This window comes from Maylandia zebra, linkage group LG7, assembly GCF_041146795.1.
Source record: "Maylandia zebra isolate NMK-2024a linkage group LG7, Mzebra_GT3a, whole genome shotgun sequence".
NCBI classification, from domain to species: domain Eukaryota; kingdom Metazoa; phylum Chordata; class Actinopteri; order Cichliformes; family Cichlidae; genus Maylandia; species Maylandia zebra.
The window spans coordinates 10,387,498-10,509,393 of record NC_135173.1 but is presented as its reverse complement, the minus strand read 5'-3'; the positions used below and the strand labels follow the sequence as shown (position 1 = coordinate 10,509,393).

General features: G+C 39.9%; 10 protein-coding genes and 1 long non-coding RNA gene across 30 annotated transcripts in view; 6 read left to right on the top strand and 5 right to left on the bottom strand.

Annotated features, from left to right (window-relative positions):
* Window positions 1-305: 305 nt before the first annotated feature.
* On the bottom strand, window positions 306-12,350 carry pdp2 (putative pyruvate dehydrogenase phosphatase isoenzyme 2). Of its 4 annotated transcripts, none has more exons than XM_076885723.1 (9): window positions 12,332-12,350; window positions 5,748-5,877; window positions 5,449-5,640; window positions 4,806-4,925; window positions 4,423-4,709; window positions 2,440-2,545; window positions 2,124-2,360; window positions 1,729-2,028; window positions 306-1,599 (listed from the first exon to the last, which is right to left on the bottom strand). In XM_076885723.1, exons 2-9 carry the CDS (start codon window positions 5,823-5,825, stop codon window positions 1,324-1,326), a joined length of 1,596 nt encoding a protein of 531 aa, XP_076741838.1. In that variant the 5' UTR covers window positions 5,826-5,877; window positions 12,332-12,350; the 3' UTR covers window positions 306-1,323. The 4 variants fall into 4 exon arrangements, with proteins under 4 accessions (XP_076741838.1, XP_004553362.1, XP_023008257.1 ...); XM_004553305.3 differs by lacking the exon at window positions 12,332-12,350 and adding an exon at window positions 6,278-6,404; XM_023152489.3 differs by lacking the exon at window positions 12,332-12,350 and adding an exon at window positions 6,278-6,393 and having other exon boundaries at window positions 5,748-5,881.
* terb1 (telomere repeat binding bouquet formation protein 1) lies at window positions 10,997-26,560 on the top strand. Of its 8 annotated transcripts, XM_076885718.1 has the most exons (21): window positions 10,997-11,229; window positions 13,843-13,953; window positions 14,113-14,244; window positions 14,572-14,703; window positions 14,927-14,987; window positions 15,125-15,243; window positions 15,426-15,554; window positions 15,657-15,809; window positions 15,905-16,036; window positions 16,214-16,339; window positions 16,567-16,697; window positions 16,792-17,096; window positions 17,191-17,255; window positions 17,711-17,773; window positions 18,427-18,645; window positions 19,649-19,720; window positions 21,165-21,230; window positions 22,350-22,420; window positions 23,052-23,084; window positions 23,160-23,207; window positions 23,876-26,560. In XM_076885718.1, exons 1-21 carry the CDS (start codon window positions 11,127-11,129, stop codon window positions 23,912-23,914), a joined length of 2,310 nt encoding a protein of 769 aa, XP_076741833.1. In that variant the 5' UTR covers window positions 10,997-11,126; the 3' UTR covers window positions 23,915-26,560. The 8 variants fall into 8 exon arrangements, with proteins under 8 accessions (XP_076741833.1, XP_012775104.3, XP_076741834.1 ...); XM_012919650.4 differs by having other exon boundaries at window positions 10,998-11,229; window positions 23,052-23,207; XM_012919649.3 differs by lacking the exon at window positions 10,997-11,229 and adding an exon at window positions 12,561-13,745 and having other exon boundaries at window positions 23,052-23,207.
* Window positions 26,288-28,549, bottom strand: LOC101475661 (uncharacterized). The gene is made up of 2 exons (XM_004553315.3): window positions 28,381-28,549; window positions 26,288-27,720 (listed from the first exon to the last, which is right to left on the bottom strand). The coding sequence occupies exon 2, from the start codon at window positions 27,711-27,713 to the stop codon at window positions 26,856-26,858; it is 858 nt and encodes a 285-aa protein (XP_004553372.2). The 5' UTR covers window positions 27,714-27,720; window positions 28,381-28,549; the 3' UTR covers window positions 26,288-26,855.
* Window positions 28,550-30,133: 1,584 nt separating this feature from the next.
* Window positions 30,134-31,753, bottom strand: LOC143419348 (uncharacterized). The gene is made up of 3 exons (XR_013099303.1): window positions 31,523-31,753; window positions 31,323-31,425; window positions 30,134-31,133 (listed from the first exon to the last, which is right to left on the bottom strand). It is a non-coding gene; the product is annotated as an uncharacterized LOC143419348 (long non-coding RNA).
* An 8,884-nt stretch (window positions 31,754-40,637) lies between these two features.
* Window positions 40,638-48,269, top strand: neto2b (neuropilin (NRP) and tolloid (TLL)-like 2b). 3 transcript variants are annotated; one of them, XM_076885715.1, is made up of 12 exons: window positions 40,638-40,961; window positions 42,095-42,151; window positions 42,352-42,501; window positions 42,841-43,089; window positions 43,192-43,239; window positions 43,391-43,518; window positions 45,942-46,043; window positions 46,303-46,429; window positions 46,714-46,827; window positions 47,312-47,442; window positions 47,545-47,637; window positions 47,729-48,269. In XM_076885715.1, the coding sequence occupies exons 1-12, from the start codon at window positions 40,952-40,954 to the stop codon at window positions 48,170-48,172; spliced, it is 1,653 nt and encodes a 550-aa protein (XP_076741830.1). In that variant the 5' UTR covers window positions 40,638-40,951; the 3' UTR covers window positions 48,173-48,269. The 3 variants fall into 3 exon arrangements, with proteins under 3 accessions (XP_076741830.1, XP_004553375.3, XP_076741831.1); XM_004553318.5 differs by having other exon boundaries at window positions 40,639-42,151; XM_076885716.1 differs by having other exon boundaries at window positions 40,640-41,879; window positions 42,095-42,501.
* Window positions 48,270-50,380: 2,111 nt separating this feature from the next.
* Window positions 50,381-56,949, bottom strand: si:dkey-30c15.2 (uncharacterized). 2 transcript variants are annotated; one of them, XM_076885717.1, is made up of 14 exons: window positions 56,811-56,949; window positions 56,611-56,716; window positions 55,401-55,434; window positions 55,236-55,279; window positions 53,938-54,001; window positions 53,689-53,820; window positions 52,077-52,175; window positions 51,953-52,002; window positions 51,697-51,822; window positions 51,535-51,580; window positions 51,295-51,366; window positions 51,044-51,197; window positions 50,883-50,965; window positions 50,381-50,791 (listed from the first exon to the last, which is right to left on the bottom strand). In XM_076885717.1, exons 3-14 carry the CDS (start codon window positions 55,431-55,433, stop codon window positions 50,639-50,641), a joined length of 1,056 nt encoding a protein of 351 aa, XP_076741832.1. In that variant the 5' UTR covers window position 55,434; window positions 56,611-56,716; window positions 56,811-56,949; the 3' UTR covers window positions 50,381-50,638. The 2 variants fall into 2 exon arrangements, with proteins under 2 accessions (XP_076741832.1, XP_004553373.1); XM_004553316.6 differs by lacking the exons at window positions 56,611-56,716; window positions 56,811-56,949 and having other exon boundaries at window positions 55,401-55,485.
* Window positions 56,950-57,825: 876 nt separating this feature from the next.
* Window positions 57,826-62,980, top strand: LOC101477376 (ADP-ribosylation factor 5). Its single transcript, XM_004553320.5, has 6 exons — window positions 57,826-58,056; window positions 58,688-58,768; window positions 58,880-58,989; window positions 60,733-60,804; window positions 61,550-61,675; window positions 61,794-62,980. The coding sequence occupies exons 1-6, from the start codon at window positions 57,990-57,992 to the stop codon at window positions 61,878-61,880; spliced, it is 543 nt and encodes a 180-aa protein (XP_004553377.1). The 5' UTR covers window positions 57,826-57,989; the 3' UTR covers window positions 61,881-62,980.
* Window positions 62,981-64,663: 1,683 nt separating this feature from the next.
* zgc:77752 (protein tyrosine phosphatase domain-containing protein 1) lies at window positions 64,664-69,245 on the top strand. Its single transcript, XM_004553321.3, has 13 exons — window positions 64,664-64,801; window positions 65,072-65,263; window positions 65,363-65,443; window positions 65,688-65,806; window positions 65,948-66,085; window positions 66,175-66,446; window positions 66,547-66,840; window positions 66,959-67,213; window positions 67,295-67,411; window positions 67,492-67,593; window positions 67,690-67,770; window positions 67,872-67,982; window positions 68,110-69,245. Exons 2-13 carry the CDS (start codon window positions 65,073-65,075, stop codon window positions 68,230-68,232), a joined length of 1,884 nt encoding a protein of 627 aa, XP_004553378.3. The 5' UTR covers window positions 64,664-64,801; window position 65,072; the 3' UTR covers window positions 68,233-69,245.
* A 129-nt stretch (window positions 69,246-69,374) lies between these two features.
* Window positions 69,375-73,275, top strand: cimap1b (ciliary microtubule associated protein 1B). Of its 2 annotated transcripts, none has more exons than XM_004553322.5 (7): window positions 69,375-69,513; window positions 70,276-70,390; window positions 70,489-70,692; window positions 70,783-70,884; window positions 70,979-71,097; window positions 72,883-73,023; window positions 73,113-73,275. In XM_004553322.5, the coding sequence occupies exons 2-7, from the start codon at window positions 70,279-70,281 to the stop codon at window positions 73,203-73,205; spliced, it is 771 nt and encodes a 256-aa protein (XP_004553379.2). In that variant the 5' UTR covers window positions 69,375-69,513; window positions 70,276-70,278; the 3' UTR covers window positions 73,206-73,275. The 2 variants fall into 2 exon arrangements, with proteins under 2 accessions (XP_004553379.2, XP_004553380.2); XM_004553323.2 differs by lacking the exon at window positions 69,375-69,513 and adding an exon at window positions 69,546-69,699.
* A 6,046-nt stretch (window positions 73,276-79,321) lies between these two features.
* On the top strand, window positions 79,322-84,432 carry rabl2 (RAB, member of RAS oncogene family-like 2). The gene is made up of 8 exons (XM_004553324.3): window positions 79,322-79,953; window positions 80,038-80,067; window positions 81,215-81,294; window positions 81,405-81,484; window positions 81,611-81,722; window positions 81,890-81,987; window positions 82,158-82,241; window positions 83,811-84,432. Exons 1-8 carry the CDS (start codon window positions 79,847-79,849, stop codon window positions 83,886-83,888), a joined length of 669 nt encoding a protein of 222 aa, XP_004553381.1. The 5' UTR covers window positions 79,322-79,846; the 3' UTR covers window positions 83,889-84,432.
* A 1,640-nt stretch (window positions 84,433-86,072) lies between these two features.
* The window catches only part of shank3a (SH3 and multiple ankyrin repeat domains 3a), a 245,793-nt gene continuing 209,969 nt past the window's right edge, over window positions 86,073-121,896 (bottom strand). For 5 of the 6 annotated variants that reach the window (XM_076885709.1, XM_076885710.1, XM_076885711.1 and 2 more), the window contains 12 exons: window positions 109,480-109,555; window positions 108,274-108,318; window positions 107,064-107,146; window positions 105,852-105,976; window positions 105,463-105,598; window positions 101,583-101,663; window positions 101,376-101,399; window positions 100,885-101,012; window positions 100,573-100,678; window positions 99,434-99,960; window positions 97,241-99,336; window positions 86,073-91,051 (listed from right to left, as the gene is read on the bottom strand). In XM_076885709.1, coding sequence (XP_076741824.1) covers window positions 90,487-91,051; window positions 97,241-99,336; window positions 99,434-99,960; window positions 100,573-100,678; window positions 100,885-101,012; window positions 101,376-101,399; window positions 101,583-101,663; window positions 105,463-105,598; window positions 105,852-105,976; window positions 107,064-107,146; window positions 108,274-108,318; window positions 109,480-109,555 — 3,992 coding nt within the window. In that variant the 3' untranslated portion in view covers window positions 86,073-90,486. The remainder of the gene's footprint in view (window positions 91,052-97,240; window positions 99,337-99,433; window positions 99,961-100,572; window positions 100,679-100,884; window positions 101,013-101,375; window positions 101,400-101,582; window positions 101,664-105,462; window positions 105,599-105,851; window positions 105,977-107,063; window positions 107,147-108,273; window positions 108,319-109,479; window positions 109,556-121,896) is intronic. The other variant, XM_024803193.2, reaches the window with a different exon arrangement.

Genomic DNA, 121,896 nt, shown 5'->3' with positions numbered 1-121,896 from the left:
CCAGCAGAAAAATGTGAGCCACTAGCAGCATCAATTAAAATAACTTCACTTATGTTTGTACGACCATTAGGCTGATTACAGACTAACTTTTTTCCTCTAATATGTCACACACATGTTTAGAAAACACGTTTGAGAAGAGACAGGCTCCCATGACAAGCAGAGTTTATTTTGAAAACTCCTGACCCCACTTATCTACTTTCCAGGTTTAGGCAAAAGGACATTAAAACTATGCTTTACAATATTTAAATGTCCCCTTGTAACTTCTTTTAATCCAAATGTTTCTGACAGAAAAAAAATACAATCTGTTCAATGTAATATTAGTTTAATTTTGTAAATGGAATGGAAACATAAAAACACGATTACAATAAACATTTAAACTTCATTAAAAGATACTTCACAGCTTACACAAACAGGGACATGGAAAAAAAAAAAAAGACTAAATGGAAAAACAAAAGCACAATAAGAAAATCAATAGAAGTGAGAGGTACCATTATTTCACATCAAAAATACACTGAAGGACTTTTTCCAAACAAAAACTGTATTTGTGACCCATTAAATGCTGCAACTATGAATTGGTAACTGAACTTTTCCTAAGAACCAGACAAATTGGAGTGCCGATGTTTCTGTAGAAAGCATATGGATGGCCACCCTCTATTCCAAAGACATTGAGCAGGCTTAGCATGTGTGGGCCAACTGATTGTCAGATATGCGGAAAAGTACGAGCTGCAGTGTGTTTATATTTTTGGTCACTCGGGACTGTGCTGCTTTTCGTTGTAGTTCTACAGTTTGATCCGGAGGTATTTTGACCTGCATCGGTTCACAATGTGTTGTGAACTAAACTGAACAGTTCCAGACCGATGATTACTTTTGCATTTGTCTGTTCAGGCTAACTGTAAGTAAACACTGAAAATCAATCAGTCTATATAGCAAGCTGTAACTGTGACAACCTTTAGAAAATGTTAACTGACTGTCATGGCCAAAAGAATTCACAATAAAACTGTATTATTAACATAGATACAGAATATTTACAAAAAAATGTTATCAGTACAATTCTCCAAGAATCGTTGACTTTATTATTTTTCTGTTTTTTTAGACAAATTAATTGCACTAGTTATAAGAGTGTAGATAGGCATTGTTTGTAACCAAAACTGTATAAAAAGTATATAAAACAATAAACTACAAGACTATTTATTGTATTATCATATCTGTATAGTTAATATGATCTCAATAGTTCATTTTCTAAAGATCAAGGGTCTCGTTAATACTTACTGTTACAGTCCTAATCTGAATAGCCCAATTCTCGTAATTGTTTCTCTCTGTCCATTAGTTGTGGTGAGATCTAGCCAGATCATAGTTCAGATACACCACAGTAACTGTGATATCATCTCTGTACATTCGCGCTAGATCCTCCGGCAAAGCAAGCATTGACGCCAGCCTCTCCTGGGATAGTTCTCCATAGTCCCCAGTGCCGAGAGCATGTCTGATGAGGTGTGTGGCAGCGTTTGTGTCTAGAGCCGGGGAGGCACGGGCCTGGCGTTTCAGCAAGAGTTCATGCATCTGACCCAACTTCAGCTTTCTCTCAGACTGAGAAACTGGAGCCTGGAAGAAAAAAACAAAAAGGTTAGTTAGAAGCCTTTTTGTTTTTTCAGGTCAAGATTGCAGGATAAAGTCTAAATAAAGTGCTGTATCTAAAAGTTACATGTTGTGAAGTAGTTACTCCATACAAACCTGTAGGTGAATTCCACTCAGGTGCTCTCCAATGAGCCGTACTGCCTCCTCACTCCCTAGTTCATCCCATAAGCCGTCAGTACCGAGGATCAGGAAGCGGTCCTGGGGTCTCAGTTTATGATAAGTGATCTCAGGTGACACGTCCAGGTACGGCGGTGTTAGATAGTTAGGCGGAGTGTACTGATACAGATTAAGAGAGTCAAGGTCTACTCCAGATTCCAGGCTGGCTAAAATACTTTGCTGCAGCTCATGGCTCCATTTAAATCTCACATCACCAAACGCACGGAGTGGCATTAGGACCTGACAGAAAGATAAAGAATTGAACCAATGACTCATTCTCTAAACCGAATGGCAAACAAATTTGTGATCTGTTGCATGTGGCGACAAAAACCCACCCCTAGCAGCCTGTCATCTGTAACCACTGTGTCGCTCTCTGAAGGTGGATGTTGGGCTTTGATGCGTTCCACCTCAGCCTGGTTCTGTGAGTTATGGTCTTGAGAAAGGGGTAAAGCGCTCCATGAGCCATCTTCATTTTGCACCCCTAGTACTGCTCGACAGTCACCGGTGTTCGCCACGTGGATGCCATCCATGCCAACATGGGCCACACAAGCAGTGCACCCGGCAAATGCAACCTGGACAGATAATGCATGTGTATCAACCTTGTATGAACTTAAAACACACTAGAGACCGAAGACTGCTGTATCTTATTACCTGAATGGCTGTACTTCTCATTAGGTCATTGGATAGAGGAACTTGAGCCTCCAGAGAGATGTCAGCATCAAGCCGTTTGAAAGCATAATCCAGAGCATCCTGAGGACTAAAAAAAGAAAACAGGCTTTTTGTTTTGTGCTATTCTGCATACACAGATAACTGACAAGTTAAGACATAAATCAACACGTATTAGTAAAGTGTTTGATGCTGAAACGGCTTCAGTGCGTCCTGTTATTGATTTCAAATTTTCTGTAAGGCTACTACAGGGATGATGTCATTCTTTAAAAATATTTTCCATATATAGTGGTTAGATGTTGGTACTTAAGAGCACTACAGTCACCTCAGTCTAAAATTTCCTACTAGTATTCAGTAGTAGAATATGATTTAGATCATTTTCATACTCATCAGTCCATTGTGTGACCCCTATTGCCCTTTAGATGTGTGCACTCTCATCATAAAAGAGACCACTCACATTAATATAAAAGTGTTTCATGTTACAGTGAAGGTGTTCACTGAGACGTGGAATCAAATCATGCCAGCAAAATAACTTTCAAAGCATAACAGAGCCAACAAATCCAATCACTGCAGAAAATTCATGTTTTTCCTTTCACTTTGTGTTATGTATTTTAAAGGCCGTTTGAAAGCAAAAAATAGCATAAAAATTAAAACGTAATCGAGGGAAATGACACCTGGTTCCTTTAACAAGCATATAGCCTATTTTAAACTGTATTATTAAACCCCACTCAAACCTTCTATCACTACCACAGCATCCATCCCTCCACAGTGGGTCAGCGCCCTGACCCACTGGTGTCAAGACAACCATCTCACCCTCAATGTCGCAAAGACAAAGGAGTTGATAGTGGACTTCCAGAGGTGCAGAGAAGTACACACCCCCATCACCATCAACGGCGCTGCTGTGGAGAGAGTGAGCAGCTTCCGGTTCCTTGGTGTACATCTGGCTGAGGATCTTACGTGGTCAGTACACACAAACAAAACAGTGAAGAAGGCGCAGCAGCGCCTCTTCTTTCTCAGGAGACTGAAAAGATTCGGCATGAGCCCCCGCATCCTCAGGACCTTCTATCACTGTGCCATTGAGAGCATCCTCACTGGATGCATCACCACCTGGTATGGCAACAGCACCGCCTACAACTGCAAAGCTCTCCAGCGAGTAGTGCGGTGCTCTGAACGGATAATTGGAGGTGAGCTTCCCTCCCTCCAAGACATCTACAGGAAGCGGTGCCTGAGGAAAGCGGGGAGGATCATCAAGGACTCCAGTCACCCCAGCCATAAACTGTTCAGACTACTTCCATCAGGAAGGAGGTTCTGCAGCATCCGGTCCCGTACCAGCAGACTGAGAGACAGCTTTTTCCATCAGGCCATCAGACTGCTGAACACGTCATAGACACCTCAGCTTCACTACTGGAACTTTAACATTATGCACTCCATACTGTACAGTAACGCCACTGTTTTGCACATGTCTCACTCTGTATATTTTATTTTATATATTTTATTTATTGTTTACTCTATTTAATTTGTAAAATATGTGTACACACACACACACACACACACACACACACGTAGAAAAATATTTAGTATACACATCCAGAAATGCATATACTATTATATATTGTACATATATTTATTAGTTTCAGATGTAGCCATTCTTGTATTTTGCTTGTTTACATTATTGTATTTGCACAACTCTGTTGCTTGTGAAGCTCGCACACAAGAATTTCACTCACATGTGCTGTACCAATGTACCTGCACATGTGATGTGACAATAAAAGTGATTTGATTTGATTTTGATTTGATTTGACACACACAAAAACTGGATAATGCTTTAAAAGCTGGGTCAAAGCGTTGACATTTGTATAATTTTACACCATTTGCTACATCTATCAAGGACTAGGTTTGAAACAATAAAACAAGCTAAATAATAATTCCTCCCAGTCTTTGCTGAAGAGAAGATTTATTTGCATTTACCTCATGCCTGACTCGTGTTCATCACTGTCCAGTAATTCTTGCCAGAAGACTCTGAGGTTGTCGATGTACAGGGAAGCAGATTCACGATAATTAAAATCTGTATGATGTTTATACCACTGCAGGATGGGAGGAATAGGTCTGCTGTGCTCCATGCATTTTTCGAGTTCTTCCAGGCTGTGCCTTTGCATCATTGCAACTGCTATATAGTACAGCAGCCGCTCACTAACGGCCTGAGCACACGCCCAACCCCCGTGGCCATCAAACACTCCAAAGAGCATGCCCTTTGACTGGAGAAGACAGAGAAACATAAAATTTGATTTTACAAGAAACAAGTGGAAAAAAAACACAGATTTCACTATAGCAAGGGGGAAAAAACTGCATGCCTGTAAGCAGGTGGCTGCACTGCGACGGTCCTCATTAGGAGTGTTAGCAGCTAGCTGGTTGCTCTCAAACTTCCTCACAACACTTAGTCCCCTGCCATCAAACTCTGGGACACTCACAGACTGAAACAGAGATATGGTTTGTGTTACTTTAGCTATTTACCAAAACAGTTACATAATAAATATGAACTTAAAATGAAGACACTTAACTAGAGTTCGTCAATATTCACATTCAAACTGAAAAAGGTTTTTGAAAGAAAATGGCAAAGAAAATTACTGAACTCTTTTCAACCCAACTGAGGCAAGCATTCAGGTTGCTGACAACAAAATGCAATAAATGAATAAAAAGTAAAAACTAGTGTTTAGTGCATACTTCTTCTGCACATTGTACAATGGCCAGCTCATGATAGTCTGAGTGCTAAAGATTGTTACCCAGTCAAAATATGTGAGTAAATTTTTAAGTTCCCAAACACTTTCAGAGTTTTGCTAAAAGAAGAGGTGATAGGCATAACGGTAAACACAATATTTTTGATGCATATCGCTGGTATTTAGTAAAAAATTAGCACAATATTCTGTCTTTGTTGTATTTTCATTTAATTAATAAGTTTAAAGTATCTGCTGGGTAAGACTGTGTGCTATCCCTTACTTGTTCATTGGATCTAAGAATACTGTTGATCTGTACTCTCCTCTGCTGAAAGTCCAAATCCTGATGAGTTGAGAGGTGTCGCTGGCTTTTAGACAAATTCCCAGATTCATCACCATTGGATGGACCCCAGGATGAGAAGTAGCAGTGGGGTAAGTGAGACTGAGAACAGCAAATTGCTACAGCGTGTGCATTCTGAGGAAGAAAGGGGATTAAAAATACATTAGGGCAGTGGTTGCTAAAGCTTTTCTGCTAGACCCGCCTTTGATTTAGAAGAAAGAATAAAATAAAAGCAGACAAACCTGGAATTGAGCACCATAATAAAGCGTGAGTGAGTTTGACGCTCGTTGCAGGATGCTGGCGTACACACGTCCATACATCGCTGTTGCGACACTCTAGGTAGGCTGTGCTGCAGCCTAATCACCTTTATGCCTAGCTCAAGGATGAAAAAAATAAAAATGTTATACATTTGCTTATGTGTATGGTGATGCTACGATGTTCCTGGCGATAATTAAATGGCTAGCGTAAGCTGGTAGCATTTTACATGCTCCATAGATCAAACAGTTTCAGATTAACAACATGATACATTTGTTACACGCCACTCCCAAGTGGCATCTTCTGACATTTAGGTACATTACGTGCAAGTCCGCCACGTACCACAGAGCTGTCAACATGACACGTAAAGTTAGCTTGCTAGCTGGCTATCTTACGCTAACATTTGGTTAAAAACCACACCGTACTAGCGTTACCCAGTAGCCTGTACCTAGCTAAACTTCCACACATGTAGCGGCTTAAGATATATGTCAAGTCAACTGAACAACCAAATACGTACAAACTTCGTAAAACTTCGAGTGAATCGATGTCCATTGAATCACTACTCAAAATCATAACAGGACGGTCACGTGCTGAAACGTCTGACGTAGCAGTTATCGCGCTCTGCTGTAGTAGATGTAGAGCTTAGTGGGGTGCATGCTTCCTCTTTTCTTACCTCTACTGCAAATTTTTGGTGTCGATCCATTACACAATCGATCATTGTGATCTTTACTTCCCACAATAATTAGTGACTATAACAAAACACATTTTTCAGCTTTATATGTATTTTGAAACTGAGTTTTCTTTCGAGACCTGCAATGTATATCTGCTTCTAAAGCACTTTGGATCTGTTTCTGTTGTTTGTATGTGTTTATAGGCCGTCAATAAAATAATCTCGACGAAAAGGTTCAGACATTTTTCATAGTGACTGTTTGAGGTATAGATTTTAATGTAAAAACAATCATTTATCTTTAAATTTCTTTTTCTATTTTTCTGTCCACTGCTTCTTGGCTCTTTCAACGCATTTGGGAGAACAAAAAGTTGTGTTATCTTTCTCACAATTCCTGTTTTTCCTAAAGATACAGTCTTTGTTGTAACCAATTCCTAACCAATCGATATAAGTCCTTTTCTCCTTCCTGTGTTCAGCCGCCTCACATACAACTCACAATGAAAAATTAAATTATTTTATTTATTCGTACAACATCTCTATGTTGTACGAATAAATAAAATAATTTAATTTCAACCAGAGCTCAACCAGAGAAGAAAAAAGTTATTTATATTTTTTCCTCAAGACTGTATTATAATTTAAACGTTAGGCTCAAGTGGCAAACTACCCGTTTCAACTACAAATTTACAAATCAATCAAATTTTGCAATTTCTTTCTTTTTTGTCCATTTCAGTCAACTTCCCTCAGTGACCTCCTTGTTTATGCTGCAGTTGGTTTTTGGCGTTGAATGGATATTGTCAACCATTTTTCTTCAAACATTATATTGATCATCTTTAAGAAGTTATCATTACAAGGCAGCGAGAGAGACAGAAAGGCAGGAGAGTTCAGGTAAGAGTTGGATTTTAAATAGAGGGCTCTGTGTGCGGGCAGGCGGAGATGAGGATCCAAATGCAGGACTCAAACACAGAATTTTAACTCAAAAGCTCAGCTTTATTGCTGGAGAAATTAAAACATGAACTGAACAAGGGTAGTGAACACGAAAATACTGAACACAGTATAAAACACACAGGCATAATCCGACGGTACAATGCAGCACTGAGCAAGGGCAAACACAGGGCTAATATACACAGGGAAGTAATCGGGGAATGGAAAACAGGAGGGAGACACAGCTGGGAGAGATTGGGGCTAACGAGTCAGGGGATCGAAGCTGGACACACTGACACAATCCTTCAAAATAAAACAGGAAACAATACACACTAAACTAAGACACGGACAGAGAGAGACAGACTAGACACTGAACTAAACCAGCAAAAAACATGAGAACACAAAACCTAAGAACTAATCCCTAAACAAGAAGAACTAAAACATAGATTAATAATCATCATCATCATAACCAACAAAAGCACCACAAGAGAATAAGAAAACTATCCATAATGCAAAAACACACCAAAACATAACAACTCAAAATACTGGGTCAAACTGACCCAGAACCGTGACAGGTAAGGAGATGTCATTTCAGGACTTAAACCAGACTCTAAGAAATTGCTGTGTCTAATTTTGCGATGCTGCGAGTAACAAACTGGGTTGAGTTTGGAGGTTGAAGAGGAACTTTCCCTCGCCAGGCCGACAGCCGTCTGTGTTTATCTCATGCAGCGCAGGGCTAAATTTAAAATTATTAAATACTTAAGACAATGTATATTCTTCTATGACAAAAAATACAAGTGTTCATTTAAGCAAATAAACAGAGCCGTAAGAGATGTTTTTCAGAAACTGTTGTCTTTATTTTGATTTGCAACTAACAAATTTTTTTTAAATTTGTAGTTTTTGTTGTGCTCTCTATTATGTGAACCCCTCACCTAATTTGTTATGTTTTTTAACAAATTAAACCCCAACAATCAAATGATCCCCTGTGAGCAAGCACTAGGCACGGTGGAAAGGAAAAACTCCCTTTAAACAGGAAGAAACCTTTGACAGAACCAGGCTCAGGAAGGGGCAGCCATCTGTCGCGACTGGCTGGGGGGTGAGAGGCAAAAGAAAAGAAAAATGAGAGCACAAGTTAGCTAAATGTTGTCTAACATAAACCACTTATGGTTTTCTGGACTGTGGATGAAAAGCAGTCCATCATTACTAGTCTTTAAAAAGGGACTAATCGATCACCAAGGTGGCAATATGGCTCAACGAGGCCATAGACAGAGTTAAATAGGCAATCACTGTTAAGCACTGAAAAGCCGCAGTAACCTGCAGCTATAATAAGGCCTACTGCAGCAACACCTAAACCTATTTTAAGTAGGCGTTTAGCACCATGACACCATGAACCACTACTAGTCGGAACCACGTCAGGAGATGGTTCTGAGACAGGAGAATCAAGCTCCTCGGGTTCAGGAGCAAGATTCTGCTGTGTCGGGACCACGTCAGGAGATGGTTCCAAGGCCGGAAAAAAAAGATCCTCGGGTTCAGGAGCAAGATTCTCCAAGGCCGGAAAAAAAAGATCCTCGGGTTCAGGAGCAAGATTCTCCAAGGCCGGAAAAAAAAGATCCTCGGGTTCAGGAGCAAGATTCTCCAGCTGCAGAGGTTCACCAGTGATGTTGTGAACAGCAGCTAATATTTTTTCTTCCTGTTCCCTTCTCAGCTGATCCTTAAGATTATTAATTATTTCTCCTTTAATTTTAAGATGTTCATAAAGTTCATCTATGAGATCTTCGTTATGAACAATCTTGAAATTTTGCTTTTTGACTTTTTCTTCCAGCCAAAATATTTGCAGTGTCTGACTTTCTGTTGTGTTCTCATGCATTTTAGCCTGCAGAGATTCCACCTGTGACTGCTTATCATCCAGTGTCTGTCTCACCCGGCGCTGAAGAGTACAAATTTCTCTTTTCAGCTCAACTGTGAGTTCTATCTTCCGAAGTATTTCTCTATATTGTTTTTCTATTATCTTTTCTTTTTTTATCATGTCATGGTGCATTGTCTGAACATTCTTTTCCTGTTCCTGGAGTTTAGCCTCCAGAGATTCCACCTGTGTCTGATTTTGTTCAGCCTGAGCCTTCACGTGTTTAAGCTCATCTCTTGACTGATGGAAATTATCTTTATAATTATTCTTTTTGAGCTTTAGGGTGCTCAACTTCAACTGGAGTTGTTGAATTTTCATTTGAAGCTCCATAAATGTTTCGTTTGACATTTCTTTAAACTCTTAATGCAAACTGTCGACAAGAAAAAATGTCTGCTTAATTGTTTAAGTTTAAAAACAGTCCCTTTCTGAAAGGTTTCTGGTTTGTTAAACACAACTCGCTGTTTCTGAAAATGTTCCAAGTAAAACTGTGTTTGCAAAGGTGAAGAGGGGCTATTTATAGACTTTTGTGGCAGCGAATTTGACGTCAGCGCTCTTCGAGCCTTTGATCCTTTGTTCGATCACAGGATCACATGACAGCTGTGCGTAATTCTGCGCATGCTCAGAGAATACCCATTGTGATGCACGGTTTTGTTTTGTTTTGAATTTTTTTAAATACCCTGAAAACAGTCCAAACAGTGTTGCCAACTTAGCGATTTTGTCGCTATATTTAGGGAGTTTTCAAACCCCCTTAGCGTCGTTTTTTTTTTCTAAAAAGCGACTAGCGACAAATCTGGCGGCTTTTTCTGGTGTTATTGGAGACTTATTTATGACGACTTTTGACGTGAAACCGCTGTTACTCTCAACAAGCAGCGGGTGCTGCCGTGGGCACATCGCTCGTGCCAAAGCGCTCACAGGCGGAGGATAGTCCTCCTCCAGCCGCTGTCAGGGCAGGAGATGTTCACGTGCGTCCAAACTGCAAATGAATCGCGCACGAGCAAAGCCGCCGCTCCCGCACTGACTGTAACGCAGTCAATTCTTCTTTTACTGTTATGCTGTTTTGTGGATCACAAGGTTTAAAACTACTTGTAAACACACACACAGTAACTCCACCCTAACCTGCAGCTGCAGCGCAAATATCAACGAAAATTGTTTGTAAACGTGTCCTGGAGTTTACAGGTGCAGACAGTGCAACAGCTTCCAGGTCATTTATTCTGCCAATATGGCAAGAAGGTCATAACTGCTTCAAGCACTGTCTATATCAGGGGTAGGCAACGCCAGGCCTCGAGGGCCGGTGTCCTGCAGGTTTTAGATCTCACCCTGGGTCAACACACCTGAATCAAATGATTAGTTCATTACCAGCCCCCTGGAGAACTTCAAGACATGTTGAGGAGGTAATTTAGCCATTTGAATCAGCTGTGTTGGTTCAAGGACACATCTAAAACCTGCAGGACACCAGCACTCGAGGCCTGGAGTTGCCTACCCCTGGTCTATATGATCTGGTCAGAGAGGCTGACTGCATCACTGCTGATGATGAGTACTAGCGGTTCTGAGACAGGAGAATCAAGCTCTTCACGTTGAGGACCAAGATTCTCCTGTGTCGGGACCACATCAGTAGATGGTTCTGAGACTGGAGAAACAAGCTCCTCAGGTTCAGGAGCACTACTATGGCAATTTCCCACATGCCAAAGCAACGGAGGAATGTGCTTCATTTGAGCACGATGTAGCCAGATGGGCTACTCGCCTTCCGTTTTTTTTCTTCTCTCTCTCTCACTCTCTCTCTCCTGCGCTCGTTCTTTTCGCCGCACAACTCGGTTAATTGGGAACCCACCTGCACATTGATTGCACGGTGGCGCTAGCCCGTATAAAGCTAAGCCGATGTTTTGTTGGATTATTTCCCTCCATTTAGCGCAAAACAGCAGTAAATGCTGGCGTACTGCGACGGACTGCTCAGCAAGAGCCGATTATATGACAGCTACAGGTATGCTCTCGCTTAACCTCAGATTCCCTCCGAATACTGGAATTTGTGTTCATAACAGGACGTGGCCATTTTGGCCACGAACAAGCTGAGAGGGAGTTCTTTTGTTTTTCTGTCACTGCACAACAACAAAGATGCATAAAATTCATTGATACTGTTAATTATTGCTAATGTAGACCGCTCATAGTTGTCCAGGATTGTCATGTAACCTGCGAGCCCACAAATCCCATTATTACAGTGATGACTGCAAACACGATCTGAATGTTTAAGCTCAGAATGTTTGAAAGTACACACTAAAGAAAGTGGTTACATTTCTCAGTTTGCTCTCATTAACATTGGAGAAGAGCGGCTGTGAGGCTTGATCCTGCACTGTGAGTGTTATGCCTTTTGGTCAAAAGTCAGTAGTTGGTGCATAGTCTGATTAAGTTACATAAGCAAAGTGATAAATGAGTTCAAAGTTAAGAAATATATTATAAGTGATTCATGCTAACAGTTAAAATGTATGGGTTCGTAATTTGCTCAGAGTGAGAATTAGAGCGATCTTTGTATTGTATGTGCGGAAATGGGAGCAAGGGAGCGCTCTGATTATTAACCTATCTTTGAGGTATTTTCTCCGTTAATGCCGTGAGTTCATGTACACGCTAAGAGTGCCCTACACGCTTGTACCTTGGGAAACGTTCGTCTTTGCGAGTATTAATATGTTCAGAGATAACTTTTGTCTTTACCTGGAGTGAACTGCGATGCTAATGTAACGCACGTGTTAAGCTAGGCTAATCAGTAAGTTTGTCATTAAGATGTGTATTAGCTAGCAATTTATTTTCATTTTCTGTATGTTTCAGTTACAAATAAGAAATGGCAAGGAGAAGCCTTGAGAGATAAGGCTTTAAAGGATCTTCATTAAAAGCAAGAAAAGCAAGCATTGTGTGGAAGATCTCCTCTATTTTGTTCGCTAGCTGTCTAGCTTCATATGTGTCGTGAGGGCAGCATAGTGAGGCTGCACTGACTTACAAAGCTTGCTCTACCCTAGGCAGTTCAAACACAGAACACGTCTTTGTACAAGCACAAGACACAGCAGGCGCTAAATAAACTAGAAAAGATTTGTCACCTGAACAGAGTTTGTGTGGATTCTATCAGTCATGTGTTAGCAGGGTGAACAGCAGTGGGCTGTGTTTATTCCTAGTGAGTCCAACTTCTTTACCAGCTTCTGGGGAAGTTGAGATATAGAGAGATATATATATATATATATATAAAATAAAAAAACCAGGAACTTTTCAGATCAAAAGGTGATAAAGTTCAGATTTTTTTTTAACAAACTCTAATGTTAGATCTATATGACACAGCCTTGTACCCTAATTGTGCCCTGTCACTATCAAGGCCATCTTATTTTGGATTTCGAAGTAAAAGCCCTGTGAATCTTCATTTTTGAACTACTCTTTCAATGACTTACTAATGCTCTTAAAAGCAAAAGTCGTATTTCCAAATACTATTTGAACTTTATATCAACACTTTCCAACCACAGTCTTTTTCACAGTAATACCATATCAATATCAAGTCAGTCTGATTTTGCCTTTCATAGTAATGGCCCTTTGAAATTGCCGATATTTGACTTAATCTTCTAACGATTCAAAATGCTCTAAAATGAAAAATTCTTGTTTCCACAGGGTAATTCCACTTTAGATCAACAGTATACAGACCCACAGTGATACCATATCAATATCAAGTCATTCTGATTCTGCTCTCAAAAATAAAAGCCTTTTCAAATTGTCCACAATTGACCTACCTTTCAGTGATTTCAAAATGCTCTAAAATGGAAAATTCCAGTTTCCACAGGATAATTTCACTCTGTATTTACAGTATAAAGCCCCACAGTGATACCATGTCAATATCAAATCAGTCTGATTTTACTTTCCAAAGTAATGGCCCATTGAAATTGCCCATATATGACTGACTTTTGTAACGATTTTGAAATGCTCTAAATAGAAAAAAATCCTGTTATCCGCATATTGTAGCATCATCCATAACTGTGTCCCAATTCAGGGGCTGCATTATGGGTAGTAGTAGTAGCAGCTAGGCTAGTCCGTTTCTATGGTAACGTGCAATGTAAAGTTTCGTCGTCACTTTCTTTCTATTAAATATCTCTGGTAACGTTTAATATTGCTGATATCGCAGTAAGATACTCGAACCTTTTTTCCGTGACGGTTTGGGAGTGTGTTTAAAATAGGACATTAGGGTGACAATAAACAAATTGTGGTTTAACTGAGCACAATTACTTCGTTTAGATATTAGGCTTTAGCTAACTTTTGGCTAGTTTAGCTATAGCTAGCTAGTTAGCGAGCATAATTTCTGAAAATGGTAGTATTATAAGGTTCACCTAACTGAACAAATATGGGAAATAAGATATGATGTTCTCGTAATTTGGAGCTATCCAGACACTAATGACATTTGCCAGTGTTTTTGTTAAACACTTCAATTAAACATTGACATGGATAAGACTAAGATTTGCAGCAACCGGCGCAATAGTAAGTGTAATTTCCGTTTACTCCTCAGGCTCTTTCATGTATTTGTGGAAGGACAAATGTATCCCTGACTGGCTATATTACATTCTTCCGTTTTCAGCTATTAAGACAGATCTCAGTTTGCTGCTGGAGTGTCTCAAGTTTCAGATGAAATGCCCCGATTTACAGAAACAAGCCCTTCTCACTATTCATTCAATCTGCGAAAAGAGAGGTAATAATGAACAGTCAATGACATAAACGTACTTTCAACTTGAACTGAACCCGAACACATCTGTCATATGAATACATGTATTTAGTGAGATATTTATATAGCATAAGGTCTTGACATGGTAACTGATGACTGTCTCACTTTAAATTGGGAATATTTCAGAGGATAATGTGGACCTGCTAAGAGAAATGGGAGGTGTGGCATTTGTGTATAACCTCTCCAAATCCAGCATTGTTCATCCAGATGTTAAGGAGACTGCTCTCTTTACACTTGGCACACTGGCAGAGGCCAACGGTAGGCACGTCTGATATTTGTCCAATCTAAGTTCAGGGAGGTTTTTTTTTTTTTTTTAAAGGATGCAGTTTCTGGAATCTTCCGATAATTACGTAACATTCTCACGATGGGACGATCAAGCATCGGAAGGAAGAAATACCTTCCCCCTCCCCCAAAAATTAAAGGCAGCTCTGTGGTCCTTAATTGATATCCAACTTGTGCTTTATGTGTGTAATATGTGTTTGTGTGATATCTGGTATTTATTAAGTGTTTATTAAGTGTAAATTTTTTAAAATAAATTATAGTTTTAAATTTTAACAACATATAATTTGTCTTTCATTTTGTTAGTCTACTGCAAGAATTCTCTGTGCAAAAATGAGATATTTGCAGACCTTGCTGATTGTCTAATGAATGAGGACGTCCCGCTGAAACAGAAGCGACTCTCTGTTTATTTGCTGCTTGTGCTGGTAGCCAACAACAGTAAGATCAAATTCTAAAAAGACAGAATAAGTTTAAGCTACAGGACTGGATCACACATTTATCTGCATGTTTATCAGTCACTTTACTCTATATGGTCTGGTTTATTTGGAAGCTCATTAAATTTATTCCATATAACTAGAGCAAAATATAGCATGAATCTCTTTTTTTAGTTCTGAGAGCATGATAATGTTTGCAACCTTTGTCTGACTTTGTTTTATTGTAGAATTAGGACAGACTTTGGCTCAGAACAGTGGCTGCCTGGACGTTCTACTGAATCTCTTCAGGTATTTCTCATTGCTGAAATCTCTTTTGACCAAAGATAATTTTTAATCACACCACTTGTAGTTACAAAGAAAGGAAAACAACATCAATAAAAACACTCATTTGAGTCCATGTAAGGTAAATGGTATATATTTTGCAGGGCCACTTTCCCCATCTCCACAGAAGCCACTTTCCAAGCAGCTAATGCTACTCAAACTTACCAGCTTTGGACGTCTGTGTCTAGTGCTCTTTGTGGATGTGTAAACAACCCTCAGAATGGTAACATGAGATTTGTATTTTTCTGTCTTGTTCAGATAAGGTGAAATGTAAAATACAGATTTTCTTGCTATAGTGGCAATTAAATGTTTTTTTGGGGTAAGCACAAAAGCTGTTTTTTTTTTTTTTTTTTTTTTTTTTTTTTTTTTTTTTTTGCTCTGTTATTTCTTTCTTTTGTATTGCAGAGGAGGGTCAGCGTATTTGTGTGGCAGCGTTTCCTGTGATTAAAATCTGGCTTCAGCAGCTTACTTTTCCACAGACTGAAATTTTTCAGCCAATATGCACATTCATAGCAATGACAGTGGCCAACAACTGTAAGTGCTGAAACTATGTTTTTGTTTTTTTGAAATGTAAAACATCTTAGTTGATCCTGAAATGCAAATGATTAAATGTTCTTCACTTCTTTCTTTTGGCAGCCTGTGTTCAGGAGAGTTTTTCTGCCTGTGGGGGATTAGAAACTCTCGCTCTTACCCTGGGTCGTCTAGCTTCTGCTGCAGATACGAGCTTATTGTCTTGCCAGCTTTCTGTCATTATATCCAAGACTCTGTCAGCTTGCATCACTGATAACTGTGCGAACTGCTCACGAACACATACACATGCACCCTAAATCCACAACTGAATAACCAAAGTATTTCCTTCTTTATTTACAATCTCTTCTTTGTAGCTTCTCTGGCTTCAGGTCTGGCGCAGTATGGCGTGGTCTTACACCTTTTCTCTTTGCTGGCTAGTCCACACTTGGACCCAGAAGACAGGCTTCCTATTTTACTAAGCCTTGGTTACTGCACTGAGGCCTCTGGTGCGACTGCACTATATATTTTTTTTTTTTTTCTGCTTAAAATATATATTCCAATTTATATCATAACTATGATATCTTGCATAATGCACATATTGAGAGCACAGTGTTCCTTTTTTAAAGATCATAACACACTGTCCATGCATTTCACAATTGCACTGTGCTTATTTGGTTCTACAGAAAAGCACCAGTCCCAGCTGATATGGTGTGGAGGGCTCCCCATTATCATAACTTTACTCACAGAGGATTCAAGTGAGGAGGTTAGGAGGGCTGCTACATTCATATTGCAAACTTGCAAAAAGGCCAGTAAGTCAAAGCAGTTTTATTTTCCAATAATTCTGTATTCCTATGTATTTTCACATGTCACAGTCACTTTGATATTTCTGTTTAGCTTTTAAGTTACTGTGTATCACAGCAGTCTATCTTATATAAATTTTATTTGCATTATTTGCCTCTGTCTTACATTTAAGATAACTGGCATGTATATAGTATGCAAAACATAAGAATCTGCAGTATTTGCCTTTTCTATAAAGCTATGTGCTCAGGAGTGGGTGATCCGATAGCAAAACAGGCTGAAAATGTGGAAGCCCCTAAACACATTGAGGAGATCAGGAGTTCAGCCAGAGAAATGCTACACAGGATTAACCTGCTAGAGAAGAGAAGGGTGAAAGTTAAACATGCATCAGACACATGTATTTGCCAAGTCTGACCAGATCATATCATGGTGACTCATGATGTGTACTTATGTTGATCTTCAGGATGTCGAGGGTAAGCAGGAAGACACAGGTCTACCAAATTCACATGAGGGGCGAGACCAAATATCTCTACCAGCTTTAAATCTGCCACTGCACATACCACAAAATGAGGGTGTTGAAACTGTCCCCAGAAACATAACTGAGAGGGGGAATAATGGTGAAAACAAGGAATTGACCTCTGGGTTAAGTTCTCACAAAGAAACCAGTGAAGGTGACGTCAGGTGTTCAATGTGCAAAGGTACTGGAGCGCTCATGTCTTCTCATATCCTGCCACTAGAGGGAGCCAGTAAGCAACTTGAGGCAAACAGGTTAGTGGAGTGGCTCTGCATCTGTTATTTATCAGAAAAAAAATGAGGGTGAATGATAAGATTTTTTTTTTTTTTTTTTTTTTTTTTTTTTTAGTCAGTGGTTTAAGCCACTATTTCCAGTGAGGTACACAAAACCAAGCGAGATTAAGTGTATTGAAGGTAAGAGACACAGTATCACTTATTTTCACTTCCAGGCACTAGAATTACAGTATTTAGCTATATGCTCAGACTGCCTTTACTTCCTCACCTGGTTCCCCCAGTTAACTCACCTGTTTGCACTCTGCAAATCACTCCCTCAATATATACACATATCTTCCCAACATTTAATCTCTAGATTGTGTGTTGTCTGATACCTGAGCTTACTGGCATTCTTTTACTCAGTTAATCCCTGTGAATGTTTTTTTTTTAACGTGTTCCTGGTGTTTGGATTTTGCCTTTTTATGCAATCTGCACAAGTCTCTGCCTGACCTTTTTTGTATCAGACTGATTTGTGTGTATGGGTGTGTGTTTACTTGCCTCCTGTGTCTTACACTTGGATTTTCAATGAAAAGGACTTTGACATTTTCAGTAAGTGTATAGTATGTGATGTTTTCCTAAATGTGTTTTATGTTTAGAGTTACAGCATACTGATATGAAGAACGTGATCAAAGCCCCAGTCCCTTATAGTCGTTGTGCAGGTAAGAAATAGCACAGAAATCCTATTAATTTTGTATTATTAAAGGCAGAGTTTAAACAAGGACAGTGTTCGACAGCCTTTACTTCTCTATATCTTTGCAAACACGAGTGTCTCTCTTAATAAGCCTCATTTCAAAATAGTTATGACGTGTTAAAGTAGGACCATACATTTAAAGTTCTGGTTAAATGTACAGGTAGGCCTCAGTCAAACAGGCATAGATGGGACCCACTGGCATCACTAGTGTGAAATTTGTCGCAAAGAAGTATACACACTTTTCCCAATGGCCCATCTGTAGACCTGCGAGAAAGAAGAGATTTATTTCACAGCCTCCACTTGCTCCTGATGGTCACCAAAGTACATTTGTTTCTTGCTTCTGGTATATATGTCCAGGTTATCCTGGGGACTGCATCATAAAGCAGCTCGATCCCTTCAAAAACTGCAACGAAGGAGTAACTGGAAAGGCAACTGTACTGAAGAGCTCAGTCACTCTTTGTGGGCTGTGACATTCAGTTACATTTTTGGGGAGGTTGACATGAGGTTATAGTGTAGGTTATGGTGTGGAGTTTGGGAAGTATTTGTGGTTATGACATAAACATGGTTTACAGAAGGAGTTAAACAGAAGTATAAATCCCATGTCCTCCTTTCTCCACATAGCCTGTGTGTTACCTTTTGAGGAAGTGACCAGTCACACTTTTGAGTCTCTCCAAAGCTCTTGCCACCAAAGCTGTGACAGGCACAAGGTTCTCAGAGAGGCCACCAAGCACTTCAGAATGCATCACTGCAGGCTCGTGTTTGAGAAGGAGCACCAGGATCCCGCTGAGGCTGAGAGATATTCAACAGCAGAGCCACAACAAACCTGCAAAAACTGGACTGGTAAAAAGATTCTCCATATGCACAGAAATCCAGTTTATCACTGGATTTCTGTGTATTTACAGTTAACACTAATAGTTCCTGTAGGTCCTAGGTTTGCATTTTTTTTTGTTATATTAAAAAATACTAAAAAATACTAATTATTGTTAGTTTCCTTTAAAGGCCTTGCTGCTAATGGATAGACAGAGTTTTCAACATGTTTGGTTCAGAAGGTGATGCACTACCTGCTTTATCACTCAATTAGCATCAAAGTTCAGCAGAAAAATTATTTTCCTCAGTGACCACAAAGGGTGCAATTGTTTGCACTTTGATAGGCGTTTGTCATTGGGTAATCTGCTCTCTGTAAATCACACACTGAGATTCTTTGTCTCTTAGACAGGGTCGAATTAGTGGCAGCATATGTGATTTCAGCTAACCACATTTAATGGTTGAGTAATGCCCACATAATCTCTGAAGTTTTCTTATTAATTTCTTGCATTGGTAGTCTTGCAGTGTCTTGCAGGCACTCTTCACTGTTAGTGTGAGAGAAGAACTGAAATGCATGGGTGGAGCTTTACTTTACCTTTGAACAGTATTTTATTGTCATTGTGTGAAAGTTTTTCTTTTTAATCCCTTTGTATCATATTTGATACATGAGTTTCTGACACCTTTATCTCATCAACATGATCAATACTTGTTGATCAATACTTATGGACAAAACTATTTTTTTTTGTCTAAAATTGACATTGTTGTTAACAAGAAGGTGTCAAAAACGCCCACTGTATCAAATATGATACAAAAAAATATAATTAATATATAATAAAAATATATCATACCCAACATGATATAGCAAAAAAAGTGGATTTTGTTATAAGGGTTAATAAACATCTCAGTTCCAAAAAAATCAGAATTTTCTGGCTAATTTTTGATGGGTTGGGTCTTACAGGGTTAAGTTGAAATAAAAAATGCTTAAATGTAAAATTGTTGCCATGTGTTGCTAATAAAATGACTTTCTACTCCACTGTAGGACCTTCTGAAGGTGAAGGAAAGGTAATTAACAAGAACACTCTGCCTGAACACCGATGGAGAAAGCACAATGGTAAGAAATTTACCACAAACACCTGAAAGCACTGTTGCAAATGAGATTTTGTAAATCTAATATACGAGCTATTTTGAACCCTTTGTGGTAATTATTTTGTATCAGAAATGCACCAGTGCAAGTACAAAAAAGAGCTTTTGCCACATACTTGGCACCAGTCACCTGGTAAAGGTGAAGACATTAACACAAAAGTGTGCCTGGACAACACGCAGTGTTTCCCAACTGTGTAGTTCACTGTGGGGTCCATTTGTGCCTGTGTGAGAATGGTGCTGCTAATGTGCAGCACTCTCAGCTAAACAGACTGAGACTGAAAATTACTTCATTCACACCTGGCCTGGAAACCAGGTGCCCCATGATTCCTCGAAATCCATAGCAGTCTTCTAAGAAGCCACAGTTTAAACTGTAACCTTCTATTATTATGTACTCTGTTTGTTCTGTAGAAATCAATTCAACTCACAAGTCTCAGTTTCCGAGGTTTAATATACCTACTGCTGATATAACAGCACTGAGTAAAATGTATGTTGTTGTTTTTCCTTATTTTTTTCCACCACAAACCCTGAACACATTTTGAGCTTTGGGGTGAGAAATATAGTTACGCATTAACTGACAAACATGACAGCTTTTAATGTGTCACCATTGGTCCAGTGCCAGCAAGAGCGTGCAGTTATGGATTGATTGGCAAACATGCCAGATGTTGATGTGTCACAACAAAACCACCGCCTCTGAGGGCATTTGGCAAAATATGAATTCACAAACATAAAAGATGTTAATAGTCACCTCAAGGTACTTTATATTGTAAGGTAAGGAACTTACAATAATACAGAGAGAGGCCCAACAATCAGATGACCCACTATGAGCAAGCACTTTGTGACAATGGGAGTGGTGACAGTGGGAATGCATGCGTGCATAGGCATGTGTCCCTGAAACAAAGAGTTTGTACTGTCACACCTTATCCTAGCAGTTATCCTGTAAGGGAATAATAATAATATATAACAATAATAAATAATTATTGGGGGGGGGACAACAACATTGCTTTATGGTAGCAACAGTAGACATGCACTGAGAAGATTTTCAGATGAGGCAACAACTTTGAAGCAATAGTTTCTCCATTTATGTTGCATCAAGTAATAACTGCAAGAGCAGTGGCAAATAATGCAGAATGACCCTTCTAACTTTTGGTTTTACTTTACATGTTTTTTACCACCACCAAGGATTAGCATTACAGTTTAGTTTTCGGTATAAATTCTATGGTGTGTGGGATGGTTAATGTCACAGAATTATGTGATACAGCGATAGGAACATAGAAACAAATTCAAGATAATAGAAAGCAGCAGGAATGTCCTGAAAGATAAAGAAATTGAGCAGTTGCGAGCTGCTGTGTTTTAGGTGTAGGACATCTATATGTATAATTTGTAAATTAATTTGGTTGTCTTTTTCTTTTTAGGCGTCACATTGGTTCCACTACAAAGAAGAGCTAAAAAGACAACATTCGCCTCTCATAACAGGACTGGTATGAGATGTTTTCACAAAGCAAAAGTTTAATTATTTAGTCCTGCATTTCTGCCATAATCAGCAACACAGATCCCATCACTCCTCTCTTGGCCCTCCTAAAAAGGGAGAATCCTCCTGAAGATAGATATGCAACATCAGATAGGGGTATTTACAGCTGACTATTTAACTGTGTGAATGTTATGATTGAGAGCCTGTGGTGGGAGCTGTTCTCTGCAATGTGTTCCTGGCAGCAGACAAACCAAACAGCAGAGGGAATGTTGAACTGCAGCCAGTGTTCTCACAGTGCAGGCCGGGGCTGGTTCAAAGCAGCACAGCTGCATTAAGCTGTTTCACACTCTGTGTAACACTGTGAGAGATTAAGGCGGATGCTTTTGTGTCTTGCCAGTGACGCTGTAGTGAAACTAGAGGGATTGCAGTGTTTTGTCAGTTTGCAAGTTTGCATCATCTCAAAGGTTGTGTAGCCCAAGAATTGCAGTAGTGTTGCAAAGCAAGGGGCACTGTTTCATAGTGCATTCTCTCTGTGCTGTCACACTGAGATTTACTGTTGTTTTTTTCCATCTCAGCTCCAGCGCTTACTCTGAGTCCATTCTTCCTTAGATTTTTCCACTGTCATCCATTTTTCAGCATGTTAAACTATAATACCGCCCCTCCTGCTCTGTCTTCATCTTTTTTTACTACAGCTTAGTACTACTATGAAATCAGTCCTAGGCAAAAAGAGAAATTATCTTGCATATTAAATCTGGGGCAATTGAATATATAATGATAAAACAGGAGTTGTAAAGCTTTGTCTTTTCCAGTAGAGGTGCAGAGATGATTTGCAGTACTGATTGTTTTCTCACCTTTTGTTGGAGGAGGGGAAAAGCATCTCCACTTTTAACAATAACTTTAAATGTAATTTAAACACACTGTCAGCGAATTTACTGAAATTCAGCTACACAAATATATGAAACTAGATGCAACGCTGGTGACACACAACAGAAATCCACTGACCTCTGTTATCATTTAATGTCATTGTATTTGCTGATGGCTGTATACAAACTGAATATCAGTGATGTTTAGATTTAACTAATAAATCAGTGCATCCCTGGTAAACATGCTTTCACGTGCTGTGTTTCAGATATTGAGATGGGAGGGAGGAGTGGTCACCATAACAATCTGCAGAAGATTGGCTTGGATCACAGTTCCACTGTAAGTTTTCTATCAGATATGTTTTTGGATGTCGAGAAAAAGCTTTATTGTCATAATCAGTATTGCATCGTAGTTATAACAATAATTGAAGATAAAGGGCAGATACACACAGTAGAGTTTCAGTTTACCAAAGCGCCTTTTATCCCTGACAGTGCTTTCTGTTATTGGTGCTTGCATTATTTTGCAATAGGGACAGCCCATCAGAAAGCGAAGATAATCCCGTTAAGAATTAACAAATTACCATTGCTCATCGAGATGTGTTGAAATCATTTTAAATGTGAATAGCATGCTTTGCAAAATGCAGATATTAATGGGCTGAAACCAGTGTGGTCTGTGGATGCTGGTTACAGGCAACTTGGCTGGATTGTTTTCAGTATGAATAAATGGAAAAAAGAAGAAAAAAAACAGATGTTTTGAAAACATTTTCCTCTTTCTTTATTATATATGTGATTAACCGTGGCTTCAGTAACCAGGCCAATTTTTGATAGAAAATGCTTTAAAAGTTACTAAGCACTGAGAGGTGTGGCAAATGGATGAACGTGTGCATGTGCATACATGTGCACATGTATGCACATGTCTCTGGCTGTCTTTGTTTACTTTTCTTACTTTTTTTTGGCTTCAATACTCTTAGAAAAGGAAGAGAAAGGACTTCAGCTGTGAGGAGGTGGGTTACCTGCTGTCTGGAGTAAAGACGTATGGCTTCTCTTGGAACTTAATCTTGTGGTCATATCCCTTCCAGCCTGGGCGCACCAATGTTGACTTGGCCAAGAAGTACAGGCGACTAATGGTAAAATCCTTAAATTAAGTGTTTTACAAGTTACAGTGGCCTTAGAAGTTTTGAGCACAGTGTTACTTATTTCCAAACTCTAAAGGGATGACATGATTTACAAAATGCACAAAGGTAATTTCATACTTTCTAAAAATTATTTTGAGTAAATTACTTTTCCCCCCCATTCATTAAAAAATTCCCAAAACAAATTTCATCACCTGGTGTTCAGGAAGACCTAATTTGGCCAATTTCATAAATGTGTTTTTTACTCACCCGAAGTTTTTTCCCTTAAAAGCCTCTCCTTCAGACAGAACCTCTCATGAATCTGCATATACATCTCTTCTGATGATGTTTATTTGCAGAATTCTCTCAATGAATAACCTCTTCAGGAGACAGGCGAGGTTTTCTTATGACTCTTTCATGAGGTCATATTTGTGCAGATGTTGCTGCAGTGCACCACCACTCCTGAGTCTACTAAATCTGACTAGAAATGTAATCCTACTGCCATAGGATCAAAAGTTTTTGTTTTATTGGTCTTGTTGTTTTTCATCATTAAGTTGATCTTTCAAACCTTTTGAATTATGTAAGTGTCAGTTTTTGACTAGGGGTGCTCAAACTTTTGAATGCCACCAGAACCGCTAAACTACACAGACTTTAATTAGCTTCATTTGTCTTTTTGCCTTCAGAAACGTAAGGCCCAGGATGCCAGCCGTGCAGATTCTTAATCCTTGTTCAACCTAGGATTTGTTGATCAGCTGACTGGATTTACCTGTGAGGCCTTCATTCTCACTTCAAAAAACATTTCAATAATTTTTTTTATGATCTCCAGCAGTATATATTCCTTATATTATACCTGGTGTACTAATTTTAGTGATTTGTGGTTTCAATGCAATATTGTCTCAAACCTGTTTGAGTTATGGTTTGAAAATGAAAATATAGCTGTAGATGTTATTTATTTGTGATTATTTGTTCATGGTTTATGTTCATTTCTTTGAGAATGAATTGTGCCCGAATTAAATTGATATTAAAAGGTAGATTTAAGCGATGCAAAAGCACCTATTGAATAATTACTATATCGTACCGCATAACCGTCTATCAGACTAACTGGCCTTTGAACAGTGTGTTCAGATAGTCAGTATAAGTATAGTTTTCCACATATTTATTTTTCTGTATCTTAGCTGTTTTTAGTCCAGGTCAGATTTACTGTATGGCAGTTTGGATAAAATCTGGTCATTAAAATGACTCTTGTTATTTCATATGCATATTAAAGAAAGTGGTGTCTGTTTCACCAGTTATTAACCGGAGTTGTTTTCCATAAAGTTTTCAGGTAAAACAAGACTATTTAGATTATGTCTGATTGCTTCTTTTGCTTAGACCCTGTTAAGGCCTTGACATAGAGCATCACAGAAGCAAATGCCAAGTCCTGCTTTCTTTGTTTTTGTGCTTCAGTTCACAGACAGGAAATCAACAAGGGGAGAGGGGACTCAGGTCAAGCACTTTTGTTTATTGAGCTGAAAGCCTCTGGTATGACAGGAATCACAGTGCAAATCAAACTGCTTATCTTTCCCAGTGTGCCTCAAGAAGCAGCTCAGTCTGCAAAATGTGTCCTTTAAAGCTTAGCTTGACTGAGATCATTGTCTAGAGTGCCTCTCCCATTCTGTGGGGACTCATCAGTGTGTTGCTAAAATCATGGGTCTTCCCCATTTTCCATGCCCTGGGGTGTGGGCTGTAATAGTTTGAGACCTCATATAATAATGGAAGGGTGAAAGGGAATTTTTTACTGGTGATAGTTATACCCTGGCATTAAGCTTTTCCCGTCATTGATTTGTATTTCTGTTGAATTGGCAAAGTAAATGTGCAAATTATTGCTTATTTACATTTGCAAGTACACCCTCTTTCAATTCTAAGCTTTTGCATATCAGGATATTTTTTTAAAAATCATCCAGTCCTTACCATGTTCTAAAATTTCTAAAAAATACAACAACCTACAACGAAAAACAACACAACATATTACACTATATTTATTTAACAAAAAGCTAAACTGCAGAAGTGGTATGTGGAAAAACTAACTGCACCCATGTAGCTTGTAAAACCACCTTTAATAACAATAACATGAAGTAATCATTTTCTGTATGACTATCAGTCTTTCACATTATTGTCGAGGATATAAAAGACTGATACATGGCCTTACATGTGACTCTAGACTGATGTACAGAGGAGTTCACTGTCGACTTAATGGCTGCAAGGTGTCCGGATCCTGTAGCTGCAAACTGAGCCCAAAATTACCCCTCCACCACTGTGCACGTGGAGATATCCACAGCTGGGAAGATTGGAAACAGTCTTAAATGTTTTCCACTCATGAAAAAACGGGCAATGCTCCAAACCAGCACTATGCCAAAATCTCTGCTTTTATAGAGGTGCAAACATTTGCTAATTAATCAATTAATCAAATGTATTTGGTTAGCAGCACCTGTCGGCTGCTTTTCACACACTGCTTCTACATTGTGGTTTAAGCTTGTTATGATGTAATATCTGAGGTTGTGGTTACCCAGTTATAGGTTATGTTTTATGACCTGATAAATTAAACCACAGAATTGCAAAAGCGTGTGCTTTCTTTCCACATGACTGTAGATTAAAGTTTTAAGGCATTTAGGAGTGGCCTCTCATACCAGTGTCCTGACTACTCAGACAAGATTTTGGGATAGCAATGTAGTGAAAGCAAGGGGTGAAAGCAAGGGGAGGCATGTGAGGAACAGATTTCTCATGGACTGAAATGCAGTCACACTGAAGACTTTTGACCCAGGCCCCATGAAAATCTCCTTCCTCTGGAAAGAATGTGGCCTAGTCTCCCCCCTTTCTCCTCCCTCCTCTGATGTCCTCTCTCCCACGAGACAGTGAGAAGCTCCAGTCCCTCTTAAATGAACTGGGATTTGCTACATAGATTTCTATTGCCATTTGCAGAGTGCCCCGTACATGTAGTAGTTTGTCAAACATGCCCAGAGTATCTCCTATTTTTCTTCCCCCACAAAAATCTATTCCCAGAATCTTCAGTGTGACCAGATACTATAAAATATACCTTTGAAAAACAGGGAGCAAGATTTTGATGTGTAAATGCCAGTTTATTGTCAAAGGCAACTACTTGACATTGAAAATTCATTTATTTTATTTAAAATTACATAAGATGACAATCATTCTGATTAGTGGATTATTGAAAATGCCAAGTATTACTATGTTAATTCATAAATGTGTAGTAGATACTCGTAACCAGTTGTGGAATGCACATGCCGTTTCCAGCTGAAGTTGCATTCTTTGTCCTTTACATTTATTTCATTAACCTTCTTTTCATTTTTCTTTTTGTTGCTATTTTTTTTTTTAAACAAAAAAGAAAACTGCTCAAATATATACAAGACACATTTAATTTCTGCCTGGATCTTCACAGATGAAGATCTCTGTCTAATAATGAAGCATTCTAGGTCACTCTTCTTTCCATCACAACACACACATGTACACACACACTGCTTTTTGGCACCTTTGGTTCATTTAACATTAAAAAAAGGCTCTATTGGCATTAATGTGGGTACTTGGGTGAGACAAACCACTGTTTTTAGATCCATACACAATTTAGATTTAGAGGGTTTCACTTCCTTCATGAATCCTCTGATGGATTCACATCAGCTCAGTAGATGTGCTCATGTCTGTGATGGGAGTGTCATCAGGGACATTGACATCTCTTGGAATGAGGTCACTGCCAAGGTCATTTCCTCTCAGCTCCGAGTTCTTTGGGGTTTCACTAATGCTTTCCTCGTTGACATCACTTCCAAGCTTCTCCAAACTCTCTTCAGCCTCCACCTCCATCGGCTTTTCCAGATGCGCTTCTGCTGGCTTCTCTGGCTCAAGCATGGAAATGTCAGCAGCCTCATCCCCATCTTGGCATTCCTCACCAGCTGGGAGGTCTGATGGCTCGTCTGGATTGACTGGGACAGGGATGGGATCTTGGGAGGGCGCGAAATCAGGGGAACCAGAGTTGGTCAAAGGGGGCGAAGAAAGAACCGGTTCATGGAGAGACTCTTGTGTTAGTTGATCCGGCTGCTGCTCCAGATGCTCCACTGAGGGTGGTGCTGGCTCTGAGCTGGGCTGGACTATCTCAATGTCTGGTTCGGAGTCAGGAGCAAGCTCAGCTTCAGCAGCTGGTTCTGAAGGTGAAGGTGTGCTGGCTGAGACCTGAGGTTCAGGTTGGACTGGGGCTTCCTTTACCATAGGTGCTGGTTCTGTATCATTTTTCGGGGCTGAGGCACTGGAAGCCTCTGCTTCTTTAAAATCCGCGACACATTCTTCATTGGGTAAACATGCCACTGGTGTCACTGGCTCTCCCACCACCACATCTAGATCCTCCGTTTTGGCGGCTTCGTGAGTCTGTGTAACTGCAGAGTCGTTTCCTGGCTCCTTTGTGGTCTTCTCTTCAACAGCCACAGTTTCATGGGTGCTGGCTGGGGTTTCTCGCCTTCTGCTGAGCCTGTTTCCCATAATGAGCCTGTACAGAAAGTCAAAATGATAATAATAATAATAATGCCAAGAGAGATGCTTATTTGACTGGTGGAGATGAAATTTGAGTGTTTTAGTACATTATGTTATTCTTCTTTGCACTGTGTGCTCTATTTTTTCTGAGAAGTCTAAATATATTTCTGGAGAGCCCAAGGACCAACTAAAGCTGTTGACTAAAGCACTTGTTTGATTAATCCTTTACTTCCTGTACCCTGATATACACACGCCGACCACAAAAAAACAAACAAACAAAAAAACACTCTGGACACATCATGACCTGTGCAGTCACAACTTTTGACCACTTCATAGACTTTCAGTCAACATCCCCTTACTTAAAAAGGTCAATTAAAGTCTTCAGATTCATTGTTGTTTTGTCTTTCTTAGATTCTATAAAATAATATGTTCCAGTCGCTTATAAAAACGAAGCATAACTCACATAACTAGTATTATGCGCTACTAAAAAAATGCAAGCAACATAAGTTAGGCAGTAAACATTAATATTTGGTGATCGCGAAAGGAAAAACAAGTTTTGCAGACGACCCCGCCTCCCTGTCGCGGTGCTCAGACTGTTAAATTGTATCCAAATGGTAGAGAAGGAGCAAAAACACTGTGGTTAAAATGTCTAGGAGGATAATAGTATTTCACCAACCTTTGTACTTTTGGCGTTGCAGCAGGTCTATATATATATAAAGTTGCTGATGACTCTTCGTGGAGGAGACTGCTTGTTAAACCGCTCGAAGTGCGCACAGCAGAGAGGAGCTGAGCCCTGCACAGACTGCTGAGGCGCACATTCTCCGCGTCCACGGCGCGCGCTCCAGCGCGAAACCACTTAACTTCCTGAACCAGATTGGCTTCGTTGCCTTTTCTCGGTTACTAAACGTAAGTAAACAACAACAAAAACGATAATAATAATAATAATTAAAGGATCTGCCTTACTCAGTCAAACTAGATATTATGCCATTAAACTAAACCACTAAATTGTGTGTTATTAAAGCCCTGGACAGTTGTAGATTTGCTTATAGAAAGCTTATGCATTAGTTGTTCAGTATAGCCATGATGACAGGAACGTGAATACAGTTATATGACATAAGGCCTTCATATTGGGGAAGTAAACGTGCTGATCGGCTGACTGAGGCTGAACCCAAAACCACTGACACATTTACTGTAACATCAGTGTGTTCTTAAGCTGCAAGACAGTCAAACGTCTTTAGGATCTTTGGTACATTGAGCTTCTCTTTTCTGCTCTAATATACGTCATTCTCATGCTTAGTTTGCAGAATGTTTGTTTTGATTGATTGCATGACTCTTTATTTAATCTACAGAGTAGTGAGGATGTGGCCTGAGCAGAGAGCCCAATGTGCTGTGAGGAGTCCCGCGTGTCACGTTCGTGGGATCTTTCTGCTTCTCCTGCTTGTCATGGTTCAGATGATAATCTCCTTGGTGCCTTTTGATGGTGTGTTCATTCGCTCTGATAAAGTCCTCATCAGCCCCTACAGATTCTGTCAGATCCAACAAACTGGTGAATGGTCCTGTGATAATGTGTATAAGAGTCACCTGTACGAGCGATCGCAATCCCAAGGAGCTAAAGCTGAGACTTTATCTAAGCCACATTCTAACTCTGTCAGAGTAGCGGTTTACCTAGCTGTGTATGTTCCAGTGATTATTGTGGCGTTTGCCCTGATGGGCATGCATTCAGTCATCTCTGACAAAGACGAACCTGCTATCTTTTGCAGCACGACTTTCCAGGTCGGAGCAGCCTTGCTCACCCTGGCTGGCCTTTTCAGTTTTTTGTTTGTCTATCAGTCATATGTGAGCTGGCAAAACATAACCGTTTGGTTCTATATCTATTTGGGTGTGGTGATAGAGCTGGCTATCACATCTGTACTGACCCATGTGTTAGGTAAGCGACTGAGATCATACTGGGAATGCAGCGAAATGCTTAAGCTCATCCCTGCTTAAATGCAAACATGAGCCACTTTGCAGTTTAAATAAAGCGATTAATGTTGTGATCATATCACAAAGACCTTTGAGTGGTCAGTAAAACTAGAAAAGTACTATATTAATGCAATTACACATAAATCTACTTAGGAGAATATGTTGATTGCTGGTGCTGCAATATCACTTTGTATCTCTTTACCAAGTGGTTTATGAAAGCCAACACACATAATGTATAACACAACAAAAAATATGGTCTGTTGAGTCTGAAATGCACAGCTGGTGGATGCATGAGTGGTACCCTAATTGTGCTGACAGTTATTTCTATATAAGCTGTAAGGAATAAAGAATATATGTATTTTTTCAAAGTGTGTTCTTATATCTGCTACCTCATATATTCAAGGAGCAACAGTAATGTGATTTCTGTAACTACAATTTCTAGCTAATTCACATGAATAACAGTATGCTTTATGTTTTGGCAGTTTAATGCAAAAGCAAGGCTTTTTTCAAGTTCCCCCCCCCCCACAGAACAAGGCCACTTGTACTGCAGCAGTACCATGCTCAGGGTACTTGCAGGAACTTGTTAGGTCTTCTGGTGGAAACATTTCTAACACCAAACCTTTGTGGTGAAAAACCCACAGATGCTGTCAGTTTCATATACAGTGTCATGCATGTGAAAACAAAAAACTTCCCCCCATTAAAACCTTCAGTAAACCTAAAAAAAATGCCATGTTTTCAATTTTAGTGTTTGGAACCAAGTGAGAAAAAGAACAAACACAACACTTAAGTAACTGTCACACTGTAAGATACTAAAATAAGTAGTTCCTCTCACGCGAGGTGCTAGATGCTGCCACTGAAACATAGACTGAAGTGCTGAAATTTGATTTCAGTACAGAAGCTTTGGTGAATTAATTACTTGTCTCCTTCTCTGGATGTAGTCCTGTAAAGCGCTGCTGGGATGTACCTCTCTGAGACACCAATTAATGGATCCATTCTCCAAACTGTTTCTTTGTGGATGAGCTGCCAGCTATGTGTCCTCAAGTACTGACTGGACTCTCACCTGAATTCGTAATTTAGGAAGCATTCCCCCAACTGACACTTTTCGACTTAATGCAAAAACTTTTTAGTGTCAATTAGATAAGTTAATCAGCTGAAAAAAATTTCCCGTACAAGGCGTAAGGCATCGCTGTCCTCTGCTGCTGTCTGGGGTGATTCATGCGTCTTCCCAGCCTCCAAATCCTCAACTGTTCCTGAATGCCGACGCTCAGATGTTTGATGCTGCCGGCTGCTGGTGTACGGTAATGTTTCTACCGCTGTAATGTCCAAGTCTGATTCTGAAACATACGTCAAATCCAGATCTTCAGTGCAGTCTGATGGGGACTCCTCTGCAGCAACTGGATTCACTGTCAGCTGTGAATTTGTGGATTTCCCCATCTTCTTAACTGTGTCCACTGCTTTTTGTTTACCCTGGGTGTGGGAGAAGGGGAGATCAAGCAAATATTCCACGACAGTTAAGAGAGTAACCCACATGTGATGATTAGGAGTTTAACTGCACACAGGAATATTGGATAGAATGGACTTTCACATCATTATATTGCACGTATAGGGCATGTAGGGAAAAAAAAATCAAAGGTCTGAAAAGAGAAGCAGCACCACCTGCTGGTGAGTCACGAGTGTCAGCTCCTCACATGAGCCGTTTGTGACATAGGAAACAGCTGCTTCTACCAGCTCTTGCTCGTTCATACAGTAGAAAGCAGACCTGGGAACATATAAGTGGATTGGGTAAGTTTAAAAAAATTAAGGAGCTTTAAATGGGGCCTTAAACCGACCCCGATCGTGTTTCTAACGATAACTACCTGGCAGCTTTCCGCTTTCTCTTCAGTGGCTTCTTTTCTTGGCTTTTCTCCTCTTTCTTTGCCATCCATGCAGGCAGCGACCTGTGTCTTTCTGACATGTCGCGCTCTTTACGTCGTACGCAGCTTTACAACATTTCGAAAGTCTGCCGCAACATCACGTAAAAAGAAACGAGACTAACCTGTTTACAACACGGCTTGCACGAGCTCTGGTGCCGCTGGCAACCAATCACAGCAGAGAGTAACCGTGATGTCACCGGCTGACAGAGTCGCTAGCGACACCTGGCGGACAAGGATGTAATGGCACCATACAGCCACGACAACAAAGGATTAGCAAACGGCGGTTTTCAAAATAGTGATTCAGACTTTATTGTCCGCTAGATGGCGGTAGAGCTCTACTTTTTTTTTCATTTAATGCCTGTAAGGAATCTAACCCCCACCTTCACCCACCCCGCCCTTTGTGCTTAAAACCTGTAGATTTGCTTTTTATTTCAGCACTCATGAATGGAGACATTATGTAATCTCACTGTCTGTCCCAGAGATACAATATTTGAAAGGACCTTGAGAAAATTTCTTTGACTTCAAGACTCAAAAGTCACAGTGAACTCACAGAACATGTGTTTTCCCATACTTTAGGATCAACAAAAATTCTAGTAAGACAAAATCGCGACATCATAACATTTATATCAAAAAGGTCAAAGGCAAACTTCCCAGTAGCATCATATATTCTTGACATTATTTGTGGTTATAATTTAAAGAAACCACATGCTGCTCCATGAGAGATTGTGACTGTTTCACATTTGTCTTCATTCTGCAGTGGTGATAATAACATTTTGTAACCAACCTGAGTGGTGGGCAGAGGCATGAAAACCACAAGGTAAAGTTTTAGTTTGAGGGAAAATAGCCAGTTTTTGTACAGTATCTTCCATATTTTCCTTTCTTCCCCCTTATCTTACATTAATATTTTGGCACATGGTGCACTGTACATTCAGAACTGAGCTTGACACAGATTAAGCTGTTGTTCTTACTGCTGAATCTGTTTTGAAAAAGGGTGAGAGTGAACCTCTCATCTGTGAAAAGCACATGGCACCTGTACTCGTCCTGCCCACTAGAGGATGTATGGCCATGACCACATGCTCATGAATGCTTCTGATTGCTTGGTCAGAGACATTCACACCAGTGGCCTGCTGGAGGTCATTTTGTTGCTCTGGCAGTTCTCTGGAGCAGATACTAGTCATGCTCAAGATTTATAGATCTTCTACAGCTCTGTCCAGGTCTCTTAGAATAACTATCTGTCTCCTGGAATCTCCTCCACGCTCTTGAGACTGTACTGGAAGGCACAGCAAACCTTCTGGCAATGGCACATATTGATCCTGGCAGGGTTGGTCTGCCTGTGCGACCTCTGTAGAGAGTAGTGACACTGACCCTAACCAACCAAACAACAAACATTCAGTCAGCTAAGATGAGGAGTAAAAACACATCACTGGCCTCCACCTTTAAAACCATTCCAGTTTTTTTGTTTTTGTTTTTGAGGAGTATAAATAAGTGAATCTACAAATAACTTTAAAAAAATAATAAAACAATTCTAAAAGTGGTAAAGAAGAATGTGAACACTATTATGAATAAAACAATAAAAACATCAGTATAAATAAACATCAGATAAACTTAGGCCATTTTTACCTTGCTCAGTTTTTATATTTGCTTTTATACTTTTATGACTGTTTATATCTAAATTTTATCTACCATGTTTGCTATATATACATTTTTCTTATGTTTTTTATGGTATGTTTACGTGTTACTGTAAGGTGACCTTGAGGGTCTGAAAGGCGCCTATAAATAAAATGTATTATTATTATTATTATTATTATTATAAACATCATTAGCCAGTACTTAATCAATAAGAAATGTAGCTTAGCTATTTCCACTTCAGTTTATGATAAGTGGATGGCACTGATAGCAGATTGAGTTTGACAGCTTACAGACGCACTTAAAAAAATGCACCACTATCACTGAAAACAGTTAGTCTAGTGGCACATTTCTGTTAATGATCCTTATGCTCCTCCAGTTAATACACAAATGCGTGGGCCCAAATGTTAAATTATGTGTTGTAAAAAAACGCACAGTTATATACAGTATACACAAAATTCAAGCACCATTTGCAAATCTCTTTCTCTTTCCATGTCATTGCACACTTACTTGTGCACACATATGCTCGCTTTATTTTGCTGGAAGTAATCAGGATCACAAGTACTGTGAGTGCAATTAAAACTGTGTTCTAAGTCTGGTCTAATCTAATTTCCAATCTCTCGCCCAGGACTTTCTATTGTCTCAGCTCTTCTGCAGATTCAAGCACAAAAACGCAGACGTAAGCTAAAATAAATAAATAAAATAATAGTAATCTTTACAGACCAGTACCACTTTCTGATTTGTGTCCTCTCGCTTTAGAGATACAGTTAAATGCTTGTAGCTGTTAAAATGCAATCTGGACATGCTGGAGTGCTGATGATCTCTAGCCATGTGTGACTTGATCTTGCGGGCCATCAGTAGATAATCTGTCCAGCTGCATGACACATTTCTTTCTCGCTCTTTCACTCTACTCCTTTCTCCCCCCTCTGTCCTTTTATCCTCCTCTTTAAATCACTGATGTTCTAAACAACCTTGCATCAGACTGTCACTTTCTGTCACTTTGTACACCAAAACTGCCTTCTCTCACTCTGGCCTTTTAATTATGTCTCTAAAGCCCCTGCCTACAAGTGCTTAGGCTTTGATTACAAGGACCGGCTTTGTATGTTTGACTAAATTAAAAAGTGGAAAAAAGGGACACAAAAAAAATCTCAAGGCAAACAGCATGTTAACAGCAAGATGTGTTCACAATGTAATTTTCCTTTAAGCTCTTAAGTTCACTGCATTTTAAGAAAAAACAATAACCAGCAGCCTGAACTGGCAAGAAAAATCCTCAAAATCTCCCACGATATTATTTTTATTTATTCTTACAGATTGCACTGAAAAGGGGCTTTTAACCAGCAACAAACTGTATTAGTGACTATAATTTGGAATAGCTTTTAAATCCACCAAGCATGAATTATGAGTTTGTCACTTTTAAAACGCCTCACTAACTCTGTGTGCGGTATTTACAACTTATCATCATCATGAACTCAGTGGCATCACTGCAAAATCAAAAAAATCATATATAAATGATCTAAACGTAAAGACACACACACGCACGCAAATCTGTGTAGACCCCAATATAGTATTGGACTCATCCTCCTCCAGGCTTGCTGCCACATCCACAGATCAGGCTGTGCTAAGAAGATTTCTGTTTGCCAATAGAGTAAATCTTGTCGCTGCTTTTCTAGCCTGCTGAATTTGTGGGTCAGACATGCCCGAAATGTGCTAAACTTGAATATCACCACCATGATTTTGTTAAACACTTTTTAAATGTCTTTTTCAGTAGTAACCCTCTTTTTTTTAATTAATTATTTCATTTTTTGTAACATCTTCTTATATTAAATTTTCACACGGTAGATTTTTGTGAAGTCGAATCATTTTAAACAAACCTATCAGCTGTTTATATCGTATATTTTGGAAGTCGAATTTCCCAGAGGAACCCACCCGAGGGATTAATAAAGTTCTATCTTATCTTATCTTATCTTATCTTACTACTGATCAGCAGTATCATTAACCTAATATTGTGCGGGCCCCTGCTCTGACCCACTGAAGCACAGTCACGGCACCTCTGGGGATGTCCTGTGATGTCTGGCACTGGGAGTTTGGAGTCAGTCAGACCGGGATCTGATGAGTTTTGAGGCTGCGTCATCATTGTGATCTCAGCCCTAGCTGTATGACGAGGTGCATTGTCCTTTCAGAGTGCCATGGCGGGAGGTGGCTGGATCTATGGCAATGTTTAGATGGCTGACACGTGTCAAAGTAGCAGCCATACAAAAGCCAAGAGTTAAGATTTCTCAGCAACAAGGTGAATAGTATTATTTACTTCACCTGTTGGTGGTTTTAAACTTGTGGCTCATCAGAGTAGAAGTGTAATTATATAATATCTGATTTTCCATAGGCTTGTCAATAACATGTTCTTCTTGCTCTAATTGGTATGAAGCAGAGTAATCTTATCGTTGTCTTCCTGAGATTAACCCTGATTTGAGTAAGGGTCATTGCCATTGGCCATCTGGCTCAGAAGCCCTCCTTGTGATTGGCCATATGGCGCCAGAGAGCGAGATTTATGAAGAGCAGAATGTTTAAATTGAATGAAAATTTTCCACTGAATGACCTTATCTGTTGGCACAGACACAACGCCTTCTCGCTATGGCATAGCTGTGGATATACAGGACCATGAAAGAGTATGTTTGCAGGTCTGGCAATACTTAATGTAACATTTTTCTTTTTTTGTGTGCGTAGCAGAACACAAAGAAGAAAACCTGACACTTAAGGAAAAGCAGAGACATTTTTTTTTATCTTTCAGGTTGCGTTTGGATGTTCCCACAAAACATAATGGAGCCAGTCATTCCCATTTTCCAAGTTCTGGATGTGTTTACACGTAGGATATGTGAATGCATCCTTTCACTCCTTTTATTATTTGTGTTTGTCTGCATATATGTATGTTTGATTGGAATGCATCATGACGTGGCTACGATGTGGTTTCCCACGTTAATTTGTAATTCCTTTTAACATTTTGCTTTGCTTCATAAACAGAAATGAAGGAAGAGTACTGACAACTTAAAAACACAAGACTGAGATTAAAGAGAAAAAGCTGTTTTTTTTGGTATATTTAGAACCAAAACTGATTTCATAAGAATTTTGCCCTGTGATCTTCTAAAAGCTTAACCTATAGTTCTCTTTCCCACGTTCTTTCTAATAGGGTCGTTTTTCTTGCCCTTCTTTCTTTCTCTAATCTGTTGTCATGCGGGCCTGAGATCAGTATATTGTTTAGTGTCAGCGCTTCGTGCTTCCTGATATCACATATGTCTAAATCTCTCTAGGAATGGGACATGTGTGTTCACAGTCAATGGCTGGGTCTCCTGGGTCAACGTGACTTTGAACCTTAAGCTGGTTCTTATGTAAGGCTTTATCTATGGGGATGATTAAACATCAGTTTAAATTTCCTTGAAGATCAGGTTTTGCACCAACAGCTTTTAAATACCCCAAGAACAAAGAAAAGGAAAAGGTCAATTATGCCACAGGTCTGCTGATTAAAGATTTTTTATGGCCCACACTAGAAGACCCAAGTTGGGCTCCTCGGCTGAGTGTAGGATTTAATGCCGCAGACTGTGCGTGAGGGTGATTGGTTGTGACATAATCTACGGCTGTAACATCCAGTGCCCAAAGGCCGTAAAATCTCCAGAGCCCCCCCCCCCCCCCCCCCCCCCCCCCCCCCCCCACTTTATGATGATAAATAAGGAGTTGCTGGGATGCAGTAATCTGTTGTTGAACTTGAGACTTGAAGGCTGCTGTGCTGCTTCATCGGCAGTAATAGGCCAAATCCATTGGGATTTCCTGCCAATCACAGGCTTGTGGTGGGATCTTAATAACTTTCCCTTGGAAGCTGATAAAACTGCCTTTTTTTTTTCTTTCGTTCATCAATCTGTCGTTTAAAATGGTGACACGCAGACATGCAGCTCAAGGAAACAGTGGCATAGATTCAAAGTCCAGGCAGCGTGTTTCTGTGGCAGTATTGTGCTTGGAAAGGGTTAAAGATCCACTGGAACTGCTTTACCGTGTCATAACATGTTACTGTTGAACTCCATGAAACGTCCTTGTGTGTGATGCATGACCTTAAAGTTGAACCTGTTCATGACAGCTCATTCAGATTAATAAAACTGCAAAATTGTGCATGGGCTTGTGCGTTTTCCTAATGAGAAAAGAAAGGCTAAATGAGCTAAAGTTGATTTCACCAACTCACCTGGCTCACTCATCCGTGTACTCTGCAAATTGAAGATGCTAATTTCCTCTGTAATCACATGCGCATAAGAGCAATCACTTGCCTCGTTGAGACTTTAGTCAAAATGCTAATTAAAACTCGCGGCCCTGCAAATGAACAATTTAGAATTCATTATCCTCTTTTGTGTGTCTTTTTCAGTGTTTGCAGTTTTGCATCTAATTGCCAAAACACTGCGGTGTTACAAAAAATGTCAAAATTCCAGCTGGACTTTATCTAATCTTACTCTACAGCTGTTCAGAGGGTGCTATGACTGTTGTCATGCCATTCAATCCACATGGAATATAGATATTCAGACGTTGCACAGGCAGACCAACTCCACTAGGATCAATATGTAGCATGGTCTTCTAGCACATTGTCTTTCTGCCTGAGCCCTACAAAAACAACCTCCAGCAGGCCACTGGAGTGAATGTTTCTGACTAAGCAATCAGAAGCAGACTTCATTAAGGTTGACCTGTGAGCCTGATATCCTCTAGTTGGGGGCGTCAGGACCCCCATTGGTATTTGTCATATTTGCCAAAATTGGCAGGTACATAACTGCTGCCGTGTGCTTTTCACAGATGAGAACAGGTTCACCCTGAACACATGTGACAGCTGTGAAATGGTCTGAAAAAGCTGTGGAGAACATTGTGCATCTAAAGGAATCTATACCATTGACTGGTCTCCTCGTTTGCCTGACCTAAATCCAACAGAACATCTCTGGGACATTATGTTTCGCTACGTCCGACACCACCAGGTTGCATCTCAAACTGTCCAGGAGCTCAGCGACGCCCCGGTCCACATCTGGGAGGTGTTCCCCCAAGACACCATCTGTTGTCTCATTAGGAGCACTGACATTATCAGGCATGCATACAAGCACATGGGGGCCATACCAACTACTGAGTAACATTTTTATTTGCTGTGACTAGCCTGGTGCATCATTTTTTCACTTTCAGGGTGTTTTTGAAATCATATGTCTGTAGGTTGATCGTTTTCATTTTCATCCATTTCTGTGGCATCCTTTAATTCCATATCAATATATATGTGATTTTTCCTATGAAAATGTGATGTTTTTAAAGTATTCCTTTATTTTTTTCAGCAGTGTACTAAAGAACAGATCCCTGCTTCCTTCCTTCCTTCCTTCCTAATGTTTGAAAAATAAGAAACACTTTGAAACAAGAAAAACATGCCAACTTGTGTTTTGTTCTACTTTTCTATTCAGAAAGTTCAAAGCAGGGGAATAAAAATCAACAGTACTTTTCGCCTCTTGGAGCAGCAGCACACCTTTTGTTCCACTTTGATCCCCGTCTCTGTCAAACCCCCTCAAACCTCTGCTCTCTAGGTGTCTGATTACCTCAGAAGAAGCAGCCAAGACTAAAGTCTGGTTGCTATGGTAACGGATGTGGATTTGAATACCCTTGATGTGTGGTGAAAGTGTACCTGTATGTGTACTTGTTTTGCATGCGTCTCAGTGAACGAGCAGCAGGCAGAGGACCAGAGGACTGGCTGTGTGTGTAACAGCAGGTTTGCGTGGACACTTTGAGTTCAGACTTCACATGGCTCAGGCTGAGGTGGAGTTTAAGCTCTCTTTCCCAACCGAACACACGCCGATAATAAACGATTCACGCAACTCAGAGACAACACCTTCACTTTATAATCAGTCACAGGGGAAAGTGTTGTTTTCAAACACAAGCCCAGAGGATGCAGCTTTGTGAGAGTCCACATGCTGTGTGAGCGAGCTTTTATCTCCTGCTGACTTTCTTATCCACCTAATAAATAAGGATTGTCTTTGGTTTGTGTTGCTCTGTGGTTTGAAGCGTGTTTTTTGAAGCGTGTCGGCGTGTTTTTAATCTGTTGTAGATTAGCTTCCTAATCTCTACTACCTAGACTTTGGAATAGTCTCCTGCTGTTAAAAAGCAGTTATTATTTAACAGCTTTCTGTTAAGATTTTTATTGTTAGTAACTGATTTTGATTAATCGTATTATTTTGATTGTGCTTTGTGACTTGTCTTGTGTCTGCAAAAGGCGCTTTACAAATAAACTTCACTTGCTTTTTCTCAGTTTAAAGATTTGATAGGTTTTCTATGGCCTACTGTGAATAAGATACAGGTTAATTTACATTTGCGGATCACTGAGTTCTTTTTTTATTCATATTTTATACACTGTCTCACTTTCTTTTGTGTGATTGGGTTTGTATAGCACTTGTAGTTATATAGTAAACTGAGGCTTTTTTATACTATTAACTTTTTACCATAATAGTTTTCCCACGTTGATCAAAAAAGCTAAAATTACATTAATTCAGCTTGAATGTTATTAAATAAGCAATATCAATCCAACGATTAAATACATATTTAAAACGTATACTCTTATATGTTATTACTTGTAACAAGTAGAAGTACTTTGAACTCTTGATAGTACTTATCTTTTTACTTAAAGAAATTTCCCTGTAGCTTCTAAAGGAAAGTCTGAGGAATATCCTCCACTATCAGATCAAAAGTATTCATAAATGGTATAACAACTTAATATATTCAGATTTGTCTGCTTCTTTGATTGGTTGTAAACATGCATTGAATGTGAAAAACAAGTAGGAAGGTTTTGATACAACTGATCAACTGAAGGGAGAACTGGCAAATGTCCCACTTCTTGTGACAAGCTTCTGATTTAAAGCAAGCACATTCACCTATAAGATACAGTACAAATCCTCCAGTGGATGTGGTGAATCGTTTTTGTCTTAAAAGCTAACACATCAAAGGAAAATCTCTATCCCACCTACACTTGGCTTCCATTTCCATCTCTCTCTGGCTCTATAGCCAGCTTTTTGGGGCTTTAGGTGATGAGTGTCCTTGGTGAAAAATGAGAAGGCTAGAGCCAATGTGTCCATGCTCTCTGCTCTGAATAGGAATTCACAGCAATGCACCGACAGACTTATGCTCAGTGGGCTTTTTGGCACGGTCCCCCCGCCGTGTGTGTGTGTGTGTGTGTGTGTGTGTGTGTGCGCGCGCGCGCGCGCGCGCGTGACTGTCTGTCTGTCTGGGAGAGTGAGTGCGGCAGCCAGTATCAGCTAATTAAAATTTGAAAAATGGGAAATCCCAATTTAATTCATCCCCATGCCAAACGGGCGACTGGAGGTTTATCATATCACCAATACTCATAACTGATGAGGCACATGCGCAATCAGCTTTCCCCTACAGTCTAGCGCCAACTGAGCTCAATCTTTAAACCGCGAGCAGCTGCAGACTGATCATCCGTTTGTTTGAGGCTGAGTCTCATACACCGAGCTGGGCAGGAAAACTGTGCAAACTTCTGATTCTGATGACGAATCAGAAGTTAATCTGCTCTTTTTCGCACCTGAGTCGCTCTCAGTTTGACCAACACGACAAGGATGAAAGTTCGGATTTTCTAAATCAGTAGTTTTAACGTGCGGTAATCCGTACTACTGACATAAACAGGGGATGTGAGGGACAAGTTTGAAAACAGAAAAACTCATAAAAAGGAGCTCAGCGGCGAGGATGTACGCAGGTAAGAGAAATCATCCATATTTTCGCACTTTAGAGCAGATCGCGTATTTATTTACTTAAATGTCTGAGGGGGAAAGAGAGAGTTGTTAGAAACGCGGGTGTCTCAAATCTGGTTTTTAGGGGTTTTTTCTTGGCTGTTTTCTGACATGTTTGTGTAGTTACTTTGTGCAAAGAAATCGTTTTTTTTTTTCTTTGTTTTGAAAGTTTCTCTTGTGCATCGATTCGTGGTGCTGAAGTAACAGCTCCCCACACTTGCTCGGTGCAGTTACTCCAAAAAAGTAAGAAAAATAAGCAACACGGATTTTTCTTTAAAAAAAAGTAGGAAATCCGTTTTTCCCCTTTTGCGTCAGCGTGTGGTGGCTCAGTGCCTGGGCGAGTGGAGGATTTGGGCTGCTGTTGCTGCCTCTGTTCCTCTTCTGCACCCACTTAATATGTTCTCAGAAGAAGGGCTGCAAGTAAATTTTACATGCAGCATGGCAGTGAGCCACACATCTTATTTACCTTATTCTACAACAATAATGAATTGAAAACAGAGTCCGAAGTTATAAATCTGCCTGTTTCCCAGGTCACAAGCTGTGACAGACAGAACATGCAGCACGAACGTCCACAGCCTATATCATAACTGTCATTTTTGTTTTGCTTTTTGTCCCTGGATGTGCAGCAACATGCCAACATGCCACTTTGGTGAAAACTCAAAGCAAGTTCTAAGCAGACTGGTGCCCCTGGGCAAGATGATTTATTTGGGTCACATTTTATGTAATAGGTACAAATGTGGTGCAAGATATGATTTCATGAAACTTTTTTTTTCTTTTTTTAATGCATATTTACCATTAGGTGTCCTTGAACAGCTTCTTGGCAGACAGCAGTCCTCTCACCCAGCATAAATCTTGACGAAAAAAAAGAGGATGCAAAGATAAGAGTAAGAGTTAAGGAAGCAGATGGTAGAAGCAGCTTGTTCTCTCACTCCCAAGCTTTGAACCCCACACCCTTGCCTTTAATATACATTCAAGGATTCTGCTGAGTGTACTGAAACATAAAGCACAGACAAAGAAATCCTGCTAAGCTCTCGTTTCCTTTATTCCTTGATTGTACCTCTCCTTACTATGATTTCACACACTGTTGACTTCTGTACAGTCTGGATATTTCTCCTATTCATTGAGGGGGGATTTGCACTGGTGCAAAAGATTAAAGGTAAGATTGCAATCTTTATTCTGCTCCTTTGACAAATGGACTCCTTTATACATTTCCATATTCTTCTTTAATTTGCGATGTATTTATTTATTTATTACACAATTGTGTCCATAACTGCATTTTAGATGTCAGCAGCTTTTACCCGGATAATTTTTTGTAGGTTTGAATGCCTTGTGTTGCTTGGTTTTCATAATGTGCAGATTCAGGTGCAGGGTCGAAAGCAGTTAACCCTTCTCTACGAGCGCGTCACTGTGGAAACTGGGTACGAACCACTGATGGCGGCACTTTCAGTTCCCCAAACTACCCAAATACGTACCCTCCAAACAAGGAGTGCCTCTATGTGCTGGAAGGTAACTGATGAGAAGCACACAGCCCAAGCTGAAAAACAGTTCAGATATTGGGACATATTCTTGTATTGGCTCGGATTGGCTCTGCGGGAATCCGATGCCATCGACACATATAAAACCTATTATGTACAATGCCTCATTTTCCTCTTTTGTCATTAAAGACAAAACTGTGTTATTTTAATGTATCGTTCATTAACTTCTCAACCAGTAATTATATATAAAGAACATACGAGACAGAGTAGCATCTGAAAGGAGCAAACGTGTCTTTCTTGTTGCCGTTTTTATAGCGTTTTGTATTCCTGAATCGGCTCTGACAGTAAAAGAGTGCCAATTGTTCCCCAGCCCTGCCTCGCCAGAGAATAGAGCTGATGTTTGACGAAGTCTTCCACATCGAGGCGTCGTTCGAATGTCGCTTCGACCACATCGAAGTGCGGGACGGTCCCTTTAGTTTCTCCCCGCTCATCAATCGCTTCTGCGGATCAGCCAGTCCTGGACTCATCCTGTCGAGCGGACGCTTCATGTGGATCCGCTTCTTGAGTGATGAAGAGCTGGAGGGGACTGGCTTCCAGGTCCAGTACAGCTTTGCTGCAGGTGACTAAAATGCAGAGTGGATGTACCATTTTCACACTGCTCAAAAACAAATAGCCTTTCCGGACCAGTGATTCTGTGCTCTTCTTATTTCTCACCCCGAAGATCCTGAATTTCATCTGCATGTGGGAGGACTTTTAAACCCCATCCCAGGTAGTGCAACAGCATGTATAAGAAAACCCATGCAGCTCCAGGTGTACATCTTTAGACTGCCATGTGAAATAAAGTTGTTACTTTCCATCTGATCACATGTCCTCCTTTTTGCTTCCACTTTGTTTCTTGCCAACTGTCGTCTCTGGGTCAGATTGTCAGTTTGAGCTGTCTGGAGCTGACGGTGTAATCCGTTCAAGTCAGGTGGACGAAGAGTCCAAAGTGAAGCCAGACCAGGCAGTGGATTGCATCTGGACTATACGTGCCCCAACAAAGAACAGGGTAAGATATTGAAATGACATCGTTAAATTTGCATTTATACATCCAGTTCTCCATTTCTGCGTTTTCAACTGAGTGATAACTGAAAGTTTTAAAAAGGAAAAGCAGAAAGGAAAGGAAAATAAAGGAAAGGAGAAATATTTCTTCTCAACAAAATGAATTTAAGGAGAGGGGATATAATTCATTGGGAACAAAATGACAAACAGTACAGTGGAATGAAAGATGAGTCTGCAGCCTGCAGCTTATTTTGCTTTCTGCTTTCACCCTTCACCCTCTCCATATCTGCTGTGATGTATTTTTCTATATTCTTTACTTTATTTGAAAAACAAAGCATCCCAAGCATCTTTTTTTTTATATCAAGCAACTACTAATCTGCAGCTTATGCATATAAATAATAAACATGTGCATCGATAATCTGACAGTCAGCTTAAGTACATCTGCAGTAAAGCTGAGTCAAAATGATTTATATCAGTGATGATTCAACTGTCTTCTGTTGGCAAACAGAAACTAGCTGAATTACAAACCCATGTTGTAAAAAGCTGTGAAATGTAAATAGGAAGGGAATGCAATGCTTTGCAAATCTCATGCTGTATGTTATTTACAAGAGAACATGTTAAATGGTAAAGAGTTTAAATATTTCACCATCTACAGTGCATTTTCAAAAGATTGAGAGAATTTGGAGAAATCTCTGTGCAAGGGACAAAGCTGAAAGCCAGAATTGGATGCTGTCATAGTTTAGCAGATTGAGGATCCAAATGCAGACTCTGACAGGCAGGCCTCGATGTAGCAAGAACCAAAAATGCTAAAGTCCATTAAGAAGGCAACTGAAAGTTGGGAACACACAGGGAGAGAAACATTAACATACAGACAGAGACAAAGGGAGTCACTAAGCCTGTCTATACAAGCTGACACACTAAAGGCTAATCATGAGGGTTGGGAAGAGGTAGGAAATGAGAAACAGCTAAAGACAAATTAGAGACAACAGAAGTGAAACTAGAAATAAAACACAAAAAAAGGAAGTCACATACCTACCACAGAGATAAGACCTTAGCACACTCATATTTGACAAAGACATGAAGGTAAAGCCAGGAAAATAAACATGAAACAACTATGCTAAATCGACCCAAACCAGAAAATAAACTGAAAGGCCCAAGATACATAAAGATCAAGTTTAACAGTCAACTAAGAACCATAAAATAATAGTATTCAGTTAATAAGGCTCAAACTCTGGAACATGACAGATGCCCATAATCTTCAGGCTCTCAGATGGCACTGCATCAAAAACAGGTGTGAGTCCGCCACGTAAATAACTGCATGAGCTCCAAAATCACTGTCTGTGAACACAGTTGGGCAAATCAAAATTTCAAACTATTTTTTTGGAAAACTTGGGCGCTGCTTTCTCTGGACTAAGGAGGAGAGGGACCATCTGTCTTGTTATGAGCGCAGACTTAAAAAGCATGAATCTTTGATGGAAGTGAAGTAGTACCTATGGAAGTGGCTGTACAGGTACCATGTATATGATATCTTTTTCAGATAAGGCCTTCTATATTTCAGCAAGACAAAACTAAATGTACTGCACGCATATGTCAACATCATAGCTTTGTAGCAGAATTTCTCGGATGCCAAACCGGCCTGTCTGCAGCAGAGACTTTTCATTAAATCAAAACATTTGAATCATTAAGCAAAAGCTACAACAAAGAATGCCCAGGACTGCTGAGCAGCTAGAATCCTACATCAGGCATGAACAGAACAACATTCCTCTCCTAAAAGTCCAGCAGCTGATCCTGCGCTTCCTAGGACGGCGATCTTTTGGACAAAGATCTCAGATGTTGTTCCTGAGATCTGCTGGAGGCACTCGTCCCGTATGGGGGTACCACTGTTGCCTTCACCCTTCACGTCTTCTTGAGCTCCTCTCTCAGCCCGTGGTACTTCTCGAGCTTCTCGCGTACCTTTTTCCTGATGTTGTTATCACTCGATAGAGCTACATCTATCACTACAGCTGTCACTACTATGTCTGGTTGGTTAGCCATCACCAGTTTGTCTGCCTGCATCTGGAAGTCCCACAGGATCTTAGCTCGGTCATCCTCAACCTCCCTAGGGGGCATATCTCATTTTGACCTCAGGACTTCCAGGCCACTTCCAGGCCCTGTAGACTACAACAGCCACTTGGTGATAGCGTTCCACGTATGTCCTTGCCTGCTAGCTCCAGCATGCAGCTGGGGTCTTGCCTGGTGTGGTAGACCCCAACCTCTATGGAAATGGCAGGAATATTGTTCCCAGTTTAAACAGTTGACTTGTTTTTCATGTTTATGGGATTTACAAATCATTGGATTCCTTTTTTATACAGCATCCTGACTTTTTTGGAATCAGGTTGTGTGTGAAAAATGAAAAGTGTACACTGTTTCCCTCTCCATTACTCATTCCAGATTTACCTGCGATTTTTGGAATACCAGATGGAAAACTCCAATGAATGTAAGAAGAACTTTGTGGCTGTTTATGATGGCAGTAATGCCATTGAGGATCTAAAGGTAATTCTTTGCATAACATCATAAATATTACTCTGTCTCTGCCTGACGCACTAAGTTTGTTGCGCATTACATTGCACTATGCTTTCAGGTCTGAGGTTCTTCTTCTGCTACAGGATTTATCTTTCTTTCTTTGCCATACATGCTCCTTTTTAATGCCATATTTAAATCACAAATATGTAGCAACTGTTCTACAGACCTTGGCCTCATTGAGTCCGCACATCAACATCCATAAAAGAAAGTGGTGTGTGGTTTCTTGCAGGCCAAGTTTTGTAGTACAGTAGCTAATGACATCATGCTGGACACTGGTGTGGGAGTAGTGAGGATGTGGGCTGATGAGACAAGCCGTCTCAGCCGCTTCCGGATGCTGTTCACATCTTTTGCTGACCGTGAGTGTCTCCTTCAGATTATTCTTTCCCCCCTGCCCATCATTTTGCTTTTTCAGCTGCGATGGGAAAGTACATGTATTAAAGATACGGTGCATATTTTGGTGGTTACTTTTAATCACTGCACCTTATATAGTACGTCTTAGCAATAGGAAATAATAATAGTTCTGATAAGCATTTTATAGTTGGATCTCTGATAAGGACATGCCACATTCTTTCTGCTTGTAGCTTTCGATGCTTTGTCAGGTTGTACACATACTTCATATACACTTGTGTTTGTGTTTTAGCACCCTGTATGAGCGGTGCGTTCTTTTGCCACACTAACATGTGCATCAACACTTCTCTGGTGTGCAACGGCATACAAAACTGTGTCTTTCCTTGGGACGAAAGCAACTGCAAAGGTACCTCGATTCTGCTGAAGCCTTTTGGCAGAAATGCTTTCTTTGGTCTGCTGTGATGTGTTATGCTGTGTAATTCTGTCATGCTTTGTGAAATGATGGATGTCATGTCTGCCTTTGTTGTGTCACATTGAGTCTCCTTGAGGATCATTATGAAACACACACACCGGCTGCAGCAACTACAGAACAGTTAATATCGATGTGTTTCCACTTGGCAGGAAAAGCACAATCTCATAGTTTTGACGCGTTTCCAACTGAAAGGCCTTCAAGGCTTTTTGGCTAATAAGTGGATCTTAAGCATTTCTAGTGCTGGGATGGGTGTTTATCAGTGCCTTAGCTTTTAGTAACTGCTTTGAATTGTTCCTGGCATCCAGAGATACGAATTGTGTTGACACAGGAGGGAACAAGTAAATGACTAATGCACTCTCGGTGCCTTTGAAAGCCTCTGATATTTTTAACTCTTTATGTCGTCATTTCAATCCTCCAGAGAAAAAGAACAAAGGTCTTTTTCACCAGATCACAAAGACTCACGGGACAATAATCTGTGTGTCTACGGGGGTGGTGCTGTTACTCCTAATTGTCTCCATTCTGGTGCAAGTCAAGCAGCCACGTAAGAAGGTATTTAAGAAAATTTGTTGTCGAATTCTTCTAACATCATCCCACTAAATTTTTCTCATAGAAACTACAAATAAAATAGTGATTCCCTGTCATATTTTAAAGGTGTTGGTTCGTAAGAACAACTTGTTTCCTCGTGCTGACTTCCAGGAGGTGTTTGACCCTCCTCACTATGAACTCTTTAATCTCAGAGACAAGGTCAGTTTTATTGCTTTTACACATTATATTATTGGTACATGTTTATATCGTTTTAAAACTACTAATTTATTAACGTTGTCCTTCACACAAGATTTCTTCAAGAGACCTTGGGGAGTTGTCAGAGGAGCTCCAGTCCCTACAAGCGCTCAGGAGGTCCTCGTCAGGATCGCGCTGCATACACGAACACCATTGTGGCTCTCTGGCCTCTATCAACTCCATTAAAGGCAGCCTAGGGGCGCAAGGCCTGGGAAGGGGATCCATGGAGCTTCCACCTTTCAGAGTAGACTTCCAAAACTCCTTGCCTCCCCTAAGAGATTTCAACAGCAGTCTGAGGAAGAAGAGCTGGCCCAGTATGAAATCAGGCCGAATGCAGGGCCATCATGGTATGGGAGAGAGAGCTCTGGGGCGGCAGGACAGAGTAATGGAAGAGGAAGAAGAGGAGGAGGACGGAAGGTATGATGTGTATGTGCGGAGAGGCGGAAGCCGAAGAGGCTATGAAATAGCCCAGCAAAGATCCCTGTCCATGGACTTTTGAGGAGAAAACACAAGATCTGCGTTAGGGTAGGTAAACACTGCCTCAACTTTAGGGAGGAGCTTTTCAAATTTACAGGAAAAAGGAAAAAGAAAGAAAACCAATGGCTTGTGCAAGTACACTTTCCTTCTTCTCAGTAAGGCTGGAAAACATAGGCTCTGTTAAGGAGCAACAAGAAGATCCTCAGGCACTGCCAAATCTGCTTATATACTGAAACAGCAAACAGAGAGCTGTTATCAAGTCTCTGACACTGGTGTAAAAGTGAAACTAAAAGAAAAAGCTGTATAGTGTTCTTGTCTTGATGTATTTTGTTGAATACATTTAACTGTAACGCGAATAGATGTTGTGGAAGTATGTTTTGAGTCAGTGTGTAGAAGAAGTGTGATTACATTTTGAGTATTAGTGAAAAAACTACATTGGTTAAAAACAAAAAGGTAATTTCCACACCTCTGACTTAGGAAAAGTCAGCTCCGAGTTAAAGTCGGTTTTAGTTTTACTGAAGGAAAGTCTGGTTGTTCTGCAATCCCCTTTTGGGCATGTTGCACAAGTACACAGGTTGGAAATTTTACAATTATGTCACTCTTCAGTGACACACCTGACCTTATGAAAACCGGAAAACTAGGTTTCTTTTTACAATCTTTAAAAACAAATGGGTTACCAGATCTTAACACAGTGGGGGAGAAGCCAACATAGTCCTGTTAATTAGCAAGGAGGGTATTTAGGAATTAAACCATTTAATAAGAAATGAAACCATGTGAGTACTGACCTCAAAGAAAGTGTTTGAATGGAGAAAGTTAGACATGGTTCGCCTGGTTTCACAGTGGATCTAAAATGCTGTATTCCAATGTTTTCATGTGTTGTGATCTTAAACACAGTGTCTCTGAAATTCCCACAGAACCTCTTACATAACCTTGTAGCTGGCACAAACCTCATTTGGAAAGCCTTGCGGTGTAGTCAGCATACCTCTGCAGTTCATTTGTCATCCTCAAAAACATTCACTGGACCAATAATTAATGGGGCAACATAGTTTGTCTGCATAGACATAGACAAAAGCCTGACAGTGCATTCTCAGTGCTAGTGTGTGTGCTGGTAACACAGTGTTATACAATTCTCATTTGACCTCTAAGGATAGACTTATAAACTCACGATTAAAGGCTTCCAGTTAAGTTTCTATGCACTGGCTACTTTGTACACAATAAAAGCTATGATCAAACAAGTGATAGATAACGTAAATGGGTCAGTCATGATAATGTACTCTGTTTTATATGCTTCCATAAGTTGACCTTGTTTGTAGGGAATATGCATTATCAGCTCCAGTACACAGTCTTTTTTTTTTTTCTTTTTTTTATCTCAACATCCATGAATAGGCACGATATCTGGAACACCTCAGGTAATAAATGACTCCAGAGAAATAGGTCAAAAGGTACAGGAGATGTAGGATTATTGCTATATAATAACTCTCTGTGTGACAATAGTTAAGCCTGTCTTCAAAGGTGTGTCTCATTCTTTTCTCAGTTTGATCAACGCTGGGAAAATATCTGCACTAAGGAGCTAAAGAAGTTTAAGTTGGGTTTTTTTGTCTGATTTTTTTTAGATTGTTACAAGCCCTGTGTGCTTATAGTCACCACAAATAGTTTGAAAGCCATAATCATTTGTTTGTTGTTGTTTTTTTACTACTTTTAATTCATTTATAAAAACATTTTTACTTTGTCACAGTTGGTTAGGCTGATTCCTTTCAAATTAAAACTGTAATATTCTACAAACACTTTTGCTTATGCTTCATGATATCCATCTATCACCTGCAGGTGAGTGTCTGGGATGGGGAAAAAACAACAATGCTTGACCAGAACTGAACCTCAAGTTTACTTTTAGATTGCAGTACAGTAAGTCAGGTGATAACTTACATTAGAGCAGCAGGTTGGCATGCAGTTTTTCCACCATTCAGAGTATCCAGAGGCAGACAAGAAGGCTTGGGAAATGTTTATAAAAACTGTTTACTGTAACTATGATTGGAAAGAATGACGTCTAATGTTTAGCACAGTTTTTGCCTTGTACTACAGACAATGCTGAGGAGTCAAGAATAAAAAGCACTTCATTGATCAAAATAAATAAATGTGGTAAAACATAATAACATAGAAATTAAACACAAATAGGTCTGTAATTGTAAAATAACATCTTTATAAGTCTTTAATAAAACTATACAAGCAGTTTTTTGGCCTCATTGATAAGAAAACGTGCTGCTGCACTATGACTTAGTACACGTCAGCATCAGCAGCTGTAAATGAAAATATAGCAACAGCTTGTTTAAAGTCTTTGAGTTTCCTTCATCACTTTGTTCGGTGTTTTTTCATCTTCAGTCCACAAAAAAACTCCTTTCAGTCCAAAGTGTGCAGGCAGACCGGGCTCCTAAGGCCAGAATGATGTATTGCAGCACGACATGGTCCATCCATGTGTTTATAGTCCAAAGCATTAAAACGAGGTCCTCAATGACTCTTCAAAAAAGGGCATGTGATTATAGGCCACCAAGGGTGTGCTCTCTCCAAGAACAGCCTCTGTGAAGTTGGGCCTTCTCCAGGCGTACACCATGCTGTTCAGGAAACCTTGTAGAGACACGCTGGCAGCCTGCAGTAAACAAAAGCAATATTTTAGCCTGCAAATCTGCCATCTGAGGACATTTTAACCTACTCACTGAAAAGCTGTAACTAAAACATACCTGTAGCATATAAACACCAAATAAACTGTATTGTTCAACGTTTGTTCTCATCAACAAGGTAGATAGCAGGATGAGGAAAAGCGCTACAAGAAGAAGAAACATCAGTTTAATTTTGTCTTAAAGTTGATATTTACACTAGCTTTGTGCGTGCATTTGTGTACCTGGTGCCCAGCAGATTAGGATGACTGTCACCATATTCCTTGAGGTAGAAATTGCTCTTTTCATTCTTCTTCTTGAACGCCCATCTCCCTCCACTGGAAAAAGCCCCTCCAGATCTCGTCTTTCATACCACTTACCAACCTTATAGTAAATAATCTGAACCAAAACAGGAAAAAAACATTTGTTTCATCAGATTACACTGGTATTTAAACTTGCTTGTTATGTTACAGCAATGTGATTGTTAGTAACTCACAGAGCAAGACACCAGCACCGGTATCACCACAATGAAAAGAAAAGCTCTGATGAAAACGTCATGGATTATCTCCTGTGGGCAAAAGAGAATTATGTATCAAAAATATGCTTATACAAAATGTAACAATGCTAAAGAGCATTATTATTCTGTTAAACAGAGACTATACGCACACACACTACAACAGAGGCCTCGATAAAAGAAAGTGTGTTAAAGGGTTTCATAAGACAGCTGTACACTCACAACATCTGAGCAGGATTCCCTCCAGACGTGCAAGAACAAAATACAACTGTGAAAAAGAGAAAATCAAAAAAGGTGAGAAACACAAGGGAACAGACCCATTTCACTGCTGTGACGTCTTTGAAAGATTTTGAAGGAGGCTGAATCTCTGGGTTGTATGCTCACCTGGTGCAATACGTGCTATCGTTACTGGAGACCCGATTTGGCAAGCTGCTGGTAGCTGGAATCAGCAAAGTAGCTTTCATGAAAGGAGTGAGCACATATGCTAAGTAAAGTGCAAGTGGGATCAACCTGTTATATTGGGCAGAAGATAGAGAAGAAGAATTAAATTGTGCACACATGGGATACCATATGGTGGGTTAGGTAAAAACTAAAGCATTTATTAATTCATTTATTTTTTGAAAAAGTGGTTAAAACTTACCACACAATGGCATACACAGGTATGACTATTTCTGGTCTTCGACATGTATTCTGCAAAACAAGAAAATGTCAGTGAATCTGGCTTCTGGACAAATTATGATCACCAGATGCAGCGAATGCCTCACCAGATCATCATCCGCTGGTCTTTCTCTCCATCCTTGGATTGCATTCTTTGACTTCCAGGCGTAAACGACCACCAGCAGGAATGAAATGAAATAAAATGTCTGGAACAAAACACAAAGAACAACGCAAAATGTGACAGTTTTACCAATAAAGTAGTTTTAGACCAAGCATTAATATTTACTTTAGAGTAAATGTCAGTTAAATATAATTTATGTGAATACTGATGAGCTCTGGTTCTCAGAGAACAACTTTATACTTGAAGATTTCTCAGTTGGTTATGCTGATTCTTAGGACCAGTGTCCGACAAACGTGCAAGAGGACCTTTATCTTTACGAGGACGATCTTTATGAAGCAACGTGAGGACATTTTATTATTTGATTTTACATCTGCTGCTTGTAAAATGAAATGAGATATTTTTTTCTTTTTTTAAACATGCTTCTTTGTATAAGAAGGATATGAAGTATAAATACAGCTATTTATTTAAATGTAAATGTAAGGTACAGTAAACCTCTGCTGACATACCTGCAGACATAAAAATGAGATGCTACATTAGCTGAATTTTAAAATGTAGGGCCATATAAAAATGATTTAATACCATGCTCCTTTAGGATTTGCAGTGGATGTTTGTTATCTTATAGCAGGGGTCCCCAACTCCAGGCCTCGAGGGCCAGTGTCCTGCAGGTTTAGATCTCACCCTGGGTCTACACACCTGAATCAAATGATTAGTTCATTACCAGGCTCTGGACAACTGCAAGACATGTTTAGGAGGTAATTTAGCCATTTGAATCAGCTGTGTTGGCTCACGGATAATCTAAAAACTGCAGGACCCCGGCCCTCGAGGCCTGGAGTTGGGGACCCCTGTCTATATATTATAGCATGTAAACTAAATTTGGAATTTAATGAGTCTGTTGAAGTGCATAAAGACTCTGAACCCCAAAATAAGGTAACCTTAAGTTACCTCTCTTAAAAACTCTTAAAAAGGTTAAATATTTTCCATATCTGCATTTTGAAAGAATTCCACAATCTGAGCTAGAGGAATTTGAGAGTTTGGTCCTACAATACATTCTTTTCTTTTCTTTCCTTTTTCTGTTGCTTTTATGTACAATCAATATCTACTGTCCTTAATGCTTATCAATCTAAATTCTAACGAGAACTCAAAAGACTTTAGTCAACCGAGTTCACAATGGACATTGCCAGTTAGAAATTTATGCTGAGAACAACTGTTATGAAAAGCATGTGGAGCTCCTCCTCTCAGCCTGAGGGATGAATGTGAACATGTTTGCATAACAGGGAACGTGACACAGCAAAACTGCTCACTATGTCATTTTATAGAGGCAATATAAGGAACATGTGTTTTTGATTTACTTTACTGCTTGAACTACGTGATATGTCCTCAGTGCCTTTAGAAAACGTTATATTATTTGACAATAATCTGATTTTTTACTCTGTAAATGTTGATTGTTATAGCAGGAAGTACCAAAAGGAATGTGAAACCACCTAAACGTTGCCAACCTGTTTAAGATTAAACTACTCCCCCACCAAAACGCAATCCTGTTAATGATTTATTTGCGGTGGTAAAAGCCTGATCAAACAATGAAATAAACTATTTCTCACCAGTGACAGCGGCAGGCCGTATTGGCAGATGACTATACTGTTGTCAAACGGTATTTTGTTCATGACACTCGTGGACATCAAGATCAGAGCAGCTAGGAGGTCGGCGAGAGCAAGCTGCACCAGGAGGTGTACCTGCAAAACAGTACGCATGAAGGCTTGTGCAGTGTTGACAAACTACATAGTTCCTTATGCACAGTAATTATTAATTTCATTAAATAATCCATTAGTAATGCATACACCTAGACTCACCTGCTCTTTTAGATGCTGCCATCTTGCTATGGAAACCACCAGGACGGAGAAACTCCCAATCACACTGACGTTAATAAGAAATATGTAAACTATTAAATGACCGCAGGTCATTTGAAGGAAAAGTTTAAAAGAAATGAACAACTAACATTGTGCCAAACCACAGTTCACCCGAATACTGCTCAGGTTACATTAACTTTTCATACCCTTTATTCAGGTAATACCACTATTATTCAAGCATTCTGTGGCAAGCAGAAGTCTTACAATGAAAATGTTACTTAGCTAAGAAGTATTGTAACAATGTACTCACTATTAGTATTAGTATTAGTATTAAAAGACGTCAACAGCCCTGAAAAGTGACACTGTTGCATTAATGCATATAATTATTATTAGTACTCATGCAAGATCAGGATTTTCTTGCTGTATTAACTTAAAGTATAGCTAATCTTAACTACTCTGGGTAAATATAGGTAATGCTTAGATTTTTAAATTTATTAAAACTTGTTAAAATTATGAAAAGGAAAAGCAGCAGCTGTCACAATTGTAATGCCAACATCTTTTGTTGTTGTTTGTTTTTTTATATGAAAGATAACTCAAAATATCAGCAAAATGATTCCCATTAAATTTTCTGCAGCAAATGGGTAAACTTATGATTTTATAAAGTAACTAAAGCTGATAAATGCAGATAAATAAAAAAGTTCAATATTTGCCTTTTGAGAGGTGGAGTAGAAATAGAAAGTGGCAAGAAAAGACTAAAGTACGATATCTCAGTTTAGCGATAGTGATAGACTAAATTTGCTTACATCCAGGTTAACATCACAAAGCATTGATGGCTTTTTTTTTGGGGGGGGGGGGTTAAACAGACATGTTGCCACATGTCTTAGACATATGGCACCATGTCAACAACAACAATTACAAACTATGTAATTCATTAAAAAAGTTCCTCTCTCCCTTATTCTTGCTTTGCTTTTGTCAAGAAACAAAAAGAAACACAAAAACTCTTCAACAAAGGGTTAGGAGTATCATTGATCTTTAAGGAAGTGTTTAAATTACAGGTACCATCTACACTAAATAACCTAAAACGCAAACATATCAGACAGTGACGATGGATTATGTAAGATAACTGAGAGAATTCAAAGAGAAAGTCCCTGAAATCTCTGCATGGTGCCCTGCTGGTCTCAGTTGATTTTTAAAAAAAATTAGAAACTGTCATAAAGGTAATAACATGCAAAATAAAGTTTCTTGTGTTTGCTATGATCATATTTATGATGATAATAATATGAGGAAGTGCATAGGAGTACCTGGGAGTGAGTAAAACTATGTACACTGTAGAGAGGACATCGATCTGAAAGCAAAATTTGGAAATGCCTGAGTCATTTCACGGATAAAAGATTTTATTATACAGTTCTTTTTTCAAAAAAAAAAATTGATTAAAGCCCATTAAAAACAATGAATGTAGTGCCTACCTGAGCTCCACTCAGCAAAGTATTTAGCTCCATCCTGAGAAGTAAAAAGTCACATTCGGCATGTGCACAGCTCCATAACCTGCTCTCATTACAGGCCAATGAAAATGTGACTTCTTTGTGTATAGAGTGCATCTATAAAAAGGTGCACCTTGTCACATGTTGTGACTCCGCCTGCTTGACTCAGTGCGTGTGTGTGTTTGTGACAATACTTGGTAATCCCCAGGTAGAGTGGAATTAGTTTGCGCCTTACTTGATGCCTTCCAAGATAATGACCCATTTAGAAGATATAGTAAGACAATGAAACTGGAGTTTCTCTGCACTGTTTGAGGTTTTGCCCTCTTCTGATTATTGCAAACTAAGAAAATAATAGAGAAAGTCTGAGAAAAGTTTTGCATCCCTAACATTCTTCAGTAAAGGTGTCATGTCTTAGTCTAGTATAAAATGAAAGCATACAGCAGATCAAATATTTTTAAGGTTTTCATGGAAACCTAAATCCTAATCTTATTGACTTAGTCCACAGCTGAAAACACATGTGCAATAAAAAAAAATGAATACTGATAATAAAAAAATATTCTAACTATTTCGTTTTTCTTTCACTTGTATTCTGGGTTACTGACTTTCTGTAAGATGCAGTGCTGACTAATCAGTGTGTCTTGCTTCTTTTTTCTGGAAGCCATAGCCTGAATATGTACATCCTACCCTGTTTAAGTATCACATTGTTTAATAACACAGTTTGTTCTCACACTTTGTTATCTAACACAGTATATTTATAGTAAATTGTAAAGACTTGCTTTACTTTTAGTTCTGGGAGAACAGGAAAGTCACTAGTTTTTTTTCTCTAAAAGTTAAAAAAAAATTGTACTCAATTTTTATTTTGTCAACACAGTGCTTAATTTGTTTACCGCTTTTGTCAAGTACAGTTGGGTAAATAATTATTTGATCTATTTTTGAAATTCTGGGTTTGCTCATTTCTAAAGAAATGAACACTATCTAATTTTTATTGTAGTGTCATTTTAAAAGGAGAGAGGTAGAATATCAAGTAAAAACCAAGAAAAACAATTACATAAAAATTACATAAAATGAGTGTTTGAGACAATGTAGCCAGAGTTCTGACACCCACAGTTTCGCTGTGTGCCCATGTTGCATGCAGATTTCAATCAATCAGTTACAGATACTTATGACCGCAACTCATTATGTGTGCAAAGCGCACCTGTTCACAGAATCAGTTTCTTCCACTCCAACATCTCCATCACCATGAGCAAGGCCAAAGAGCTGTGACAGGACATCGGGGACAATATTTGTAGACCTACACAAGGCTGGAATGAGGAACAAGACCATCACCAAGAAGCTTGGTGAGAAGGTGACAACCATTGGTGCAATCATTTGGAAATGGAAGAAATTTAAAATTACCTTCATTCAGCCTTGGTCTTGAGCATCATACAAGATCTTCATTGGGTCAAGATGATCATGACAGAAAGTGGTGGATCAGTCCAAAATTACACAGGAGACTGTTAATCATCTGGAGACAGCTGGGACCACAGTCGACAAGAAATCTTGAGTGGGTCGGACTAGCAAAATTTCTGTTTATGTAGTATGAATGGCATAGAACAAATGACAATAAGGGAGGTCTTTATCAGTGCAAAAAGGTGTAAAAAAAAAAAAAGTATGAAAAGTGCCAAATATATGTCCTCCTGCTGTCTGTGGGCCAGATTAGAGTCTGTGGCGGGCCAGTTCTGGCCCCTGTGTCTTGTGTATGACACCCCTGATCTAAATGATTAAGAGAAGGCTTGGGAAAAACTGCTGTGGTCAGCTGAAACCTAAAACAAGCTATGTGGCATCAATTCAACCTGCTGTGTTTGGAGGAAGAGAAATACAGAGTATGACCCAAAGAACACTGCCAAGGCAAGAAAGGCTGAAGAGGAATCATATTAAGGTAATGGAGTGGGCTTACCAGTCTCCAAACCTCAAGGATTTAGAGTTAGTCAAAATCCCACTTTAGATGTGTGCAAACCTGGTGACCAACTACAAGAAACGTGTTACCCCTGTGCTAAACCAACAAGGGCTTTTTGGGATGTATGCTGATCATAGAAGGGCCCTAAACCGTTTTTGCCATTCGTATATTCTATAGATGCACACACACTCACAGGATGAGGACTGGTCGGTGTATTAGATTACAGTAATTGAACGTCTGTGTTACAGGGACATCTAGTGGTAAGAATTGGGCTCTGCATTTTGTTCATATGAGAGCAGGAAAAAATTATTTAAATTATATTAAATAAACTTTCTTGAATGGTTAAAGACTCTCTCATATCCCGTGTAATACCGCTCTTTATACCGTACAAACAGACCTCAAGCGCAGCACCGTACAAAAGAGTTGTGGTGTTTACAGAGATTGAGTTGATAAAGTTGATTCAAACTTGTGACGTGTGCGTGTTCCACGTTGGCCCGGACGTGGCAGTCGGCAGTGCTCCTGTGTGGAAATCACGGTGAAAAAGCGGATCAGAGATAAAGCAACACAGTCTACGTGTGTGTTCCTGCGGCGGCTTGTGTCACTTCTACTCCCACAAAGTTAAACATCCACGGACAGTTATGGGGCTCACCATCTCGTCCATCTTCGGTCGGCTTTTTGGCAAAAAACAGATGAGGATTTTGATGGGTGAGTGCTAGCTTTAGATAGCGCTGTTAGCTAGTTGTTGATGAGCGTTCGTGGGAGAGCACTTCCCAGACTTCTAAAATTTGGGGGGAGAAAGAGGAGGAAAAGCACAAAGAAGAGACAATTATATTATAATAACTATTGTTGTTCTTAATATTTTGTTGTTTGAGAAAAGTAACAATTTTTTTTGTCGTCGTGGGTTTTAATTTTTTATGTGTGTGGTTTAAAAGAAGTTCCGTAGTAAAGTCTGTTAAAAAGCATCATTTTAAAAGAAATTACGTTAAAATACTAAAAGAAAAATCTTATTGAAATGTTATTGTCATTGGCAAATGGGCACTTGAAAGAACAGTGCGACGATTAAAGCTGTAAATGTTTTAACTAAAAATGCTAACATACGTTGTTTGACGGTAACTCGTTACGGCGTTTTCACGTTGTTTAACTCGAGTAATTAAGCAATTATCTTCTGATGACGTTTATTTGCGCAAATGGCGTGACAGGGCACGATATTAGTCGACTTCTGTGACTGGACTGGAGGAAGACGCTGTTACGCAATCAGTTCAATGTTCAGCACTGACTTGTATTCACTTTTAATATGAATGTTGACTTGTATTTAAACCACGTTGTTTCCCTGCAGTTGGATTGGATGCTGCGGGAAAAACGACCATCTTGTACAAACTGAAGCTGGGTGAAATTGTAACTACCATCCCAACCATCGGTGAGAGACTTTCCTTTAGTTTTCCTTTTACAACTTGAAGTTCAGTTATGGTTCTTTGATGGTTCCCTCCAGTGTTTAGCAGTGTTAAGAGCTTCTTCTTCTTCTGTAAAGGTTTTAATGTGGAGACGGTAGAATTTAAAAATATCAGTTTCACCGTGTGGGACGTGGGTGGCCAGGACAAGATCAGGCCTCTCTGGAGGCATTACTTCCAGAACACACAGGTATGTAATATGACCGTCATGCAGTTTTGTGACAACTTTGGATTAATAGCCTAAAGGTAATTTAGCTCAGTTCAAGCTTATCAAATCTCAATAACAGTTGCTTTAAAGTGCTTTATAGTGGAAGGTAAAGCTCACACAGTGTTAGAGAGAAAACTCCTACAGTCAGGTAAGCCTCAAGAGGAGGCGCTAGGTAACAGCAGGAAGAAAAAACTCAGTCAGAAATACACTTGGTCAAGGAAGCCATCCAGTTGGAGGTGGAGTGAAAGAGAAAGTAAAAAGAAGTGTGTAAGTGAGACAGGCAGTACCGGAGGCAGTCTCCCAGCAGCCTGAGCCTATAGCAGCGCAATTAATGGATGCCCTAGGGCAGCGGTCCCCAACCCCCGGGCCTCGGACCAGTACCGGCCCGTGAGTTGTTTGGTACCGGACCGCGAAAGTTGAGGCTCAGGTGTGAAATGTATGGTTTTCAGGGTTTTTATCGGTTTTCAGGGTTATTTTGTTATTGTTTTTATCGTTAACTCGGTTTTCCTGGGTCTTTTCACTTGTGTTATGAATAAATCTTCTTTTTTTCGGTACTGGTACTAGTTTTATTTTGTTGTATTTATCCGCGACACCTTAAAGGCCGGACCGGCCTTTAAGATTTATTCATAACACACGTGAAAAGACCAAGGAAAACCGAGTTAACAATAAAAATGATAACAAAATAACGCTGAAAACCGATAAAAACCCTGAAAACCATACATTTCACACCTGAGCCTCAACTCTCACGGCCCGGTACCAAACGACTCAGGGACCGGTACCGGTCCGAGGCCCGGGGGTTGGGGACCGCTGCCCTAGGGTCATTTGATCAGTACTATCTGTAAGCTTTATCAAAAAGGACAGTTTTAAATCTAATTTCAGTAGTAGAGAGGGTTTCTGTGTCTAAAATCCAAACTGGGAGCTGGTTCCACAGGAGAGGAGCTAAATAGCTGAAGGCTCCGCCTCCCACTTTACTTTAATTCCTTAATAGGGAGCCAATGAAGCCGATATGTGGGAAATATGAGCTCTCGTTCTTGTCCCTGTTAATACTTCTGTTAAAGCATTTTGTATTAGTTTGAGACTTTTCAGGGAACATTTAGAAAAACCAGATAATAATAAATTACAGCAGTTTAATTTATAAATAATAAAAGCACGAACTAGTTTTTAGCATTGCTCTGAGATGGGGTGTTTCTAATTTTAGTGCCGTTACATAGGTGAAAGAAAGCAGTCCTAGATATTTGTTTAATGGGCACATTGAAGGACACGTCCTGATCACAAACAACTCCCGAGATTCCTCGCAGTGTCCCTGGAGGCCAGGTTAATGGGATTCAAAGTAATCATCTGGTTGGATACAATGTTTCTGATGATTACATAATCTCATGTTTGGCATAACAATGTGTCATTGAGCAATAGTAGCAGTTGGCAGCTAAGAAATGCAAAAGAAACAAAAAAAACTAAATGATGGCAACGCAGCCATAATGTTTAAAGCAAATGGATTTGTCAAAATACATAATGACTGGTTTTATTTTATGTGTCTTATATTTCTTGTAGTTTAAGTCATTGCAGTTTCACCAAAGCTGTATGAACATGTCTTTAGTTGTTATCTTGTGGCATGTTTGAGTTGATCTTAAAATCTACATACCAGTACACTGACCATATTTGCTTTTCATTAAATGACCAACATTAAATTCTAATGTAATCACTTCAAAAACCTCTCTTGTTGTGCAGGGCCTCATCTTTGTAGTGGACAGCAATGACAGAGAAAGAGTGGCTGAATCAGCAGAAGAGCTGTCTAAGATGGTGAGTTCTTGGCTAAATAAGAAAAACAGTTTCATTCTGTGTAATTCTGTTCCCATCATGCTTTACAGGGACTCAAAACATAAACCTAGTCTTTACAGGATGTACTTGATCCTTAAATATTTGTCCCCTTTTTTGTTTTTTTTGTTTGTTTTTTACTGTTAGATGACTGTCCTCCTTACTGTAGGAGTCTGTTTGTAGTTTGAAGTGCTGATTGATTTGGCCGTGCCTTGGAGAAACATGGATTTCTCATCATATTTTTACTTCTTCTGAGCCATCCAGAAGCAAGTAGTGTCTACTTTCTAGTGTTGCCTCACTGTTACTGGCATAGCCCATGAAAATGAAAGATGTGAGTATATGTGTGCATAAGCCTGTCCCAAAGCCTGTCCCCATTTACATATTGAAAATGGATTGAGGTATGTAAAACTGTAAAGTTTTACAAAATAATCATAGAGTTTGTGGACAAATAGAGTTGTACTGTTTGAGATGAGCATGCAACAATATTTACGGTGTAGAGCCATGAACCCGTGGTCCCAAAATTGAAGCACGGAGGTGGTGGCATCATGATTTAAGATGACTTTGCTGCCTCGATAGGTCCCCGTAGTCAAAGAGAAAAATAACAGTCAAGTTTATCAGGACTTGAAACGACAGTAAAGTCGAATCATTGGTGCCACACAAAGATCTAAACTCAGTAGTTTCACCCCGTTTATTTTGCTATAACATGAAATCTTTAATCTGGTTTCTGCAGCTGCAAGAAGACGAGTTGAAAGATGCCGTTTTGCTGGTATTTGCAAACAAACAAGATCTTCCCAACGCCTTATCGGTCAGCGAGCTGACGGACAAACTTGGCCTTCATGCCCTTCGCAGCAAAACTGTAAGTAATTTGAGTAGAAAACAGTCTTTACACCAGAAAGAAAAAAAAAAAACACAAAAACAAAAAACAAGCACGTTTGGCGCTCTTTTTACAATCTCACATTATCTCACCCCCACAGTGGCACATTGAGTCTACCTGCGCTACCCAGGGAACTGGGCTATATGAAGGACTTGACTGGCTATCCCAAGAGTTGTCCAAGAACTGAGGAAGGACTGTTTGGATAGAAGAAAGAGACTAAACGCCACAAAATAGGACTGAAGGCACAGACATTCAGTCAAGAAACTTTCAAGCATTAGTGATCACACAAGGGATAAGGCTGGTGGAAAAAATTAATAACTCCTCTTTTTGATTGTGTTATCAGTTACATTATCTCTTGACCTAGTGTCTATTCTCTTTTTGTTCCTACTTATCACCACTTATCATTTCCATTTAATGCCTTGGCTCCTGTCTAGGCAGCATCTGCAGTAATCATTTCCTTGTACTTAGACTTTATCTTCCTCAACCATTTACTAGGAGGGATATGACAAAATAAAAAACTTTATTTAAAGACAATTTATAGGCCACAAACTGTGAATGTTAGACCCAGCCCTGTGGTTCACCTCTGTGTCCTTAATCTAATGGCAACTCATTTTTGAAAAGGCTTGTGCCTTTTAGTCTGAGGTGCAGGAGGATTGCAGTGATTTTGTTACTAGTGTGGAATCACATGTATCCACAAAGGAGCATCGTGCCTTCTGGTCCCTCTTTGCCTAAATCTGAGTAATCCTTTCTTTATCACATTGTTAGGTCATGCTCCCTCCTAATATGCTTTTGTCTCTCTATGCTTATAAAATTATGCAATAAGATGTGGTGGATTGCATGCTGGGGTGCAGCAAAACCAAAGTGAGGACAGATTTCTTTCTGCAACTTATCCTGTTTGAACATCTGCGAATTTGGCTCATTTGCCTTTTTTCACTTTGTTTTTATGAACCACAATGGAAAAAGAGGGAACTTAAGTTCTTTTATCTTGTGATCTTCTATCCTCCCGACAAAAAATCTTTACTAAAAGGAGGAAGGAAGCATCTTTTCAGTGTTGACACACCACCAGTGTCATTGCAACACAGTAAAGCAGCATGTTTTTTTTTTTTTTTTCTTTGTTGCTTTTGTCTGTTTCTCAGCTGTTGTACTGTTTTACAAATACTGTGTTACATATCCCATACCTACCCATCAATTTATCTGGGTACATTCCAACTTGTGCTTTAAGATGTTGACACTTGTCAAAAATATTCTCTAACAATATTTTCCAAATAAAGTTAGTGTTTAAAGATATTTTTCAGACTCTGCTCATTGTTGACGACATTCGGTGTAATTTGTCAGTGTTTTTTCAGGCCAGGTCTTTCTTGGCTTTCAGGTTTGTTTCATCATCAGTCAACATCTTTTTATCAGGAACCAGGCTGAGCGGAAGTACCAGTATGTTTTGCGCTGTAACTTGGACAGACCTTGCAAACGGATCTCACCTTCTGCCTGTCTTTGCTTATATATTACTTGCTTTCAAGCCACCACATTTCCTAGCACGTCTTCCTTGGTGTTTGGGTATGACCTAAGGTCATCTGTACAGCGAACTGTACGGCTTCTGCATGTTGAGAATGGCCCTCAGGCAGGCAAGATTTTCTTTTAATTAATTAATTTTGTTTACTAATGTAACTAAAGAGTTAAAGGTGAGGAAGCGATTTGACTGTAAACTAACAAACTGAGCTGGAGGAAAATAGCTATCAATGCTTTGAGTAAAACATTCAGCCTACGTGACCTTGATGCAGTTTCCCTTCATTTTGACTGCTAGTGGTATAAGATGGTGACTTGGAGAGAAAAGCAGGATTAGTTATGTGGATTTCTTCTAAATGTTAGTAAATGGCAATTTCCTGAATAAGAGTGTCTGGTCTTTTGTAGCAGTTTGGATGGAAAATGTCAAAGCTAAGTGCCAGGCTGTCAGATGCAGGGATTCAAGTTGAAAGGACTGAATAATAGAGAAGTATAATGACAGATGGTGCACTGGAAAGGGCATAAAGGGAGAGCAGCTCACTCACAGCATCTGCTTAAATTAATACCACTGTCAAGTAAAGAGGAAGGGTAAAAAGTGGACATGAAATGTTAAATGACTAGAATATAAAATTGCTTTCAAATAAAAGCTTTGTAATGTAGCTCTGTTCCCCCAGCATGTCCTGTGCTGAGCAGGAGCAGATGTGTGAAATTTATCCAGCATATAGTAATCATTTTTTAAATGGGAGATGAGCCCTAATTGGGATAGAAAAAAGTTGTATTATCATCTTTTCATCATTACCATGTAGTTACTGTTGCAGCACTGCAGGGGGCGATAATGTCAAAGGGGAGTCAGTAGCTGCGACCAAATCCTCATTTAAGTTTGACAGTGTTTCTAGTAGATGTTGGCAGATGGCTTGAGCATGAAGTAAGGCTGCGGTTTAGGAAAGGCCTCAGAGAGGACTGGTGGCGGCTCCCGGGCTGGGCAGATCCCAGTGTACTAATGAGAAGTGAATTTATTGCACAAACAGCTTGTAGTGCAGGAGGTGGTCATATACAGACAGAGAACCAGGGGCACATATCGTCGTTTATCTCCAATTCACAGCAGTTTAGTGTGCAATAAGATTAAAATGTGTGGCAATTTTCTGCCATGAAGACTTTATAGTCAATCAATTTTCAATAAATCAGTTACCATAGTTGTCAGACTGATCTGGTGTGAGATGATCTGAGATCACCGTATAAGCACAACATTTACAGTCTCTCTTTTGGTGCTTGTTACAGTTTCTCAGCATATCAAGTGGAGTAAAATCATGTATGACGCCAGGTGCTAAGTAATTAGGACATACACAGTGTTTATAGGTGAAGGTGTAAGGATATAATTGGCTTGCTACGATGCATGAGTGTCTGTTCTAATGTATTTATGACAGCTAATCAGGCTTAGTGGAGCTGGGTCATCACACAGTTTTGTGAGTGAGTGCAAGCGGTGTGCATCAAGACAGATGAGCCCATGTGTACTCTGCTTTGTTGATCAGTTTTTTTCTTCATATTTCTTAAAGCCTCATAGAAATACATTAAATGGGATTTAAACCATCACTTCTTAACATAAACAGAAAGGTAAGCATTACATTTAATTGCTGTTTATTACATATGAAGCTATATAAAAACAATATAGTTGGACTGTTCTTAAAGCAGAACACTTTCAGACATGAGATCCTTGCACAGTAAGTAAAATGACAGCTAAAAGTAATACAAATACTGTCAGACTGCAAGCTGCATGTTTGTCAGAGTTGAAGGACGAAGGAAGCTGCTATTTCTTCCAGGTGAGGCATCCTTCACAGATATAATACGTTAGCAAAAGCTGATTTGCAGGTTTTACATGTGCAGGATGATGCCGACGTTGACCCCTCACATACCGGTACCACAGCCCACCTATTCCCAGGCCAGGGAGAATCTGGTGAAAGCTATCCCACCCAAGCTCCTCTGTCTACTGGCCTGTGGAGGTAAAGATTGTCGCTACGAGGGACCAGAGTGCTGGAAGCTGAACCAGCAAGTTATTCGAGGCATTTTCTCCTCCTGGTGAGAGTGTTTGGCAATCTCACACATAATTTTGTGTTGCGCGTGTTTTCGCAAAACGGTAAGGAGTCCATGCTGACTGTGAACTTCTACTTGTCTCAGGGTAACAGATGACATAGTTGCCATGGCAAGACCATCAAGTTATCTAATTGAGAAGTACAACATCATAGATCAGTTTCAAAGGTAATCACTGGTCAGTATTGTCTGTGTAGTAAATTGATGCATGACGCCTGCAACCTTACAGTAATTACTGCAAAAAAGGAAGGACATAAAGCATCTTGTATCACTTTTTTACAACGACACTTGACGATCGTAGTAGTTTTAAAACTTCTGGAACTGTGGACACATAGCAAGTAACAAACAAAAAACCTTTGAGATGAACACCAAGTGTCTGCAGGTTTCCTCCAGTTTTTGACTTTATTTGCAGGTTAAACATCAGGTCGATCGTTAACATGCAGCTCCCAGGCGAGCATGCTCACTGTGGACCTCCTCTGGACCCTGAAAGTGGTTTCACCTACTCTCCTCAGATCTTCATGGACAATGACAGTGAGATCTTAAAACACTGAAAGCAAAGCATATTTATTTTCAATACAGAAAACAGTTTATTTTGTGTGCAAACATTATGCTGATGGCTTTAATGCTCTTTCCTTCAGCTCACTATTCTTATGTACATATGTTTATGTGCAGTTTACTTTTACAACTTTGGGATGCCAGATTTTGGAGTGTCATCTCTTGTTGGGTTAATTGACGCAGTGAAGGTTATTGCCTTTGCGGTGAGGGAAGGAAGAGTGGCCGTGCACTGTCATGCAGGCCTGGGGAGGACAGGTAGGATTAAAAATATATTCCATGTAAGTAAGTATTGCATGTTGCAGATTGGCCACATATAATGCTCTTGCTGTGTTCCTGATCGCCAGGTGTCCTGATAGCTTGCTACTTAATCTACACCTTGCGCATCAGCCCGAGTGAGGCCGTCCACTTTGTGCGGATTAAACGACCTCGCTCTATCCAAACCCGGGCACAGATAAGCAAGGTGTTTGATTTTGCTCGCCTGCTTAGCACACAGCTGGTTCAATACCCAGACCTTAGCCTGAGACACGGAGCCCCTTTCACCCTGCAGCACTATCTAAACCGACAAGCACTCCTACTGCACGGCAAGGAGGCTCGCAATCTCAGACAAACACCAAAGGTCTGGATTTTGTCATCATAATACATTAATCCTGTGTCATGAAATGCCTGGATTGTAGAGCAATTAACCTTCTCCTCTTTTCTGACTTCCACTTGATTAGGTGGTGTACCTCCTGTGTGTGTGTCTCTCCTGCTTGGCTCTGGGTCTTCCTTCACCTCCAGAGGTCTATACTGAACTGGACAAGAGGTCCGCACTTAGGGTCCTGAGCAGCACTGTGAGAGAGACTCTGGTGTCCAAGCAGTACTTGCCCTTGCTGAGAGAAGGTCATAGAAGCTCGTGGGCAGGTTCGGGGTCAATGTCCTCATGGGATGACCCGTTAGGATTCTTGGAGAGGAAGAGGGAGGTACTGATGGACAAACGCAGCTACAGTGACTCTGATCTCAGCAAGATCAAGGTAAATGAGGTCAAATTTTAAAATTGTGCACACAGAATTATTCAAATTCTTGAATAATAATGTAAAATGGGTCTGGTTATAAAGGATTTGTCCCCCTTTGTTGCGTTTTGTACTGAAGGGATCGGAGCTGAATCCATACTGCACCACAGCTCTTGGAGATGAGAACCACTGGTGTTTGCCGGAACGTATGCGAACTGATCTCAGACCAGTTAGTCCAGTTTTTGGTGGGCTTTCATCAGGCTACCAAACCACCAAAAAGGAAACTCATATACTCAATATTCCAGTGTCCAGCATGAGAACAAACAGCAGCTGTGCTAAGCAGTCAAAGTGCAAGGCTAAAAAGGCTCTACCCAAATACAGTTCCAATGTGGAGGTAACCTTACATTTATTTTTAAAAATGGTAAAGGTAAAGAAAGCTTTGCTGTGGATGTGTTCTAACCAATGTCACATGCAGCTGTGCAGAAATCCACATAACCTAGGCCCGACCTCGACGGCTCGTCCTGTAGCTAAAGCAATGTCAGAGCAGGGTCCTCCAGGAGAAACAGTTCTGCAAAGGTCGGCTCTGCTGCAGGTAAAACGAACAAACAAGTAATCATTGTTATGAATCAGAACATATCAGTGAATTAATACTACCACTCACTTTTTCTATAGGAGGAACTGAATAGTAGTGAGTGTGGCTGGGCTCTGCTGGTCACTGAATCAGATCCTCATGTTCTCTGCTGTCTCTTGTGGACCTGGCTGGAGAAGCTGAGGGTTAGTGGCATCACACAAGGGATTTCTGATTAAGCACCCTGTACTGCAGTAAACATTTGTCTCTCACTTTTATTGGTTTTCTCCAATCTCATTCAGGACCCTGTCCTCAGTGCCGAGGACATAGAAAGACTGAGTATTAGAGCAAGCAACAGGAATCCTCTCAGTGTGCTCAAGAAAGTAAGCAAACAATCTCCTGGGCTTTCTTACTAAGCATTTATACATTTATACGTAGATCTCCTTAGATGCAAGATGTTATTTGGGATATTACATTGTTACAGCCACAGAGACACACCATTTACTGTCTGCTGAGCTGCGTGAGCACAGTCACCAGCCTTTGTCCACACAGAGAGGAGGCAGTGCTTCACCGCCTGATACGGGCACTTACAAGGGTAAGACAGAGTGGAAGTTCAATGAGTAAATCATGTTGCATTTGTTCTAAATATGAAAACTTTTTTTCAAGTGTTATAATTTTCCTTTTTTTTTAAATAAACACACATATATACATGTATCTTACAGCGCTCCCAAGAGGAAATGGAAAGCCTTGCACCTCTAATGAAAGTCATGAAGGCCACTTTGAGAGAAACCTTCCACAACTACAGATACTTCACTAGAGCCTGCAGCACCAATGCTACACTTTGAAGACAAGAGTTTATACAGAAACAAAAACTGATACTGCATATTGTTGTTGTTGGGGTTTTTCCCCCCCCACAGAGACATTTTGACAAATCAGAGGAAAAAAAATTGAGGTGCAAGCACTTAAATAAATGATTGCTTAATTCTGTCTAATTACTTTAGTTGTAGGATCCTGTAAGTGTTTGCCATCACACTGAGATGCCACTTTTTTCCCTAATTCCAAATATGACAAAATAGAGCACCCACTGTGAAAAATGCCCTTTACAGTTTGGTTTTTGGAGTGCATTTAAAGCAGAATTTGATATATAAAGACCAACCTCCCCCTTCATGTCTCATATTTATCTTCCCTTTTTTAAAATATCCCTATTTCACAATAAATGTGGGCCTAACAAAATTGCTAATAACCTATACTGATTTAGATGTAAGAAATAAAGTATCACCTACACAATCTAACGAGAACTATTACCTGCTCTACTCTTTCAGTCTAAGCCGTGTTAATGTGCTTCAATTGTAACTGTCCCCTCTGGCACTAAAATATTTTGTTTATGATGTGTCCTGCTTACACTGTTACACACTTCACAGGGGACAATGAAAATGTGCCAATGTCTATAAATTAAGCCTAAGATATTTCCAGTAGAGGGCATTAAGATTAAGTCATATATTTGTTTGTTTCCGTGGATTAAGATGATTTGAAGTATTTGAAACAGTTACCAGGCAAAGAGTATAAACTACATCTGTGCCATGGACCAGTCCTGCATAGAGTGCTAGAAAAGTGGTTAAACTTGAAATAAAGTTAGAATTAAAAAACAAACATTTAATGAGTTTAGTACTGAATAGTATATCAGGTCCTGTCATTAGTTCTAAGAGGTTAAATCCAAGCAGTGTGCCCACAGTGTGACCCTGTAGCAGAACAGCATTTCATACCTAATAAATCATTTACAACATCTGCATAATGTATTGCATGTATATACTTCTTGCATGTCTCTGGTTAAATGTGAGTGAGTCAGATATTATACCAGGGAGCCAAGACACCCCAACAGAGCTGACTAGAAACCTTTCCCTTTTTTTCATTGTTATTATTAGTAGTATTTTTTTATCGGTCAAACTGGTTAAAGAACATTATATCCAACACATATTAAGAATAAATGTCAGAGAGTCATTGCCATGGAAACGTTGTCATAGTGAAGTTGACAACCATTAAACAATCTGTGTTTGGGTTCAGCGCACATGCTCATTTCTGTGGAAAAAGCCTGTCACGGACTCTAAGCAGGATCGGGATTTTGTGAGGTAAAAATCACGAATCTGTTTACTTTATTTCACCAACTGAATAAAACTGAAAGCAGTCAGTGATTCGTTAGTTTGGAACGCAAACGGTAGAAACAGTTTTTCTTTATTTATTTTTTTGGTGAAAGATTTACAGCTTTTTCTGTTAAAAACATAATCAACCAGGCCTCCGTCAAACAAAAGTCAAGCGTAAGTAAAGCCATGTATGATTCATGAACTTAGCTCGATGCTTTATATAACTCATTAACATGGCTAGCGCTTGTTTTCACAGGTGAGCGCAAAGCTGTTTTATAATTATTGATCACTTATGCTCAATCAGTGCGAGTTAGCAAATGACTAACGTTTCTTTCTGGCGTTAGTGTTCATATGACATATGAAATGAGTTATGGTTGTCATTGTTATTATTGTTCCAAATCTGTTGCCATGATTAGCACCGTGGTGTTGCTGTTCCAGGTGAAGCCACACTCGTGTTACTACTGAGCCACTCAGAAAGGTGCAGGATTTGAAAGAACTTTGAGTTGGCAAACGCTTAAAGAGCCTTCATCGATAGTAATGCACTTTCATGACATGGCAAATATGCTCAGCAGAAATCTGCTAAATCAAACATGTGGACCTACCTGCTGTGGTTAATAAGGGATCAGCTGAATATATATATATACCACAGAAGGATGAGTGATTTTATCTTTTTTTTTTTCTTTCTTTCTTTTTTAATGTGCAAACCCCCCTTAGTCATTTTATTTTTTTTCCATGACTTTCTCTGTCAAGGTAATGATGAAGGCTGATCCCTGGGTTGGCACCTGGAGGCCCCACAAGCCAAGAGGTCCTATAGCTGCCCTCTATGGTAGCCCGGGGCCCAAGTATGCACTGCCTGGACTCACAGGTAGTGTTAGAGAATTTTTTTTTTGTTATCAGCACAATTATTATTAGTAGTAGTAGCAGTAGTATTCAATAAGGGTGTGTTCTTCTTCTATGATAAAGGTGTGTCTCAGCACGACCCTACCAAATGCAAAGCCCCAATGTTCAGCTTTGGGATGCGTCGTAAGGAGGTCAATAATAACGTTTCCCCTGGGCCAAGATACCTGATTCCCACCAACATGACCAGAGAGGGCCTGAGCAGCATGCCTTCATTTTCACTCCACGGCCGTCCAAAGGAGCCCAAGTTCTTCGAGCCTCCTGGACCAGGTCAGCAGAACTCCTAACACATTAAACGCATATGAAGATGCTTTACTCCTGGTCTCAGTGTCTTTATACAAATTTCTTTGTTGCTGTCAGGTCAATATTCCCCAGAGCACTCAGCAAAGTGGATCTACCGCGCTGCGCCTGCTTATTCACTGTTAGCCAGGCACAAGGAATTAGGTGGCAACAAAACACCAGGTAAAATATGTATTTGTTGTTTTGTATTTGTACTATGAATAAAAAAGTTTCATAGTACAAAATCTGTAAGCTTTATCTCTTGCTCCTACTGCAGGTCCTGCAACCTATTCCCTGCCTCCCATGATAGGGAACACTGCGGTTGCATCTTCTGCTCCCTGCTTCTCATTACGTGGCCGCAACAAAATCGGAACCTTCTATGATGACCAAAGCAAGGTGCAGAGTTATATATGTAACATGTCTTTTAAGAGTTATATTTCCCTGAAAAATTTTGTCATTTTTTAATGAATTTATATTATTGGGAGGTTTTAGTTTCTTTGTGTGACCTTTGACTTCTCATGGACATCAGTTCCAGTAGTTTCCCACTGTACTCCTGTTTACAGATTAAACCTGTGTATAAACTTTACATCTTGTCTTTTTAGTGTAAAGTGTTTGTTTTTGGCTGAGTTTGTATTAGTTTGCTGTAAACAATTTTTATGTCTTCTAAGTAATATTTATTGAATTAATACAGGTTAATATTGGTGGTAGTTATGAGGATTTGGTGTTAATATAATCATTAAAAATAGAGTTTACACATCACTCTATGTAGTCCTCTAAAAAACTAAGTAAGCCCCATGGTTCGATAGCTTGTAGAGCCTTCATCAGCAATAACGTGAAGCAACATGGAGTAATCTCTCCCTGTATAACGTTTCTCTGACATGATTGTGGAGGTATTTTATCTCAGTCTTCTTTACAATATTGCTTCAGTTCATAGAAGTCTGCAGGCATTCCTTTATGCACAGCTCTTTTAAAGCCCCTTTAAGGCATTTGTGCTGATACGCTGTTTTGTTTTCTCCAAATGTGGTGCTGTGCGGTATGGACGAACATCTCCAACACTGGTCTTTGTTGTCTGTTAAGAATTGTTCTGGAAGTCTTGTGGTTTGATCCAATGCAAAATTACACATGAAAACCATGCTGCCACGTTTTTTTTTTAATAGAGAAGACTATTTCTTTTGGCAACACTTCCAAACAAGCTGTGCTTATTCCTTTGTTCTCTAATTCTACTGTCATGAACTTTTTCATTTAACCTGCTAACTGAGGCCTGAAATGTCTGTTTTTGTAGAGGTGCTCAGACTGGCCTGTGAAAAACTTTTTCATGTGACTAGTAAAAACAGTGTTTAACAGTTGCATTTCATTGCAAATTTCACTTCCATTAAAATTTATCTAAATCATTGTAGCTATTATATATAGCTATTACACCTCTCCCCCAACAGGACCACTAGCTGACTGATAAGGTGTGTGCCATCACATTAAATTTCATTACTCAAATTCCAAAAATATATACAAAGCACATATAAAAACCTGCACAGAAATTGCATTGCATCATGATTATATATTAACAAATTTTCTATTTTATCTCATTTACTGATCTACTTTTGAAATGGCTCATAAGTGAAATTTGCTAAGACAAGTTAAGATGAGAAGGGAGAAACACCCTTCAACCATCTTGTGGTTGTTGATATTGTGTAGTTTGTCAACTAGAGGGCACTTTGTAACTTACCTGTTGGCAACAGGTGTTTGCAAATCCACAAATACAACAACCAGCTGATCCAAGCAGCTATAGGCAGATTGTAAATGAGTAACCTACAGCTTGTTGGAGCAGAGAACAAGTTTATTTTTAAACTGCACTGTCATATTATCTAAGTAAGGACTCATAAGTGATGATACGCAACAAATGCTAGGAAAATCTGTTTATGTTCCATGTGTCTGACAGAAAAAAAATAAATTGTCAAATATTGGTATCTTAAAAATCCTCCATCAGGCTCTATTCCCTATGTATATGAAACAAAACCATAACCACAACACAGACTGTAGCAGGACAGTGTGAGGCCAGACTGGTTACATACAGGTATAAAAGTTACTCAAGCAAACCCTAAAAAGCTGAAACCAAACCAAAACAAAAAAACCCTAGCAACTGTGGTTTACTGTTGTTGTCTATACTTTTGTTTCTCTTGGCCGCAGACTCCTGGCCCTGCTGCCTATAAAGTTGTGGACCCCAGTATTTATGGGCAGAAGCCTCCTCAATTCAGCATGACAGGCCGCAACTTCACTCCCGGTGAAACCACAGCGAAACCAGGACCAGGAGCATACAACCCTGAGCAAGTAAGAAACCTGATCATGTCGTGTTCTTATTATCCTAAATGCTCCACAAATATGAACATTTTTCATTCATCAAGATTTTTCCTTCCTAGGTAAACCTCACAAAAACCAAAGCCCCGAGCTTTACCTTTGGATTGCGTCATTCTGAGTACATCCTACCAGCTCCTGGGAATGTTATGGAATAGTGTCCTCTGTCATCTCTTAATTTAACTGGAAATGACCACAGAAGTTTTTCAATAAAGCATAAAATACAAACTGCTCAGCGCAACAGTGAGATTGTATTTTGATGCCAAAGAATTTAGGCCAGATTTCTCCATTTGTCATATTTGAGGTCAGTTAAGGAAAAAATACTTTAAGAAATTGCTCGTCTTTTTACAGAATAAGATAAATTTACTGTTTCTGTCTTATGTCTCAACTTTGTGGAATTTCCAGGTTACGGTTTAGCCTTTTGCACAGAGTTTATAGCAGAACCTCTGCAATCCCAATTCCTGAGTTAGCCATTTGGTATTTTGCAAAGTGCATCCAACTTTCATACCAGGCTGTATGATACATACAAACTACATGATCAGTGATATTTTGCTTTTGCTATTTATATTATCCACAGAGCCACTAAATTGTTAAAGTCAGCCGATACAGAAGATTTAATACCTGTAGACATAGCCTATGTGCAAGAATAATGTTATTTTGCTTTTATATTCGGCCAAATACTAGCAGCTTATGAAGCAGATTGTTGGCTTTATGTGAAAAGAAAAAAAGTGTGTGAAACTGCCTAATAGAGCTGTGAAAAGGGTTTTCAGAGAACGCCATGCAATCCTGTGAAAACCTAAGTACACGCTTACACTAGTACACTCTGTGATGGGTTATAAGGACATTTCCAAACAATTTAATTCTACAGTGAGAAAAACTATTCAAGGCAGTTGCCAGATATTTGTCTTTGTAGGAATGTATTTCCCAGCAAAATCAACCCAAAGTTAGACATTGCAATGCTCAGACAAACTGCAAAGAAATCCAAGCACTACATCTCAGACTCTACAGGCCTGAGTTATATCATGTTTAAAGTTTATGGCACCACAATCCAAAAAAGGCTGAACAAGCATGGCTTCACTGAAGCCCCCTTTTCTCTAAAAAGAGCACTGCAGCAAAGCTTAGTTTTGCATCTCAACGAACCACAAGACTCCTGGAAATATCTTCTTTGGACAGAGAAGACCAAAGTTCACAGCACCACATTTAAAGAAAACTAAAGAGAGCATATCAGTACAAACACCTCATACCAACAGTCAAACACAGTGGTGGAGGAGTGATGATGTTGGCTGGTTTTGGAGCCACAGGACTTGGGGACTTTGCATCTTGGGCATCTTTCCTAGGTTTTGTTGTATAGCAAAGTTTTGTAGAATCAAATGTGATGCCATCTGTCCTATGAATTAAGCATGGCCAAAACTGGGTCACTGATTACTTCAAATTATTGCTGCTAAAGCTGGTTAGAGGCAACCAAATCAGTACTGTAGTTACACTGTTTTTTCATTCCAAATATGACAAGATAGAGTATCCACTGTGAAACATGCCCAACAAAATGGCTAATAACCCCTACTACAGGGTGGGCCATTTATATGGATACACCGTAATGACATGGGAATGGTTGGTGATATTAAAGTCCTCAAGCTCATGAAAGAATAAAGTTACGTTGAAACCAAGCACACCATTGTTTTTCTTGTGACATCACCAATAAGTTTGATGTGTCACATGGCCCTCTTCCTATTGAAAAAACAAAAGTTGTATCCAAGATGGCCGACTTCTAAATGGCCACCATGGTCACATGGTCCTTGAGGAGTTTGCCCCCTCACATATACTAATGTGCCACAAACAGGACTTTAATATCACCAACCATAACCTTGTTATTACGGTGTATCCATATAAATGGCCCACCCTGTATTTTAGATGTAATTTAATGATTTTTAGTGTGCTTATTGTTTCACACACTGCTTCTGCATTTGACCTTTCCTTCTATAAACAAATGGACCCAGTACTAGGACCTGGTAAAAAAAAAAAAAAAGTAGCCATTTTTTTAATATGTATGTAAAACCTTTTAAGAACCTATGCTTCCAGAAAAAGTCAAAATAGAATTCATGTGTTTCATAGTTTGGTCATATATTTCTCCCCCTCTTACATGCTACAACTGTCAGCGATATTGGCATATAGCAGCACTCTACAGAGGACAGTGAAGGTGTACTAGGTGTGTGGATAAACATAGGTATGAGAAATATTGGGCCAGATACATTTTTTAGTGTTGGAGGAAAGCACATGGTGATATATGAGGAATGTGAAGCTAGGAAGAAGACCACTGAGGTTGTGCAGGTTAAAGCGGGTAACAACATAAGCTATGCCGAGGCTGTTAAAAGGTGCAAAAACAGAAAGGAAAAACGGAGATAGGAAGACTTCAACAGATGTCATCACCAGGTTTGACTCAATTAGACAGAACAGATACTGAAAGCACAGTGGAAAAGATATTCATTGCATATGTAGTCAACTGTGCTGATCAAGTAAAATACAAGACAGAAAAAATCTAAATGGTTGTGAGGGGAGCACAATCATTTATGAGAGGGATTTCATGGGAACATATACACAAAAGACCAGGGAAGATGGGAAGCCAGGAACATCACAAGAGAAGATAATACGATTATGTTGCAATAGAATTCCAGAAGTTTATTAGAAAATGGACAAGAGTTTAAAGGATTCATAAAATTCTTTTTAATAAGACACCTGATATCATTTGCATCCAGGAAACATGGCTCACACCAAATTTAGATTTTGTAATCAAAGGATATAGCAGTGTAGGTAGAGATAGGAAAGAAAGTAAAGGAGGAGGATGTGTAATTTTTGTAGAACAAGGTATTCAGTATAGAGTTCTAGCAATAGGTATGCAGTTGAAATATATTGTAATTGAAACATGGACAAAGAAAGGAAGTATTAAAGTTGTTAATTTTTGCAATCCATATAAAAGGCTGTCATTATATTTTATGGAATATAATAGAAGGAAAAGTGGAATGGTGTGGAGACTTTAATGCTCACGGCACAGCATGAGGTAATTACAGGGAGTGCAGAATTATTAGGCAAATGAGTATTTTGTCCACATCATCCTCTTCATGCATGTTGTCTTACTCCAAGCTGTATAGGCTCGAAAGCCTACTACCAATTAAGCATATTAGGTGATGTGCATCTCTGTAATGAGAAGGGGTGTGGTCTAATGACATCAACACCCTATATCAGGTGTGCATAATTATTAGGCAACGTCCTTTCCTTTGGCAAAATGGGTCAAAAGAAGGACTTGACAGGCTCAGAAAAGTCAAAAATAGTGAGATATCTTGCAGAGGGATGCAGCAGTCTCAAAATTGCAAAGCTTCTGAAGCGTGATCATCAAACAATCAAGCGTTTCATTCAAAATAGTCAACAGGGTCGCAAGAAGCGTGTGGAAAAACCAAGGCGCAAAATAACTGCCCATGAACTGAGAAAAGTCAAGCGTGCAGCTGCCAAGATGCCACTTGCCACCAGTTTGGCCATATTTCAGAGCTGCAACATCACTGGAATGCCCAAAAGCACAAGGTGTGCAATACTCAGAGACATGGCCAAGGTAAGAAAGGCTGAAAGACGACCACCACTGAACAAGACACACAAGCTGAAACGTCAAGACTGGGCCAAGAAATATCTCAAGACTGATTTTTCTAAGGTTTTATGGACTGATGAAATGAGAGTGAGTCTTGATGGGCCAGATGGATGGGCCCGTGGCTGGATTGGTAAAGGGCAGAGAGCTCCAGTCCGACTCAGACGCCAGCAAGGTGGAGGTGGAGTACTGGTTTGGGCTGGTATCATCAAAGATGAGCTTGTGGGGCCTTTTCGGGTTGAGGATGGAGTCAAGCTCAACTCCCAGTCCTACTGCCAGTTCCTGGAAGACACCTTCTTCAAGCAGTGGTACAGGAAGAAGTCTGCATCCTTCAAGAAAAACACGATTTTCATGCAGGACAATGCTCCATCACACGGGTCCAAGTACACCACAGCGTGGCTGGCAAGAAAGGGTATAAAAGAAGAAAAACTAATGACATGGCCTCCTTGTTCACCTGATCTGAACCCCATTGAGAACCTGTGGTCCATCATCAAATGTGAGATTTACAAGGAGGGAAAACAGTACACCTCTCTGAACAGTGTCTGGGAGGCTGTGGTTGCTGCTGCACGCAATGTTGATGGTGAACCGATCAAAACACTGACAGAATCCATGGATGGCAGGCTTTTGAGTGTCCTTGCAAAGAAAGGTGGCTATATTGGTCGCTGCTTTGTTTTTGTTTTGTTTTTGAATGTCAGAAATGTATATTTGTGAATGTGGAGATGTTATATTGGTTTCACTGGTAAAAATAAATAATTGAAATGGGTATATATTTGTTTTTTGTTAAGTTGCCTAATAATTATGCACAGTAATAGTCACCTGCACACACAGATATCCCCCTAAAATAGCTAAAACTAAAAACAAACTACAAACTACTTCCAAAAACATTCAGCTTTGATATTAATGAGTTTTTTGGGTTCATTGAGAACATGGTTGTTGTTCAATAATAAAATTATTCCTCAAAAATACAACTTGCCTAATAATTCTGCACTCCCTGTATAATAATGAGAATGGAAATGTAACTGAGGAACTCACGGAAAACAAAAAGTATGTATGTTTGAATGATTGAAGTGGAACAAGAGTGAATGCAAGAGCGGGTACAGAAGAAGTAATTGATCTCACTTTGGTTTCAGAGTCACTAGCAGGCATTAGTAGATGGAAAGTAATTAGAGATAACACAATAGGTAGTGATCACGATCCTATAATGACAGAAATAAGTTTGAATGTGGAAGAGTATGGAATGGGAGCAGTAGAGATGTGTTTCAGTAGCACTGATTGGGAATCGTTTAGGCTCATAAGTGAACAGGAGTTACAAAAAGTTGATTTAAGTGTTGGTGTTGATGATTTTAATTTATCTGTGTGTTGTGCCATTTTATAAATCAGCAGCAAATTGATTTATAAAGGAGAAAGGAGGTAAGACCAAGAAGAAGACTACCGTGGTGGACAAAGAAATGTGATGAAGCAATTAAGGCTCGAAATAAAGCTTTCAAAATGTTGAAAAGAAATTGTAACGCTCAGAACCTTATTGAGTATAAAAGGTTACAGGGTAATTTGAGAAGAGTTGTAAAAAATGCAAAGAGAGATTTGTGGAGGAATTTCTGTAATTCAGCAGGAAGACAGACTAAAATAAATCAGGAATGGTCAATGATAAGGGAAATGATTGGGATTAAAAGAGATTATAGGTATCCAATCCTGAGTGATGGAGATATAACAGCAATTAGAAACGAAGAGAAGGCTAATATCATGGCAAAATCATTTGCTAAAATTCATAGTTCAGACAAAATCGATGGAAAGGAAAAGAAGAAAAGGACAGACATTGGCAGAGAATGGATAATTATTAAGACAAGAGGGAGATACTAATGATTTACTAAATATATAATTTACACAAACAGAATTGAACAGGGCTCCTTGTTAGGAGAAAGAGGTAAAGAAGTCAAAGAGTTTTGGGTGGACAGCAACCCAGAAAGCAATAGAAATTCAAAAAGATCAAATTAATATAAGCCCAGTAGTCCCATTACCAGTAGCACCACTACTTTCAGTCTCTAGTTCATCATTGGCCTGCTTGGATAACAGTCCTTCAGAAGCCTGACCAGACAAACTGCTGTTTTCTACAGTCATTGGATGGGAGTGATTGCTAAATTTGTCTGGATACCAGCACATTATTTTATTGTCAATGAGGTGGCAGATAAAATTGCAACGCAGGCTGCTAAAGGAGATCAAGTCGGTTTACATAGCAGTATTAGCAAAACTGAAATGAGGAGCACGATAAAACAGAAAATGAGGGAAAGATGGCAAAAGTGGTGTGAGGAGGAGAGGACGGGGAGATAGTTTTATTCTATTCAAATATCTCGAATCAGATTTGGACACACTGGATTAAACAGTTCACTATTCATTATAGGGAAACATGAAATGGGGAAATTTAGTCGCTGTGGAATAAGTGAAACCATTCAACATTTTCTGTTGCATTGTCAAAAAATATCAGGAAGAAATTTATTCATTTTCATTATTTGGTATGAGCGGATTCTGGTCCACACTCCAAACCAGTTGGTGGCGGTAATGCACCACATCGTTGTTTGTGAACCTCCAAAAACTCCTTAGAAGAAGAAGAAGAAGAAGAAGAAGAGGCGAATGACTGAGGATTTTAGACAGGCACCTGTAAAGACAGCCGGATACAGTGCGAAGTGGTCCTGCGGGCGTCCCCGTTGCATAGAAACGAAAATTGTCGGGGACGTCGCACATTTACAAACTTGAGCTACCTGTTAACCCTGATAAATGAAGGAAATCGTTCACCTTTTCATATCGGGAAAGAATGATATTCACGCGATAACAAGCGACGTTTAACCGGGCTTAACAACTGCAGCCAACGCTAGTTCTGTTAGCTTACTTGCGATTAACAATCGTTCCCTCCTGAGTGCGCTGTGAAAGGTACACTTCAGCACTTCAGAAAGAGAATGTAATCAGTGACGGGCTCAGTTTTGTTGTCAGTTTCTGTGAGCATCTGTTTTTACTGACGTGAACCGTGACGAACCAGGAATAAGTGAAGTAAAGGCGAACCTCAAGTAACTAATGGCAAGCTAGCTAATACTCCCTGGGTATTATCCGTCTATCGGAGCTCCTGTGGGAGCATAACGGAATTTCTTTCAGGTATTTATAGCAGCAATCAAAAAGGGAGATATGGCTGTTGACGCTGGCAGCATCCCTGAACTGGACCAAAAGAAATACGATGCGGACGAACAGGTGAAGATCATCTGCTTGGGAGACAGCGCAGTTGGTAAATCTAAGTGAGTATTAGCTGGAAGCAGCGATCAACAACATTTGAGCTTTCCTAACATTGTGGGGTTGGCACTTTTCTCCTTCTTTCGCAGGCTAATGGAGAGGTTTCTCATGGACGAATAGTATCCTTTAGCAGTTTATACAGTTCTTTGTGGATCTAGAAAAAGCAGGTGACAGGGTGCCAAGAGAGGAACTGTGGTACTGCGTGAAGAACGAGAGTGGTAGAGAAGTGTTGTGAGGCTGATGCAGGACATATATGAGGACAGCGAGACAGTGGTGAGGTAGGTGTAGGAGTGACAGATGACCAGGTGGAAGAGGGGTTGGAGGTATGCACCGGAGAGAAATGGAATTGAAGTCAATAGAGGCAAGACAGAATACATGTTTGCGAATGAGAGGTAAACAGGAGTAACAGTAAGGGTAGTGAAGGTAGATGTGTTTAAATACCTTTGGTGGTCAACCATCCCAAGCAACAAACAGCGCACAAGAGAGTTGCAGAAGAGAGTGCTGGTGTGGTGGAATGGGTGAAGACACATGTCAGGGTAGCAGCAAGAGTCATCTGGAAGGTTTACAAGATGGTAGTGAGACCTGTTATGGCGTATGGATTGGAGACAGTGGCATTAATAGAAAGACAGGAGGTAGATATGAAGGAAGGTTGGAAAGATAAATGCTAAGATTTTCATTGGGAGGGATGAGAATGGACAGAATTAGAAATGACTTCATTAGAGGACAATGCAGTTAGGGCGACAACGCAGGTTAAGCAATTTGGAGACATAGTGAGAGAGGCATGCCTGAGAGCATTTGGACATGTGATGAGGAGGGATAGTGGATACACTGGACAAAGGATGTTGAATGTGGAGCTCCCAGACAGGTGGAAAAGAGAGACACCTCAATGGAGGTTTATGGATGTAGTGAAGGAGGCCCTGTGGATGGTTGCTGTGACAGAGGAAGATTTTATTTAACTTTTATTTATATAGGGAATCTCAGCCAATGTCTATTACACAAGAGAGACCTGTTTTAGACAAACATAGTAAAATTTCAACAATAAAAGAAACAAAGACACTAGTTTTGAAGTGAGATGGCTGCACTGTTGTAACCCCTAAAGGGAGCAGTCAAAAGAAGAAGACGAAGAAGCAATTTATAAATTGAGTACTTAATTTTAAATTCAAGCAGGTGGGCTAGGAACAAAGACTTGGAAAAAGATTCTCTTAGCCTTAAGATGCTTTGAAGAAACAAGTTGCATATTGTTAAGATCCTTAACTCCTCGTGCAGTCGTCCCCAGCAGTTGTCAACCTATGCCTTGACTCTCTACAAACACGCAGCCACTGTAGGAGACAAGACCATAGCAGTTGGTAAGTACCATGCACTTGCTGTGACAACATAAAATATTTGAAACCAGTTTAAAATAATGATCTGCAAATCTTAAATTACCAAATTCTTTTTTTATTATTTTGATCCAAAGATTTCTGGGACACTGCTGGTCAGGAGAGGTTTCAAAACATGCATCCTTCATACTACCACAAAGCACATGCATGCATTATGGTAAGAACACATTCAAGTGTGCATGAAGAAGTGAGGATTAAAAATAGTCTGAAAAATGTAACTATGTTGTCAGCAACCAAGGTGAACTTTTGCTAAATCTTTCATCTTTTTTTTTCTTTTTTTAAGGTTTTTGATGTTCAAAGGAAGCTCACATATAAGAATTTAGTCAACTGGTATAAGGAACTAAGAGAGTACAGACCAGAGATACCCTGCTGTGTTGTTGCCAACAAAATTGATGGTGAGTCTGCACATTAAAGTTGGTGTGGAGTTCTTGTAATGACTGTATGCAATGGTAATGTTAGAGTTCGATGTGTGACATGATTTCTTTAGGTTGCAGTATTTTTTTTAACTGTTTTGTCCAGCAAACTGGACTTTGTGATTGTGATTGTTTTTCCACATCTGCAGCCGACATGAAGGTCACTCAAAGAAGCTTCAATTTCGGGAAGAAGCAAGGACTCCCGTTTTACTTTGTGTCAGCAGCTGATGGAACCAATGTAGTTAAGGTCTGAGCAGGTTTCTTTCTTCTCCTGCTGTTTTACATAATATGACTGGAGTGAAAGTGTTCATTTTATAAGCCAATTATCAACTTCAGTCAGTGTAGTCATTATAACATGTTCACACCACCTGAACTTCTACTGCCGTCTGATAGCTCTGACTGTACCTCTTTCGTCAGATGTTCAGAGACATGATCAAAAGAGCAGTGGAGTACAAGCAAAACCCCAGTGACTTCATGGATGAAGTGATGCAAGAATTAGAGGTACACTAGCTTCTCTGATTACTAATGTGCTTGTCCTTAAGCAACTGTAGAATTTTAACTTCAAAGAATTAAATATTTGATTGTGCGGTACTTAAAGTAGGAAATATAATGAGTTCATTATTGTCCTTTGTTGTTTTAATATGATTACTGGAGATCCTCTCTACTCAAAATCAACAATCATAGAGTTAGGACTAGTGACGAACTATATATATATATACTGGATATCAAAGATGGAGAGGTGAAAAGAGGTGGAATCCTAAGATTAGGTGTGCAGCATGGGGAAAAGTTACTTAGAAACTAGTCACAGTTTGTATTGCTGCTGAGACTCAGTGATCTTGGATTTAGCTGACTGAATTCAACAAGATATAAGCAGATGTTGCTTAAGTTATATCTGATTTCCAACTCATAGACTATATAAAATTAGTAGGAAAGTTTGAATTTAGTGAGTGAATTTAATCTAATGTCTAATGTAGCATCAAGAGCTTACATTTACACCACAGTCTGCACTGCAACCCATTCAACTTAGTGCATCACTGTCTACTTTACCACAGTATTGCAAACTAACCTGTTTTCATGCAAACTTTGAATAACAAAAAATATTGTACTTTAATTTGTTTAGCAAGACATTTCGCATTATGAAAAATACATAACTTCAGTAACACATCATCTTTATATCCAATCCCTGTTTCTGAAATGAATTAGGACTTTACAAGTAAGTTTTAAATTTCAGCTTTATAAAATGTTGCTTGCTGAGCAGTTCTTACCTTTGAAAATGATTCATCTTCCTCTCCCATCCAGTCTTTATCTCTCCCTGGGAAATACAGCAACTGTAGATTTAGGTAACAAAACACACTATGGTACAATCTGCAGAAAAGCTGTTTGAATTTGGTGATGTTTGTTGAGCTGTGTGAAAGCAGCATTTGAAATCACTTCCTACAAATTTCAGAACCACAACTTTATTTACATATGCACCGTGAACGCACCACAGGGATACAAAGTGAAGAGGTGTGTGTTTAGGGTGTAAGTGAGACTGTGGGATGTCATTATTTTCTTATTACTACATGCTGTCAGCTGGAAGCACCTCCAGGCTGCAGCACATGAAAAATTAAATCTCTCAACAGTATTATGTGGCTATTATTCTTCCTATCAGATTTAATTACGCATTTAATGAAGGTGCCGGAACACCGTTCCGGATCATTCCAGCCCACTTTAACCCCCGTTGCTAATAGTGTTAAGAAATCGAGTTTCAATGGGCAAAACTGAAAGATCAGAATTCTTAATACATTTAAAAGCATAAAAAAATCAATATCATTTGTCAGATTAGTGCATTCAAAATAAGTGAAACCTAGTTAACATCTGCAGACTACAACTGCCTCTTTATACTTGTGTCATTTAAAGTGGTTCCGATTTTTAAGCTGTAACAAAATCACTACAAATTTATGATATAAAGAAATGTACAAAATGTACAAACAGCATTTGTTTTTGGCAAAAAAAAGTGTAGTTATGAGAAAATTTACTAATAACTGTTGGTGATAGTGCTGATATCCTCCATTCACTGCTTTCTTACAGAATTTTGACCTCGAGAAGAAAGATAATTCAGAGGCAGAAGAGGACGGATTGAAGGCAGAGAGTCCAGAGTTAGTTTAAAACATTTCTGATGACACCTGAAGGATCATTTCTGCTGCTTCTGTCCGGTGTCAAGACATCTTAATCTCCGTGACCGACACCATCAGCAGGAATGCTAATTGTAATTTTGGTGGTCTGCTTTTTAATTGATTGGAGGATGGCGCACGGTAATCTATAGATGTTTTAAATTACTGCCCTCTATTCTGTCTAGTGACGGTAGCGGGAATAATAAATGTGGTGGAATGAATAGGATTTCTGTTGTTTACAGAGCTCATTTAGCTGCTGTCATTCATACTTTGAACAATATCTACTATTCTTAAGGTAGAAAATGAATGTTTGCTTAAGTGTGAAAAAATTACTATGTGAAGCATTGAAAAGTAACTCGCACAGCAAAGAGAACATGTGATTATGAACTGTACTTGCTGCTGTTCTCAGTGTTTGTGTGTAGTGTTGTGTGCCGTGCCAGCAGGGGAGCTGCATCTGTCGACTGCATTAATTTTATGATTTAAATTTTGTGTTTTTTATCTTTTCAATAAATGAGAACTTCATGTACCATGTAACCAAATCTTTATCATGCCTCTTTCCATCTTGCTGTAATGCAGCAATAGGAGCAGAGCACTAAATAATCAACTCATCACCATTTTATAAAAGAAAATGACAACAAGCTGCCTGTGATATGAGTAGATAATAACAGAGATATTAATTAATATTCAAAGTTAGGTACAAATGTATTTATGCAGTTACACAATTTTGTATTTTTGCCACCACAGTGGATTTTAAATCAGTCAAGATGTGCAGACTTTAATGCAAGAGGTGTATTGAAATTTTTCATTAGCGTCTATGAATAATTGCCACTTTCATACATGGTCACCCATTTTCAGAGGTCTGGAAAACTTCACTCATTTTAAATACAAAGACTGGATGTAAGACTTCTTTTGCACTCAGTGCTTAAGTCTAGAGCCCAGCTCACTTGAGCTGCTCTACTAGGCCTTCACTGCAGATGCCTCCAGTTTCTGCTTGTTTGTGGGCCATTCTGTATTCAGTTCATGAAAAGAGTGTCGAGAGTTATGGCTTAGCAATTAAAAAATATCCCTGAGAAGCTCTTGGGTTGCTTTTGCAGTATGCTTTGGGTCATTATCCATTTGGAATGTGACGTGCTGATTCCGGGCAGAGAGTAAAGCCCCGTACACTTCTATCACCGGTCACATCAGCTGCACTGTATCCATATAAGCCCATGAGACAGCATTGTCTGACGGTAGATGGACTGATTCTTATATAGCGCTTCTCTACACAACTGGAGCACTCAAAGCGCTTTATACAGTATGCCTCATTCACATAATAACTTTTTTCTAAGTGCTCTCATACTCCATTGGATGCACCAGAAAACAGCTTGGGGTTGAGTATCTTGCCCAAGGTCATGCAGATGCAAGAAGCCAGATCTACCTCCTGAGAGCATGATGATGGTTCGGATGAGCTCTCTATAGCACACTTTATGCTATAGACATAAAGTTTTATCTGTTCAACCAGATTTTTTTCCCCACAGCTGTGCAGGATACTTAGATGTTTCATGACAAAGTCTAATATAGCCTTCTTTTCCTTGAGTGTACCGAGTGGATTGCACCTCATTATAGTTCCATTCATAAACTATAATATAAATCTCCTGATTAATGGACGGCACGCCTACTTCCTCATGAATATTTATGCCTTAGTTAGATGTTAAGGGTTTCCCCACCAAGGAAAGAATTCTGAAATCATCCACTTTAGTTGTCTTCTGTGATCTTTTGGGCCTTTTTAGTGTCACTGAATAGACATTTATTCCCTTTAAGAATGTACCATTAAGTTGGTGATTTGACCGACCCTTCCTTAAGTTTGTGCTCTTTGTCTTATGCTATTGTTTTGCATTTTTCAGCCTAATTATGGGTTCCTTCAATTGCTTTGATGATCCTTGGACCTGATACTGAACAGCCTCATCTGGCATCAAACTGACTCTCAATCGTAGGAAATCATCTTACTTTTGAGTGTCTAAAAAATGGGGGGCTATATTATATAGTTTTGCTGTTTAAGATCCACTGTGGTGATGTGCAAAACAAGTAAAAGTAGTATTGTCCAAAATCCTGTAGATATGTTGGCATGTTTACCCTTTGTGTCGTATTTCCGTTCAATAAACCACTGAAGAGACTGAAGTCAAAACAAGTAGACAAACTCTTTCATGTTTTAATTATAAATTTATTACATAATATAACAAACATATATCTCTGTGGTGGAGATATCCTGGGCAACATCTCAGATCTTGCCTCAACCTTTACTATCTCCCTTACTCTGCATGAGGAATACTAGGTAGCTTCTGGTTAACTCATATTTGTACACGGGATTTTGTGTATTAAAATACAGAGGGACTTTTATATGAATATTTTTAAGTGTGCAAAGGGAGAATAATTGCAGATGAGTTTTCTGGTCATTTGATGCCGATAAGGGGAAGCTTAACCCGTGAGACAAGGCTGAGGTGTTGCAGTGATACATCCACCAATCTAAACTTCACAGTGCAAACAAGGAGAAAACTGACAATGAAAGAAAAAAAACCCTTTTGATGATAAGATCACTGGTTCCATTTGGTCACTGGACTCCAGTGGGTTTTTAAAAAAGGTCACGCTGCTGCCCCTATACTATGTAGATTGTGCTTTGTTGATTACAAAATAAGACAAAGGAAATTATTTGACCAAATGATGTGTACTTCTGTTACACTTTGCTCATTTTGAGTCTGTATCTGTGGTAATCTTAGCCACCGGTCCAAGCAGTTATTTAGTACAGCACTTATTCTCCTAACCAGGCCAGGCTGTGTCAAACTTCAGACTGCATATGTTCACCCTTTATCACAGTAAATCAAGCAGTTGTCTCCAAATTTCATTTAAATCAATAATTTAATAATACAGATATTAATTAATATGAGAATATATATATATATATATATATGTACTACTTCTTCAAAAAATAAAAGTAATGACTGTACTTCCAGCTGCAGGAAAATACAGAAGGATCTAACAAACATCTGTTCTCAAGATTTCCAGGAGATGGCACCATGTTATCATGTTATCTAACAGCTTTAGAGTGCTGTAACTAAGATAGTCCTAAAGCAAAGACAAATATACAGTGAAAAGTTTATTTACTTTTTGGCACATTTTTCCTTTGTGTTGTTTGTTCCTCACTGGATCACTTCATATAGCATATCCAAAACTCAGAAACTGAAGGTCTGAAAAAGGAAAGAGGAGTGCTGCCAGACAGAGTGGAGGGTAAAGAGCACAAATGCCATCTGGGAATGGGTTTACAAAACAGTGATACTGCATAAGCCGTGCCTACACAGTTACAAGGTGAGCTGTGGTTGTCTTGCAATATAAAATGTGACCGTGTTCATCAATAATGTGGTAATCTCAGTCTGTCTTGTTGCTCTTGAGCCGAGCAGTCCACTTTATGAAGACGTCACTTAGTACAAAACAAGAATGCCGGACGATGATGTTGAGTTTTGAAATGAAGATTAATGCATGTGTGCATTTTTATGTTTGTGTGTGTGTGTGCGTTTTGTGAGCACGTGTGTTTGTGTGACACAGCCACTGCTGGCAACATCTGATGGTAATACAGTAAGGCTATAGTGGACCAACTCCAGTGATGTAAACCCTAACAATTAACCACACACACACACTGACGCTCTTGCACTGTCACACGCATTCTCATTGTTTCAATCCCAAACAAACGCACAAAAATGGAAACAAATAAGCGATTGCACACATACACACTGCCATACACACAGTGAAGAAGAACGACCACACAGAGAGATTCAGGGAATCCAGATGCACGCATGCTCTTGGACGATGGGTGGCTTTTATGTTAGCACCTTGTCACCTTGTTTTGTGCAAATCATCCCCTAGTTCATAGTTCAGAGTTCAAAAGTTCAAGAGTTCATAGAAAGAATAAAATCTGCTCACCTTTTTTTCACAGGTGGTTAACTATGCATATATGCCAAACATTCATATATAGATCTATATACTTTTTGTTTTTCAAAAATTTATATGAAATCTATTATATATACATTGCTTGTGATTAAAAAAAGCAAATATTTGTAGTTTGTTTATTTTTTACAAGTGTAAGTATGTTTAGAATGGACAGGAGATTTTTTTTCTGCTCTTTTTCAGTCACTCTAAAATTCAGATGAGTCATGATCCACACGCTACAAAATCTACCCACAGTGTCCGAGGGTAACAAATCAAACGACAAAAGAAGAACTGATAAGAACAATTTAAAAAAAGAAGTGTTCAAATGAGTCTGAGGACGTGACATCTACGTCAAAAACAAAAGAATAATCAGTGAGGTCACAGCGAGGCAGTGAGTGCTATTCCTACAACCCACATACACCGTTAAATTCCCCACCTGCTTTTACAAACTGTGAGAAAAAGAAACTAAACATGCGTGCACTTTTTCGCCAGGTGTAAGTGCCTTGGCATACTGATTGGATTCTGCTGATGCACAGAGGTTTTACTTTTTTTTACTGGTAATAGACATTTACTGGCTTCCCGTCAGAGAAAAGCTATAAAATGCATTTCGTTGTGTGAATAAAACTCACTGTTTCTCACTGCCAGCAGAAGCTACTCATGAGTACAATTGTAGATTTGTATTGTTAAAGGAAAATTCAGTGGTTTTTTTTAAACAACCTGCGCCTTATTGTTTTGAGTTGTAGCTGTCCCTCTGTTTATGATATTTTACTCACTTAGAAAATGGTAAAGATCGAGGAAAGCAGCAATAATGTCAGGTTGTAAAATACTGAATTTTCTTAAGACCTTGCAGAGGCTTTCCCATCCCCACAGCCTGAGAAACTACAGACATTCCCTGCAGTGGCATTTCAGAAGGGCATACACATCAAGCTCATTTAAGCTTGTATGGCAAGTTTTTATTGGTTATACAGGTAAAGGAACACAATTATTAGCTTTTTAAAAAAAATTATTTGAACAGTTAAAGCTTGTTTCTCCAGGTTTCCATGCTTGGAAATTGATACCAGACCTTGTGCAAACTGGTCTAAGTAACACTATCGGGGACAGGGATGGAATCTTTACTAGCTCTCTAACAGACTATGGTGGTGTTTAACTGTTGAAGTGTAAGAAAAATTCAATTTCTAGTAGTAAAACAGCAAGCAACCTCTTCATGCTGGTGCCCCAAACTTCCATCCCTGAGTGATAAACAGGCATAAGATGAAGAGCCCCTTTAAAGCCAGTCAGCTTGCACATAGGTGGCCGGTGCCCTTGATGTGTTATTGTGGATACACAGGCAGCGGGATCTGTTGCTGAAGCAGTAGGGATGGGTGTCAACTGGGGTCTCAGCCTCACATTACGGGATGCCCTTTAGTATGAAGGAAGACCGTAAGAAAATAAAAACAAACAACAAACTCTTTGTCAAAAACATGAAGCAACTCGTCATGCTACGGTTCAAAAAAGGAGTGACCATAAGGAAAGTTGGATACCTATGACAAAAACTTCATTTCCATATTTATATACTTTTTCCTTTCAAATATATATATATATATATAGAATACTTATATATATGTACGTATATATATAAGTATGTATATAATTGGTAGAAATGAGTAAACTATTAGTGGAATAGATTTAAAGATTTCTCTCTGCCTTCTATACTAAAAACCAAAAAAACAGGTGCAGATTAATTTATTATATTTCCTCTTTGCAACATTGTCTTTTCTCCTGAAAGCTATATTTAAATACATATATATATATATATATGTATATATTATATAATACCTATATATATTATTCCCTTTGGAAAACCAAAAAAAGAAACTGATTATGAAAAAAAGCCACGAGTGTTGGTTAAACATTCTCCAAATATAATAGATAGCACAGTCTGGGTACCAAGGCAGAGGGGGTTTTCTCCCACGGTTTACTTTGTGGAGCTCCGACTCTGGGCTCTAAAGTCTTCGGTTTAAAAACAGCACGTATACAGAAGACACACCTTTTTCAGGGCTGTGTGTCCGTAGCACTGTGTTCATTGCTGTTGATCTCTGTATAAATATTTTGAAAGGCAACTGAGCTTTCTGTGTGGAACAAAAAATTCTGCCTCCTCCTCCTCCTCCTTTACTCGAACTGCAAGAAGGCTTTCAGCAGCCTAATAGAGGGACCTGGGGGGTTATTTGGGAGGGGAGGTAGAAAGGAGAGGAGGGAGCGAGAAAGTGGGGATGTTACTAAGGAAACAAGTGAACCTTTCACAAATCAAATGTTCTAATTGGAGCTCGTCTGGCTCGTCTTAGCAAAAAATTATTAAATAAAAACGCCAAATATCATTTTGGGCCTGATTTAATTGGCCACAAAAGCAGGGTGGTGGGCAAGAAGAAAAATGAATGTATCGACTCCTCCTCTTCAGTGCATTGCCAAGTGCAGGGTGTTAATGCAGAATGGAAACAGGGTGTGCCTAAGAGCTGCAGGTCAACATTTGTGATGCCGAACATAAAAGCAGCCGGAGTAAAAGAGGAGCGGCCCCTATCGCATCGCTTATTTTCCTTAACCCCCGAATCTTCTGTCTGTCTTCACCGATCTCCATCTGTGGCTGTGTCTCAGGGCAGGGGTCAGCTCTCCAGCAGCTGTTTCAGTGCTCGCTCAATGTTCATGCGGTGTCCGACTCGTGTCACTCCCAGCTCTGCAAAGTCATCCTTGGTTAGAGCAGGGAGGTGAGAACCTTCAATCTCATGTTCCTGAAACCCTGCTCTGTGCTCCCCCAGGTTGATGCTCTCCAACCAGTCTCCAACATCATACTTGTTCCAGAGGTGGAGGGGTTTTTGGTGAAAGGGTCGTAGAGCTAAAAGTGGTGAACCTAACCCAGGTGAATGGGAAGGTGACGGGGACGGAGAGCGAGAGCGGGAACGGGCGCTGGAGCTCCTCATTACAAAGCGGACCTCCTTTGGCTCCTGGGGTAGGCTGAGGCTCGAGGATTTGAGGATAGTTTGTGGCGGTGTGGTTGGTGAGGTTGGTAGGCCGTAGCCTGAGAATCGTCCAAGAGGGTCGCCCCGATCAGGTGAGCCTGGACTAGGGGTGCGTCGGGTGATGGGGTAGCGACTGCCAGGGCGGATGGTGTATGTGGTTCCATAACTTCTTTGAGAGATGGTGTGGAGCTCACCTAGGCTGCTGAAAAGTCTGGTGGAAACAGACAGAGGCACAAGGCTTTAAGAATAAGGAAGACTGTTAACGAAAATACAATAAAGAAGAAAAAATGACACTTTGGGTTATAGAGTGCAGTAAAAAAATATTTGCCCCATTCCTGATTTCTTAGTCATTGTTTTTCTTGCATATTTCTCACACTTGCATTTTTCAGATCATTTTAATGTTAGACAAAGAAAACCAGAGTTAATAAAAAATGCCATTTTTAAATTATGATTACATTTATTAAGGGAAAAAATTTATCCAAACGTGAAATGTTGCCACCTAAACCTAATAACTAGTTATGCCACTCAATTGCAATCAAGCATGAGCAATGAGTCTTTACACTGTGGAGGAATCCTGATCCTCTCATCTTTGCAGAACTATTTTAATTCAGCCACACTGGAGGGTTTTTGAACATGAACAGCCTGTTTAAGGTCATGCTAAGGCACCTTGGTAGGATTGAAGCTTTGACTAGGCCACTACAAAATTCATTTTTTATTTGTTTTTAGCCATTCAAAGCCTACTTCATATTGCCAGACAGGTTCTATTTAAGTGATTTCTTGATTCAAGGGTGTGGCAGTAATCATGCTTGGATGTCCAGTGAAACTAAACATTTAGTCACAATGAATTTGTGATTTAACAAGGTGGGCAATTGTATTTCCTCATTGGGCCAGGTAGTTTTGGATAACTTTTTTCCCTTAATCGATAACATCATTATATTAAAACTGCATTTTTGTATTTATTTGAGTTATGTTTATCTAATATTAAAATTTGTTTGATGATCTGACAAATGTAAGTACGAGAAATATGTCAAAAAAAAAAAAAGAAATCAGAAAGAGGGCAAATACTCTTTCACAGCATGTATATAAACAGCAGTCATTCATTTTAAAGTAGGTTAGTGCAGAAGAGAGGTTAATGGCTGTTAGAAAGATCAAACTAGTCAGACTAAGAACATCTAGCTATGCAAGTGACTACAGGGTAGTTCTCCAAAATAAGAGCCCTAGCCCTAATTTTTACTCACACCCATAAAAACCCCTAGTCCCTGTGACATTAATGAGCGTGTTTTTGCTATGATTAATTCAATTAAAGCTGTTGAGTCCTACTATAAGCATCCTTGAATAGGTTAGTGTGACCAACATTAGATTACAAATACAGTGTTTAAACAGATGTATTGTGTTACACTGAAACTGCTGATATCACTAACCTGAAAGCAGAATTCATTTTCTAATGTGTGACAAATTCTGTAGAAACAAACGCACACACACACACACACATCCAAATTTAGATGCAGAAGGCAGATCTAAAAGTAGAATATTAAATTTGATTTTCAGCTCTCTTGCACATTAGTTACATTTTGACTCACTCAAAAAAATGGATACAGTAAATATTCAATTTCATGACCACGAATTACATTGTTTGAAGAAACAGGTGGGAATTGTTGTTAAACACTAATTAGCATTATTTACTTGTTAATCAAAGGAGTAAATGATCTTGGAAGCTTGGCTAACACTTAATTCAGTGCAATACGTTTAGCATTTAGGAACTCTGAGAAAAAAGGATCGTACTCACGTAAACACTGAGGTATAACTATTATTTTTTTATAGTGACCTGATATGGGATAATAGTTTAAATAGTCTAGTCACCTTTTTTAACATATATATATATCACTCTTTTTTTGAAAGTTATTAGAAGCATAAATTTGTGACAGTCTTAGAGACTGAACGTTAGTATAAGAACAAGAACAGTAAGAAAGAGGGATGGATACAATTAAGGAAATTTTAGCTATCATTGTGCAAGCAAGGAAAAACTGATAGGAGAAACTAAACTACTGAGTTACTACAGTGGTGTCTTTTTCATGCACGTTAACATGTCTGAAGGTGTAGCACACGTTTTCCATCTCCTGCATGTTTTTGAAACTTTTTTATTGGGTGAGATTTGGAGTAAAAGAGTGTAATGAAAGACCGGTAGCTAAGCAGCACTCGGGCTGGAAAAATGTTCAGACTACGGGGAGCCGACAGATATGAGATGAGCTCCATGCGCACTTACACAGTCGTCCTGCCCTCCTGGGCGCACAGTCAGTTCTAGACCAATCAGATCAGAGCAGCAGGGCGGAGCATGCAAGGTGAGCAGAGAGAGAGCAATGGGAGAGAATGTTAGCATCACTCAATGAGACGCAGCCTGCCAACCAGACTTATAATCTGCCTCAGCCCGCTCCGCTGTCTTTGCTGTGCGTCATCTACATGTATAGGTGTATGTGACTGTGTGAGTGTATGACTGTTCATCAGTAGATGGGCATGAATGCATTTTTGTGCTTGGGTTGCTCTACATGTCAGCATGACAAAGACAGCAGAGTGGGTTTCAGCACCTGAAGGTCTGACCAGTGGGCTACATGAGAGAGAAATGAGCACACTGTTCACATATCAAACACTGCACAAAGAAAAACGAACAAATAAAGAAACACAACAGGACAGCACATGTCTCTTGACTTTTAAAGCTGCTTTTGTACTTCGTTTCACATACATTTATATAAGAAAATAATCTTTTTTTTAACATGGATTTGTATGTAGAGCACAGTATATAAGCGGTGAATGCACGTGTGTTTTGGTGGAGCATATTCTGTTTTATCATGGTTTAAAATACAAGACAGTCAAGGATCATGGCCATCCTCAACACAAACACTGAAAATCAAAACAAAGTTATGCAACTTTCATTAAAAAAGAAATAAAATAAAAAAACAAAGGAAAGAAAACCAAAAAGCACAACAGAAATGAGAAACACACTTTTGTACGTGACCCAAAGCTCTGATACACAGCACATGAACAAGGTGGAGACAAAATTCAGCAGTGTAGTTTTTGAAGGGGTTTAAATGGGGCACAGAGGGGATGGGGTAAGTGATCGACGAATGTGACAATTAAGAGTGCGGAGATGCTGATGCTCTACGTGAAATGCTACAGCAGGTGAAGAGACACAGAGGCAGAGAGGGAGAGAGAGAGAAATAATGGTGTGCGCAGTCATCTTTTTTACAGCCAAGGGCAATCAACTGTCAGCATGTAGATAGTGGTGATCTCTTCATTTGGATAACATTAGGAAGGTGTGAATCCAGTCTGAACCGGTCTTACTTGATATGTTGTATTTGATATAATTCGAGCTTCATATTTAATTTATGGTCATCCAAAAGTCCAGTGTCTTGTACAAACAGGGATTTAGGACACCAAAGTATTAGGACAGCACATTTCTGTTTCTAATAGCAGTAATGAATTCCTCTGTAAAGACACATTGCTTTAACCCTGAACCATTAAATAATTGCCCGAAAGTCACATTTTTTAAATTTTTTTTTAACAAAATCAATATTAATTTGCATATTTTAGTTGTGTAGTTTTGTATCATATTTGCTACATGTGTACGGAGGCCCTGAGAGACCAAACGGAATGCAACTTAAGAAAACACCAGCATTAAGAAAAACGCAAAAGCACACACAACGGAAATAGGAAAAACGAAAATGGAAATAGGAAAAAGCAGATTTCCAAAAGCACAAGGGAAGTGTTTCTGGGGAGACAATAACCCGGCGGACCAGTTGCAGGAACCAAAATAAGCTGAGAATTGTGCTGGGAGACACTTAAAAGAAGTAGAGGATCTATCGGTTTTGTGAGGAAAGAAAAGATGAGAGGTAAGTGTGTTAGCCTAACTATTAGCCCAAAAATCCGTCATCACGATTATATGAATCATGAGATTAAAACACACTTACCTAGCATGTTTTGGTTCCTGCAACTGGTCCGTCGGGCTATTGTCTCCCCAGAAACACTTCCCTTGTGCTTTTGGATCTGTTTTTTCCTATTTCTGTTTTCTTTTTTCCTATTTCCGTTGTCTTTTGTGTGCTTTTGCAGCATTTTTCTTTTTGCTGGTGTTTTCTTAAGTTGCAGTCCGTTTGGCCCCTTAGGGCCACCGTACCTCTGGCCTTTTTTTGAAAACTATTTCTTTTAAATGTATTGCACAATTTATTTTGTTTTTCTGAGGGAAAAAAAACACAGATTGTGTAGAAGTCTCAAAAACTGTATGTATCAAATATGATATACTAGGCATTAAGGGGTTGGAACATCAAACTATACTTGTCTAGAGCAACAGTAAGGATTAAATTCTGTGAATGGACATTAACTTGTAGCTCTATGGTGATTAGTTCTACAAAGACTTTCTCATTGTTCTTTCCCAGTCAGCGCTGTAACTGATTCCACTGACTCGTGGATGGAAACATGAAAATGCGATGCACAAGCTTTGGTGTGTGAAGTTGATCATGTCCTTTCGCTGATGTCACCATGATGAGAAGACTATGAAAAGTATGTTTTGACATCTTGTCAATGTAATATCGTCTGTTCATATCTTTCAGCTCCTCTTAGCAGCAGTGAAGTATGGTGGAAGCAACTTCTTCCATTCCCAATATTCACATAGAGAGAATATGATACAAGAAAAAAAAATCAGAGAAGCTGAAAGAAGGCTGTGAAAGAAAATCCAACTCAACTGCATCTAAAAAAGTGATCACAAACCACAGAGCTCTTTGTAAGGCTGAGACAGATCCACGACTCCATGACAATGCATTTAACATCCCGTCCTGTCAATTGTATTAAATGAGTAGCACTTCAGTGGGCAGCCAATAAAAGATACCATCTGTCCTTCTAACCTCAGATGTTAACTACCAGCCTGTCAAGCCACAAAAATACAACCAGTCTGAAGCCGGTTGCTTTATACTGGAGGAAATCAAAAGAGAAGATCCCACCACTTATGACAACATGACTCTTGAAGACTTTTGACGGGGTCAGACTTTGTCTGGTAATCTCGGCATTAACAGCCTTGTTAATGCTGAGATTGTGAGTGGATGGATTTCAACATGGCACACACCATTATAGTTCAGACAGGTTCAAATACTTGTTAAAATACATCCTTGAACCTTTGAGGTTATCACTGATGATAAAGTCTCTTGTCTTATCAATTATTATCAGCGATGACCGCAAAGAGCAGTGTATATGAGGATGTATTATGCACTATTTGAACAAAGGCTTTGGGAAACACTGGAAGGGGAGCTACTAGCAGGGTCATAGGTTAGAACCCAGAAGTGAGACTGTGCAAGAGATGAGGAGAAGCTTTCAGGAAGTACGTGCCTCCAAGCCCCGTTACCTTGTTTGCACCAACGGATAATCTACTACACACACTCACACACATATACACACACACACACACCACTAGCTTATCAACTGCTACCGTCTACTCTTACCAACACAGAACACTTAACAGGAAGCAAAGGAGTACAGCTGTAACTATGGAAACAAGGAGCCATCAACTGTAGTACTACTGTACTGTATCTCTAAAAACAATCATTTCTTGAAAAACATTGTGGTGTAGTAATACTTCAATTGTCTTTTTTAATGATTCTTGAGGGACTGTACAAGTGTCAGTGAGGGAATCAGCTGATGCAAACAAGGTAACAAATAACAGTACAAAGAATATTAATGAAAAAAAAGATGTATATAAGTACTGTTCTCCTTCAATGGGCTGATAGACTCGTTATGTAAAATATATTTTAAAAAAAGCTTTGGTTTACCCTAGAGTCTATAACCTTAAGGTTTACTCTCTTCGGTGTCCTCACATCTGTAGAAATATAAAGGATTTCATTGTACTTTCAGGTAAGGTGTGAAAAAAGAAACCCACAGATATCAGACAAAAACACCAGTGTGCTTCAGTTAACCCTGAGACAGCTGCTGCTATGTGAGAAGTCTTCTTCTTACGGATGTTAAAGACCAAAACATGACCTGCTAATGTTATAGGATATATTAACTATGCTGTTCCACTAATATTGTCAGGGAAACTAGCACCAACAATGGTAGTGACCTCTGATATCATTACTATTTACCATCACAACTTAAACAGAAATGTACTAGCTTATAAAAAGAATGCACAATGGAAGATAACAACAGACACTGGTGCAAATAAAGTGATATAATAAAAATGCTGATAAACTAGAGAAAATAATTAACTCAGTGTCAAGAAGTAATTTAAATAAATCAAAAACACACAATGCTTGATTTTTTTTTTACTCTACCACTACATAAAGAAAGGATAAGAATGAAACTTAAAAGGATTTGTTTTTTTTAATTAAAACCCTTTGTTCTCTTACTTTATAAGATCATGTCTTACCTGGCACCTGCCACAGGTGACTTCCTTCCTGGATCAAGTGATGCTCCCAGAGGTTCCTCTCCTAGTGATCTGGTGTCTTTATTTAGCTGCTGTAGTCGTGAACTGAGCTCTCCCATAACAGATGGTTTTGCTCCCTCATCTGCACCCAGCCCCAGTCCCAGCCCACCAAGATTTCCCAAACTCCCAATACCTAGCCCCACTCCTGGGCCACGGGGCTCCACTGGGTCTCCCCATAGCTTGGACCTCCTCTGGAAGAGGTAGCGTGGCTTGGTGGGGGCTAGACCAGTAACTGAGGCTGAACCACCTGGGGGGAGTCCAGCTCCTCCAGCTGCAGCAGCAGCCAGGGCAGCAGCCTGCTGCTGTGATAGCAGCTCGCTGTCAGAGCTCTGCTTCAGCAGAGGGTCCCTGAAAGTGACGGGGCCTTTACTGCCTCCTATCTGGGATTTTAGTCGGGGCTTAGGAGGCACTGGCGGCTTGTCGAGCACAAATGTCTGCCCGTCGGCATAGGAGGTGTGCGTGGTGTGTGTGTCGGCAGGCTCGCCGCTTTCTGAGGACAATGTGGACATGCTGGAAACCGTGGAGACGGTGCTGGTGGTCTCGAGATGGTGGTCTCGCTCTCTCTCGCTGGAGCTGCGCGTGTCAGCTTCCTCCACGCCTGAGTCAGCCGCAGAGCCAGACTCACCCACCGGTGGGGGCTCCAGAGGGTCAGAGGGCTTCCCTGAGACAGCTGCTGCACTGGGTGGAGGCAGGGGTTGAGCAGGCTGAGTGGGGGTCACAGCTGGCGTTGCTAGGGTTGAGGGCGTTTGTGGCGTTGGTGTTGCAGGGGTGGCGGGAGACACAGCAGGCTTAGCTGGAGACACTGGCGCCCCTTGTGCCTGTGCCAGTAGCCCATTAGCAAACTCATCTGGTGGCGGAACAACTCCAATCTTACGTAGCTCCTCTCGTGTTTCCTCATCGCTGGAGGATAACATGGCAGGGGGAAGGGTTACTGTGTACGGATCCACATCCTCCTCTGAGCTTCCCTGAGCCAGACCCTTCTCTTGGACTGGACTGGCAGAACTCTGAGCTTGGAGCTGGGTCTGGGGCTGGGCGACACTGGGACTGGGGGATTTAGCGCGTGGACTTGGTGATTTGCTGGGCTCCATGGAGGCTGGGGCAGGTGTCTGCTCTTGTTCTGAATCCACTCCAACAGCCTGCCCATTACTGGTGGCATGGACCATGATTAGCCCTGCTGTCTTCTGCTGTGATGTATCCATAATACTGATCAACATACTCTTTTTATCCTCTAACCTCTTCTCTTCCTTCCTTTCCTCTATCCTGGCCTCCATCTCCTGCCGGAATGATACAGGTGACGAAGATGCAGCCCACTGTGGCTTGGTGGGCTGCGGGGATAAAATTGATGCTGCGGAGGATCCAACCCCGAAACCCGCTACCTTGGCGCTTTTAGGTGAAAAAGGGGGAGATGTAGCTGCCCCTTCCCCATGTGGAGACTCTTTGGTCTGAGTGTCAATGAATATTACACCCTGGCCTAATTGCTCTTGTTTAGTCCGAGGCTCTGGGCTGCTAGTAGGGGACTGGCTCTGGGAGGTCAGTGCCCTCTCCCTTGCGGCCAGCGCAAGAGCCAGTGGTGAATTGGGGTCCAGAGGCTTTCCTGTAAGTGGATGGATAAAGGTGGTCCCACTAGGTGAGGGGCTCAGAGCCAAGGCAGGGGGAGGCAGCTGTCCCAGCTCTCGTGTCAGCATCCGTTCATCGATGGAGTGAGACTGAGTCAGAGAGGGGGAATCAGAGCTGGTGGTAGATGCCCCCTCCATGGTCCCAACAGAAAGGAAGACAGTGGATTTCCTCCGTTCTTCTAGGCGACGCTCACGATCCTTTACAGCTCCAGCAATTGCAGCGGCAAAGGGGCCCTTGCCCTGAAACATCATCTCTCCTTGAACACGCATACGCTCTCGCTCAGCCATCAGCTGCTGCTGGTAGTAGTCTGCACGGCTGGTGTGTGTGTGCCCGTAGGTAAGTGGGTGTCGTCCTGAGGGTGAGCTCTCTCGCGAGTGGGCAGCAGCTAAGGCCAAACTAGCTTTTTCTTGTGCATCTTCCACCTGCAGTGTAGAGACCAAAAAAATCAGGTTCCTTCTTTTTTTTTTACATTCAAATGAAAGCAACAAAATCAGATAGCATCGATAACATTCCACCTACCTGTAGCTGTTTCACCAGAGGACTCTTCTTTCTTTGGGGCTTGGTAGGTGTGTACAGTCCAATGCTAAACTGACCCACGTTTGCGTAAGGGTTGTCAATAACCCGACCTTTCCTTTTGATTCGCTCAGGTGGAGTAGCAGCAGAAGGACGTGGAATTTCTGTAGGTTCAACAGGTAAATGAGAAGAATCCTGCAGAATGATCATGGAGCGTGCTTTCTTCTGTCTCTCAATGTGTGTGGCCTGCCGCTGAGCGGCCTCGTAAGGCAGGTCCAAGGAGGACGGCTTGAAGCTCGAACGTCCTGCAGGCTCATGGCCCTGACTCTGTGTTCTCGATGGAGGTGGAGGGGGGCAGAAAGCTGGGGGAGGACCAGTGTCTAGATAGTAAGGAGGAGGAGGAGGTGCCGTTTGTGGAGGGGGAGGGATAGGGTGGGGTTGTGAGTGGTCTCGGAGGCTGTCTGTCATAGAGGAACTGCGGGGAAATCGGTGCTCGCCTACAAGAGCAGACAGCCGATCCTCCTCAGTGGCACCTGATGACGGTAAAGAGAGCAAAGAGCACAGATCATCTGGTGATAAACAAGCTCTTGAAAAAGTGCCAAGCTGGTCCACATAAAAAAATGTACTGCATCCATCTGTAAATTTGTTTACTTACATAGATAATATGTATCAGGTGTCAAAAAACACGATTATTAAAGTAGTTTAATAAAACATACAGTTCTATTTTTGACTCACATAGGATTCATTTAATGAGTATACTTACAAAAAGCATAATGTTTAATAATAAAGTTGCGTATTAATAATATATATGTTAAGCTACTTTGAAACAAGCTTTGTGCTACTTGAACAACTGCTTTCTAAATCTGTTCCAGTATCCAGTATTCATATTTACAAATTTTCAACAGTCAATGCCAAGTAATTATATATCCCACACTGTCAACTGACAACATTTGTTAATCAGTCAAGTTTTGACATGGCACATTACGACTTAACAACGAGCTTCAGTCTCAGTATTGCCTAGTCGTTCTCCTGAAACAAATTATGAAAACACAATGAAGCTTCCTCAAATTCTAGTCTCTACTTTAGGTACAATTACACTATCATTCACCTTATTTGAATATGTACAGGATGGGTGATTGCTTTACCAAAAGATTTGGTCCTGGACATGCCCTTTGGTAGTTGTATGTGACCTCTCTCAATCCCTGGATGGAGACCTCCATGTAGAGTCATCCCTTGTCTCTCAAACAGTGACTGCATGAAAAAAAAAACAAGAAAAGTATCTTAAAATCTTGAAAGCACACCATGACTCCTATAGGTTAATTCAAAGAATATGCATAAATGTGCACAGCAGTGCATGTCGTGTTGGCCAGGTATTTTTGTATGTGCGCTGAGTTTGTATGTATGCCAGCAGAGCAGCATATGCTGTCTGCCAATGTGCTGTGTGTAGGTGCACTCACACTGATCTCTGCTGGGGTTATTCTCCTGCTGGTGGGCCGTTGTTTGACAGTGGCTGCTCTGTAATCTGCCTCAGAGGGCTGAGAACGCAACATAGACTCCTGTGATGCCAACATCTCATCTAGTCTTTCTGTTAAGAAGAAAATTGGCCAGAACTAAATACTGAGACATAAAAACGCTGTGGCATCTATTCCAAATGTTGATATCGCCATAAAGAATACAAAGGCACCTCTAAGATGTAGCTATATGTGTGGGGTCATGCTCTGTGGTACTGTACAAAATCACTACCGTGTCTCAATAAAATACAGGAAAAAGAAAAAAAAGAACGAAAGAAAGAAGCGATAAGTGACAGAAAAGTGTAGACTGTCCACATGGCTCATGTGTTCTTCTGCTCTGCTCATCTGCTCTAATAAGCGGTTCTTAAATTGACACATCATTGATAAATCATCTTTGTGACGTCCAAAGAGGTGTCAATTTCTTGTCTCAGACTCACCTCCTCTTCTCCTCCGAGCAGAAGCTTGGTGGGAAAAAGATAGCGTCAGCAGAGGAGGGAAAATGACAAGAACAAGCCAACAGAAGTGACTATTCTAAAAGTTAGGAGACACACCAAGTTTTAATGACAAAGCCAAAGCAGAAATATGACAGAAAAGGAGGGAAAAAAAAGAGTGTCGAGTTTGCATACCACTTATTTGGCACTCACCTAGTTCCTCCAGCTCAGCGGTCATGGACTTAGAGCGCAGTGTCAGGGTGGTGCTGGGAGCTCTCTTGGGTGGTGGCGGCGCTGTGGAGAAAAGGCATGGAGTTGAGGATGAACTTGAGGGGGATGAAAATCCTTTGGCTTTGCGGCTCAGTGCCCTCCTGGCATCCCCGAGACGGCCAGCCCATCCTGTCCTCACTGATTTGATTTGGTCAAATTCGGTTGAACTGGATGCTTCACACTTAGTCAGGACCTTGTTCACGCTACGGTTGGAGCCCAGCTTCTTCATATTTTGCTATCTGTTTGTCAGATGACTTATAAATGTATCAGTCTGTCTTCAAGACTTTTAGTTTTTTAGTCTCTGTGCTGCAAGAATTCCTCTCTGTTGAGGAGCCCATTGGGTGGAAATGTACAGGTCAGTCCTCCCAGTAAACAAAGAACAATAGAGTTTGTCCACCACAATAGGCAGAAAAAGTAAGAAATGTGTGGAAAGGAGAGGGAGAAAGTCGTCCATCTTACTTTTAATATGCTGCCTGCCTAGAATTTAGCAGATGTGTATCAGACAGAGGCACACATTAATGAACCAGCTTATACAAACATGCATATCCTCCCCCAGAGAAAATTCCTTGAGGGTGCACATAATGACATGTGGGCTGACAGATGAAGAGATGATAGTAAATTCAACAGCTAAGGAAAACGATGCACTGCAGACTTTATATCCCACAGCTTGTGGGAGCCTCCCAATCCTACTATACACACAGGGCAATCGTCCCAGTCAAAGCAGTAAATCATATCTACCAAATCTTAGCTTCAAAAACAAACTATAGAGTTATGGGACTAAAAATAGGTTAGACTAAGCACTGAAATGAATGTAATGTAAAAAACAACGCAGCAACTGATTTTAAAATCATGTTAAACCTGCAGTAACAACACCAATGCCATGCAGTCTGACAGTGAAACCACATATAGCTGCATTCTCTACATGCTATAACCAAGTTTCCCAACAATACCACACGACAGAACTAGATGAGCTCACGCTATCTGAGATAGACCAGCCAACACTCCACTCAATGCACCACTGTAGCGCGATAGATCTCCAAATCCCACAGTTGCCTCAATGCCTTACTAGAGCATAACTATCATCGCTGCCGCCAGCAGCCGCAGATCTAGTGTACATACGCCATCCTGGGTACTGTCCTTATCAAACATCTTCATTTCCTCACAAGCCTGCACATTCTGGTACAGGAGCAGGGAGCAGAGGAGATGGAGGAGGAAGGCGAAAGAGAGAGGAACAGAGACAGACTCAGAGGGAGAGAGAGTTGCTTTTGCTGTAATGTAATGCTTAATTCAAACATGCAGTGTAGTCACCATGGCAACGGTGGCAGTAGTGAGGCCACGCATGGTGCAGAGAATGTGTGTTCGCTCGCGGGTCCGTGTGTGTCTGCATGTTTCTGTGCGTTTGTGTAAAGGTGCAGCACACCAAGTCCCACTGGAGGATATGAGCAGCAGGAGGGGGTGTTCAATATTGATTAGGGTGCAAAAAAAAAGGCATTTAAGAGAAGTTTGAAAAAGGAATGAAGAATTTCATTCCCACCCATGAAACGCCAGATACACCCCATCTACTCTATAGCTGTTTGCACTGTCTGTCTCATCATTTCAATCTGTCTCCACATTTTTTCTTCAGTTGACAATAAAGGAATCTTACCAGTGATTATCTTTACTGTCTACTTTCTCTTTCAACTACTAAATATCTGGCCTTAGAAGCTTTGACATAAGCAGAGGTAAGAAAGCTTTAACGTTGGCTACAGTAAAGCAGCTTTGGAAAAATTGGTGTGCAAGCCCCTCTGCAACCCACATTAATCCCAAATCCTTGCAGTCATGCGGTCTCACTTAACAATTTCATTAATTAAATATTTATAAAATATTAACAAAGTGCCAAACGCATGATGGGGATGCCAAAAACAAAAACAACCCCAAAACAAAGCAAATAATAACAAGTTACATTAAAAAAAATTAACACCATCTCGGGAAAATCCTTTTCACTTGAGTCTAAGAGTAAAATTAAATGATCAATATTATATTTACATTTGTGCACCAGCAAATTAGCCTAGCTTAGCATAGTTAGTGCTATCAGCAAAAGCCCGAGTGTAGCCCAAGTATAAAACCTTTTCATACCTGTCTGACTTTCTTGTTCACTCAGCTCTTTTCACTCACCATGTGTTTATGCACCACTAATTTATTCAGACATTTAAAGCAGAATTAGTAATTATTCAACTCTGGCTCTCTCCTATAGTGTGTTTTTTATCCTCTCTCCCTCTGCTCTGTTCTCTTCCCCCTAAGCTTCCAACACAATCATCCTGGTTCTGCCTGAGTTTTCTTCTTGTTAAAAGGGAGTTTTTTCTTCCCACTGTTGCCCAGTGCTTGTTCACAGCAGGTAGTCTAACTGTTGGGGTTTTCTCTCTAATACTGTTGTGTTTTTATCCTACAATACAAAGTGTTGTTTTGAATGGGCACTATATAAATAAAACTGAATTGAAATTGTAGGTGTAAATGGCACTTCCCCAGTATTTTCTTCAGAGTCAAAGAGGATGCTCACAAAACCTACAAAAAAAGAAAAACTGCTATTTTTACATTTCAGTTTTTGCATGGATTGTGTTTTTGTCATCGGCATGTTAAATAGTGAGATTTTAGAGGCAGACTTTATCTTTGTGTTGAATTACGTGCAAAGACTGTAGCCTCTCATTAGAGACAAGAATAAGAGAGGTAGTGTCTTTTTTAATCAACTGACACCAGGAAGTACAAAAGATTTCCAAAACCTTCAACTTTTACTTTAATTAAATTACGATTGGTGTAGTCAATTGGCAAAATGGCACCATGATGGGAAGTTGAAAGGTTAAAAAAAAAGCTAATAAGTGGACCTTTCTGGGGTCAAAACATGCTAATTTGACTTCTACATGAATGAATGATACTAAGAGACTGGGTTTATTTAAAAGCGACAAGCATGAGAAATGATATTAAGGCAAGAAAGACAGAAAGAGGAAGAAAGAGAGATTAAGAGACCATTAAGCCCCGAGTAGCAGAATTAAGTTGATACAGTACTGTCCTAGTGAAACTAGGTCAAACTCATTTATCACTGTCTGTATCTCAAAAATCACAAAGGACGTGCACACACCACTCTACCATGCATAAAAGCACACACACAGACGGACACGCTGCAGTGTACACAATTCTGAGGTCATTGTGCCAGGACTGTGTGGGAGCTGAGTAATCTGAGCTGTGGTTGACATGGAAACTACATGAATTTACAGCAGGGAAACGTGGTAGAAATTACCCAGACAATACACACGTATCTCCCTCTGTACACAAAAATCAACATATATGTCTCCATTACCTGATAAAATTAATTTACAAATAACAAACATCGCAACAGGAGCTTCACGTACCATATAAAATATCTCGAAGGGCAATCTAATGTAATCAAGCCATGTAGAATATGTTGTAAATTTATGAATAAGCTTAAAAATCCGTCCATTGTTGCATTAATGGCCTAGATATATCTGAGCCAACGTGTGAATACATTTTGCATATTCAGTGTAGAAAGCTACAACTCCCCCACGCTCTCAACTCTTGATCCCAAAACAATAAGAGCAAAATTTTTTAGTTGTCCACTTTATTCTCCAACTGAAAGGAACAGATGAAAGCGTTTGTCCTTGATACATACCCAAGACTTAACAGAATTGTTTCAAGTGACCAAAACAGTTCCTGAGAATGCATAAGGTCATGTTTTCTCACACATTCCAGCACAACTGATTAATTTACTAGTAATGTTTATAAAATGCCTACTACTGTGTTATGATTTTGCTGAGTACAAATAAGTATGTACCTTTCTTGCGAACAACTTCCTCAGTCTCTGGTTTGCGAGTGACTGAAACCACCTTCATCAGCAGTCTGTTACCCCCTTGGCGGATCAAGGATACCACCTGCTTATGACCCACCTTCACAACATTCACCCCATTTACCTGAGAGAAAATGCACCAACAAAGACAGAACAGGAAGCAAGAAACATACAACTTAGTTCCTGTTTTATTTAAATTTTTTGCTTTTATGCTGATAAAAGCATAGTTAAAGCACTATATTCAGTTACAGAGGGAAATTTACACGATTAAACCATACATTTACTTTGCATTTTCATCTGGATCTATGGACATTTACACTTCTTTCAGGAGTGAAATGTATACAAATCAAGATGAATAATGAGGCAATTTTTATCACCTCAATGAGGAAGTCCCCTGTCCTTAGACCGGCCCTCCAGGCCACTCCTTCCACGTCAACAGACTCCAGATACTGAAGGGCAGGGAACGCCGGGGTGGGAGTGAACTCCTCAATGGGCGTCTCAGCTGGGAAGAAATAGTTTTTAAAAAGTTTTAAACCCACGTCGTCAAATAAAGAAGTATTTATAGCTTCCTTTTGCTTCACTGGAAAGTTAGAACAGATCATGTATCACATGCTCCAAATGCTCCTTTATTTTCCTCTCAAGCAATAATCGCAACAATAATTAAAATTTCTCTTAACCAATTTATTTAATGAACACATTAGCACTGAGTTTATTTCTGCTGCATCTAAACAGTGTTACTGAAGCTTATAGTTCCATACAAACATAATTATTATAGCATGACTAAAAAGCAGACATGCAATACTTAAGAATATTTCGTAAAGTGAGCGGGCTTTCATGTACTCCATTTAATGTTGGAGTGAATCCAGCTAAATCACTGACATATGAGAGCTCTCAGAGGACCACTAAGTGAACTGCAGTGTGTGTGTTTAAGGGTAGTGAGGAGTAAAAGACCGACTGAAAGAGAGAGACGGGCGAGCCAAGACCCACGGTGGTGAGTGATGGAGCAGTAAAGCACACTAAGACTCCCGGCAAGGTGTCTGAAAGGGGTTACCATGGTAACCATGCCGAGCAGGGAGGGAGCTGGCACGTGCGTGAGTAAAACGAATTTGCGGTGATGGAGATGAGTAGAGAGCCGATTTCGGTTAAAGTGCAGAAGGTATGATAATATTTTGAGAGGATAATGAACAGGAAGGATGTGAAGGAGGTGGAGGAGAGCGAAGAGGAACAAAAACAAGAAGAGACAAAGAGGAGAGAGGAGGAGAGAGAGAGTGTAGAGTGTTTCTCTACTAAAACTCAACGCCATGTGCAGGGAACAGATGGGACAGCTAGATGACAGCTCAGCCAAGGATGACACCACCAAAGGGGCCACATGCATTCGCACAAACACATACCCAGAAACCTGAGTGCAACTGAGTACACAAACTGAGTGTTGACCAAAGCTGGTTGTGTTGTTGACTCACACGGTAACAATACTGACTGAGCCGTAGTCAGTGACTCAGATCAACAAGCTACTTCTCAGACCAAAACACTCGCACACCTTGAAAACCTTGTGAATGGCACTGGCGTGTATCTGTATGTGCATCGCTCACCTTTGGCTCCCCGCAGGACAAAGCCAAACCCCTCATTTTCTTTCTTCTGTAAAACAGCATTCTTCTCCTCTATGATATAGTCACTGTGAAGAGAGGAGCAGGGGGATAGCAGGTATGAATCCAACATCCTCCTCACACGGACACAAAGAGAGAGGGGCGAGAGAAAGGGCAGGGGAGTAAAGCGGGTCGGTCGGTGGGAGTTGAGAAGAGGGAGGAGGTGGAGGTGGAGGCGCGCACACACAAACACACACACACATATGCGCACACAAAACCGCACGCGCACACACGTGTACATGTACTTCCTCTCTCAATCAAGTTAAAAGCCAAGCAAGACACCACAGCTCAGGTTTCCCAGGTGCCGCACTAGCATTTTAAGAAAGAAAGCAAGACACACACACACAAACACACTCACAAGTAGAAAGACAGAACATGAAAAAGTGCGCTAGAGAATGAGCAGGTGAGAGAAAGTCCTCATGATTGAAGTATCTATGGGATAAAACCTAAGAGTGAATCAATCTTCTAGCTGATCCTTCAGATGAGACTGCAGCTGTGGAGTGTGTTGAGGGACTTTGTGAAAGAAACTGACAGAGCTGGCTCAGATGTAATACTGTGGCTTGACTAATGGCAGTGGAAACAGTAAGTGAGCAGTTCATAACTGTCTGATTTTTCTGAGAGTTCAGTGGTGAAGGCAGGTAGGCGGTGTTAAGCTGAGGTGCTCATGCATATGTTTTTAAAGCCTGTGAGCAGAAAGTAGAGTTAGTAAAGCAGCAAAGCAAATATCTGCAGTATGGATTGTTGTGTGAAGATTAAATCAAAATTTCTGATGCCCAAAGATGTGAAATGAAGGAAGGGAGTTAACTAAAAGATATTTTAATCATGCCTTATGATAAACGGTAACATAAAATTTTTAATAGAAAGGAAAATTGAAGAAAGGTGGCCTGAATAATGCAATATTCCTTAACTCAAATCTAATAAATCTAATAAATGTTCCATTCTTTTAACAGCACAGACTGAGGGGGACTGCTCACACTTTACACCCTGAACGCCTTTACAAAATCTATTAGCTTTACAGAATTTTGAAAGTTTCAGCAGTATCATTCATCTTTCCTGACAGAAGATGCAGATCTAGAAAGGGCTGTGGTTCAGGTTGCAACTCAGTGGGTGGCTGCAGAGTCATTAGCTTAGTTACACTCCACTTTCTCAGACTTACCCAGAGCTCCTGCTGCTGGAGCCAGGAGAACCATAACAAACCTTTCTGCAGGAAGGAGGTCAAAGATTTGGTTTCATAAAGAGATATGAAACCACTTATGCACTAATTATTATGCACAGGAAAATGAGTTGGTTAAGCACCACTAAGATACTTTGCTTCAGTCCAAACCCTTTTATCTGGTATGCTTCCATCTCTGCTCTATGACACGAAATACTGCATTAATGCAATGTGCTCGCTGTCCTTGTTCAGAACATCTACCCGCCTACATAACTCGATAAAGAAAAAATACTCACTTTTCACATATCAACGGTAAATGTTTCCTCAAAATAGACCTGTCCTTTGACATTTGCAATTCTAATATTCTGCAGACAATAGCTCGGATGAAGAAACTCAAATATAACTCAAGTGTGTGTCCTTCGTGTGCAAGTGGTACTTTACTGACTTCAAGGAACTTTAATTTGTACTTCAGAGCCTCTGAACAGAAACAGAACTATGTTTAGTTATAGTTAGCACCCATTCTAAAACAAAAACGTATATGCAGACTATCACAGGTTCACAGCTTTAGTAATGGTAACTCAAAAAGTCTGTGGCTGTGGAAACAGAAGCAACACTTACTTTGACTAAAACCTAGATTGCAAGGAGATGACATTTTATGAAAGGCAAAGGAAGCAGGTCGAAACAATGCTCGTGCAGACCAGCTCTGTGTCTCTAACCGATAAACTGTGGCATTAGAGTGAGAATTTGCATGACAACAAAATGCTCAGCTAGTACATCTAATTTGGAAGAGAGGGATCACTCACACTCTGTACATAATAAATGTCATCTCGAGATTTGGACAGGATAACAAAACTTAAAAAAGAATAAAAGATTAGATTATGAAGAAATTCAAGTGAATCAAAATTGATGAATGTGAAGACAGACATAAATGGAGAGTATGTGCTATGCATGCATAGTGAACACCCTTACATACAGACAGTATAAGAGAGTTATGTAATATCATTTGTGTGCATTTTAGAATCAGAACTGTGTGCACTAGCAGGATCATGCCTTTAGATGGCAGCACCTCTACAGCACAAATGAACTTCACTGACCCTGTTAAGACAAGGAAACCGTGTGTGATATGACCAGCAGTACAGTGCAATGAGCAGTACAATATACACTACTAGACAATGCTGTAGGATGCTAGCTCAGAGTTAGAGGTTGTACCTGTATGAGGTGAAGTTGTCGTAAGATCCCACAGTGTAGTGTCTGAACAGTCTCTTAGTGCGGTCCTCCCGTGTCTCTGTAAAATAGATTTAAAGGATTGGTTGAGTGATATACTTTTTGATGCTATAAAAACATATATTGGAGGTAACTGATCTACCTACAAGGTCATATAGACCATTAAACACTTACATCATCAAACTGCCTAAATTATTACTATGATTTAATAACAGATGTTCAAGTGAAGTGTGTTGTCTTAAAAGCCACATTGCCAGTGTATACAGATCTCCGTAAATAAGCTGAAATTAAAAATATCCCAATAATGCTTTACTTGAATATGTTTTAGGAAGTACACAGTTGATTTTTTTAAATCAGATTTAGTCCAGCTAATGACTTTATACAAATCCACAAGATTCCAAAAATGTCAAGGCTGTGTCAGCCCCAGTTCTTAGCATGTTAGTATAAAAATGTCAGTAATAATCTAATTCGATGAGCACAGAGAGGAATTAAGCTACCACAGAGAAGCAATTATCATTAACATGCTTCATTTATCATAGAGTATAATTGTTCTATGGTAATTTTTTGCTTTTGAAACAGTGAAGTAATTGCCTAATTCTGCCCTCAAAGTGTTTCTTTTAAAGGCAAATGTGTTTGATTAGACGCTCATTGAATACTGTGTGTGTATGCACCGTGTGCATGTGGTTTCTGTCACTATATGTGATGTTATCCTATAGGAGTGCTGATGCCCTTTTTCTATCCCAATAATACACAGCACAATACATCTCCACTAAACAGCCGATTGGCTGACTAAACACTGCACGGCACACACAAGCTCTTAATTGGACGAGGCTGTGAAAGCAAGAGTGGTGTTGATGTGAGACACACAGCATGTTCCTATGACTTTGCTTGGCAAACTTGGTCGCATGCTTGCCTCCTGTCGCTTTACTTTCCAATACAGGCAAACGAGAGAAGATGTATATGTGAAAAGGAAAAAGAAGACTCGCAAAGAACGAAAATGGAAAGAGGTCAAAGTGAGTGAGCAGTCTTGAACTGGCTGGCATCTCCAGATCCACTTTATCCTGTCAATCTGATTCACTGTGTGAGTGACCGACTGTCAGCTGAGAACAACTTGAAGCTTTGATAAGTGCATCCACTGACACTTGGTGACACGGCAAAAGGGCAAAAAATGAAAAGGGATTTAGCAGCAGTTAACTTTAACCTCTTAGCCACTGTTTTTACTCTCTGACCTTCCTCTTCATTTTTTATATCTGCGTTTTCACAATTATCTTGTTTGCCTGAACATGCCTGTTTTTCATAATCAAGCTGTGCTCTATGAATCTGAATCACTCTGAATCTTGCAGATTTGTTTCAGCATGATTCCAACTGCGTGGCTTTCTTCATCCTTTGTATGTTAGAATGAGTGTTAATCTGAATGTCTTTTTCAGCTCAGGTGAGAAATGTAATTAAATAAATTCTCTGAATTCTCTGACACCAAATAAAAAGCCCAGTCAACTTAAAATGTATAGAGTTCAAAATATCCAACTAAAATACAATTACTGTACAGTGTACATCTATCAATTAAAGTAAAGGGAAAAGAAGGGTGAGTTGGTATTTTCTTTAGGTTAGAAGGTTACTCTACATCCGGTCTGGGGAGGAAAGACATGGCATTTTGTTAGCACAGCCTGTCAAAGGTAAGTCGTAATGAAAAAAGAGGTGATATTTGGGGAGAAAGTCATAGATGAGTCAGGACTTGTCTTCTCCCACACCTTCAGAGGCTTTCTTTTAGGGCTAGACTCAGCTTTCATGCACACATACACGTACCAGTTGAATATGAATAAGAGTTATGGCTAATGACAGACTTTCATGTATCTTAGGTTCTGTATTTATATATTAAGTGACCACATGATTTGCCTACACACTTATTCACAAGGGCTCAACACAGCAGGTAGCTCTGCATGTTTGATTGGGTAGATTTTTGTGCCAGATGCCCTTCCTGAGACAAATTCCTTAGGAGTTGCACACACACATTATTTGTGTGTGTGTGTGTGTGTGTGTGTGTGTGTGTGTGTGTGTGTGTGTGTGTGTGTGTGTGTGTGTGTGTATAAAAAGTAGGTTGCACTTTGGCCAGATTAGGAAACAGGTCCATGGTCATGGCATTACGGCTGTCATGAATAAAAAGAGGACCAAGAATGGACCCTTGTTGAACACCCACAATAATGACAACATGACCGTAACACAATGATCGACATCAATACAAGCTATGTCTACAGAAAACACAGCATAATATTAATGACTATCAAGGGCTTCAATAATGACGTAATTGAAATCCTGATTGCTCAACGTGTAACAATATTAGACACTACATTTTTGTAATGGTAAACCTTTTTAGACTTGCAGAGTTAATGAATTTTATCTGATGCGTAAGCCAGCAGGGAAGTGATGAACTTGCAATGGATCGAAAATGTAAATTATTTTCATCCAGTGGTCATCGATGTCGTACGCAAAAGCTGTTCCTGCTGGGCACTTGTTTGTTTAGTAATGGTTTAGCTAAGAAGACTGCATTTGTTTGTTTGAATAGTGCTTGAAAGCAACAGATGCAGCATTTGTATTTCTGTTTCTACTAGAGTGTGCGCATCTAAGTTTGTGTGTGTATGTGTGTTTGTGCACCATGTGTACCATGTGATACGGTCCAGAAGTGTGAAATGCAACTTATTCATCACAACTGTCATGTACAGCCCAGGAGCATCTAAAGACAGGGCCCTCATAGCAGAGATAACCTCCAATATACTTCCATCTATCACAGACCCATACACACAAAAGCAGAAAACAAAAGATGAGACACAGGGCTCCACTGTAAACAAAAAGCTATTATCATTTTTATTATGTATTGAATCTATACATATAGATTCATTTTAATATTAAATCTATATGTAGAGACTCAATTGCTCGGTAAGGCAAATATCTTATAAGCCAATCCAACAGCCGCACCTCAGTGCATTTAGGGATGCTGACATGGTCAAGACAACCTGCTCTAACCAATTCTAACCTGCTTTAGTTGTAACAAAACATCATAGAAAGCAAATGTGATTTCAGTTCATTTTAAATGTGGATTGGTTATTGGTGCCAGATGGGCTACTGGGATTTTTCCCACGCAACTATCTCTAGGGTTTACAAAGACTGGTCTGAAAATGAGAAAATACCCGGTGAGCGACAGTTCTCTGGGCGAAAATGGCCAGACTGCTTTGAGCTAATAGGAAGGCAACAGTGACTCAAATAACCACTTGTTACAACCAGTGTTTGCAGAAGAACAGCTCTAAATGCACAAAATATTAAATCTTGAAGCAGATGGGCTGCAGCAACAGGAGACCACACCAGGTGCCACTCCTGTCAGCTGAGAAAAGGAAACCAAGGCTACAATTCACACTGTCTCGTTAAAATGGGAAAATGGACGATTAGAAAAATGTCGCCTGGTCTAATGAGTCTCGATTAGATGGGCAACATTAAGATGTTAAGGTCAGAATTTGGGTTAAACAACATGAAAACGTGGATACATCCTGCCTTATATCGTCAGTTCAGGTTGGTGGTAATGGTGGTATAATGGTGTCGGGGTGTTTTCTTTGAGCCCCTTAGTACCGATTGAGAATAATTACACTCCACAGCCTACCTGAGTATTGTTGCTGACCATATCCATCCCTTTATGGTTACAGTATACCCATCTTTTGATGGCTGTGTCACAAAGCTCAAATAATCTCCATCTGGTTTTGTTAATTTAAAATTGAATGCACTACTTTCTCTCTCTGAAGACAAATGTGGTCTAAAACAGAGAGACCTCTGAATGCTTTTTTAATAACAGAGATATAGAGAGACAAGGACATTTTCAGTAGAACAATGTTGGTTTCAAACCAAATTCTACTTTTTGGAGATATCATTGAAATTCAAGTGAAACATCCAGTTCCAAAATTAAACTGTAACGTCATAGTATTAAAAAAACAAAGAAAAAGAAATAGAGGAAGGTCATTTCCCTTTGAGAACATAAAAAAAACTTGACCTCTGAATGCTTTTTAATAAAACAGAAATCAAAAGCGAGGGACATTTTCATTTGAACAATGTTCGACATCTGGTAGCAGAAACACATTTTGCCTGGATTGCCTCTTGAATAAAACAATGTGGGCAAAATTTAAATGGTAAAATTTGGCTAAAGTCAAAGTTCCTTTTGATTTGCCCAGTGGATAGAGATTCATCTGATCTCTGTCACAAACTGAAATGACTTATTGAACTTGCTGCAAAAAGTTTATGGAGAAAAACAAAAACAGAAAGTTTGAGAAGTACTGTAGTACTAGTACTGTTTAGCTTTCAAGCTTTTCACCTTAATAATAATAATAAAAATGATAATGGTAATAATAATAATAATGACAACGATAATAACAATAATAACCACACTGAATGAAATCAAATGTTGTCTCAATGCGTACCTTGGAACCAACGTAAAGTTGAACCATCAACTCTAACAGGACTAATATAGTCTAACGTTCTAGGACAGTAAAATCCAAAGTGCCTACAGCCTGCACTGTTTGATGAAGTCTTCTTCTGACATATGCTCTGTTAAAATATCCTGTTAGTGAAGTCATCTTGGTACAGTAATGCAATAAAGTAAGATTTATTAAACCACTTTCAAAAAAACGTAACTAATCAGGGTAAAAGTTGATAATAGCACTTCTACCCTATAATTTGAGCAGAAATATAGATGTTTTTACTATCAAAAATATATGAAGGGTGGTATTGACTGAAAGTTTTTTTTTGTGTGTTATGAGTGATCATCTGTTGAGATGAAAGCATATTTTACACATCAAGCGATAAGTCACGCTTTCTGTAACACTGTTAACATGCTACATCTTTCCCACTTCTCTATTCTGGACAGACTGCAACACCTTTGCTGTCCTTGTCTGAAGGACGCCAGAGTCCCATCACACATACACGTGGACTCACACACACACACGCGCACAAACACAGTGTCCACGCTGAATGGGAATTAACCTATGCTGTTTTAATACTGATAAGAGCTGCACACAAACATTCAAACACATCCACACAAACACACACACTTATCAACTAAGCCCCATTGACTTTTTAATTCTTCCCTGCCACTCTCCCACTCATGTCTACTCTCCTCTTTCTGTCTCCTCATAATTTTGTTTCTTAACCTCTTAAACCTGGTGTATAGGAGAAGAAAAACAGTGTTTAAAATAAAAATAAAAAAATGTTTAAAAAAAGAGTTGCGAGGAGAAGCTTGTGGAAATCTCATTCTCTTTTGTGCTGTCACACAATGTGTCTGTCACTGCACAGATCCAACAGGGAGTTGCTGGAGCATGCAGGTGGATACAAGGCTAACTGTCCTCAGTATAGTGGACAGGCCAATGTCTTCATTTTCTTTTTCGCTCTTCTTCCTTAGTGCTATCTTCAGTAAGAGTTTTGAAAGAAAGGCGAACGCTTTTATTCTTCATGGAGTGAAATTAGTCACAGTTAATATATAGAAGTGTGAAAAAGAGGAAGGAAAAGAAAACAGCATAAAAGAGAGGCTGGAAGTGGACGCTGTGCCAGTTTAATATTTATCTGCTATGTACATATAAGGGATACACACAAACACTGCTCAAGGTTAGAACTCCAGGGTAGTATTCAAAATGAGAAGTGACACAACTCTCACTGTTTAATGTTGTTTACTGTTGACTTGACCCTGCGAGAGCGACAAATTACAGCTAATAGCTTCATTATTTTATAGTCCATCAGAAGCGCTACGAACAAAAATCAGCTCTTTTTGAGTTTAATTCAAACTGAACATTACATTTCTGTTTCTTCATGTGAAGCACTCAAGTGGTGAAACAGATGGTGGCTTTTATTTCTAAGATACCAAAGCAAAGAGTGTGTTTTGGCACGAAAACCCAGTTTGTGCCACTGACAGCCAGTCATCAACCAAAGAAAAGAAAAGAGAAATCCAACAAACGAAACAAACAACAAAACTTTCATCAGGACAGGAATGATCCTCAAGCATCATTTTAATCCATCACGAATTTAATATAGCTGTTTTGTTTGAGTGCAGCATAAACAGACAGGCAAGTCGCTTTTTATGAGATGTACAGTGTTAAACCAGCTGTGCTCTTATTAGTGATGTGAGTTGCAGGTGCCAAACACACAAACACCAGGGTCCAGCATAATGTTATGATGCCAACAATTTTGCTCCCGAAGAACAATTTTTCATACTCGTAACAGGATACACAGAAGAAAAAGTTGTGTTTTGTTATAATTTTGTTACAGTGATGACATTTTCATGTTAGCTGACTAATATAAAGCCTGAGCCTTTCAGACACCAACAGTATTGCAGGATTCATTTCCTTAGATTTTTTCCCTGTAGTCTTCCGTTTCCTTTAAAAGCCAGTTAAAATCTTTTTAAAAGAATGTTATATAAATAAAGTTTTATTTACTTACTTTACTGTGGTCAAGTTTAACTTGTGCATGGAAAGGGAGTGAGGTGAAACATCAACACTTGATGATAACCTCAGACATTAGCTGCAGTTGACAGATTAGATATTTTTTTAATATTCAGCATCAGTTTGCTACAAATATTGTCATGGTCCTGGGCCATGTTGGCCCAGTATTCTTAGTTTTTGTGTGTTTTTGTATTTTGTTCCCTATTTATGCCTTGGTTCCTAGGTTATTTAGTTAAGATGTTCCTTATTTGGTTACCTCCTGTGTGCCCCTCTGTGTATTTATGAGCTCTCGTCTCTCCTTGTGTTTTATTCCATGTTTCCCCAAGCCTGTTATGTCTGTGTTCTCCTCGTGCTCTCTCTCCTCCTGTCTGAACCTCTGTGTACTTCCTGTTTTACTTTGACAGTCTCTCGTCAGTATGCGTCATGTTGTGTTCACGCCTGCCCTGTCTCGTTATGATTATCTGTGTCAGCTGTGTTCCCCGTGTGCTCCCACTTCCCTCGTTAACCCTCTGTGTATTTATGTGCATATCTCCATCAGGTCAGTGTCGCGTCGTCAATGTCTTCTCCCCGAACCTGTGTGTCTTTCTGTGTTCCCACGGTTTTCTGTTAGTATTCCCAGTTTAGTTCTGTTCCTTTGTGAAACCTGCAATAAAGCAGTGATTTTGAGTTCAGTTCCTGCCTCCGTGAGTTTTGCGTTTGGGTCCTCATCTGCCTCCACACAGCCGGTTCATGACAAATATGACCTTCACATAGGATTTCTGTCTTCGCCATGGTAGAGTATATGCTAGAACATGTAGATGTGGGCCTACGAAGCTCTGCATAGCACCTATGGTCAACTGAGGCATGCTAGATGGGTGTCTGAAATGGTGCAATAGTAAAAAAAAAAAATGGAACTGGAGAGTGTGGCCAGAGGCTGTTTATGAACACCAGTTCAACAGTCTTTGTTTAGCATGGACAGTCACAGTCTAACAACGCGCTTTGATAAGAATTCGACAATGGCATTGAAATACCAATGATTATAGGGAGAAAGACAGATGAGATCAAGTGATGGCAACAGTATAGGAAAAGAGTTCATCATCAAGTATCCAGTGAAACTTTTGACCATTTTGTTGAGTTCTTGCGAGTCAAAATGCCACATCTTCTGTCGCTTACTTTAATGAGAAGAGCGAGCCGTTTGAATATTTGATCATCATGACATAAATAATAAACAACAACAGAGTCTAAAAATAGAAATACAAAACAAATATCTGATAATAGAAAAAAGCTTTTCCACTTTTGGAAGAAAGTAGGTCTGCAATGAGGAGAAGACTGACAGCAAGAACAAAGGAAAATTTAACAAAAGATAACAATTCTTTAAGAATGACAGTGAGTGACAACTGGAAAACTTTTAATTAGTTATTTTTGGTAAATTTTTAAAATTGTTACCTAACAAATAGTTTGATAGCCTGATGATTGAACTTTTTTCCTGCTCTGTATTAAGCTTTAAGTCACATTTAAATGTGCAGCGTAGTGAGCATCCTCTTCTAAAAATGGAAGCAGTAGTACGCTAGCAGACACCATCCTTTTTTCTACTACATTACTCCGTATGCTGAGTCACATTGGAAGTTTCTCACATTTGCAAAAATGGGCTATTTCAGTCTTGAAAAGAGTGTTTACATCTAAACGGTGCTCAGTGCAATGAAACTTACCCCAGAAAAGGTCATAATACGAGGAGTTGCTTTGCTCTGTCTTCACAACTGTGACAACTCCATCTATCCTGCTACACAGCACAGGCAAATCTGACACCATGACTGGACAACAGTCCATTTTTCAATTCCACCTTTCAGCCTCGCTAAGACCTGAACAAGAAGGTTGTCTCTCCACTCTGTCATTTGAATCCCTGAGACAAGCTGAACTCCCGCTCATCTTCTCGTCTTCACCTTGAGGCGATTAAAAGCAATCCCGAAAAATCCATTTCATGCAGAAAAACTAGTGACAGCTGTTTCCTCAGCACCATTTTCCTTTCTTCGTTTTAACAAGGAAACAGGAATTCCTGGACAAGTAGCACTAAACTGCGTGTAACTGTCTGTGGCCTCAGTGTCCTCTTCTGTTTTAGCCTCGAGCAAACAACTCCAGCATATCTCTGCCTTTCTGCTGTCTTTCTCCTCCTCCTCTGCCTCAGAATTGGTTGCTTTGTTAAAGAGCCTTCAGAGAGCTTGCTGTTACCACGTAAGTGTCAGAGGCAGAGGCCGACGCCTATAAATACCTCAGTTCTATCAAAAGCCTTGAATAATTCAATCAAATTCAGTCAACAACAGGCAACTACTGTATAAGACCCTCAAACGCTGTGATGCACGCCGCAGTACACTTTTGAGTCAAGGTCAGGACGCTATCACTCATACAGACACACAAACATCCCCAAAGGGAGCTGAACAGCTTACTTTATAAACAAAAGACCAATGTAATGTGAAACATCTTTGGGCTGGAGTAAATAATAAAAGAGATTCAGAATTTCTATTATGTAGCTCCGTAGGAGAGTGAGAGAGGGATGCCGAGTGACACAAACTGAAGAGAAAGACAGTGAAATATGGTGAAAGAGGAAAACAAGGATGATTATTCTATCGAACCGCCTCTCATTTCTTTATATCTTCTGGGCGAAAGTGGCTCAAGAGTTGGGAGTTCGCCTTGTAATTGGAAGGTTGTCGGTTCGAGCCCCGGCTTGGACAGTCTCGGCCGTTGTGTCCTTGGGCAAGACACTTCACCCATTGCCTACTGGTGGTGGTCAGAGGGCCCGGTGGCGCCAGTGTTCCTCAGTGCCCCAGGATGGCTGTGACTACAATGAAGCTTGCCATCACCAGTGTGTGAATGTGTGTGTGAATGGGTGGATGACTGTTTGTGTAAAGCGCTTTGGGGTCCTTAGGGACTAGTAAAAGCGCTATACAAATACAGGCCATTTACAATATCTTACTAGGAAACTGGGAAGTGCCTGAAATTCAGAAACACATACGGAAATACATGATATAAAGTATACCTTTACTGCACTGGCAGTGTAATTGTGATCATTGTTAATGACATTTTTGCCAATATGACAAGATCCCCAACACCACTTGTGGACCAAACCAAGAGAGAGCCTCCGCTGTTTTCCAGATGACACTATACTGAGTTGTACCTCGCTCCTGACCTCCACTGATATAATGATAATGATTTGAACCAAATATTTAAAATTTCTCACTTCAATTGCTTCATAAGACCTGTTAACACTGATTTTTAGTACAGTTCTTATGGCATACCTCAGCCTTTTCTCCCTGTTTGCCTTCTTTAAGAATGGCTTTTTAACAGCCACCCTTCCACTGAGACCGTTTCTGATGAGGCTTCACAGGACAGTAGATTGATGTCCAAAGAAAAACTTTGAAAGACTTCCAGAAAGCCAGTGAAACTGCTGTTTAAAACCACTTTGAAAAATTAAAAGAAAGTTTTTCTCCTTTAAAGCAAAATAGAAAGAGGGCTGGAGCAAGACTGTTGTAGCACACCACAATAATGACACCCAGTGGGTATCAAGTCATGGCAGTGAAAGGATTCATGGAAAAAAAGCAACTCAACCAACAATCTACAGATGACTTTAAACAACCACAGGTGAACAGTGTCTGAGAGCCGCCACGACACTGTGAAATAGACTAGACTTTCAGAAGAGTGCCTTAACCCGTCGATGTGTGTATGTGCATGTTTACTTTTGTGTGCGGACATGCGCGTGTGTACAAGCGAGTTTGCGCTTGTGACCCGCTCTCATCCAGTGCAGCCCCTGTCAGATGTAATATGTCTCTGCTCGACTGTCAGCCCTGCTTCAGCTTTGATTCATTGTTCAAATAGCATCGCCATCTATTATGATTTGATATGGATCTGTCCTCCAGAGAGAGATGGCTCAACACACTCGACTGACTTCTGATGAAAAGTACAGATAGTGGCCATCACTCTGTGGCGAACAAACAAACACAAGAGCCCTGCACACACTCACTGGACACTTAGTGTAATTTTTTTTTCCAGAGTTAAATGGTAGGACTTCTCTTGAACTGCCAGTCTATAACACTGACTCAGCTAAACTTTAATACCTAAGACATGCCTTCCAACCTGTGGTTTATTGTCTCTCCCTCTCTCTCTTTCTCTCTCGCTAATAAGATGGATTAGTTGGCTATGCTAATCTATCTGCTGACTCGAGACAATAACTTAAGTGCGTGCGTGTGTGTAAGCATAAAGGTTTAAAAAAGCCTGTCCATTTGAATGCACACGCACAGCTCTGTCGTGTCAGCATTTGCATACTCACTCTGCATTTTACAAGTTGTCACCAGAGAGTTACTGACTGAACTCACTATGTAATTTGTAATCTGGGCCTGTACCGACTAATTTATGGAACCATGAGGGAAACGAAAGGGGTTTGTCATTGAAAGGTGAATGCTTTTTCTGTTATGAGCTTGCTCAGTATCGCACTGAAATTACCGACTGTAATAATATTAACTCAAAGTTGTAGAATTGTCGCTATAATAAATCACAACAACGCATGGACAAGGTGACCAAGAGTGCTTAAGGACACCAATAAGAGCAAACTATTTATGCTCAAATGGCTATCCTATGTATTCTTAAGCTTTGTGGTTTTCATGATTTAGGATTAGACTGAGCTGGCTCAGAAAAATGGGATGCAGCTTATCAATTAAGTAGCCTCCCTTTGAGGTGACACTTGAGGTTACCCAAGGTCACAGCAGACAGACCTTTTCTCAAAAATAACCTGTTAAAGTTTTTTGCTTTACTGCCACTGATTAGGTACCATTAAGCTCTTCTCTTTCTTTCCTTTCTTTCCTTAAGCCTAGAGCACACATGGTTTATAAAACTGTATAAAATAAAGGTGGGGTGTGGGAGGTGTGGGGGGGTTGAAGACAGCGACTCCTTGTCTCCTGCAGCAAGCAGAGGGAAGAGTGTGATAAGAAAGAAGGTGCTACCAACATGTCTTCAGCCTGACTGGCCTTGTTAACACACAAAAACATTCATATTTATTGTGTTAGGGTGACACTCAAGGTGTGAAGGGCGAAGACTGGCCCTGTCCTTGAAATGCTGATAACATGAAAAACTGAAAAGACAGGAAAAAAAAACATACAGGGAAAAGGTAAGATTACAGAATGAAAGAGAAAGGGAAGGAGAAACAAGCTGTAATAGTCCTACAACACTCTCATGAGGATACAATATGTACTGTATTCATGAATTTTATATTTGAATGTGATGAAAGGCTTTTCCAGAAAGAGGAAGCCATTTAAACATGTAAAAAAAAAATCTGCTTAAGTGTATTTGGGATATTGCTGAATGCTGTGAAATAAAATAAAGTAACAGCTGACAGTAGCAAAACAGATGCCGGTACATCTTTCCTAATGAAAACTAAAGCTGAAGCTGATCAGCAGCTGATGTCCTTGAGCTCCAACTGTTCATTTTCAAAGCAGAGCGATGCATTGAAAGAACAGGCTTCATACATACGGCATAAGTGGCGCTCACTTCAAGGGCGTAGATTTGGCATTGGTGGGGACGGATGATTCAACCACCGAACCCTGCCCCGTTTCTTTTTTTTTTTAATTTTTGGCTTTGCTTCTTGATAAAAAAAGAGAAATATACTTGCCTACATATGCTATTCTACATGCTTTTAAACCATTTAAAATTACAATTAATGGTTTTATGTGTGAATTATATAATGTTAAATTACTATTAAACAAATGACTGACTAAGTATTTTAGACTTTAGTTTACTTGAGCCATATTCCATATAAATCAGGTATCATACAAAAATAAAAATAGCTTCAAATACAGTCAAGACAATAAAAGAATATAACTTTAAGGACTTAACAACATTACTTCATTTATAGTGCACCAACATCTCTTATACAGGGTGGCCATTTATATGGATACACCGTAATAACATCATCATC

Bases quoted from the DNA above. Each gene is read 5' to 3' on its own strand.
- rabl2 (XM_004553324.3), top strand. From the start codon at position 79,847: ATGGCTGTTGACGCTGGCAGCATCCCTGAACTGGACCAAAAGAAATAC. The intron at 81,485-81,610 runs GTAAGAACACAT...TCTTTTTTTAAG, and splicing joins AAGCACATGCATGCATTATG to GTTTTTGATGTTCAAAGGAA. The intron at 81,988-82,157 runs GTCTGAGCAGGT...CTCTTTCGTCAG, and splicing joins ATGGAACCAATGTAGTTAAG to ATGTTCAGAGACATGATCAA.
- zgc:77752 (XM_004553321.3), top strand. From the start codon at position 65,073: ATGATGCCGACGTTGACCCCTCACATACCGGTACCACAGCCCACCTAT. The intron at 65,444-65,687 runs GTAATCACTGGT...CTTTATTTGCAG, and splicing joins ATCATAGATCAGTTTCAAAG to GTTAAACATCAGGTCGATCG. The intron at 67,412-67,491 runs GTAAAACGAACA...CTTTTTCTATAG, and splicing joins AAAGGTCGGCTCTGCTGCAG to GAGGAACTGAATAGTAGTGA.
- terb1 (XM_012919650.4), top strand. From the start codon at position 11,127: ATGTTTTGTTGGATTATTTCCCTCCATTTAGCGCAAAACAGCAGTAAA. The intron at 13,954-14,112 runs GTAATAATGAAC...GGAATATTTCAG, and splicing joins TTCAATCTGCGAAAAGAGAG to AGGATAATGTGGACCTGCTA. The intron at 22,421-23,051 runs GTAAGTTTTCTA...CAATACTCTTAG, and splicing joins GCTTGGATCACAGTTCCACT to AAAAGGAAGAGAAAGGACTT.
- LOC101475661 (XM_004553315.3), bottom strand. From the start codon at position 27,713: ATGGGAAACAGGCTCAGCAGAAGGCGAGAAACCCCAGCCAGCACCCAT.
- pdp2 (XM_076885723.1), bottom strand. From the start codon at position 5,825: ATGTATGGACGTGTGTACGCCAGCATCCTGCAACGAGCGTCAAACTCA. The intron at 5,641-5,747 runs GTTTGTCTGCTT...TTTCTTCCTCAG, and splicing joins ATTATGGTGCTCAATTCCAG to AATGCACACGCTGTAGCAAT. The intron at 4,926-5,448 runs GTAAGGGATAGC...TCTCTGTTTCAG, and splicing joins TTCTTAGATCCAATGAACAA to TCTGTGAGTGTCCCAGAGTT.
- LOC101477376 (XM_004553320.5), top strand. From the start codon at position 57,990: ATGGGGCTCACCATCTCGTCCATCTTCGGTCGGCTTTTTGGCAAAAAA. The intron at 58,057-58,687 runs GTGAGTGCTAGC...GTTTCCCTGCAG, and splicing joins ACAGATGAGGATTTTGATGG to TTGGATTGGATGCTGCGGGA. The intron at 58,990-60,732 runs GTATGTAATATG...CTTGTTGTGCAG, and splicing joins ATTACTTCCAGAACACACAG to GGCCTCATCTTTGTAGTGGA.
- neto2b (XM_004553318.5), top strand. From the start codon at position 42,064: ATGATTTCACACACTGTTGACTTCTGTACAGTCTGGATATTTCTCCTA. The intron at 43,240-43,390 runs GTAGTGCAACAG...TCTCTGGGTCAG, and splicing joins ACTTTTAAACCCCATCCCAG to ATTGTCAGTTTGAGCTGTCT. The intron at 47,443-47,544 runs GTATTTAAGAAA...CATATTTTAAAG, and splicing joins TCAAGCAGCCACGTAAGAAG to GTGTTGGTTCGTAAGAACAA.
- cimap1b (XM_004553322.5), top strand. From the start codon at position 70,279: ATGATGAAGGCTGATCCCTGGGTTGGCACCTGGAGGCCCCACAAGCCA. The intron at 70,693-70,782 runs GTCAGCAGAACT...TGTTGCTGTCAG, and splicing joins CTTCGAGCCTCCTGGACCAG to GTCAATATTCCCCAGAGCAC. The intron at 71,098-72,882 runs GTGCAGAGTTAT...TCTTGGCCGCAG, and splicing joins TCTATGATGACCAAAGCAAG to ACTCCTGGCCCTGCTGCCTA.
- si:dkey-30c15.2 (XM_076885717.1), bottom strand. From the start codon at position 55,433: ATGGAGCTAAATACTTTGCTGAGTGGAGCTCAG. The intron at 53,821-53,937 runs GTGAGTCTAGGT...ACTGTTTTGCAG, and splicing joins GGCAGCATCTAAAAGAGCAG to GTACACCTCCTGGTGCAGCT. The intron at 50,792-50,882 runs GTATGTTTTAGT...TGTTTACTGCAG, and splicing joins TTGGTGTTTATATGCTACAG to GCTGCCAGCGTGTCTCTACA.